Raw genomic sequence first — 138,426 nt, forward strand, 5'->3', positions numbered from 1 at the left:
TCGCCTATAATTGTAGTCTTTGTCTATTTTCTAAACCTGCTCAACAAGATGGCTAAATTGAATGCAACTTTAGTTAATAATAACTAATTTTCGCTTAAATGTGATAAAAGCTTGGAATCTATTTGAATCGCTCTGGTGTCTGCTTCCTTGGAAAATCAGTACCAGTGTCATGTGAGAAGGCATGGTGTTAACCCACTGTCGTTTGAACCCACCACCTTTGGGGTGAAATGTCGACACCTTAACCACAAGACCACTGCTCCCCTTCAAATTTGAAAATGCATTGCAAAGAAGTTATTTTTATAAGGTGATTATAATGTTAAAGGGTTAAGTATCTATTCACTACACTGTTTATCTATTTTTTAATTTAATAAACTGTAAACAAGTGACAAAATGCTGTTTCTCGAACAAAGTATATGTAACTAGATGCTAGACTCGAACTGCTTTTACAAAAAATTTACAATAATTTTGATATGTATATTTTCACAAATATAAGTTTTGATGATCTTAACCGAAAATGCATTGTCTAAGAAAAAAGAAAAGATATACTAAAAATATGAACCAAAGATTTGTATTCGTTAACATTATAAGTCTGAAGTCTTTTTATATTTTTATTGGTGACAAAACTCAAGGTCATATGATGAGTTTTCAATCATTATTTCAGGCATAGGTGGGCACCTTGGTAGAACCACCAACCTTCAGTAAACCAGCTGGATGGCTAAGTCTGAAGAGTGGACTCAAATTTAAAACTGTTAATCTGACATTCTCTCTTATTTTTGTAAAATTCAGTACTTTCAGGAATTGCCTGAAATACAAAATTCCACATGAAATTTCATAAGTAAAGATACAATAATATTACAGATTCAAATAGAGTATTTTTTATCTGTTCCTCACCAAAGTGAAAACTTCTGACTCGCAACTTTGATGAATACAATTTAAAATCACATTTAATAAATAAATAAATGCAATATTGTGTTGAACATACATATGTGTAATATAAAACCTTACTTTTTTAAGAAAAAAAACTAAAACGCTGAGGAACAAAATTCTTCAAGTAAATAAAGCTATCAAATAGCAATCTAAAAAGGTTTACAATAATAAATAATGATTTTTTTCTACATTCAAGTGAAGAAATAAACAAATAAATAGGACGGAATACATATCACAATATAAATATATATATATATAATTTTGTAAATTGTAATGTTCAAGAGCTTAAAATATGGATTGAGAATTTTTTGCAGTCACTTGCAACAACTGCACATTTATCAATTCCTCACCAACTATGTATACTACGAGGTGCATGTCTAACTGAAACAGTGAAAGTGAAAATGTCTAACCCACACAAAGATAAAAACTTTTTCTTCCTACCACAAAATGCATTGCTGATATGAAATCACAGGTGCTGGAAGCTCTGTCAGTAAAAATATGTACTATCATATCCACTAAGGCCTAAAAAAATAGAAGATTGTTTGTTTCCAGCAACATGCTAAAAAAATTAGCATAGGTTAAGTCAGTAAATTTTTTAAAATTTTATTTTTATTAAGTGGGACTTGCGAAAATTATTTTTTTTTCATTGATTGAGCTTCAAATGCCCATGGATATACCGTACTTATACTCTTTTCTATTCCTACACTGAAAGTGCCAAAATAAATAAACATAAATGTTCTCAGGTCAGTTCTACAGTCAATTAATTGATTAACTAAACACTATGTTTAACATGCCTGACTGTCAATAGATTTCTTAAATTCCAACTATCTAATTCTCTAACAAGTCACTGTTGAACTTGCCACTCAAAATCCCTTACTGTGGCATTTTCTTTTCATTACACTGTAACATTGTACAAACAACAATCACAAATTTCCTACATAAACAGATTTAAAATAAACAGGTGTTGAGCTGCATTATCAAGAGATGCAAAAATGTTCCTATATTTTCTAAACAAAATAAAAGAATAAAATGAAAGCTGCTGACTCTGCCAAAGGATAATAAATATATATATATCTGAAAATTTAGCTGCGGCATAATGTTGTCATAATTTTAATATGATGTGTATCTAAACAATACCTATTTTAAGATTAGCTGAGAATGATGGTGAGTTATGTATGCAGATAAGTGGTGATTTCTAACTATCTGGTTCAAAAAAAAAAAAAAAAAAAAAAAAAAGGTTACAAATTCTCTAACTGAACACTAACAGCAATCTACATCCAAATTCATTTAAAGGTGGATAATCAGATTTTGGCCATGTAAAGGATTTGTTCGAAACTTTAGCATCTGATCATTTACACTCATTTATGTTCACTTAACACTTAATACAAATTAGATTTTCACTGGAGGTATTTTTAAAATTTCATTTTCCTATCCTGGTTGTCCAACCAAGATAGAGTTATTTTATCATAAGTATAAATTTGATAAACATACTTTGCCTAAGGAAATGTATAAATATTTTATTATATTTGTAAAATATTTGCATTAAAAATTATGTATTTAGATGGAATTCATTAGAAACGGAAGTTTTAAAAAATTATTGTTTCCTCCCTTTGCCTATCTTGGTTGTGCAACCAAGATAGATTGGAAATAAATGAATTCAGAAGCTACACACAGCTTTTAAACTTGCATTTTGGTTCAGATTGTTCAATAGTTGATATGTCTATCAAATGCAAATGTAAAACTAGACATTGTATCGAAATGAAAAGAAATACCCAGCTTTTTATATACTTTCATATTAAAGGGGAGTAATTACAAAATTTTATAAAAATAATAAAATATACATTTCAAATAGGAATCTAACTCTATGTAATCGGTCTTTTTGTTCCTTAAATAATTCTCTACCAGAATATACAAAAAGTAAAAAATTGAATGTTGTTTAAATGTGATTGACCACCTTTAAATAAGCTTCCTTAAGATTACATGACTCTTAATACCACTTGCAAACTAGAACTGTCACAGGAGTGACTCATACCCCCACCATACGGTCTTGTCACAGAAGAATGGCAACCATAAGGAATCTTAAAATGTTTTTACTTTTTACATAGGACTTATAATAAAAAAGTTAGAAAAATACCTAAAATATTGAAAATCTAAAAATAGGATTTCTAAAAATAGACTAATTCCTGGAATTTAAGGGGAAGAAACTCAGTACAAAGGTTAAAAAAAGGTTACTTCCCTTTGGCTCTAAGCCAATCAGAATGAGATATAGTGAAAATACATCAAAATTAACCTTAAATTCTAGGTAAAGGGGACACAATTCAAGAAAAATAGTGTCAGAGTTATGCACCTTGTGTCACATGATGTGGGTGATGAGGGGGAACATCTATTTTAAGTCTGAATCAAATCCATTCAGTAGTAATTGAGATATAGTGAAAATACATCAAAATTAACCTTAAATTCTAAGTAAAAAGGGGCATAATTCATGAAAACTTGGTGTCAGAGTTATGCACCTTGTGTCACATGATGTGGGTGATGAGGTGGAACATCTATTTTAAGTTTGAATCAAATCCATTTTGTAATAATTGAGATATAGTGAAAATACATCAAAATCAACCTTAAATTTAAAGTAAAAGGGGACATAATTCATAAAAAATTTATGTCAGAGTTAAGCACCTTATGTCACATCATCTGGGTCATGAGGTGGAACAACTATTTTAAGTTTGAATCAAATCCATTAAGTAATAACTGAGATATAGTGAAAATACAACAAAATTAACCTTAAATTCTAAGTAAAAGGGGACATAATTCAGGAAAACTTGGTGTCAGAGTTATGCACCTTGTGTCACATGATGTGGGTGATGAGGTGGAACATCTATTTTAAGTTTGAATCAAATCCATTCAGTAGTAACTGAGATAAAGTGAAAATACATCAAAATCAACCTTAAATTCTAAGTAAAAAGGGGCATAATTCATAAAAAAAATGGTGTCAGAGTTATGCACCTTATGTCACATGATGTTGGTGATGAGGTGGAACATCTATTTTAAGTTTGAATCAAATCCATTCAGTAGTAACTGAGATAAAGTGAAAATACATCAAAATCAACCTTAAATTCTAAGTAAAAAGGGGCATAATTCATAAAAAAATGGTGTCAGAGTTATGCACCTTATGTCACATGATGTGGGTGATGAGGTGGAACATCTATTTTAAGTTTGAATCAAATCCATTTAGTAATAACTGAGATATAGTGAAAATACAACAAAATTAACCTTAAATTCTAAGTTAAAGGGGACATAATTCATGAAAACTTGGTGTCAAGAGTTATGCACCTTGTGTCACATGATGTGGGTGATAAGGTGGAACATGTATTTTAAGTCTGAATCAAATCCATTTGGTAATAACTGAGATAATAGATATCGGGACGCGACGGGACGGGACGCGACAGGACGCGACAAAACTGACTCCTATATACCCCCCTCAAACATGTTTGGTGGGGGTATAAAAAGATGTATTATGCTCTGATGAATTGTGACATAGAATGCCTGTAAGACTATTGGGTCCAACCTGTCAGCAAATTTACAAAACTGAAAAATCTTGACAATCCTATTGATATGGTATGCCCATTAACCTGAACTGAACTATAGTAATCTATCTGTCCTAGAATAATATCTATCTGAAGTAAACTTATCTATGACAGTTTATAGATACCATTTAATTTTCTTAGCTTTACAACACGTACATTCATCAAAAAAGAACCTGAAACCCGCATATCATCCCATACTTGAGCAAACTACTTGTCTGAACCTAAAACTGTAGAGGTGTTCTGGCTGAAGTTTTCAACAATGTCCTTGGACTGCGTGTGCGTGTACTAGAATGGGCCATTGTATGGGACAGTGTCCTCATGCTCTCGGCAAGCTTTTCAAACTCCTCCCATTTCTGGCTCTGTGAGGTATGTTCAAGAGAGTTAAACTGGTCCAGTTCATCAACTCTCTGTTCAAGGGAGAAAACTTGGCTTCGTAGGTTCACTACTTCTTCATTCTTCATTTCCATCTTTAAAATGTAAATAATATGACTTGATATATGAGTGTGTTTATAAATAGAGAAGTTTCAAAGTTTATAAAGCCCTTGGAAATGTTTTTAAAACATCAGAGGCGTCGCTCGCGACTAAGGCAGCAGGGGAGACAATCGCAGCCTTAATAATTCGACCAGTAATGGCAAGATGGTATTTTAAATATTTTGAAAATGTCCATATTTTCTAATCAACTTTCTATGCTCATGCAAAATTGGAAAGGCGAAACAGCCAAAAGCGATAGAGCATTACCAGGGACATGTGTATTGTCAATTAGCAGAATTGCCAAGTGTCAAAAATCAATAAGTTAATTGGCGAATTATCATTTTGGTGGTGGGGTGGCTGCTCGTCATTTAATATAGAGCAAAAGTGTAAACTTTTCGATATAATTGTCTATATTCAAACCTTGTTAAAGGGTGCAGTTGTGCCTTAGTTGGGCGCCAATATTTTTCTACAATAGTATGACATAACTATGAAGCAGGTAACATATCAAAAGCTCATTAAATATGTTATAAGCTTCTTAACACATTGATACAGTTGCACCGTTTTATAAATGATAATGTCTGCAGTTTGCAAGACAATAAAACGTTTTGAAATTTCAGTGACCTTCAGAATTATTTCAAGCATTGCTTAAATAGAGCTTCTTGGTAAAATTGGCACAAATAACGTCTTGATATAATTGGCTATATGGTATTTAAATGCAAGGAAATCGTGTCATTTATGATGCAATTTGCAAACATTTTCAAACAACCTGGAAGGGGATACCCCTCCCATACCAACCCCGTCAATGTCTCATGCTGCCCCAATATTGGGTGCCTCGCGACACGCCTGAACATACCCACTATCTTAATATACTTATTTTGTAATTTTCATAAGGAAATATATTTGTCATGCATACCATACACATGCATAAACAATGTATTCTTTTCAAAACTTTGTTTTGAATAGTGTAAAATGGTTAATTAAATCCATTTGTTCATTTAAACAGTTTGCAAATTAATGTAAAATCATCTCATTTCACCAGCATGAAATGTCTTGGTTTTGGCCAAAATGCTATTTCTTTGGAATTAAAGAGCTCTATTTTTAACTTTTGAAGTTAAACTTAATGGGACTTTAGTACGCTCATTCAAATCTGATTTTGTAAATGTGAAGTTTTTAATAAATCTTATTTGTAGCTTAAAATTAACAAGAGCTGTCCATAAGACAGCCAAGCTCGACTATTCGAAATATTGTCACAGAAGCTGGAAATTATTACCCAAAATGTTAAATATCAAAAGAGTTTTAAGTTCAAAAGGGGACATATCAGAGTTATGGGACTTGATGCTATCAACTAGTTTTATAACCCCGAAGAAACATGTTAAGTTTCAATTCAATATCTGCATTAGTTTTGGGGATAGTAACTTGCATGTAAAACTTTAACCAGAATTTTCTAAGTCCAAAAGGGGGCATAATTTGCTCAAAATACATGTTAAGAGTTATGGAACTTGACCCAGTGAGGTAGGTAATTGATCTAGAAAAAGAATAAATAAGTTCCAAATCTATATGCCTTTTAGTAATAGCTGTATGTACTTGCACGCAAAACTTTAACCAGAATTTTCTAAGTCCAAAAGGGGGCATAATTTGGCCAAAATACATGCCAGAGTTATGGGACTTGACCCAGTGAGGTAGGTAATTGATCTAGAAAAAGAAAAAATAAGTTTCAAATCTATATGCCTTTTAGTAATAGCTGTATGTACTTGCACGCAAAACTTTAACCAGAATTTTCTAAGTCCAAAAGGGGGCATAATTTGGCCAAAATACATGCCAGAGTTATGGGACTTGACCCAGTGAGGTAGGTAATTGATCTAGAAAAAGAAAAAATAAGTTACAAATCTATATGCCTTTTAGTAATAGCTGTATGTACTTGCACGCAAAACTTTAACCAGAATTTTCTAAGTCCAAAAGGGGGCATAATTTGGCCAAAATGAAGGTCAGAGTTATGGGACTTGGTGCTATCAACTAGTTTTATAACCCCGAAGACACATGTGAAGTTTCAATTCAATATCTGCATTAGTTTTGGAGATAGTAACTTGCATGTAAAACTTTAACCAGAATTTTCTAAGTCCAAAAGGGGGCATAATTTGCTCAAAATACATGTTAGAGTTATGGAACTTGACCCAGTGAGGTTGGTAATTGACCTAGAAAAAGAATAAATAAGTTTCAAAGCTATATGCCTTTAAATGATAGCTGTATGTACTTGCATGCAAAAACTTAACCAAGGTGTGACGCCGACGCCGACGCCGACGCCAGGGTGAGTAGAATAGCTAGACTATTCTTCGAATAGTCGAGCTAAAAATAAGTTTCAAATCTATATGCCTTTTAGTAATAGCTGTATGTACTTGCACGCAAAACTTTAACCAGAATTTTCTAAGTCCAAAAGGGGGCATAATTTGGCCAAAATGAAGGTCAGAGTTATGGGACTTGGTGCTATCAACTAGTTTTATAACCCCGAAGACACATGTGAAGTTTCAATTCAATATCTGCATTAGTTTTGGAGATAGTAACTTGCATGTAAAACTTTAACCAGAATTTTCTAAGTCCAAAAGGGGGCATAATTTGCTCAAAATACATGTTAGAGTTATGGAACTTGACCCAGTGAGGTTGGTAATTGACCTAGAAAAAGAATAAATAAGTTTCAAAGCTATATGCCTTTAAATGATAGCTGTATGTACTTGCATGCAAAAACTTAACCAAGGTGTGACGCCGACGCCGACGCCGACGCCAGGGTGAGTAGAATAGCTAGACTATTCTTCGAATAGTCGAGCTAAAAATTCTACTCTCATTTCAAATACATGATCAGGTGCCATTTTTTCCAAATTAGGATTGTACTAAAACTTAGCTTCTAATTTTTATCTCATACCTTCTTTTGTAGTTCAGCAACATGGTCTACCAACAGGGACTTATCCTTACGTAAATGGGTGTTCTCTTTCTCGAGGTGTTCATGCATGCTGGAAAGTTCCGTCACACGACTACGAGCTGTGTTCAATTGTAGTTCATGTTGGGTTGTCACTGAGTCTTTAAAGGTCAGCTTTAATACAAAAAAAAAAAGCTGTTAACCCTAGAAAATAGGTTAAAGTGCATTACAAAAGGGTCATTAAAACAGTGCCTTAATCTACAAAGATGCATTCCACTGTTGTGGGCTTTGCCTAGCCAGATCACATAACGCGCTTATCCAGACCCGGTAAAAACCACTAAATAAAGCTAAATATAACACAGCAGTTCAAAGCTGTTGTTAAATAAACATTTTGTATAGCTTATATACATTTTACAAGATCATATAATAGAAAATAGATAGAATACAATTCAAATTCTACATTGCAGAAAAATATTTCGTTGAACAATGGAAAATTAATTTTATAGAAAATAGTACCATTGTATCAGACAGATATTCAATCAATTACAACAGTGGTTGAAGAAACAAACAGTGTGCTGAATAACTGAAACTTTTTATAAGGCTGGTTTGCTCTTTTTCCCAGCGGGCAAACTTGAGTGACAAAATGAATTTCAAAGAGCTAGGATTACAATCCAACAAAATATGAATGAGTTGAACTCCACTTGTCACCTCATTACCTGTGACCATATAGGGTCACGAGTTCGATCCCTGGCAAGGCCTATATTTTCTGTGACAATGTGATAGGAGACATTGTGTTGGAAGTCATCTCCTCCTCCACCTCTAATACATGTGGAGAAGTTAGCAGTTACTTGCACATAACAGTTTGTACTGGTACAGAATCCAGTACACTGGTTAGGTAAACCACCCACCGTTACATAACTGAAATACTGTTGAAAAGTGGCATTTAATCAAACATACAAATCTAATATCTCCAGTTTATCAGTAAATTCAGCTTTTGAGAGAATCAATCTCTGTGTAACAGACAAATTTCAGTTTTCTCAGTGAAGCTTCTGTGTGTTTGTAAAAGAACAACATATTTAATACTAACCTGCTCCTGATATTGTTTCACCTTCTCTACTTCCTTGTTCCAACCTTCCTTTGCATATTCTAGTTCAAATCTTAGCTCTTTTTCTCTATCTTTACACTGAACCATTTCAGAAATGTTTGCCTGATGACGGGACTCTATTTCATCTCGCAGATTTTTCTCCTTCAATAGTGATGTACAGATAAAAGTGATAAAATGAACTAAGTAACAAACAAGATTAAATCAAATATAATGATTTTTGTTTGAACTTTGATATTATAGATAATTAGTATACATACAAAATATACAAATGGATTGAATAAAAGAATGAGTTCGATTTTATGGCAAAGTGACTCATCAAAGCTATATATCACTGAGGTGAAGTAAAACTTAAATTAAACATACCTGAAATCAGTTCATATAAAACATATAATTACTAACAGTCTCTGTGACCATAACATTCGACTCACTGGCCTCAAATTCAACAGAGGTCATCTACTGCCCACAAGCAATGTACATTTCAAAATTTAGGATAACATATCAAAGCATTCTTATGTTATTGAGTGAAAATGAAATTGTTTACAGACAGATAAGCAGATGGATGACCAGCACCATCACATAAAACCTTCCTCTGGGCATTTAAAAATGCATGATGTACAAGAAATGTCAAGATTTTACTTGACAAATTATCTGACTTACTCTTTCCAGCTGTTTGGTCATTTCAACAACTTGCTGGTGGAGTGTTGCATTTTCTCGAACAACAGAAGAACTATCATCTGACATTTTAGACCTTAGGTGGCGCTCTTGTTCTGCAGACATTTCTGCTTCCTTTAATTTATGCCTCAGATCACAAATTTCTTCCTAGAATTGAAAAAAGAATTTGCTTTTAACAGTCACATATTATAAAACAATATTCCATTTTTTATATATGTATATGAAACATTCCATCTCAAAGTGCAATCTACAGTCCTTATTTGCCTCATTACAGCAGAAGACATGTTACAAGGTTCAAATGTAAACAGACTTGTACATATCTATAAACAGGTCCAACATAACACCTTCAAAAACAAACGTAACAGAAGAAAGAAAAAATATTGTAACTATATATACCCTTAAGTCATTCACGACTTTATCCTGTAAATTGACAGTACTGTTGTAATATTTCTCCTCGGTAGTCTTGAGCTGTGTTTCAACACTGAGAAGTTCTGAGCGTTTCTCATCCAGGCTAATCTGAGTCATTTTATGCTGCTCTATTCGTTGTTCTAACTACAAGGAAACAAACAGGTGATATGATCATACAGTAAAACACGGGTTGCTTAACCTTTAGCCTGCTAAATTTCTAAAATGTACTGGTCCATCATTTAATTTTGGCAGCATCGCTTATTATTCAAAGGGGTGTTCACTGAAAATTTACTGACTGAACAGTGACCAGTGCAGACCATGATCTTGGTCTGCACTGGTCACAAAGGCAAAATCACTTGCCGGCAGCAGGCTTACAGTTAAGATCAAAAGGGGATGAGTATAACGCTTGAGTTATGCAGGGTTTTGGACTATATAAACATAGAAAATATAATGAAGAGCTTGACACATCAAAAAATGCTCAAATGAGCTTATTTGTTCGAGTCATCGATGATCGAACAAGCAATGTTTCCCTGTACGCAACCAGAGAACAAATGGTTTAGGTGATACCAGGGCTCTTGCGACTGGGCGACTTGAGCGAAACAGGCGCTCTAGAACTTCAAACTTCGCTCAAATCTAACCTCAAAGCGAAATGCAAGTCGCCCGATTTTCTTTGATTTCTGCACTCGCTAGGTACTGATTTCCGCATTCGCTAATTACTGCTACCCAGACTGTTGACAATTTGCACCGTGTCATAATGAGTGTCGAATACACAAACACACGCCGGCAGCATAATTTAAGCTCCGCCTACCTCAGGTATGCCGAGAAGTGTGAAAGCGAATCAAATTATCCGATACACCAGAGTCTATTGTGTTAAGCCAATCAGCGCCGCGTTTACGTCTTTGACACTTCGCGTTAATTGTCAACATGTTCGAGTGCAAAAAAAAAACAATGTTTTATTAAAGAAACTGCTGATTAACTGTGCGATTAATTGGAATATGGTTCACAATTATTTGTTATCTATGATAAAAGAACGACATGTAATGTATTAACTACGTTAAATTGACTCCCATCGATGAATTTATTTGAATATGTATTTCTAGATTACTGTACACATTTTACTTTCAGTTTTATATTTCGAGTGAGATACTGACATTCTTCGGTGAATGACTCGGTGCAAAGAGCTATAAACAAGAGCACCGCCTTGCGGGTGCTGACGCTCATCTGATTTTTTTTGTGTAATAGAAATATTGTCCTACCCATGATTTTCTAAGTCTAAAAATGGCCATCATTCTTGCAAAAAGCAGGATAGAGTTATGTTTCTTGATGTACAGTGTCCACTTATGATGGTGAAAAACTGTTGCAAGTTTTAAAGCAATAGCTTTAATAGTTTATGAGAAAAGTTGACTTAAACATAATACTCAAGCAAGAAAATGATTTTCTAAGTCCAAAAAGGGCAATAATTATTGCAAAAAGCAGGATGGAGTTATGTTGCTTGCTGTACAGGGTCAGCTTATGATGGTGAACAAGTATTCCAAGTTTCAAAGCAATAGCTTTGATAGTTTAAGAGAAAAAGTTGACCTAAACATAAAACTTAACCAAGAAATCTGATATTTTCTAAGTCAAAAAGGGGCCATAAATCTTGCAAAAAGCAGGACGGAGTTATGTTTCTTGCTATACAGGGTCAACTTATGATGGTAAACAAGTGTTGCAAGTTTTAAAGCAATAGCTTTGATAGTTTAGGATAAAAGCTGACCTAAACATAAAACTTAACCAAGAAAACTGATTTTCTAAGTCCAAAAGGGGCAATAAATCTTGCAAAAAGCAAGATGGAGTTATGATTCTTGACGTACAGGGTCTGCTTATGATGGTGAACAAGTATTCCAAGTTTCAAAGCAATAGCTTTGATAGTTTAGGAGAAAAGTTGACCTAAACATAAAACTTAACCAAGAAATCTGATATTTTCTAAGTACAAAAGGGGCCATAAATCTTGCAAAAAGCAAGATGGAGTTATGTTTCTTGCTATACAGGGTCAGCTTATGATGGTGAACAAGTATTCCAAGTTTCAAAGCAATAGCTTTGATAGTTTAGGAGAAAAGCTGACCTAAACATAAAACTTAACCAGGCAACGCCGACGCCGACGCCGACAACCGCTCAAGTGATGACAATAACTCATCATTTTTTTTCAAAAAATCAGATGAGCTAAAAATAAATACACATCTACTTCTTTGCTCGGTGTTAATAATAAACACTTCATACATGTACAAGATATAACCAAAATTCGGCGTGTTACATTTATAGCATGGGCTTGAATTTTGAAAACGACTTTTTTCAGAGTTTTGTAAGAAAACGATAACCACTGTATGGGAAAAGATCTAACTAAGAAAATGAACGGTCACATCAATGTTTTTTATCAAGAAACAAGAAAATTACAGCCACCTTTCGAATCACTCAACATCATTGCGGTAGAAAGTCTTCCCACTTCTCCCTAAAGTCTCCCCACTTCTCCCTAAAACAGCTTGAGGGAGAAGTGACTTCTCCCAAAAATTTGGACCTAGCTAGACCCCTGGATACTTGGTCTCGTAACCTAAATATGAGTTTCAGGTCTTTATAACACTGAATTGAACTACCTTTAAAGACAGTAAACTATCATATTGTAGATAATATAAAATATGTAATGTTGTTCCTGCAGTCGTAGAGAAATAAACTCAGATTTATGCATTTTTTTAGAGATCCATATATTAAACTGAATCAGTGATATGCCTTTAAAGTTATCAAAAAAAAAAAAAATGTTATTTCAAAATACAAATTCTGATTTTATAATTGCATGCTCTTTCGACCTTACCTGACTTTTTAACGTAATAATTTTAGTTTCAGCATTTTTCAAAGCTGTAGCACTTTTGTCAAGCTCATTTCTAGCGTCAAGTAGCTGACTGTCCTTGAACGAGATCTCACCCTCCATTTTGGCAATAGTTTTCTTCAGATCTATAACTTCATCCATCAACATTCTCTTATCTCTAGCACGGGCATCTACAGTATACAGTAATACTTGTTACATGTGTCACAAAATACGCAAATGTTCACTCACAAGTCTTAATTTTTGATTTACTTTCTGAGGTAAATTACAAAACTTATAGCCTGTATTTTGACTTCGTTACCATTCTGCAAGCTAGAAAACTTCTTCCTATTCTCATAAAATCAATTACAATTCCAGGTAACTGTCAACATGTACCTATTACCATAACAAAGTTGTAGGAATATTCTGGAAATGAAAATCAACTGACTTTTGGTTGAATTTACTTATGGATACTTTATTTCATATTTCATAACAAGAGCACCGCCTTGCGGGTGCTGACGCTCATCTGATTTTTTTTTGTGTAATAGAAATATTGTCCTACCCATGATTTTCTAAGTCTAAAAAGGGGCATCATTCTTGCAAAAAGCAGGATAGAGTTATGTTTCTTGATGTTCAGTGTCCACATATGATGGTGAAAAACTGTTGCAAGTTTTAAAGCAATAGGTTTGATAGTTTATGAGAAAAGTGGACTTAAACATAATACTCAAGCAAGAAAATGATTTTCTAAGTCCAAAAGGGGCAATAATTATTGCAAAAAGCAGGATGGAGTTATGTTGCTTGCTGTACAGGGTCAGCTTATGATGGTGAACAAGTGTTGCAAGTTTCAAAGCAATAGCTTTGATAGTTTAAGAGAAAAAGTTGACCTAAACATAAAACTTAACCAAGAAATCTGATTTTTTCTAAGTCCAAAAGGGGCCATAAATCTTGCAAAAAGCAGGATGGAGTTATGTTTCTTGCTGTACAGGGTCAACTTATGATGGTGAACAAGTGTTGCAAGTTTTAAAGCAATAGCTTTGACAGTTTAGGAGAAAAGCTGACCTAAACATAAAACTTAACCAAGAAAACTGATTTTCTAAGTCCAAAAGGGGCAATAATTCTTGCAAAAAGCAAGATGGAATTGTTTCTTGATGTACAGGGTCTGTTTATGATGGTGAACAAGTATTCCAAGTTTCAAAGCAATAGCTTTGATAGTTTAGGAGAAAAATTGACCTAAACATAAAACTTAACCAAGAAATCTGATATTTTCTTAGTACAAAAGGGGCCATAAATCTTGCAAAAATCAAGATGGAGTTATGTTTCTTGCTATACAGGGTCAGCTTATGATGGTGATTAAGTATTCCAAGTTTCAAAGCAATAGCTTTGATAGTTTAGGAGAAAAGCTGACCTAAACATAAAACTTAACCAGGCAACGCCGACGCCGACAACAGCTCAAGTGATGACAATAACTCATCATTTTTTTTCAAAAAATCAGATGAGCTAAAAATGGCAAACTTCGTAACTGTAATAATTATAGGTCAGCTACTAACTTTCCTCCTCCCTTAGTCTTTCAGTTAGATGATCCTTCTCCCTTGTTATTATACTAATGCTACTCTCCTTCCTTTTATTCTCAAGTTGATACCCATCCATATCAGCCTGCATTGACTGAAAGCAGAGACATTAACAACAATTCTAAGTCTTAAACCTTTATTATTGTTTTAAGGATGAAAATTTCATTACTTAGATCTTCAATGTGGAAAATAAAATCTTTTTTTTTTTTGTAAATTATGCTATCAAACCCATCTTCAAAGACCTTGGGAAACGAAAAGGTTTCTGTTTACTGGGGTTTTCCCATAACTGGAAAACATTAACTGTCTGCAGGTAAAAAGAGGCAAGAAAACTGTGACTTTCAATGCAGGTTATAAAGTTTTAGTATTAAGTGCACTTCTTTGTTTGATTTTTGAGGGGTTTGAAAGTAACTGAAAACTTCTCCACATGAATCAGAGGCAGAGGAAAATAATTTCACACATGAAACAAGAGTGCAAGAATGTCACAATATACGCCCGTCACAGCAAATTTCTTTACTCTAGCACCTGTATTTGCAAATGGAATTTTAATTTTGTGGTTGTTTAGTAATAACTAAGTGTTTTGTTTTTCTAAGTCCACAAAAAAACTCCTTACCAGGTACAGATACCTTAAAATACACCTAAAATTGGAAAGTAACATCTATGTTGTACCACAGAAAAGTGGTCTTGGTTTTTCCCTACGGTCAATTATAAAAAAGTTACAATATAAGTTATTTATAGTAACAACTAAGGGAAGTTAATCTTAAAAAAAAAAAAAAAAAAAAAATCAAAAAAAATTGTAAGTCCACACAAAAATCTTTACCAGGTAGAGACTGGTCAAAATACACCTCAAAATTGGATGTAGCATGCATGTTGTACTACAGAAAAGTGGTCTCGATTTTTCCCTACGACTAGTAATGAAAAAGTTACAATATAAGCTATTTATAGTAACAACAAAGGGAAGTAATTCTAAAGAAGGGAACTGCGCATGACACTTCGTCTCATGATGGTGTATAATTGTGTCAAGTTACATCAAAATCCCTCCATGCATGAAGAAGAAATGCTTCGGACAAAGTCATTCTTGTATCTGACCTTTGGCCTCTAAGTGTGACCTTGACCTTAGACCAAGGGACCTGGTTCTTGCGCATGACACTACGTCTTGTGGTGGTGAACATTTGTGCCAAGTTATATCAAAATCCCTCTATGCATGAAGAAGAAATGCTCCGGACAAGGTTTTCATTCTTGTATCCTTTGACCTCTAAGTGTGACCTTGACCTTAGACCTAGAGACCTGGTTCTTGCGCATGACACTCCGCCTCATGGTGGTGAACATTTGTGCCAAGTTATATCAAAATCCCTCTATGCATGAAGAAGAAATGCTCCGGACAAAGTTTTCATTCTTGTATCCTTTGACCTCTAAGTGTGACCTTGACCTTAGACCTAGGGACCTGGTTCTTGCGCATGACACTCCTTCTCATGATGATGAACAATTGTGCCAACTTTCATCAAAATCCCTCTATGCATGAAGAAGATATGCTCCGGACAAAGTCATTCTTGAATTTGACCTTTGACCTCCAAGTGTGACCTTGACCTTAGACCTAGGGACCTGGTTCTTGCGCATGACACTCCGTCTCATGATGGTGAACAACTGTGCCAAGTTTCATCAAAATCCCTTCATGCATGTAGAAGATATGCTCCGGACAAGGTCTGTGGACGCCGCCCGCCCGCCCGCCCGCCCGCCAGGGGCGTTCCCATAATACGTCCCGTTTTTCAAACGGGCGTATAAAAAGTCTCCTGTCAAATTGTCACAGAGAACAAACCCCTTTTTACAAGATGGAAACAACAACTTTTCAATTCATTATATTGTGCTCTACCTTGTGAGCTAACAGCCTGAACAGTTTTTCAGTTGCATAGCCACTCGTGAAAATGTAAGATATGTAAAACAAACAAAGTTTCTTTTTATTTCACGTTTTGATTAAATTTACCCATTTTATAGACTTACCAGTGAAAAAACCAGATACATTTCACATATAAAATTAAATGTACACCACTAAAACTTACTCGTAACTTGGCAAGCATTCTCTCTGCCTCAGCAGACATCTTTGGATGCATGTCTGTAGCTTTCTGTGCTTGTTCACGCGTAACATATGTTAAGGAAATCTTTATTTTATGATTATATATTTTGGATGACTTAAATCACAAGTTAAGGTGGTTCGCGGGGTTCCTACCAAAATTTCGAAGTATGAGATATAAGACTGATATTAAGTCTGTATGTACTCACATCTCCTGTCTTTCATTTGGAGAAAAAAGAAAATCGTTCCGAGTCCACATTTCCTTTGAAGAGCGCCACCTAGCGGCACATGTATTTTTCAAGGGAAAACGCCGTTTTTCTGTAATAAATCGCATTAAAATCAATGTTATTACATTTTTTCAAACTCAAGAATATAGCTAAATTCAATGTTATTGTTTACATGTTGCATTTTGTAAATTAGTTCATTTAGAAAATGCTTAAATAAAGAGATATCCGTAGTACGGGTGGGGAAAAATGGCGAAAATATTCAATGTGTTTCATGGCCGTTTAGCCGAAATAAAATAAAACGGAACGGTCAAAGTTCTTGATTTTCAAATATATTCTTCTTTAATCATTTCTGAACAAGAAAATAAAATAAAAATAGGGGTCTTCACGGCAGATTTTTTGTAAACTTACTTTTTATTTGTTTTGGTAATGTAAATATTGTGACGTAGATACGTCTTTTATGGTGTTAACGTCACACAAACGTTTTGTTCATTATGTCCTTTAAAGATACATTTTTGTATAAGCAGGATGATGAAAGTACACAAAAATGAAATATTTTTACTAAATAGATTCACAGTGTTAAGTAATTTACAATCTAAGTATATCATCTAGAAATATACTTTCTTGACAGTTCAACAATTTCCTTAAAGACGTTAATTATTTGTTTATATTATTATGTAAAATGTCATTTAAAAGTGATGACCACGGACACCCTTGCCGTTTCTGTCAGCCCGTCTCAAATTCTATTAGACTAGCTGTCTGCAAGAACAGAGCCTACATTCACATGGATTTCTGAATACTGGCGTCGTAATTAGCATTGCGTGCAACCAATACGCATCTGCTAAATTGTTTTGTCCATTTTTGAAACAGTTTTAGAGCTAACTTAATGCATGAAGACTTCACTGCAATCAATTCATGGTACATTTTTAAGCCATGGATCTCCAACGCAATGATCACAGTAATTCATTAAGGAATATATCCAGTCGGTGGTTGCTTGTAGACTTCACTATATTCATTTTAATTATGATACAATTGTGATCCATGATATGCAAAACTGTGAAAATAAAATCAACAGAAAAATCTGACAAGGCGCTTCAAAACGCATAAATGTAAAATCCCCATTTGATGCTTACATATCGTAACTTCTGTTCACTTTGCGCTCAGTGTCACGGACATTCTTTATGCGGTGTTGCTCATTGCAGTCTGTCACAGCTGGAGCGGTCTTCTGCGCATGTCCTGAACTGATTAACAATCGGAGCGCACGGCAAAAATACGCAAATAATTGTACGACAGCATGCATTTAGTGTATAATATGTATAATATACTGACAAAAGGTTAGGGTTAGTATTACAATGGTCACAAAATATATACATTAAAGATAATTTTCATTCAAATTGCTTGAATCCGGTATATACCGGGGTCTGTAATTTATACAGGCGTTCCAGGTCTACAGTTGCAGTGAGTTGCAGTCCTGAAATATCCGAATTTTTTCGCATCTGCGTCAAAATGCACTTTTACACTAAATACAAGTCAAATATTTTGTTTTCAGCATTCTGGCGAAAACATTTCAAAGTACATGTAAATTGTGGTTTTATTTATTTCTTAGTTTTATCCGTCTTTTAAATTTTTTGAAACACCAAAAGAAATGCACGAGATGAAATCATAGTGGTTACTTTTTTGATATAACATTCAGCACTGGAATACCATACTTCGATTTTGGAATAAAACCTTCATCAAATAAGAATGATCCCAATTTGCCGCCAAAATTCTATAATCGAAACTCTTTGTATGTACAACAGTGAACCATGTCGAAAGTGCGTTTCCTTGAAAACATCTGACAGAAACAGCGGGTCTGAACAATGAATGCATGCCTCTAAACCTTTCGCAAGAGCAGCCTCAGTTAAACCACCCTTCTTCCATCTTTCCATCCTAAAATATCGTCTGCGTCGACTGTATCTGTTTTATATTATTTTCTGAATGTTTTGAAGCGAAATGAGTTAGAGTTTTATTTTTGTTGTGTCATTTTGAAGCAAGTTTTCCCTCAATACGGTTTGCATTGTGCATTCACGTTGACGTTATAAATTTAATGCACTAAGCGGCCCCAAAATGAGCTTTATTCAAGTAACGGTTTCAAGTTCACAGACTGAAGTACATTTTTACCGTAAGAGGCATTATCTCATTTATCCATCATCTGCTTAAGATTCCATGATTTTATTTATTGAAAATATTCAATGTAGGTTTAAAAAGCAATAAATATAATACACAATTAGAATTATAATGAAAATCAAAACCTCTAAATAAAGTTACATATCATAACAAAAAAGAAACATATTAATGTTTTAGCCACCCTTCAAAAATTTCTTTTCGTTAAAAATGTATTTCATTTTTGTCTGGAAAACAGTTTCACTACATTTCGTATACTGTATCTTCGTTGTTAGCTAGTCACTTGAAATATTGAAATAATAAGGAATGTCGTTCAGTTTTGCACTTAAACATTTCATACAAAAGGTAAAATGAGCCGCGTCATGAGAAAACCAACATAATGGTTTTGCATCCGTGCAGTCTAGTCAGGATCCATGCTGTTCGCTAACAGTTTCTCTAATTGCAATAGGCTTTGAAATCGAACAGCCTGGAGTCTGAATCCATGCTGGTCGCAGCGCCACTATGTTGGTTTTCACATGGCGCGGCTCAATGTAAATTTGCAAATCACACTTTTTTTCTATTTCTTTGTCGGGGAATAATTAAAGAAACCTATGTTTGAAAATAAAGAATTGTGACTCCGTTTTAATTCATAGCGGATAAACTGATAAGGTTTTTTTCTACACCCCACCCCCGTCCCCCAATACTTCACTAACCCTTAAATACGGAGTCAGATACGCGAGTTATGCAAGATTAAACATTTTCATAAAAAATCCAACCACTTATGAACATGAACATGTTGAATAATTTCACCGAAACTGTGGGCAAGTAGCTTTAACTGACTCTGATATATATTCCTAGATAATATACTTTGACTGCAAAATACGCAACAATGTACATCATGTGAATATATTCAAATAAAAAAGATTCTAAAGATTTTTGTGAACTCTGAAGGTCCTGTTTATATCAATGAAAGACATAATGAAATCAGCGTTTGCGCGACGTTAACGCCGTCATTGTGTATCAACGTCACAAATTTTACATTACCAAAACAAATAAAAAGTAAATTTGGAAAAAATCTGCCGTGAAGACCCCCAATTTTTATTTTATTTTCTGGTCCAGAAATGATTAAAGAAGAATATATTTGAAAATCAAGAACTTTGACCGTTCCGTTTTATTTTATTTCGGCTAAACGGCCATGAAATACATTGAATATTTTCGCTATTTTTCCCCACCCCTACTACGGATATCTCTTTATCTAAGCATTTTCCAAATGAAATAATTTACAAAACGCAACATATACACAATAACATTGAATTTAGCTATATTCCTGAGTTTGAAAAAATGTAATAACATTAATTTTAATGAGATTATTACAGTAAAACGGCGATTTCCCTTGAAAAATACATATGCCGCCAGGTGGCGCTCTTCAAAGGAAATGTGGACTCGGAACGATTTTCTTTTTTCTCCAAATGAAAGACAGGAGATGTTAGTACATACATACCTAATATCAGTCTTATATCTCATACTTCGAAATTTTGGTAGGAACCCCGCGAACCACCTTAAATGAAAGGATTGTTAATACAGATTTACAGATAGAATATCCTTTTGTTTGGACCTTTATTTCTTGATTGATAATTCATAAAAACAAGAGCTCATAGAACATGAAATGCCCCCCTTGATGCAATTCAGTAATTGCACAAGGAACAGAAATTATTTGGTCACTGTGCACTGGAGGTTTGACGTACTGGCCTCAAATAAATAACAAAATAATGCACTCCACTATTCGGCGATTTGACAGTAAAATGAATACTGTGAAATCATTAATATTCATGGGAGACTAATTTTCATGGATTTCGTGGTTGAGTCAATCCACGAAATTTAATCCCAACGAACAAGTAAAATTCCCATTCATTTTATGTTCAAAAGTTGAAATCCACGAATTCATATCCCCACAAAATTGCCGCTTTGACCAAAACCATGAAATTTCATGCCCACGAAATTTAATGATTTCACAGTATATGTCTCAATAAGAGACCTCTACCTTTAAAAGGAACTTGAGAAGATACACCAAGGGGCATAATTCTGTCAAGAACACAAATTAGTTATTGGGATTGTTACCACACATGCAAATTGTGATGGTAAAGACATATTTTGAGTTTCAAGTCATTATCTTATATAGTACCAAAGTTATGTCCAGAAAATGAAGTTTGAAAAAAAATTTGGTCAAAATTACAAATCAGAGTTATTGGGATTGTTACCACACATGCAGATGATGATGATAAAGATACATTTTAAGTTTCAAGTCTTTATCTTATATTGTACTAAAGTTATATTCAGAAATATTGTCCCAGAAGCAGGAAAATATTACCCAAAAAGGTTAAATATCAAAAGAGTTTTAAGTTCAAAAGGGGGAATAATTTGACCAAAATGCATATCAGTTATGGGACTTGCTGCTATCAACTAGTTTTATAACCCCGAAGGCACATGTGAAGTTTCAATTCAATATCTGCATTAGTTTTGGAGATAGAAACTTGCATGTAAAACTTTAACCAGAGTTTTCAAAGTCCAAAAGGGGGCATAATTTACCCAAAATACATGCCAGAGTTATGGGACTTGATCCAGTAAGGTTAGTAATTTATCTAGAAAAAGAAAAAATAAGTTTCAAATCTATATGCCTTTTAGAAATAGCTGTATGTACTTGCACACAAAACTTTAACCAGAATTTGCTAAGTCCAAAAGGGGGCATAATTTGGCCAAAATGAAGGTCAGAATTATGGGACTTGCTGCTATCAACTAGTTTTATAACCCCGAAGACACATGTGAAGTTTCAAATCAATATCTGCATTAGTTTTGGAAATAATAACTTGCATGTAAAACTTTAACCAAAATTTTCTAAGTCCAAAAGGGGGCATAATTTGCTCAAAATACATGTCAGAGTTATGGAACTTGACCCAGTGAGGTTGGTAAATGACCTAGAAAAAGAAAAAATAAGTTTCAAAGCTATATGCCTTTAAATGATAGCTGTATGTACTTGCATGCAAAAACTTAACCAAGGTGTGACGCCGACGCCAGGGTGAGTAGAATAGCTAGACTATTCTTTGAATAGTCGAGCTAAAAAATGGGAATATAAGAAGTAAAAAGGATATAGATAATTAGTTTCTAGTTCCAGGAAGTAAATTTGTTGCTGCAGATTTTTTATGTACTCTGCTTCTATGCCATCAGCTGTTCCATTCTTTGTTGATGTTTTGCTGCAAAACGAAACAAGTAATTAAAGCAGCTTGTTAACACATTTTTCTTTGCAAACTGTAACCTTAGGTACAAGCATGTTTTAAAAAGATGAAGCACACTGTGAAGTATAAATCAATTTCTAAAAAGCTAAAACATACTGAAAAGCTTTTAAATATATATGAGCCGTGCCATGAGAAAACCAACATAGTGGGTTTGCGACCAGCATGGATCCAGACCAGCCTGCGCATCCGCGCAGTCTGGTCAGGATCCATGCTGTTTGCTAACAGTTTCTCCAATTCCAATAGGCTTTAAAAGCGAACAGCATTGAGCCTGACCAGACTGCGCGGATGCGCAGGCTGGTCTGGATCCATGCTGGTCGCATACCCACTATGTTGGTTTTCTCATGGCACGGCTTATATAATAATTAGAGTCAACATCGATTGAGCATTTTACATTAATTTGATTGTAGAACACAGAATATCACAAAGTACGTTTATACAACTCTGTCTGGCATACTAAGATATATATCTAAAAATTCATTTCAATCCACATACAGTAATAAAGTATGCTGATCTTTGTTCCTCTGACACGATTCAATAATGAAGAAGAAATAAAGATGGAAAATATGCTCCAACATTTTTTCATACCAACGGCCTTAAACTGATCATCATTTTTAAAATCTACTGTATTCTTGTAACTTCTAGATACAAGCAAGGAAGAATGAAAATGACAATACTTACGTATTACTGAAGGCAGCTGCCATGTTGCCAGTACTTCTGCGCGTGGCAGTGTCAGCAGATTTACGTGTATGCGAGACTTTCATGGACTGAGACATCTTGGGTCCCTTCGAGGTTGAAGGTTTTGGTACGTCCATCATCAGAACACCTGGAGAAGAGGGAACTGTGCCAGAAAACACCTCTACAGGAAAAAAAACAGAAACAAAATCCTCATGCAAGTGCGTGCAAACTTAAAAGTGCTAATTATATAATAACAGCAAAGCACAAAAGTATGTGAAAAACTGCAGCTTGACTCTGTGAGTTGACCAAAGTTCCATTTTGAAATGTGCAAAGCAAAAACGTATATTTTGTATAAATGGGCAGCAGCAAATTGTTAAAAAGTTTAAAAGCCTACTATTAATGAAATGTAAGAAAATAATGTTTATGTTGAAACTATTCAATATTACTAAAATGAGTAAAAATTTGTGCTTCCCTTTGGTTCTATTTTGGGAGATGATACTGGTTACAATATAAGTGGCATATAAAACCATCATGAACATAACCCAATCTACATCATGTGATGTCTTTGCTGCTGGCTATCAAGGCCTTTGCATGAATTATTTTTTGATTTACCATGGTTCAGAGTTCAGATGTGTAGGCATTAAACCACAAGTGGCTATGTATCAAAATGTATGAACATTGAACCATGGTTAATCAGACATTCAACCACAAGAAGATCTTCTTTATTTTCATTCTAACACGTTCATTAAAATATTATAATAGAAATTATGCTGGACCGTATCTATCTAAATAGTAATGAACTGGATGTCATGTGGAAATTGACACCATATTGTGACCTCACTGGTCCGCATGTAACACATTTGTTTATCCCAGACTATACAAAGCTTGAAATCCTTTCTTTTTTAACTGACAAGCAAATCAAGCTATGTTAGCATGCTGAATACAGAAACTGCAATGTTACACTGTATGTGTGGGGCTTTACTCTTTATTTCCATATGCTTCTAAGCTGTCAGCATTTTGAATATTACAATTCTGCCACAAAATAGTCATACAAGTTCAATATGCACTTATAAAACTGATGACTATCTGAAGTCCTAATAGTATAGATTTATGAGCAGGAAGCACCTTGATAAAACTTAGGAAAAATCTTAGCAGATATAGAAATTAACATCATGAACAAGTATGATATTTCAGTATCTCTAATGATTAATGAAAAGCAGCTGGCAATAAAACAACAGCATAACACTGTTAGCTAATTATAGGTTAGATGTGTGCCGTGCAAGCTGGTTTTCTAAATATAATATAACGCCTAAAAAAAAAATTCTTTGTTTCCGGTAACATGCTCAAAAAAATTAGGGTAGGTAGGTCGGAAATTTTTTTTTTTTTGGAAATTTTTTTTATTAAGGGAGACTTTCTCTTCGGAAATTATTTTTTTGTCAAAAAATGATTACAAATAAGGGGGTTATGCCTTTAGAGCATCAGTATGTTGATTTCTAACATCACTGGCCATGTTCAAAGCATAAAAAGTGCAGTTTTGCATCTTTTAGTTAAAAAGTTGAAAAAAATATTCTCCAAGGCCATAAAAACATTTAGGGTCGGGCCAAAAAATTAGGGTAGGTCGGGATACCGGAAACAAACATTTTTTTTTTACGCCTAAATATCAACTTTAAATTAATGCTAAATGTTGTGAGAAAATAAAATTATATCACCCAGCAATTGGATTTTATGCTTGATCACTGGGCTTGCTATTAATTAATACATGTAAATGAAATATACACCCATGCTAGAAATGGAAGAAATCTACAAATGAATGAGGTAACATTACTTCAACTATCGTGGAAAAGGCAAGTTTTGTATGCATACTATTTACATATACAGAAAAAATAGCATCTACACTAAGTTCTAATGAAGACTGGTGTACCTTGCTCATTGCCAACTGTTAATTGCCAAATATTTTATGCAAAATGCCAAATACTTCATACCGAATGCTAAATACTTTATTGCAAATACTGAATGCTAGATGCCACATACTAATGCTAAATTTATGCAAATATTATATTATGCATAATGTCAAATGATATTCAGCTCTTTATTTAAAAAGTATTTAACAATATGCATTTGGCACATCATGTTCCTCTGTATTTTTCATTTAAAAGTTAGCATTTATCATTCTTTTATTACAAGTTGACAGCTGACATTAAGCATTTGGCATTATGTATATGGCACTTGGCAAAAAGCATGGCATACTTGTCATCTATAGCATTCTTATAATCTGACTTCAACATGTACTCTTGCCATTCACAAATGTGTTTCTGAAGCTACCAGACTGTTGAGGGTTTGCTGCTTAAAACCTTTGTTAACTGTGCCCACATTTTTGAAAAAAAATTACAATTTCACTTTCATGTCAATATATTCACAGTTATCCAGGTAAACGGTGGATGCGCCTTTGATGAATTTTCTCATTGCCTGGCAATATATTGTCCTAGAAAGTTTTGACGTATAGACCAGCGAGTTGTGTTATGTGATTCTATCCACCACAGTAAGGGTACATTCCTTATGCTCCCTTGGGAAAGCAGAGATAGTTTGGTGTACAAATAATATTCAAGTTGTGAAACAGCGCAGTGACAAAATAAAAGAAGTATAATGTATTATTACAGTAACTCAGTAAACAAATATTTTGCATTAATCTCTCTAAAAGCTGATGGAAGCATTTCTAAACATGTCATTACAATATAATGTGCAATAAATAAGAATTTCAGAGATACATGTATAGTGAAAACCTGATAATTCAGTTTTATTAACAGTCAATATTTGCCACTATTAAAATAATATCTAAGATCATACTTAGTGAAAGTGTTCTTATTAATCATTTAGGATAAAGTGGCAGTTGAGCATCAGATATAAACAAATTTATTATAAACGCATTTATTATTTATAATTGATACAGACGTATACATCTGTCATTCCTACAAAGATCTGTCAGCATAAAAAAATGAAAATGTTAACATTTTCTTTATGAATACAGTCAAACTTATTGGTAATTTGGACCATCAAACAATATACATTATACAGGGAATTTGCCAGGACCTGATGATGAGTTCAAGCGAAGTGTGGTGTTCAAATAAGCCAAGTTCAAACAAAGAAAGTTTGAATGTAGTTCCTTCACTCATGCTAGATAATAAACATGTTTATACCAAACTGCTTGACTGACACATTTTCTTAAATGACTTATACCTCAACAGATAAAATGATTTTTTCACAAATATGTAATTACTATTACTGGAATAACATTACTGGATAAAATCAAGCATTAATTGCTCAAAAATTTTGCTTTTATGATCTATTCATGAAACAAAACAGCAGGATGTTTGTTGATGTTTGTGCACAAGTAATTTAGTGCAAGTATTCCGATTTAGGAATTAGTTCACACTGCAAACCTTTAAAACTGTATGAAAATAAAACAAACTTAGAAAACTACCTGTATGTAAAAGCTAAATTACTAAATATGTAAGACAAAAGAAAATTGCATGCATTTAAATTGACTATGTTGAGAACAAGAAAAAAAGAGCATCTAGTTTGAGGTTATTAGTGTTAATATTATTATATACCCATATCTCAAAGACACAATTACTAGCCAGTCCTGGATGTAGCAATTTACCTTTTCTAGGAGTTCTCTTTCTAGCACTTGTTTGTGCAGGTGAAGGACTCCTAGACCTGGTAACATTTCGCACTGGAGATTGACTTTTGTCCCGCAAACTTTTTTTCCATTCCAGAACATCGGCAGACTGTACACCATTTGGTTCACTTATTTTATCACCGTCACTCATCTTTAACTAACAAGCATGGAGATTTGTTTTGAAATAATTTTATTTCCAAAAACAAATAATCTTTATGTTATATAAATTATTGCTTTAAATATCGCTCCTTTAAAGTAAAAAACTTGTTTAGGCTTGATTTTTTGTTGTTGAAAAAGTGACGTCTTCTTTTTATTTTTACCACTGTTCATTTTGTTGCAAGAGCAATATCAGGAATATTACACTTTCTTAAATGTTTTCAGCAAATTATTATGGTATATCAATATTTTAAGTGAATCTTTTTAGGAGAAATAAAGTTGGATATTAATAACAGGTAATCCAGACATAGGTGTAGCCTGGCATCTGCATATACTTTTGCCTTAATGTTCCTAGCAATCTTATCAAATTGAGAAACTACACTGTATCAAACTCTTACAAAAGTAATTGCTCATTTTGAAAACCACATAATTCACTAATCAACGCATTCTTTAATGAAATTTTGTTAAACTTTAACCAGTGTTCTGCCGAGGATCAACAAGAGCTGTCCGTAAGACAGCCAAGCTCGACTATTCGAAATATTGTCACAGAAGCAGGAAATTATTACCCAAAATATCAAAAGAGTTTTAAGTTCAAAAGGGGACATAATTTGACCAAAATGCATATCAGAGTTATGAGACTTGATGCTATCAACTAGTTTTATAACCCCGAAGAAACATGTTAAGTTTCAATTCAATATCTGCATTAGTTTTGGAGATAGTAACTTGCATGTAAAACTTTAACCAGAATTTTCTAAGTCCAAAACGGGCATAATTTGCTCAAAATACATGTTAAGAGTTATGGAACTTGACCCAGTAAGGTTGGTAATTGACCTAGAAAAAGAATAAATAAGTTTCAAAGCTACATGCCTTTTGGTAATAGCTGTATGTACTTGCACGCAAAACTTTAACCAGGATTTTTTAAGTCCAAAAGGGGGCATAATTTGCCCAAAATACATGTCAGAGTTATGGGACTTGATTCTATCAACTAGTTTTATAACCCCAAAGACACGTGTGAAGTTTCAATTTAATATCTGCATTAGTTTTGGAGATAGTAACTTGCATGTAAAACTTTAACCAGGATTTTCTAAGTCCAAAAGGGGGCATAATTTGGCCAAAATACATGTCAGAGTTATGGGACTAGACCCATTGAGGTTGGTAATTGATCTAAAAAATGAAAAAATAAGTTATCTTATTAAATCTATATGCCTATAAGTAACAGCTGTATGTACTTGCATGCAAAACTTTAACTAGGATTTTCTAAGTCCAAAAGGGGGCATAATTTGCCCAAAATGAAGGTCAGAGTTATGGGACTTGGTGCTATCAACTAGTTTTACAACCCCGAAGAAACATCTAAGTTTCAATTCAATATCTGCATTAGTTTTGGAGATAGTAACTTGCATGTAAAACTTTAACCAGGCTTTTCTAAGTCCAAAAGGGGGCATAATTTGGCCAAAATACATGTCAGAGTTATGGGACTTGACCCAGTGAGGTAAGTAATTGATCTAGAAAAAGAAAAAATAAGTTTTAAATCTATATGCCTTTTAGTAATAGCTGTATGTACTTGCATGCAAAACTTTAACCAGAATTTTCTAAGTCCAAAAGGGGGCATAATTTGGCCAAAATGAAGGTCAGAGTTATGGGACTTGGTGCTATCAACTAGTTTTACAACCCCGAAGAAACATCTGAAGTTTCAATTCAATATCTGCATTAGTTTTGGAGATAGTAACTTGCATGTAAAACTTTAACCAGAATTTTCTAAGTCCAAAAGGGGGCATAATTTGCTCAAAATACATGTTAGAGTTATGGAACTTGACCCAGTGAGGTTGGTTATTGACCTAGAAAAAGAATAAATAAGTTTCAAAGCTATATGCCTTTAAATGATAGCTGTATGTACTTGCATGCAAAAACTTAACCAAGGTGTGATGCCGACGCCGACACCAATGCCGACGCCAGGGTGAGTAGAATAGCTAGACTATTCTTTGAATAGTCGAGCTAAAAATGATGAGGACAAATGTCCCCTTGCTAAGAAAAATGTGGGCCATTTTCAAAATCTTGGGAACAAAAACTTTTGACCGCATTTCATTGATATAAATCTGAAGTCTATATTGTAGTCCTACCATTGCATGCATACTCTTTAAACCAACTCTCCTGAAATTTGGAGTCACTTTTCTTTTAGGCTTAACCAATATTTTTTGCACCCTTTCTGATTTGATTTTGTGACACATTCTCAGTTTTGGAGACACATTTGTCCCCAGCATTTTCGTAACACGACAACTGATGCTTCTAGACCAACTTTAGCGTGACATTCGTGATTTTGTAGGTTGCAGGTATATAAGGCCACTTCCAACAGCCTTGCTGTTGGGTTACCCCTTTAGCGACATGGTTAGAGTGTCCGCCTACAGATGACGAGGTCCAGGGTTCAATCCTCAGTAGAGACAGGGGTATCTTATTACAATTGCGATGAGGATGTTTGACGGATTCATGCATTTGGATGTGGCTAGAAACTGATACTAGTAGGTTCAGCATATGCCTAAATGCCCAATCTTAATAAGTTTTTCATCAATTTTCCCATTTTTTCACCATTTTAAGAGTTTTTTTTTAAATGAACCAGGAAACTAAACAGTATTACAAAGGTAGTTTATACTTATTTATTTTAGGTTGATTGTGAAGCAAGTTCCTCAACTTCTATTAATCAGTATCGACACCTCACTCCTGTTGGAATGCATCACCACGAGGGTATGAGAAAAGAGAGGCCAGTTTCCCTTTTAATGCCGAGGGTCAAGCAAGGGAGCTACTGGTACCATTTTTCACGTCTTCGGTATGATATGCAGGGCATTCTGTAGGTTCTGAAACTCACAGTCATTGACTTTTCAGCCTAAATATTCAAGGGTCAAAATCAGATTTCCAAGAGTCAAGATCAGCTTTTCAGGGGTCAAGCTATATAATATACTGTTATAAATGCAGCTTCCACAAACTTTATCTAAAACAAGTATATTTCTCACCACCTACAAATCCTAAATCAAATATAGGGGGAGACCATTCCACGAACGAATTGTTCTTGGAAAAAAGGAGCTGGAATAGTTTTGCGTATGAGATTCTGGGATCAAGTAGTTCAGGTTCCTTGTAGGTATGAGATGGTTGTGGTCAATTGCAATATTGAGACTGTACTTTATTTTTAAAAATATAATAAAGGAATTTTTGATAAGGCGTTGTTCAAGGGATTGCCAGTTGAGACCTTTAAGCATTTGAGTGACACTGCTTGTTCAGCCATAGTTGTTTCATATGTTTCGAGATCGTTGTACTTGTTCAATTTTGTATGTGAGGGATTTTTGCCATGGGTGCAATATAGAAGAACAGTATTCAAGCTGTGGGCTGACATAGGTGTTATAAGCTGTTTCTTTTACTTTTCTATTGTTTGTTTTTACATTTCTTTTGATGAATCTAAGTGAATTGTTTGCTTTTGATGTGATGTTATCAGTTTGTTTTGGCCAACTGAGATCTTTACTTAGTGTGACGCTCAGGTATTTAGCAGCTTCTGTAGATTTTAGTGCTATATTATGGAGTGTATAATTGTAGGTGATAGATTTTTATGCCCCCAAAGGGAGGCATATTAGTTTTCAACTGTCCGTCCGTTCGTTCGTTAGTTCGTCACAACGTTAACTTTTGGCATGAAGGCACTTTACTCGCAAACCACTGCACCCAGGACCTTCAAACTTCACATGCTAATAGTATTTATTGAGTACACGACCCCTACTGACTTTGGGGTCACCAGGTCAAATGTCAAGGTCACAGGGGCCAATGTTAACTTTTTGCATGAAGGCATTTTACTTGCGAACCACTGCACCCAGGACCTTCAAACTTCACATGCTGATAGTACTTATTGAGTACACGACCCCTATTGACTTTGGGGTCACCAGGTCAAAGGTCAAGGTCACAGGGGCCAATGTTAACTTTTTACATGAAGGCACTTTACTCGTGAACCACTGCACCCAGGACCTTCAAACTTCACATGCTGATAGTACTTATTGAGTACACGATCCCTACTGACTTTGGGGTCACCAGGTCAAAGGTCAAGGTCACAGGGGCCAATGCTAACTTTCTGCATGAAGGCACTTTACTCGCGAACCACTGCACCCAGGACCTTCAAACTTCACATGCTGATAGTACTTATTGAGTACACGACCCCTATCAATGTTGGCAAAAAGCCGGTCAATATGAGTATTGACCGGGTCAGTGGTCAATACTGGTTAAAACCGGTCAATACTGGTCAATACTGGTCGATTCAATATTTTGGTCACTCTTGAGTGGTCAATACTGGTTTATTCAACACTTTAACATAATGCACATTCACAGATTAGAACAAGCTGTAACAGTACTGTAAAAATAATAAAGCAATCTGAATAATATATAATTTTGTTTGTTAAAAAATATAGTGAATGAATGGTCAATACTGGTCGATTCAGTTTTGGTCCATGGCAATGTGTCCTGGTCAGGCTAAGTTCTGGACAATATACTTAGACTAGTCAGTGGTCAATACTAGTTTATTAAATGCTTTTATCACCTAAAAGTAAAGCCTTTATTTTAAATTAATTAAAAAAATATATATTACTAAAAGTTACACTCATTGAAATGGACAGTACTGGTCAATTCAAATTTTGGTCCAACACAGTATCCCTGATCAACACATATATTGGTCAATACTGGTCATTTAAATACTTTGATTGCATAACTAAAATTTTTTAGATAAAGTCACCATTTTCAAGCATCTCATTAATACAATGGGATTATTGATCATGACAGCTAATTAGTAACTAGATGGACAGGCCTGCAACATATAATCTATTGTATATTGTAAGACATGGTGTCAATTAGGCTATGTGACACTTGCTATCAAAACACAATTAAACCACTTCAATGAAAGGGTCCAGTTGTAGGCAGCAATTTTTCATTGAATTAAATACCAGTAAAAATAATTAGATTTATCACTTGTGAATCAAACACTTTTAATAACTACTACAGTTTATAAAATACTTTTAACAAATGAAGTTCAGTTAAATTAGCAGTCCAATGATCAGTATCAACCAGTGCTGACAAACTGACCACTTCTGACTAATTTGGGAATTAATTTGGTTGCTTGAACTAAATATAATGCATACAAACACCTTCATCAAGCCCCAAATGCTCTTAACAGTCATTATTTTAATTGTTCATAAACTCTGCAAAATATCTTAACAGTCAGTATTGACTAATTGACCAGTATTGACCAATCGACCAGTATTGACCGGTATTGACCACTTCAGGGAGTATTGACCGGGGCGGTTTTAACCAGTTAAAACCGCTGGTTAAAACCAGGGGCGGTTTTAACCGCCCAACATTGACCCCTATTGACTTTGGGGTCACCAGGTCAAAGGTCAAGGTCACCAGGTCAAAAATCAAGGTGCTGCGGGGGCATTTGTCACCATTAGTTTTGTTTTTTTTTGTTTGTTTTGGGTTTAACGCCGTTTTTCAACAGTATTTCAGTCATGTAACGGCGGACAGTTAACCTAACCAGTGTTCCTGGATGCTGTACCAGTACAAACCTGTTCTCCGCAAGTAACTGTCAACTTCCCCACATGAATCAGAGGTGGAGGACTAATGATTGCAGACACAATGTCGTTTATCAAATAGTCACGGAGAACATACGCCTCGCCCGAGGATCGAACTCACGACCCCGCGATCCGTAGACCAACGCTCTACCTATTGAGTTAAGCGGGCGGGCTTGTCACCATTAGTGACAGCTCTTGTTTCTTTCAAGTAATCCTCAATACCTCACACTTATCCAGACTGAACTCTATTGATCAGTCCTTTTCCCAGGCTTTGAGGAAATGGAAATAATTTTGTAGGGATTGGGAATCCAGGGAGGACTTAGACTGCTTAGGACTATCAGATAGACAATAGTGTCATCTGCAAAAAGTTGTGACTTACTTTTCATGAACTCTGGAAGGTCATTTATGTATGATAGGATTGAGAAACAGGGGCCTATGACTCATAGCAACCCTGATAAGCCAAGCACTTATCAGCAAATTGTCTGGAAAATTGGCAAACTTTTATGCCTTGTTTAAAAAAATATTCATAAAGTCATTATCAGTAATCTCACTGTAATATGGTTACCGCCAATTAAAAGCTAATAAAATTGCCTTCAAAGTGATATAAGTTTTATGGTGCTCCTATTGTGTGTGTTTATTACATATAAGCATGAATTACGCAACTTGCCAAAATTTCGGCCACATTAATTGCAGATCTGAAGCTGCCGCCAGTGACACCTACTTATGTAAATTAAAAATGCGACCGCCTGTTTCATTTTGAATATTGATGAGGCATACATTTCTCGAAAGCTGATTGGCTGAAGTTCACAATGATGTTGAAATACACACATAAAATAAATCTACAAACTCTAAATTTAAATTTTATTTTGATACCAAAATCATGAAATTTAAACATTTTGAATGTATGGCTGTGTTAAAAAATTAGTTAGGGTTGCTACTATGACTGATCCTTGTGGAACCCCAGACAGAACAGGAAGTTCCTCTGAGGTGAAACCATCCGCAACTACTCTTTGGGATCGATTGGTCCTTGAGAAACGACTTGATCCACTTGGATACTAATGGGTGAACTTCCAGGGTATCGAGCTTATGAATCAGTTTGTGGTGGTCAACATTGTCAAACGCTTTACTGAAGTCCATTAGTATGATATCAGTTTGTTGTCAAAAACCTCTTGTGTGAAACTTGTAAGTTGTAATTCTGTCCTGAAGCCATGTTGATATTGTACGCAAAATGACCACTTGTTAGTTGGCATGTGGCGTGACCGACATCTGTCAGTAGCTTATTAATATAAAATGCTCTCCCTACTGTTATACTTCAGACTGTGGTGGCAAACAATCTTGAAATTCACATATGCGATGTTGCTCCAGAGAGGGCCCAGCATAGGGGCAGAACATTCAAACTCAAGATGCATCAAAGAAAATTTTCATGGGTCAAGCTGACACACGGGGCATTTTTTGTGCGGGTTAAATATGAGTTTTTTCTTAATATGCGAGGGTCAATGCCCGGAAACTCGGGACTACCCAACACCCTGGACATGGCTGGTATCGTCGTATCGAACAGATGACCTCCCGCTCTAGAAGAGGACGCTCTACCACTAGTCAATCAAGGTTGACCGAGTTTTCATCAGTTCCTTGAAACTTATGTTTGGCTTAGTTAACATGTGTGACAAAAGTACCCGGAATGACCATAATCATGCTGACAGAGGGTTAGGGAACTGAGTAGGACAGAACTGTGACATGGTGAAAATTTATAAAAACTGAAAAATTCAAAATCAAATACATATGCAATGAAATATATTTGCATGTGAAGGATTCCCTTTCTGTTTCTACATATATCTTAAGCTTAAACGATTTGTTCAATTAATTTGCATAGAAACACCTATTATACCGTTTTAATTCCAAAATATCTTGTCTAAACGCGTCATCTGTTGAGAGGCAACACCGGAGTCAGAATTTTGCGTAGTTTCGTAAATAATCTATGCCATGTAAGTTATTTTTCACAAATTTGTTTCACTCGAAAATACTGTAAATATAATAATTTTTATCTAAAACTATCACATTATGAAGCAGCTTATTGAAAAATAAGGTTTAGAAATCTAGCTATAGTTCGAACATTTTAAGTGAATACATTTATGGCAGCTTTATATGCAGGTGCTTGTCAGTCAATGTCAAGGTCGCTAAAATGGCTTTTCTACAAGTAGGCGGAAATTATAAGATATATTTGCGAATATAACTAAATTGCTATGTTTATAATTCGTATATTTCTATCCCCGATACTCACTTTACGAATGTGTACATGGCTGTTAAAATCAGTCTCCGTTTTTAAGTGTCTAACAACTTAAAATCATTCTTGAAATGGTCTCCCTCTACACATCCAGCCACAGTTTGATTCTATTCGCTGAGACTGAGAGGCTGGCAACTGTAACCATCTAATCTATGTTTTTTAATTTTAGTAATTGTAGTCTTTTTAACTTTGCACATAATGAACTTGCTCATTTTTTAACAGTCTGTCCCAGATAAGTGCCTCCTGTTGGGCAGGTGTAGATCAAATTATGTGACCCTTTATGTACCAGTCACTTTATGCTGTTTATGTACCAGGTATTTTATGTACCACTTTTACACCTAATGTACCACCTATATATTATATAGTAACTGTATCTCCTAGTGTAGCACTGTGAATAGGTGATAATTACCTGTGAAAACAGCTTTGATATAATCAGCTCAAGTCCATAGCATGTTGACATTTCTATGGGAAAGATTGAGTTAAATTGAAGTTGTTTTCACAGGATTTGATTGCCTGCACAGTTGCTAGTATAAGAAATGATTTTATTATACACTTCAAAATATTCTGCTATTGGTTTTCAAATTGGAATATTATGCTAAAATATTTGAATTTATCACTGCTTGTAGTTATTTTAAAAAAAAATTATTATTTTTAAAAATAAAATATTTGAATTTATCACTGCTTGCCAATAAATGTAACTGGATTGAATTCTTTGTTTGATAATTCATTTTATAAATGTCTTGAATTGAACAGAGTTAATTGCCAGTAATGAAAATGATTTGTTAAATTACTGCATCTTTGATGTAATTTATTCTTGCCAAATATATATATAAAAAAGAAGATATTTTTGTTTCCAATGGCAAAATATTATAAAGTTATAATAAAATACCTTCTTCAAATATTATATTATGTAAATTAAATGAAGAGTTCAGAGTATGTCTGAACAGTGAAAATTCCTCAGCAATGGTGTGATATGTTTGGTATTTTTAGCCATTAATACCTTACTCAATATGCCACTCTTGACAATTAACACAGTTTTTTAAAAGACCTTTTATATAATATATCAGACCAGTGTTAACCAGAATTAGAAATTGTAATCAGCTGTAATTAATTACATGTCTTCAGCATTAAGGACATGTCATAATATTCCACTCTCTTATTTAATCATCAACCTTTTGCTTCTAGTTATATTAAGCAATTTTTTTATCTGCCACTCGGCCATTTTAAAATTTTATTTTTTTTTGTGTCTTTTGGTTGGGTAGTGGACCAAAAAGACAAAATTGCACATATTGGATACCATCATTAGTTGCATTAAAACCAACATAAACATGTGCATCCAGAATGACAAACTGATTACTGATACATTTAGTATTCTTTTCAGCTGAGGAAATTCAATTTCTTTGACAAGGAGACAGTGAAAGATCCAGAGACCAACCAGATATTTGACAGTCTAAAGGTTTGCCTTCAGTTACACAATCAAATATTCAAATGTTTTTTTTTCACTCGTAAATGTATTGCAGCTGTGATTTAGATTTATATACTCAGTACACAAAGAAAGGTCAGCATTGCAGTATTTTGCTACATAAATTTCATATAGCACAAAGTGCTCAAAGTGAGCTGTTGTGATCTTCTTGTGCCCATCAGTTGTAACTGTTAACACTCTAGAAGTCACATTTTTGGTCAATTCTTAATGAAATATGGCCAGAATCTTTGCTGCAGTAAAATCTTTGTATACAAAATGTACAAGCAAGGTCAGGTGATAGGAAAACCCTGTAAACACTCTGGAGGTCATACTAACTGATCCCTATGAAACTTAGAATGTTAGTCATCATTCTTGGATATTAAGAAACGAGGTCATCTGTTCAAATCATAGAACAACCATGTTAAAATTCTAGATGCCACATTTTCGGCATGATATTCATAAGAGTTTTTCAGGTTGTTTATTTTTGTGAAATCTAGTTTTGAAAATATATTACCAGAGTACAAAAACTGGGTCATTATGTCAAGTCATAGGGAAACCTTGGTAACACATTTTATACATAATTTTCATGAAAATTTGTATGTCTGCCTTTAAAGTTTATAATATCTAGGTGAAGTTCAAAGCTCTGTCAACCAGAGTCAAGAACTATGTCTATACCAGTAGGTCAAATAATTGAAAAACTGGGTTACTGTTCTACCTGATTTAAATTAAGCATGGTCAGAATGTTTGTTGAAAAGAAGTGTCAGGGGTATAGTAACATGTAGCACAAAATGAGAATTTTTAAAGCCTTCAATGTATGACTTGTTCTTTGTTTAACGTGAAATGAATTAATAGTAATGTACCCAATGATAAAAAAACACCTGAACTTTGGTGTAACAATTTTCAGAACTTTCAGAAACAAATCATTAATTTAAAAGACAATATCCTAATTCTGGAAAAAATGTGGTGTAACATCTCTGTAACAACATTTTATAAAACTTGACATATTAGAATGAATAGAAATATATTGTAACTTTGCATTTCTATATGTGCCGAGTAGGGTGTATGTTCCAGTTTGACAATACAAATTTTTGTACTCTTTCACAATGTTCTAAAGGGAGAATTTTCTAAAGAGACAAAGGATTGAAACTTTTTAGTGCTTGTTAACACAAGTTTGCAATATTTAATTTGATTTTTTTTTTAAGGATCTGAATATATCAGCATGTGTGAGCGGCAGAGGTCAGCTGATTATCGGCGACTATGAGGGTTCAATCTACATGCTGTCAAGAACCCTTCAAATGACATCGTTTACAGCTTACAATATCAGGGTATCCCATCTGTTCCAGATGAAACAGAGCAACCTGTTGATATCAATCGGGGTGAGATTAATCTTGATATCTATCTGTATGAATTCAATCATAATATCAGCTGTGTTGAGTTTAATCTTGATATATCTGTCAGCATGATTTTTATCTTGATATCTATCAGGCCAAGTTTAATCCTTGATATCGGTTGAGATGAGTTTTATCGATATCAGTGGGGTTGAGTTTAGTTTCTACTTATTTATTTGTAGAGCAAGTTTTACAACTTTTATTAGCTCACCTGTCACATAGTGACAAGGTGAGCTTTTGTGATCACCCTTCGTCCGTTGTCTGTGCGTGCGTGCGTCCGTCAACAATTTCTTGTCTGCACGATAGTGGTTTCATTTATGATTTTATTTTAAGCAAACTTGCACACAACTTGTATCACCATAAGATCTCAGATTCTTTCTTGAACTGGCCAGATCCCATTACAGGTTCCAGAGTTATGGCCCCTGAAAAGGTCAGAATTAGCTATTTTGACCTTGTCTGCGCAATAGCAGCTTCATTTATGATTTGAATTTAATGACACTTGCACAAAACATGTGTCACCATAAGATCTCAGTTCCTTTCTTGAACCGGCCAGATCCCGTAATGGGTTCCAGAGTTATGGCCCCTGAAAGGATCAAAGTTAGCTATTTTGACCTTGTCTGCACAATAGCAGCTTCATTTATGATTTGATTTTAACCAAACTTGCACACAACTTGTATCACCACAAGATCTTGGTTCCTTTGAACTGGCCAGATTCCATCTTGGGTTCCAGAGTTATGGCCCCTTAAAGGTCCAGAACTTGCTATTTTGGCTTTTGCAGCCATATAGAGACTTTATTTATGGTTTGATTTTAAGAATGAACTATCTTTTACTCTCGAACACCATATTCTGTTACATTTTCAGTGGTGGCTATGACACTTGTAAAACTTTTGCATCTGGTGTTCACTTGCGAAAAACATTTCAATTTTATACTGATACAAATAAATCTCCTTATCTTGTCTTAATTATACCCCCACCAAACATGTTTGAGGGGGGTATATAGGAGTCAGTTTTGTCGCGTCGCGTCCCGTCCCGTCCCGAAATCTATTATCTCAGTTATTACCAAATGGATTTGATTCAAACTTAAAATACATGTTCCACCTTATCACCCACATCATGTGACACAAGATGCATAAATCTTGACACCAAGTTTTCATGAATTATGTCCCCTTTTACTTAGAATTTAAGGTTAATTTTGTTGTATTTTCACTATATCTCAGTTATTACTAAATGGATTTGATTCAAACTTAAAATAGATGTTCCACCTCATCACCCACATCATGTGACATAAGGTGCATAACTCTGACACCATTTTTTTATGAATTATGCCCCTTTTTACTTAGAATTTAAGGTTGATTTTGATGTATTTTCACTTTATCTCAGTTACTACTGAATGGATTTGATTCAAACTTAAAATAGATGTTCCACCTCATCACCCACATCATGTGCCCACATCATGTGACACAAGGTGCATAACTCTGACACCAAGTTTTCATGAATTATGTCCCCTTTTACTTAGAATTTAAGGTTAATTTTGTTGTATTTTCACTATATCTCAGTTATTACTAAATGGATTTGATTCAAACTTAAAATAGTTGTTCCACCTCATCACCCAGATGATGTGACATAAGGTGCTTAACTCTGACATAAAATTTTTATGAATTATGTCCCCTTTTACTTTAAATTTAAGGTTGATTTTGGTGTATTTTCACTATATCTCAATTATTACAAAATAGATTTGATTCAAACTTAAAATAGATGTTCCACCTCATCACCCACATCATGTGACACAAGGTGCATAACTCTGACACCAATTTTTCATGAATTATGCCCCTTTTTACTTAGAATTTAAGGTTAATTTTAATGTATTTTCACTATATCTCAATTACTACTGAATGGATTTGATTCAGACTTAAAATAGATGTTCCACCTCATCACCCACATAATGTGACACAAGGTGCATAACTCTAACACTATTTTTTCTTGAATTGTGTCCCCTTTTACCTAGAATTTAAGGTTAATTTTGATGTATTTTCACTATATCTCATTCTGATTGTCTTAGAGCCAAAGGGAAGTAACCTTGTTTTAACCTTTGTACTGAGTTTCTTCCCCTTAAATTCCAGGAATAAGTCTATTTTTAGAAATCCTATTTTTAGATTTTCAATATTTTAGGTATTTTTCTAACTTTTTTATTATAAGTCCTATGTAAAAAGTAAAAACATTTTTCCGTGGTAACATGGGTCGGTAAGACACTTTTTTGTATTCACTTTTAGTGTATCTCTAATATTAGGGATTTAATATATTTACTAGTATTACTATACTAGTATTATACTAGTATTACTTATATGTGGAAGCCCAGGATGAAGTACTCCAAAGTATTTTTAAGATTCCTTATGGTTGCCATTCTTCTGTGACAAGACCGTATGGTGGGGGTATGAGTCACTCCTGTGACAGTTCTAGTTTTATATGATTCCTAATTTTATCAGATAATAATTTAGTATGGGGAAAAGTTATTGTTGTTTTGAATAAACAGTTATCAAAATGAAACAAGACAGGCTTTCAATCAAAAGATTGAGGTAATTTGATCGTTATTCAGATTGTTATTATTAAGTCATACTTTCTACTTCACAGGAAGATGAACAAGGTACAAATCCATTGATAAAGGTGTGGAATTTAGATAAGGTAACTACAAAATAAAATGGGATAACTGCCCAATGTTCTATTACACTGAAGATGCCAAACTTTTGTCTACGTTTAAAGTTTAAATCTTTTTGCTGAAATAATATCATGTCATATAATGTTTAAGAACACAAAGTCATTGATATAAAGCTGATGATTAAGTTTTTCATTTTAGATTGGATTTGCAAAATCATTAGTATTAGCTGGGGACTCGTTTTCGTGGCTGAGTCAATCCATGATATTTAATCCTAACAAACTAAGTTCCTATTTGTTGTGTTCATGGGGGGTGGCAGCATGTGTCATACATTGTTGACATAATTCCAGTTGAATATTTGAAAAATAGATAAAATGCTTGCATATTTTGTTTGACTTTGAAATAATGAATATATAATTTTGACATATTTTAACAGTTGGAAAAGGGAGCTCCATTTGTGACTCGTATATGTCGAGCCATGCCAGCCAACAAGCCCACCCCTGTAACATGCTTCACTGTTCATGAAAATCTCAACTGGATGGCTGTGGGGTTTGAAAATGGAAGTGTGGTTTTGTTTAAAGGAGATGTCAAATCAGACAGGTCAGATTGTGTTTTATGTCAATGAAAATAAAAAAAAATTATGCAGAACTATGGTAATGGACACTAAGTGACAAACATTATATTACCGGTTCTCTGTGGCAATTTCAGCATTTTCCGATTTTTGTGGAAATCTCTGTGTGTGCCAGTGAAATGAGAATACATTATCTTACAACAATTGAGCCGCGCCAAGAAAACCAACATAGTGGTTTTGCGACCAGCATGGATCCAGACCAGCCTGCGCATCCATGCAGTCTGGTCAGGATCCATGCTGTTCGCTTAATGGTGTCTCTGATTGCAATAGGCTTTGAAAGCGAACAGCATGGATCCTGACCAGAATGCGCGGATGCGCAGGCTGGTCAGGATCAGTGCTGGTTGCAAACACACTAAATTGGTTTTCACATGGTGCAGCTCAATTGTTGAGTGTAATGACATGTGGACTACCTGTTATTTAGATGGTGAAAATTACACTGTCATAAAACATCTGTATTTAAATAAATGAATGCATTTTGTTACCAAAGTTTTGCTCACACTACTGTTTTGGAATATTTTGCGATGTAACTGTAATATCAGGTCGCCTCTTGAGGAATGTTTGTAAATGTGTAAAGCAAAATTGCATGTAGATCCCTTCGAAGCATTAAACTAAATGGTACTTTAACAATGCAAATAATAGACAAGTATTCATATCTGTTTTAAATTTGGAAGTGGCACTGCTCCCAAATATTTGCAAACATAAAACGCCTCTAATCCACACAGCAGCTCTGTATTAGCTGTTTTAGCCTAGAGGATTGTTTGTTTTCTACAGGCACAGTAAACAGACAGTAGTGTATGAAAATCCGAAGCCAGTTACTGGGTTGGCATTCAAAAGCTCGGGAAAGAACGTGATCCTCTTCATTGCAACAGAATCTGTCATCTTGTCGATCAATGTTACTGCTAAAGATAGAATTGTGGTGAGAGATAAAAATTATTATTTTGTGTGGAACAGCTTTTGTATGCCTGTTTACATAAAACTAGACTTATTATGTTCTGGCATCGACCAGTCCATTTTCCAATTCAGGAAACCTTCAAACTTTACATGATGACTAAGCAACACATGAGAAGGATCCCTCCGAGGTCAAGGTGACCTGAAGAGTAAAATGGTATCTGCACTTGCAAAACAATGATTTTCAGAAAATTGGTGAAGGGTCACATAGTTGTGAAATTATTTCAAAATTAGGTCAGCACTGGACAGTTTCAGAAGAAATTTAAGAACCTTTTTATAAAGCCATATAATAAAGAAAAGATTTTCAAAATATCCAATATAGTGGAAACTAGCAGCGTAGTAGCCATATTTTTAGCTTACCCTGAATGCTTCATGGTTGGAGTGAGATGTTGTGATCACTCACCAACCTTCTTATAGAAAACAACAACATCTCGTTGAAAAGATTTGGTGGGAGTTGATGAAACTTTGTCTGGATGTTCCTTGGATAATGCTTTGCCAAAGTTGTTCAAAGAATTTTAATCCATGCAGAATTCTTGAAAGGAAAACTAAATAAATCTTGTCTAAAACCATTATACTTAGCTTAGATATTTGGCATTGTGCAGCGGTTTTCCAGCAAACTTTTTGAAATGATGATGATGCCCCTGCGTTCTATATACCTTCTACTTGAAAGTCATGTTCTTTGTTCTTGAATGTGCAGTGGAGATGATATCCATTCAGTCTGTGTGTTTAATAATAATGATGATGAAATATAGATAATTATAATGATGTCTGTCTTTAATGACATGCTCCAAAATATTAGTCTTTTGATATTGAAAAATTTTACTATTTGGCCTAAATGGCTGTTGATTGTTGATTCATGTATATATGTGTATATAAATTATTTCAGCATACCTTAGATGAGATTGGCTGTAAGTTAGGATGTTCTGTGATGAGTGATGTCAGTCAAGATAACCACTTTGTGATTGGTCGAGATGATGTAAGGCAGTTTTCTTTAATAGTAACATAAGTCACTTGTATTATCTATAATATATATATTGAACATGTGCATAGACAGATATCAGTGGTTTTGAAGGGAAGGTATGCTATGAAATTGACATTAGCATTTATATATCGAATTATATGGGTTGAAAATAAGCCATTATTGTTTTAACTTATGATACCCTTAAAAAAATTTTTTTTAAAAAGATGAAAGCGCTCAAGTTTACAATTAAACTTTTGACCTTGTTGGAATTATGTACACTGTTTTTGATACTCATATTGCATGTCTTAAAACTGCTCTCTGTTGATTTTGTCTTCACTTTTATCATCACCTCAGCATAAAAAGTGAATAACAGCACTGACATAATAGAAACAGGTACTCACTTTTTGTGCTAAGATGAGAGTCACATCATCATTTTCAACATTCTTGCTTCTATATGTATAAGTGGAGTAAAATTTCTCCTTTCAGGCATTGTATTTCTATCAGCCTGATGGTAGAGGACCATGTCTGGCATTTGAAGGAGAAAAGTTTCAGCTACACTGGTTCAGAGGCTATCTTGTCATTGTTGGGAAAGAAAGCAAATCATTTCCTAAAGTTCCAATTATGTAAGTTTCTTTCATGTGTACTCAAGATTTGCAATTTTGTAAATTGATAATATATGCAGTGGTTTTATATCTTTAATGTTTCTAGAGTAAAATACAGTCTAGATTATTGACCAAGAAATATAAAAAATATATTACTGTCTCTGCCACACAAAGTCTGAACCCACATGAAGTAGGCTGCTGACTTTTTATTAACTGTTTAACACAATGATAAATTATTAAGTCTTTTTACATTTAAGTGAAAACTGAGGTTAATTGTTAAACACACAAGAATGCTTTTGTCCTTTTTTTCAGACGTGCTGGTCACAATATGGACATGCATATAGTGACAGTGTATGACATACAGAACAAGTTTATTGCCTATACAGCACCATATCCCGATGTCATAGATGTTGTCAGTGAGTGGGGATCCCTGTACATAATTGCTGGAGATAGAAAGGTGGGCCCTATAAGTAGAAGTAGACATTGTAAGCCATTCAGAAAACAGGGCTTTTGTGGCTGAGTGATAAAGCAACATGTTCTTCAATATTTGGGGTGCAAGTCTTTCACCGGTCAGAAAGTGTGAGCAAGTCATCCAGGTGGTCTGCAAAAGAATAGTGGCTCTGCACAAGTGCCCGCACATGCCAGAAGTAATACCCAAATAGGCTCCGGTGGTCTTTGTTATCCATGAAAGTCGCTACAGAGTTGTTCTGACATAAACCCAAGCAACAAGAGGAAAACATATTTAAATATACAGAAGAAATAAAATTCATACCATTGCTTAAGCTATTTGCTATATTTTCATTTAATAGGCAGCTCATACTTCTATCATTTGGCTATTTCAAGGGTAAAGTTCAAAACCATATACATGTTCTTTGAATGGCTTGAGCAAAAGTTATTATGGAAAGGATATTAAAAGATTGACTGTGGTTGCCTGAATAAAAGTGATACTTTTGCTTGATGTAAGCTCAGACAATAGTTTTGCTTTATTTCTATATATTCTTCCCAGTAAACATTTACTTGAATGGATTTTCAAGAAAGTCACTGTAAATTCAGAAGTATGTCTATAAGTATTGTGAGAGAATATTAAGCATACATGTACATTCGAGCTTCGTTCACTCTTAACTCAGATAATTCAAGCACCACCCATTGCTTGAACTCCTCTTCAGGTCCTGGAAAAATCCTTTATATTGTATATTGTTTGAGGGCTCAAAAGCGATAACTCAAACAAATTTTGCCAGTCCTGTTGAGTTTAAGAGTATGAAGTTCGACTACATTATGTTTACAGGTGTATCAACTACAAGAGAAAGATACACAGACCAAGCTGGAGATGTTGTTTAACAAGAAGAATTACACATTAGCAATCAGGTAAGTGAATATTGTTAATACAGTAAGATCTATTTTTGCCAGTTGTTTGAAGTTGACGCTTGTTGTCTATCTGAAAATATGTGCTTACAGTATAACTTGCAAGACACCACATAAGGTTAGGGCTAGAAGTGGGCGCTTAACACATCTGGTCTCTTAATACAACATAATTGTTTGTAAACAACACAAAAAGGAACTGAAAAAGTGAACTCTTAATGCAAGTGGTCTGTTGATAGATGCAGTCACTGAAGCAAGTTTGGCTATTTACATGTAGACTTCAATATTTCTTAAAATCACATTTGAAGAGTTAATACTTCCATTCAAATGTAGATAGTTTCTTTCTGCTTGCAATTTCAGTTTAGCAAAGAGCCAGCAGTATGACCAGGACGGACTGATAGATATCTTCACACAGTACGGAGACCATCTATACAAGAAAGGGGACCATGATGGTGCCATTGACCAGTACATCAAAACCATTGGCAAACTTGAGGCTTCCTATGTTATCAGAAAGGTTTGGGCTTTTAAGTACCCATCCCATTTTATTTTTCGAGTTTGTAGAAAAATTAGATAAGAGCAAATTTGCCTGATCAGGTTAGTAGATAAATTGTAAGACTGTCAATGGAGAAGTTTGGAGTTGAATGTATTAAATCTGAAAGATGATTTCAATTCATCATTGTGTTAGCATGTTTGTTCAGATTACCATTGTTAGAAAAGTGATGTAGCTGAATCTGTGTTGAAAAATTCATAAACCCATTAAAATGCAAACCAATTCAACAAAAAATTTAGATGTTTTTGAAGTGTAGTCTTGACATATATAATGTTCATATATTTTTCAGTTTCTTGATGCCCAAAGAATACACAACCTGACAAAATATCTGCAAGCACTACACAAAGCACAAATGGCCACTGAAGAACATACAACATTGTTGCTAAATTGTTACACAAAGCTGAAAGATGTCTCAAAACTGGATGAATTTATAATGGTAATATTCACCAAACTTGCTTTAAATTCATCTTTGTATACTCCATTCATAATGTTTGGCATTGGTGGATTTTAAGTAGTGACAGCACAGTTTAGGTCATACAATGAATATCAGTAGGAGGAAGACCTCAGATGCCACTCCAGGCAATATTTCAAGCTTAGAAAGGCACCTGGGTAGGCTATTGACCTTCCGTATGCAGGCTGTATGACTTTCTCACATGAAAGAATTCTCCACCCAAGGCAGGTCTCATATGCACAGCAGTGAGGTGCAAGTGTTTCACGGCACCTAACCACTCAGCCATGGAGCCCCCATCATCTCATCTGCAGGCCATTCTCAAAATGTTTATTAATATTATACATTTTTGAACTGTGAACCACAAATGAGCAAAATAGAGTAACTATGATGTGTATACTGTATTTTATAGGGAAACTTTACAAACATTCCAATGTCAATAGGCCATGTTTCCAAAAAAAAAACTTCTTTTCAGATTGTAGGGAGTTCATTTGTTTTTAGAATTTGAAAGGATCATTAAATATGATAGTAAATTGCAATTGTTTTTATGCCCCCAAAGGGAGGTATATTAGTTTTCAACTGTCCGTCCGTTCGTTCGTTCGTTCGTTAGTTCGTTAGTCACAACATTAACTTTTTGCATGAAGGCACTTTACTCACGAACCACTGCACCCAGGACCTTCAAACTTCACGTGCTGATAGTACTTATTGAATATACCACCCCTACTGACTTTAGGGTCACCAGGTCAAAGGTCAAGGTCACAGGGGCCAACGTTAACTTATTGCATGAAGGCACTTTACTTGCGAACCATTGCACCCAGGACCTTCAAACTTCACATGCTGATAGTACTTATTGAGTACACCACCCCTAATGACTTTGGGGTCACCAGGTCAAAGGACAAGGTCACAGGGGCCAACGTTAACTTTTTGCATGAAGGCACTTTACTCGCGAACCACTGCACCCAGGACCTTCAAACTTCACCTGCTGATAGTACTTACTGAGTACATTACCCCTACTGACTTTGGGGTCACCAGGTCAAAGGTCAAGGTCACAGGGGCCAACATTAACCTTTTGCATGAAGGCACTTTACTCGCAAACCACTGCACCCAGGACCTTCAAACTTCACATGCTGATAGTACTTATTGAGTACACCTCTCCTACTGACTTTGGGGTCACCAGGTCAAAGGTCAAGGTCACAGGGGCCAACATTAACTTTTTGCATGAAGGCACTTTACTCGCGAACCACTTCACCCAGGACCTTCAAACTTCACATGCTGATAGTACTTTATGAGTACACCAACCCTACTGACTTTGGGGTCACCAGGTCAAAGGTCAAGGTCACAGGGGCCAACGTTAACATTTTGCATGAAGGCACTTTACATGCGAACCACTTCACCCAGCACCTTCAAACTTCACCTGCTGATAGTACTTATTGAGTACACCACCCCTACTGACTTTGGGGTCACCAGGTCAAAGGTCAAGGTGCTGCGGGGAATTTCTCCATTAGTGACAGCTCCTCTTGTTTTTTTTTTGAGGGGGGGGGGTTGTTTTTTTTTTTTTTTTTTTTTTTTTTTTAAAATTTATGTTACACACTGAATCATTGCTCTACTTACATTTACCAGATAAATGGTTATTTTTTTAAGTTTTAAAGAAAGATAAATTTGATTATCATAATAATAAATGACAAGAATATACTAAGACTTTGATATAATGTGGATATAAATATGGGAGTCCAATATTGTATTGGCTGATCATTGAAATGATAAACTAAGTTTAAAAAAACAATTGTTATTAAAACATTTGTTTAATTGTTACATAATATGATATCCTTATTCTACCCCAAAGTTTTAAGAATTGTCCCCAGTCCCATTTTAACAAAAAAACCCCAAAAAACTACCAGTTCCTCCAAAATCTAAAAAAATAGTAATATATTTTACTTTACATAGACAAAAGACAGAGAAGTAGATTTCAATGTAGAAACGGCTATCAAGGTATGTCGACAAGCAGGATATTACAAGCATGCCCTGTTCCTAGCAAACAAGCACGAGCTGCACGAATGGTACCTCAAAATACAACTGGATGATATCAAAGATTACCAAAAAGCTCTCGAGTATATTGGCAAACTGGAATTTGTTGAGGTAAGTTTCAATGCATTTAATACAGTATTTACCCAGGATATCAGTATACTGTCTTGTTAAAATTGTGGGAAAGAATATTGTATTATTCTTAGCCATAAGATTTTGGACACAGAATTCCCATTGTTATCTGAAGATTATACAACTTGAGTGATAGATAGACTGGTTTTAAAATGATATTATTGTTTTGAAATAGCATTTATCATAGAGCATTGTACACATTCCTTTCTTGCCTACCTAGCGGGGAAAGTTTACACTTGTCCGAGCACGCACTGGGGATAGATATTCCTGTCTTTCCCTAGGGAAAAACCTTGTCTAAAATAGCGTGCACTAAGGTGACGTCACATTGTTCTGGCAATATTGTGACATCATAAACCATATAGGTAATGTCAGGATATACCCAAATCTATTTGTCTCCACGATCTATTTTGAACGTGATAGGCAAGAAAAATGATCTAACTTGTCTGCCTGTGTAAGACAGCTGTTTTCCCAACCCTCGGGACAGTTTGGATAAAAAAACCGCTTGGTTTTCCATTCCACACTGTCCTTCGGGTAGGGAAAACCCTGTCTTACACAGGCAAGCATGTAAGATCCTTATAGTTTTAATACATTTCTATTTCTGTCTCATTTCTATCTCATACCAGTAAATGTCTATCTCATTTCTATCTTGTTACATTCCTGTCTTATTTCTATCTCGGTACATTCCTGTCTCATTTCTATCTCGATACATTCCTATCTCATTTCTGTCTCAGTACATTTCTACCCCTGTAGATTTCTATCTCGGTTATTAACTAGATTAAACTTGCACTGTAGGCAGATGAAAATCTAAAGAAGTATGGTAAGATGTTGATGTCAGAGAGACCAGACGAAACCACTGAACTACTGAAGAGACTGTGTACAGATTACAAACCCACTGATAGTATGTTTAAACTCGTCTATTTAAATCATTGTAAAGAATTTTCTAACAGCTTATGACATCTACTAATATTTTGTCATTTTTATCACTTTTAGTATATATTTATGACTATGCAAGACTCAGAAAATTAAGAAGCTATGGAGTCTTTAAATTTATAAACGGTGTTTTATCAAATGTAATTGTTTGAGAAATTCAGTTTGATTTGATTTTTCCTAGTTAATACTTGTACCTCCGATGTTGAAATCATTTATCATTTCAATATTTCAGGGCCACTTGTAGATGCAGGGGAACTAGAAGGTAAAACAGTTATGTAAAATTATTTTGTAGCCTTTGATTCAAACAGATTTTAACATTCCTTACAAACAAATGTTTATTTTAAAGGTAGATATTCAGGGTATATCAGGGTGCACAATTGAAAATCAGTGTATAGACTTCTGTAATGCTAACATTCCTTTTTCACCTATAGTACTGGTAGGTTTCTGCAAGAGCCAGTTTAGACTTGTTTTCCTATTCATTCCCTGAAACATTTTCCACAGAAGAAATCCCAAGGCGAAAATAGAATCTAAATTTAGCATCTAATTCGTATTTAATATCATAAAATTACGATTTTTTTTTTTGGTAGAATAAAATGACACATGATTACTTTTGTATGGACTAGAGTATTCAAACAAAATAGAAATGTTTTGATGTCATTCTAAATCCTGTCCCAATTCAATTAGAAACCAAATTTATCCCATTATGTGTTTATCTGACTGTTCTGGAAAAACGTTACAACAGAATAATAGGGATTCAACTTATCTAAAAGTTCATCTTGTTATATATGAAAATTACTCATTACATCCCATTCTTGTAATGGTAATTTTTTTTAACCATGACAAAATATTTAATAAATATATAAAGCAAAATGATCTGTTACAGAAAACTTATCATGAATTGCACACATATGAAAAGTCAAATTTACACAAAATCAAACGTATGGAAGTTAGGTTATTATCGCTGATAATGGGAATTCATGTATAGGACGGAAAGTGAACATTAGTAATAATATATGTCTTTTTGTACCACCTGGTTCTCCCTCAACAAAAAAAATATTGATAGAGTGTAGCTTGCTTTTTGTTTCATTTGCCTATTATATACAATGGCAACTCAATGACATTCAAGTTTTTAGGTTAAATGTAGTCACATTTTCTTCATCTTTACAAAAACTTGTTTTTTGTACACTCATAGCATTCTCAGATCTTCCGTTTTTGTTGATTTCAGGGAGTACATCACAAGGTCAAGTTTATCGTGCACCAGCTGAACAGTTCATACATATATTTGTGAATAACTCGGCTAAACTCATAGAGTTCTTGGAACATATGATCTCAGTAAGTAAATTTAATCACTTCATGTAATTGCTTATAAGATTAGGGAAAAGCAGTGACTTATGGCGCTATATTTAAAGAAAGTTCAGTGCATTTTATAAGGTGGCCAAACCAACTTTTAGTTCCACTGCACTTATGGTTAGTTTGGTGAGTGACCTAGAGTCAACGTTTTAGCTTTGTAGCTTACAAACATTGTTTTAAAAGCTTGTCTTGTTTGTACACAGACATCATTTACATAAGGATAAATCTCAGTGGAAGGGTTTAATACTAGTTTTTAGTAACTTACACATCATTATTGCCTATTAACAAAACTGTAAGCAGGGTTTTCATTAGAAAGATGGAAGTTGCAAAGTAGAGGAGGGTCTGAAGGTTACCAGGTCCTCCCACTTGGAACTTTAATTACTTCAGGAAAAGTAACAGGGGCGTCAGATCATATAACTTTGGGGGAATCCTTGCCCCCAGCCCTTAATGAAACTCCCGTGTGATTTGTGATGTTCTATGTATGTGATAGTCTTTTTGCTTTATGAAAATAAAACAGCATATGAAAGTAAGAGCTTTTATTTCAGGTGAATAGAAATTCTCCAAGCCTTCTCTATAACACATTGATAGAGCTGTATCTACATGATATCACACACATGGAAAATAAAGAGGTAAGGTCTACACTTTATAATGTTATGAGAAAATTGTTATTGTAACAGTCAACCATTCTTTGAGACTAGTTTTTCAGTTAAACCAGGCCATATGAGCTGGTGAAAGTCCCCAATTTACTGGTCCAAGGAAGTTGTTCCTGGCCTGAAAAGAAAGTTGAAAAAGACAACAAAGACAGAAATAGGGATAGGATTAAGAAGTTCAGTTTAACTGGTTAAACTTGTATTCAGCAGATTACCAGTTGTTTTTCTGGTTGGGATTCCGCCAAAATTTACAGGAGTAGCCAGTGCCAAGCCTAGTTTGTTATATCTTTGGAATGTTACTGTTTCGTGATATTCATTAGAGTCATGGCTCTTAAAATGTGGTATTTCACAATGTCTGTGTGTTAAGTGATGAGAGACATACATTTTTTTCGCGAAAAAAATTGATAGTTTACTAATAATTTTTACGGTAATTGAATTTCTGATATCATTTTTTTGTGGCCTATTTATGGTGAAATAAACTAGGTATATGTATTTCTTTACAGGGAAAGTTTAGCAGGGAGAACAAAATATTAGATATCTTGAAAAATCCTGAAGTATGTATGATGATTATTGTACAATACATTATCGCAGTATTGACTATAGATAAAAATGTTAGCCTGATGTATCGGTACAAATGAATACTTCAGTGTTGGAAGTGAAAAATTTAAACATGGATATTAAAGAAAATGCATACTTTCTTTTTGTCATAGGAATGTAGCTCCTGTTTCCACAAAACCTCTACTAGATGCCTTGAAATTTGTTGTTGAATATTAATTCGGTTTTCTAAAAGTTGTTACAAATTATTGATGAATTCATATACATGAAAGAGGTTACTTCACAAATACCAGAAAAATGCTGTAACAAAGCACAATGCTGATAAATCACTTTTCTTTTCTATCTGGTACACTGTAGATATATTGTATATTGTTAATTTTCAGGCAAACTATGATCTGGATCAAGCATTAGTTTTGTGTCAGATGAACAACTTTAAGGATGGAATTCTTTGCTTATATGAAAAAGCTAGACTGTAAGTAAACCACTGGTATTATTATTTCTGTTGTGTTTTGAGGAAATGTTGGGCATAAATATCTTGGTCTTTACAAGCTTAAAGTGTTGAGGGACATTGAAATTGAGAACATAATATATATGTTTGAATAATGTTATTTTACTTATTTATCAGATTGATAAAGTATGTCTGGAATAGTTTTTTCTCCAGTCATGGTACATGAGGGTAAGCGTACTTTTAGAGAGCAGGTCAGTACTGGAACAGTTTCCAGGTACACTGGTTAGGTTAAATTTCCTGTGTAGCAACTCATTTAAGTTGGGAATGGTAAAAAGTTTGGGTTTTTAGCTCACCAGAGGTGAGCTTTTGTGATCACCCTGTGTCTGTCGTCTGTCCATCAGTCGTCCGTCATCAACAATTTGGCTGTTAACATTCTAGAGGTCACAATTTTGGCCCAATCTTAATGAAACTTGGTCAGAATGTTACCCTCAATAAAATCTTGGATGAGATTGATATTGGGTCATCTAGGGTCAAAAACTAGGTCACCAGGTCAAATCAAAAGAAAAGCTTGTTAACACTGTAGAGGCCACATTTATGACTGTATCTTCATGAATCTTGGTCAGAATGTTAATCTTGATGGTCTCAAGGTTCAGTTTGAATCTGGGTCATGTAGGATCAAAAACTAGGTCACCAGGTCAAATCAAAAGAAAAAGCTAGTTAACACTCTAGAGGCCACATTTATGACCATATCTTAATGAAACTTGGTCAGAATGTTAATCTTGATGAACTATAGGTCAATATCAAAGCTGGGTCAGGTGAGGTCAAAAACTAGGTCACTAGGTCAAATCAAAGGGAAAGCTTGTTAACACTCTAGAGGCCACATTTATGACTGAATCTTCATGAAACTTAGTCAGAATGTTAATCTTGATGATCTTTAGGTCAAGTTCGAATCTGGGTCATGTGGGGTCAAAAATTACGTCACCATGTCAAATCAAAGGAAAAGCTAGTTAACACTTTAGAGACCACATTTATGACCATATCTTAACGAAACTTGGTCAGAATGTTAATCTTGATGATCTTTAGGTCGAAAGGTCAGGTGAGCGATACAGGGCCTTCATGACCCTCTTGTTGTTTTCTAGGCAGAGGTTTTAAATGCTTTTTGAGAACAAATTTGGACACAAAAAAAAGATAGCTAGAATACATGTGTGGCCATTCTTATTTTCTTATTTGTTAGATATGAGTGTGTTTCTTTTTTTTTTAAGTAAATGATAATGTTTTGAAGGTGATACATTTAATTATATGTGTTTTACAGGTACCAGCAGATACTCAGATATCATATGGAGAATGATGCCTATGATCTTGTAATTCAAACCTGTAAAACTTATGGGTAAGTACAGAATTTTCGTACCCTCTCATACAGTGCATCTGTTATTTTGTTTGAAATTAATCCTTGATCACTTGAACACATTTATGACAGAATTATTTCTATGTGATATTTTAAAAATTTGGTCAATTTGAAATTCTGAGGGAAGGTGTAAGTAAGGTAACAAGTTTAAATAGCTGCTCTGTTATAAGAACCAGTTCTGGCTCTTCCAGGAAATGTACAAAATCAGCTGAATTTAGCGTAATAAAGCCTATTGTTTTTGTTAGGTTTAAAGTTACACAATAATTCATGAGTTATGTTTTCTGTTGTCTGGATGAAGGAGTTATGGAGCTAGAGAAAATAATGAAACTTTGTAATTTTGTGACTGTGATTTGTTTTCTGTTAAGATTTAATAGATGTTTTACTATATTTTTGTTTTTACATTAAAATACATTAAAAACAGTTTTGAAAATTACTTTTTTCCAGAATGCAGGACACGAACCTGTGGGTGCAGGCACTGTCATATTTTTCCAAAAAGGAGAACCTTAAACAACAGCTTAGCACTGTTTTGCATCATATCCTTGTCATTAATTACCAGCACAATCAATTTGATTGGCAGGTCTGTTAAGATCTGGTAATAGGTCAGAGACCATAACCCAGTTCTTCGAAATTTTAACCAACTGTTAAACTAACCTCTGCTTAAATATTAGTCCTGGGAATTTCTCTTATTATTGTTCATAATCCTTAACCCATACAGTTGGTTTTCTAAGTCATCTAAAATGTTGAAATATAATCCTAAAAGTTAATCGACTGTTAGCTTTATTGCCTCTTAACCCTTAGCCTGCTGCAGGCGAATTTAACAGCCTTTGCAAACAGCTTGGAACCAGATCAGACGCCGATTAAATCGGCGTCTGATCAGGTTCCAAGCTGTTTGCTACTCTGACAATATTTCTTCCAATTTTGGAGCAAATTGAATGAACTTTACAATTTTAGCAGACGACATTTCCAGCAGACGACAATTTATCTAGCATGCTAAAGGTTAAAGTTTGAAACAAGTGGGTCCATAACTTTGTGTGTCTGTAGTATCTGATATTTCCCACCTGGTGGATTCAGTCTGAAGGGTCCACAGCACACAAGATTCTCTTTGACGATTTGTATGAAACATTCATCCCAGTTTTGTGTCAGAGGCTGTGAAAGAAGTTGATCAGGAATACCACTTACCTTGAAAAGTCAGGGAAAATGAGTTTTTTTCAAGGCCAGTGAATTATCAGGGAAATATTGATAATGGTCAGTGAAAAATGAAATTTGATAAGAAATGAAATTCTGGGTCGATGTTTAAAATGTTTAGTGGCTATGGCAGTCTTCAAGCAGTATTTCTAAGTATTTCCAAACACATTTTAGTGTGATATTTATGTATAAAGATAATTTAAATATGTTTTAATTAATTTCGTTTTTATACGCCCGTTTGAAAAACGGAACGTATTATGGGAACTCCCTTGGCGGGAGGGCGGCGTCCACAGACTTTGTCCGGAGCATAGCTTCTTCATGCATGGAGGGATTTTGATGAAACTTGGCACAGTTGTTTACCATCATAAGACAGAGTGTCATGCGCAAGAACCAGGTCCCTGGGTCTAAGGTCAAGGTCACACTTAGAGATCAAAGGTCAAATTCAAGAATGACTTTGTCCGGAGCATATCTTCTTGCTTGGAGGGATTTTGATGAAACTTGGCACAATTGTTCACCATCATGAGACGAAGTGTCATGCGCAAGAACCAGGTCCCTGGGTCTAAGGTCAAGGTCACACTTAGAGGTCAAAGGATAAAAGAATGAAAACTTTGTCTGGAGCATTTCTTCTTTATGCATGGAGGGATTTTGATATAACTTGGCACAAATGTTCACCACCATGAGATGGAGTGTCTTGCACAAGAACCAGGTCCCTAGGTCTAAGGTCAAGGTCACACTTAGAGGTCAAAGGTCGGATACAAGAATGACTTTGTCCGAAGCATTTCTTCTTCATGCATGGATGTAACTTGGTACAATTGTACACCATCATGAGACGGAGTATCATGCGCAGGTCCCTTCTTTAGAATTACTTCCCTTTGTTGTTACTATAAATAGCTTGTATCGTAACTCTTTCATTACTAGTCGTAGGGAAAAATCGAGACCACTTTTCTGTAGTACAACATGCATATTACATCCAATTCTGAGGTGTATTTTGACCTATCTCTATGTGGATTTAGAAAAACAAAAGAATTACAAGAATTACTACCATAAATTTAAAATTCCATTTGCAAATACAGGTGCTAGTGTAAAGAAATTTGCTGTGACGGGCGTATATTGTGACATTCTGGCACTCTTCTTCATGTTAACTTTGGAATTTTGAAGACTGAAAGGCTTTGCAACCCTTGCCTTCAGAGCAGAGTAATCCTATTCTTTTACTCATATATTTTGGTATTTGTTAATGAAAGTTTGTTATATCTGAAATAAAATGTGGATTGGACAGCTTTAGGGGAGGATGATGCTGAAAATATATGGTGGTATTGGTCAGTGAAAAGTATGGTTTAGTCAGGGAATTTTATTTTCTCAACTAAGTGGCAACCCTGTTGATACTGGCCAGAAATCCAAGAATGCAGTTACAAATAGAAATTTTACTTCGAGTTGGTGTAATGTTATTTTTGGGGGTTCTTCTTATGGTGTAAATTGTAATGACAAATATACTGTAGAAGTGGAAAAGTTAGCAATGTAGAAATGTTTGCAAATTTCGCAAATTAAAAAAATTAGCGAAAATATTAGCCAGCATAAATTTTCATTTTCAACATGACACATCAGTATAGTTAAGCCTGCCCGCTTAGCTCAGTAGGTAAGAGCGTTGGTCTACGGATCGCGGGGTCGCGAGTTCGATCCTCGGGCGGGGCGTATGTTCTCCGTGACTATTTGATAAACGACATTTTGTCTGAAATCATTAGTCCTCCACCTCTGATTCATGTGGGGAAGTTTGCAGTTACTTGCGGAGAACAGGTTTGTACTGGTACAGAATCCAGGAACACTGGTAAGGTTAACTGCCCGCCATTACATGACTGAAATACTGTTGAAAAATGGCGTTAAACCCAAAACAAACATCTGTGTAGTCAAGTAAAGCTTAACAATCTACCTTTGACATTTCATTGTGCCCCACCACTCAGTGAAGGGGGCATATAGATTTGGTCTCGTCCGTCCGTGCATCCATCAGTCCATGCGTACATCCTTCTGAAAAAAGTTGGTGAAGCGCCTAGCTCAAAAAGTATTTGATATAAATTGATGAAACCTTGCATGAATCTATATCATGATATGAACTTGCGCACCTCTCAATTTTTTGTCTGCTCAAAAAGTATTTGATATAAATTGATGAAACCTTGCTTGAGTCTTTATCAGGATATTTACTTGTGTCCCACCTTTTTAGCTCACCTGTCACAAAGTGACAAGGTGAGCTTTTGTGATCGCGCGGTGTCCGTCGTGCGTACGTGCGTCCGTCCGTAAACTTTTGCTTGTGACCACTCTAGAGGTCACATTTTTCATGGGATCTTTATGAAAGTTGGTCAGAATGTTCATCTTGATGATATCTAGGTCAAGTTCGAAACTGGGTCACGTGCCATCAAAAACTAGGTCAGTAGGTCTAAAAATAGAAAAACCTTGTGACCTCTCTAGAGGCCATATATTTCAAAAGATCTTCATGAAAATTGGTCAGAATGTTCACCTTGATGATATCTAGGTCAAGTTCGAAACTGGGTCACGTGGGGTCAAAAACTAGGTCAGTAGGTCTAAAAATAGAAAAACCTTGTGACCTCTCTAGAGGCCATATTTTTCATGAGATCTTCATGAATATTGGTCAGAATCTTTATCTTGATGATATCTAAGTCAAGTTCGAAACTGGGTCACGTAGGGTCAAAAACTAGGTCATTAGGTCTAAAAATAGAAAAACCTTGTGACCTCTCTAGAGACCATATTTCTCAATGGATCTTCATGAAAATTGGTCAGAATGTTCACCTTGATGATATCTAGGTCAGGTTCGAAACTGGGTCACGTGGGGTTAAAAAGTAGGTCAGTAGATCTAAAAATAGAAAAACCTTGTGACCTCTCTAGAGGCCATATTTTTCATGAGATCTTCATGAATATTGGTCAGAATGTTCACCTTGATGATATCTAGGTCAAGTTCGAAACTGGGTCATGTGGGGTCAAAAACTAGGTCAGTAGATCTAAAAATAGAAAAACCTTGTGACCACTCTAGAGGCCATATTTCTCAATGGATTTTCATGAAAATTGGTCAGAATGTTCACCTTGATGATATCTAGGTCAAGTTCGAAACTAGGTCACGTGCGGTCAAAAACTAGGTCATTAGGTCTAAAAATAGGAAAACCTTGTGACCTCTTTAGAGGCGATATTTTTCAATGGATCTTCATGAAAATTGGTCAGAATGTTTACCTTGAAGATATCTAGGTCAAGTTCGAAACTGGGTCACGTGGGTTTAAAAACTAGGTCAGTAGATCTAAAAATAGAAAAACCTTGTGACTTCTCTAGAGGCCATATTTTTCATGAGATCTTCATGAATATTGGTCAGAATGTTCATCTTGATGATATCTAAGTCAAATTCGAAACTGGGTCACGTGGGGTCAAAAACTAGGTCAGTAGGTCTAAAAATAGAAAAAACCTTGTGACCTCTCTAGAGGCCATATTTCTCAATGGATCTTCATGAAAATTGGTGAGAATGTTCAGCTTGATGATATCTAGGTCAGGTTTGTAACTGGGTCATGTGCGGTCAAAAACTTGGTCAGTAGGTTGAAAAATAGAAAAACCTTGTGACCTCTCTAGAGGCCATATTTTTCACGAGATCTTCATGAAAATTGGTGAGAATGTTCACCTTGATGATATCTAGGTCAAGTTTAAAAGTGGGTCACGTGCCTTCAAAAACTAGGCCATTAGGTCAAATAATAGAAAAACCTTGTGACCTCTCTAGAGGCCATATTTTTCAATGGATCTTCATGAAAATTGGTCAGAATTTTTTATCTTGATGATATCTAGGTCACATGTGCTCAAAAACTAGGTCACTATGTCAAATAATAGAAATAACGACGTCATACTCAGTTGAACACTGGGTCATTTGGGGATAGGTGAGCGATTCAGGACCATCATGGTCCTCTTGTTTTTTTTTGTCTGTCTCTGCCCCCTAATTCCATAGTTATGGCCTCTGAAATAGTCAAAAATGCACATTTTCACCTTGTGATGCGCCTAGCTCAAAGGTATTTGATATAAATTGATGAAAACTTGCATGAGTCTTTATCATAATATAAACTTTAGCACATCCTTTTTTTTCTGGCTCCACCCCTATTTCCAGAGTTATGGCCCCTGAAATAGTCAAAAATGCACATTTTCTCATAATGATGTGCCTGTCTCAAAAAATATTTAATATAAATTCACGAAACCTTGCATGAGTCTTTATCATGATGTGACCTTGCACACTTGGCATTCTTCTTGAGATTTTAGCACTTATTAAAGAGTTACGGCTCTTGAAAAAGCCAAAATAATGGATTTTTTTATTTGTGATGCTCATAGCTCAAAAAGTATTATGGCCTAGAATAATGAATCCTTTATATAAAATGTTTGTTGAGGCTATACTCCCTTAAGACTGTTTTTGCCCTGTCCGTCTGTCTGTCACATTTCATTTCCGATCAATAACTGGAGAACCATTTGACCTAGAACCTTCAAACTTAATAGGATGGCAGGGCTTATGGAGTAGACGACGAGTAGGGTCATGCCATCAAAGGTCAAGGTTATAGGGGCCTGAACATGGAAAACCATTTCCGATCAATAACTTGAGAACCACCTGACCCAGAATGTTGAAACTTCCTAGGATGATTGGTCATGCAGAGTAGATGACCCCTATTGATTTTGGGGTAACTGTGTTAAAGGTCAAGGTCACAGGAGCCTGAACATGGAAAACCATTTCCTATCAGTAACTTGAGAACCACTTGACCCAGAATGTTGAAACGTTGTAGGATGATTCGACATGCAAAGTAGATGCCCTATTGATTATGGGGTAACTCTGTTAAAGGTCAAGGTCACAGGGGCCTGAACATGGAAAAACCTTTCCGTTCAGTACCTTTAGAACTCCTTGACCCAGAATGTTGAAACTTCATAGGATGATTGGACATGCAGAGTAGATGACCCCTATTGATTTTGGGATCACTCTATTAAAGGTCAAGGTCATAGGGGCCTGAACATGGAAAACCATTTCCGGTCTGTAACTTGAGAACTCCTTGACCCAGAATGTTGAAACTTCTTTGGATAATTGGATACGCAGTGTAGATGACCCCTATTGATTTTCGGGGTCACTCCAAAGGTTAAGGTCGCAGTGGACAAAACATGGAAATCCATTTCCGGTCAATAGCTTGAGAACCATTTGACCTTCAACCTTCAAACTTCATAGGATGATAGGACTTACAGAGTAGATGACCCTATTGTTTTTGGGGTCTTGCCATCAAAGGTTAAGGTCACATGGGGCTAAACATAGAAACTTTTCCCAATCCTGTCATGCGAATATATCCACTTATACAGTAATCATAGTAAAAGCACAAGTTATTCCCAGGTTAGATTCAGCCTTTCTGACATACTGAAACTGAATACAAAGTGAATTCTAGCGTAAACAGGATTGTAAAAAACTGGTAAGTGATTGAACTTTTGATTGAAAACTAATTTTGTTTATTTAATCTTTCCTTAACAGTGTTTAGATATAGACAAAATGAATTTGTTACCTCCACTATTAGTAATTCAGACATTAGCTCACAGTTCAACGGCAACCCTGTCTGTGATAAAAAATTATGTGATACGCAAGCTGCAGTTAGAAAATGAGCAGATCACAGAAGATGAACGTTTAATAAAACAGTACCAAGAAGACACGGAGAAAAAACGTCAGCAAATTGAAGAACTGAAAACAACGTAAAACATACTTATTCTCCTTCTGTTGCCAGAATTTCTTTATATTGATATTGATAAACTTTTAAACTGATATATATCGGTAGGTTTTGCTCCTTAATTTCAATTCTGTCAATAATTTATTCCTGTTACAAAAAATGATAGTAATACAAAAGATAATTATATAGTTATCTACTTGTTGATATTCAAGATGTAAACTTCAAAAGTACATTTTGATAATACTTTTTCATGGTTTAATTGTAATGTAGCAGTGTCCTGAATTTTGACTTTTCAGCATCTGCGTGAAATATTGAACCAAAGTGTACTTGTGTGTATTGACATAAACTATATCTGATGCTCTGATACTAGCTTTCAAGTATCTGTACTTTATATATGAATACTGTCATTTTAGGGCAAAGGTGTTTCAGAACACAAAATGCAGTGTATGTCACCATCCACTAGATCTTCCTACAGTACATTTTCTGTGTGAGCCACACTCCTTCCACCAACAGTAAGTTAATTTTAGCTCATCTAAGCGTGACGTTTTTATCGTTGGCTTTTAAGATGGCTGGGTGTCAGCAAGCGGTCAGTCACCTCCAGTATCTTTAAAGAATATTTCTTCCAAAATGATAAGGCAAATTTCAACCAAACTATACAGGAATGTTCCTTGGGTGGTCCCTATTTAGATTCCCTCAAATATGGGTCATCCAGGCAGATATCTGGTTGCTAAGGCGTCCAAAAGGAAAACATTTAAAAATATTTTTCTAAACAAATGCTGGCATGATTTCAAAATAATTTCACAAAATGTTTCCTGGGTGACCTAGTAAATTCTTTCATTTTGTTCCACTTATATAGGTAGCTGACAGAGGGCAGGCTAGTTTCACTATACGCCTGTATGGAAAATTCTGAAAAAATCACTGAAACCGCTAGTACAATTTCAAAATAATTTCACAAAGTTGCGCCTTGAAGTGCTCCTCTACCAGATTCCTTCAGGTTATTTTGATCGATGTACTGTAAAACATGGCCTCCAGGGGGTGGTGCTAATTCTCTCTACATGATTATATATTTGACAATTTTTCAGTCTGGTCAGAATGCTGGCCAGATTTCAAAATAATTTTTAGCAGTGTTCCTTGGGTGTTCTTCTACCAAATTTGTGCAGTACAGCTTTGAAACTCAGATGAGTGATACAGAGCCATCATGGCCTTTTCTTTAATATTGAAGTCAACTTTCTGATCCTGCCAATTTTTTATTCCAGTGGATATAAGAATGCAAATATGTCTGCTTGTTTATTCAGGGTTTGAAGTATAATATAAGTTCAAAGTAATAGAGAAAAAAATAATTATCAAATTGCTAAGTTTTCTACTGGAAGGACCTGAAGTGCTAAATCATTAGTTTGCATTTAATGTTGAAGTCACGTTTTTAAGAAATCCAGAAAATTCTATGAAATACAGTAAACCTCGCTTATAAGGAACAGCTTGGGACCTCTAAATATTGTTCCTTATAACCGAGGTTCCTTATAGCGAACTAGTTCCTTGTAACCGAGGTTTGTATAACGAACACAATTTGTATAGTGAACACTATTTGACTGACGTTTGAAAAGGGCTATGTGTTCACACTCCGGGCCGACCATGAATCTTTATGTGAGAATGTTGAGAGTCTAGTAGTAGTCCGGTCCTTTCCTTGAGAAATGGTAAATAAACTGCCTGCATGTATATGACTGAAATAGTGTTGAAACACGGCGTTAAACCTAAACTAAGCCAAAATGTACATCGGTAAGAATGACCATAATTCGTATTTATTTTTTGTCAGTTATTATCTTCCTTCAGAGAGCACTACATTATGTCTATAAGATATGTTGCAGTTTCTCCCCTTACCTTGCTCGAGGATAGACATCAATACTAATATAAAATAAATGTTCAAATTTATATTTTGCGAACATTGTCATGTACATGTACAAGGGAAATATCGTATAGAACTCAAATCTTCGAAAGGAGAAACCGTCATTAATATCGCAAAATCTAAACAATACATACGGATTAATGCGTAAATTGTACCTACATAGTTTTGCTATCCTGCTATAATGTTTACAGTTGAAAATTTGGTAAACTGGACTGTTTGCTATTGTTAATCACACGTAATTAGCACATTTATTTAGAATAGTACGAGACAATAATGACCAATATTAATATCCCAAGGTTTGGTGACCGTTACTGATTGTCGTTCACCTACCTAATACATGTAGCTCTCGAACATAATCTTGAGTAAATATAAGTCTACTATCGTATACTATTTGGTAAATGTTAATGATGATTTTTATTGTATCCGTAAATAAACAAATTAAAGATCATAGTTCTAAATGAAATATGTGTTTATTCATGTGCAAGAAGGCGCGTGTAAGTGCCGACGTTACTCCGACGCCACAAGCGATTCTCCTAATTATTTCCGGTTTTCAATAATTTTTTATTCTTTATGTCTGTTCGCTATAATCGAGGGGTTTTCCATTGAATTTCGTACTTTGGGACTTGAAAAAGTGTTCCTTATAACCGAGTGTTCCTTATAACCGAGTTCCCTATAACCGAGGATTTTTACATCATATAAAGAAGGAGTTAGATCGGGGAATTGAAACTGTTCCTTATAACCGAGTGTTCCTTATATCCGAGTTCCTTATAAGTGAGGTTTACTGTATTTATGCTTTTTTTCAGTTGCTTTGAGAGTTATGCTGAAAATGATAATGAGTGCCCTGTTTGTGGTGTTGAAAACAGGTAAGAATATGAAAACAGTTTATACTGTGATTGTACACTGATGTAAAGTTTTGGTATCTTACAAAAGAAATTGCTTTGCATTTAAGTATTTGTCTTGAATAGAAAATTTATTTAGATGGTGCACAAGTTGAGGTTCCACTGTTTTAGATTCTAGTGCTTATAATAATAAGCTGTATGTTTACCTTGATAATACCAGCTTGTTACTGTTCCAACAAAGACATATTCTATTCAGTTCTAGGACTGTTGTCACATGGGGAAGAAAATACTTGTTTTGCATTTTGAAGGCTTATACTGTTCATAGGTGTTGTTAGGGGAGTTTACATTGTATTGTATTTCATTGGCTGTTTAATGATGGAGTTGTTTTTTTTTCTTGGATAAATGTAGGATTAAATTATTTCAGGAAAATCATGGATATAATACATGCTCAAGAGCATGGCAGAGACTTACATGAAACATTCCACAACCAGCTGGAGAGGGCACCAGATGGGTTCTCAGTAGTCGCTGACTACTTTGGTCGAGGAGTATTTAACAAGGTAACATGTTTGTAAATAATGAAAGCCGATACTGACTGATGCTTTTTATATGCCGGAAGGGACGTATTATTGTACGCCCAAAGGGACGTTTTATGTTATGACGCAGGTGTCCATTAGTCTGTCTGTCTGTCTGTCCCGTATCAATTTCATGTCTGCTCTGTAACTCTTGAACCCTTTGAAGGATTTCATCAAGACGACATGCAGAGTGCATGTTTAAGATGGCTCGCTTCAAGGTCAAGGTCAGGTTATTATACCTTCAGGCGTATATTGCTCCGCATTGCGGTGCTCTTGTTACTCATTTGTTGCTCTAGCCACAAGAAAGGAAACAGTTCATTGAGGAAATCTAATTAGATGTTTGGGTTGTCATCAAAGGTTTGACATTATCAGGAGACAGTCCTGTTGGTGGTATCATTAAACATGAATATGCTAATAACTACAATGGCAGATTGCTCTGTAATGAAATTTCAAACTTTTTAAAATTTGTTCTCGGTGAAGTGAATCAATATAAATGATATTTTCATTCATTGTAAAATCACTTAATTTAGTGGGTGTAAAATTTCAGCGATTTGCCCAGAAATGATATTTTGTTGGCATATGAATTCATAGGTTTCCACTGTCAAAGATAAAAGAATGGGAACTTTACTTGTTTTTTTGGAGGATTGAATTTCATTGACTTACACAACCAAGAAATCCATGAAAATTAGTTTCCCATGATTATTGATGATTTTACAGTATTTTGAGTGTATGATTACAGCCAATAAAATATTCTGAATGAAACATATACATGTATCAGTTTTTAGGAGCATTTTCACTCATCATATTGATGTTGATAAAAAACCTTGTATGATGACTGTAATAAGATTAGACATTATTTACTCTATATTTGCAGGTGACATTGATCACAGATTCTCCAGCAAGGCTTGCCAGTGTAGCCAACAAATATTCATAGCACCTTGTAGTTATTCAAGTCATGATATTTATTGGGTAAATGTGTCAAAAATGACAGAAATGATTTGCTAAACACTTCCTAAATGCATGGATGTGAGAATGAAATGGTGTCATCTAAGCGACAAGATAATTTAAAAATTCTTAGAACTTTTGGATTATTTTCTTTGGTTCTATAGGTCAGACTTTTTTCAACAATTTTAGGTGCAACCATTGTTTAAAAGACGTGGACCCAACTCTAGTATTTGTGATAAATATGTAACAAGATTGTACTTCCATTTAGTGCTCTGTGTCTCGCTAGTAGAATATCAAAACTTCCTCAAGTCAGTTAGATAGTTTCCTCAAGTAAAGGAAATCTGCATCCCAAGTAAGATATTCTGAAATAATGAAAGTACATTATTTTGTGACTAAAGAATGTGATGAAAATATCAATGAGTGCTAAAATGAGGATTAAGGGGCAGAAGGCCATGAGAACTGTTAAGTAAGTGTTTGATGAAATATGTGCAATATTCTGTATATGCTTACGCTGATACACATTTTGTTTTTCCGTTTTGCAAAATTATGTTATACATGTATGTACTATTGTTTTATTGTAATAAAAACAAGAATTTATTCAGTACAATTTGTTACATTTAGTATGACTATTGGAAGAATAGGTAGAGTTAATGCACTCACCCATGCACAGGCATCCCAGTTTGGTTAAGTTTTTGTATGTGTGAGCTTTTATCTGAGTAATCAGTTGTGGAAATGGATTGAAACTTCACACGCTGGTCTGTGTGGTGGCCTAATCTGCACTGCACAGGTTCCATAACTAATTTTAGTATTGTCTCTTCTTTACCTATTAATAACAATATTTGGTAATATTTTATATGTTAAGCTGGTATCTCAGTGAACACTTTAGGAATATTTTAAAACTATTGTGATGTTATTACCTGAAATACAAGGTCCTAGAATTCTCTTCTGCTATGCCTATTTTTTGACTTAGTAATTTTTGTGAGATCTGTTATCACATAAAGCATTATAAGTAGTTTTATCAGTCAAAATTAATTCCCTTTTGTACATATTAGTGTCTGTGTTTTCACTTTTTCAACTTCCTCAGTGACGAGGCTTTTGAGCTTGTGTTACATGTATTCAAGAAAACACTTTGATGAGAGAACATAAAGAAAAATTGAACTCTCCTTTTCAGAACGATTACAAGATGCATGTTCCTATTTACTCTTCTATTGCAGATTCTATACCATGCATTTCTCCTGGTTTAAAATTTGTCAGTATATTACAATGTAAATAAAATTTCAGCTGTTTTTCAGATATTTGTTTTTTTCATAAATTTTTGATTTTATAAGTAGATTATCATAAAATTTTCAGGATATGTTTGGCATAAAAGCAACATTTCAGTGTAAATAGTTTGTAATTAAAAACAAGAGGGCCATCATGGCCCCATATCACTCACCCGAGTTTAGTTGCTTGTTTGAACAAATTTCTTTGCTAAAGTTTCAAAAACAAAAACGTAGGCGAGTATGTCACGGTAAATATAATTCGAGATAACTACTGAAATCTGTATAAAAAATTATCAGATAGTCCAAATCTCTTTCAGTTGCTGTAGCTTCAAAAACAATAATGTAGGTCAGGGTTAAGAATATTAAAGATGAGTATTGAAATATGTCAAAAATTATACATGTGATCCAAATTTATATGCTGTAATTTCAAAAACAAGAAAGTAGGTCACAAGACTATTCAAGGTGAGTATTGAAATTTATATAAAAAATACACATGTGGTCTAGAAAGGTCAGTAGGTCAAGATTAAGAATTCTGTATCAAAAATTATACACATGGTCCAAATATTTTTGCAGGACGCTACATCTTAAATATCAAAGCTCTAGGCCATGTGGTTTTGTACAGGAAGATTTTCAAAGTTTTTCCCAATATAAGTCTATATAAACCATGTGACCCCCAGGGCGTGGCCATATTTGACCTTAGGGGGATAATTTCAACAATCTTGGTAGGGGACCACTAAATAATGCTACATACCAAATATCAAAGCCCTAGGACCTGTGGTTTTAGACAAAAAGATTTTTAAAGTTTTTTCTTCCCGTTGCCATGACAACCAGTGTTATGTTTTGAAGTAGATCATCCAAGGAACTTCCCTGTGAAGTTTCATGAAAATTGGGCTGGTGGTTTAGGAGATGTTTAAAGGAAAGTGGACGGACGGTGAGCGATCACAATAGCTCACCCTGAGCACTTTTCAAACCACTTTCATGCACTTCTAGCCGAACCGGCAAGTGTCCTATTTACGTCCTCCAATGGACAGTAAATATAACAACTTGGAATTAAGCTAGCGCTGTAGTCCAACTGGCTTCCCAAAGCACCATTGTCTCGCAGAATTTAAAGAATTCTATCCTACTTCATATAATATGAAGAACTGTGGCTATGGGAATAAATTCAGGTAGGTGTAACAAATCTTTAATCGACTTGGATAAATTACCAACGGTAAGTACAGATATCGGTGAGATTTTGGGCTTGAGTTTTGATACTGGCAAGTATTTTAGTTTATACTAATTTATTTTAGCGCGATTGTGATGAAAGCTTCAAGCTTATTTGAACCACTCTCGAGTCCGCTTGCTGGAAAAAACAGTACGTATTGGTGTCATACTGACGTGAAGTCAAAATTTGGTCTATTGAAGTGAACAGGTATGAGAAACAGAAGTTGGCGTATAAGTTTTAGCGACCCTATGGCAAACTCATATATTCTATTTCTAAATGCATTTATAATGTGTTGAAAAGCAGTTTCTTGAGAATCCGATAAAATTAAGAGTATCAAAATAACGAATAACTAGCCTGCATGCGTGTGTCAATGTTAAATAAATGTTATTTGCTATAATTGTGTACAGGTATTGGTTGATATATCACAAGCTGTCTTCCAGGTATCCGTGCTTGTCCTTGAAATAATCGAAGTTCAATAACTCGTGTGCATGTAAAGGTTGATATGCCACAAACTGACAGGTATCCTGCTTGTCCTTAAATAAAGTTTAATATGACCACCGTACAAAATCGGTTTTTGGTCACTATGCCAAAGTAATGTATAATTATAGACACACAGAATTGAACCAATATTTATGATGAAACCAAAGAACTGACTGTTAGCGGCAACTTGATGTATCATTTTGTTTGCTTTGACCTTGACAAAAGGACAAAAACAGAGTCATCCATTGACTCATCCTGTGAAGATATACAGTGAAAACGTTCTTTATTTTATGAGTGGAAGCCGTTTTCAGTCTAGATGTCACTGACCTTGACCTTTGATCTACTCGCCTTCAAAACAACAGGGATCACCTTGACCACATGCAGTCATCCTTGGAAGTTTGACAACTGTAGGCCTACACAAAACTTATTTTTTACCCCTTCCCCACGCAGACCAATGCACCGGACAAAATGGTCTTCTTTGAAGTCTAGCACAGATATCTGCTAAATTATTTCACCCTTCTTGCAATTTCATAAATATTTTTCCCATTCAATTATTTGAGGAAATGAAAATCTGGTAATTCCTGTGGTGCACATCATGGTACGTACAAGCGTCACATAACTGAAAACTACAGTCTTTTTAAAATATTGATTAAATTGCTGTTTTAACTTTTTTAAAAACATAAACATAATCTGCATTTTGACCAATGTGCATAAAATTTGTGAACAGCACCTATAAAGACCTCTACTGAGTAGTCCGCTGATCTGGAAAATATCGATGACTTTTCGACCTATCACAAGTAGATATATAGATACGTTTGATAGACGCACGGTGATGTATCTTATGTTAAAGATCTGTGGAGGTGTGCCAAACGTTTCTGTTCCTGAGGCGCCGAAAAACAGGTCATATAGAAACCCAGTTTAATTGTTTCATCTGTGGAATATCCATTGAAGAAGAAACTGCAACAAACTATGCGTCCTGGTATCGGTTATATTTTCACGGATACTGGTACATGAATATGTTTGTCAGAGTTCACATGTACATAACCGTTAATGACGAGAGACAACGTGTGACGGAAAATGTACATACACGACATTGCTCAATGCACGTGTTTCATAATGCAATTGTGCTAAACAATGTCAATGCAATTTGATACAGTGTTTGTTTTCCGTTTAAAGCAATGAACCAAAGAGCTTACCTTTCGCAAATAGTTTAAAAAATACTGAAAGTACGCCTTACATTTCTTAAATTAAGGGGACGGTTAGATCGATATTTCAATATTAACATATCAAAATTTCAATAGTATTAAATAAAACAAAAGTATATTTTTATTCATTTTACCACCAAAACCCATTTAAAAATTCACAAAAATACACTTGTAAGATGCGTCTTTAGAAAACGTGTAAGATGCGTCTTTAGAAATAAGGCAGTGTAGAATTTGATTTTTACAGGGAAATTTTTAAATTTCACACACATTTTAAATGGTCTTTTACGACAGGGCATGACAACGCCATTATTTTGTTTTTGATGTCATGTTCTTTCCTCATAACGCCTTTTGCCAATTTGTAAATTCTAGATGTTTTAGTGCATTTTTGTGACTGTTCAAAGATGGGCTGAAGTCGTAAAATGAGTGAATTCACATGGTAGCATAATTTCATTTCTTTTTGAAATTGTTAAAACTTATAAACAATATATTGTTCTAATCGTAGACTAAATTTCAAAAGTGTATGTTCAGTAATTTTTAAATCACTGGCAAAAGAACTAATGGCGGGTTAGCTGTTTTGTTCAGTATACATTTACCGACATATGTGATGATATATCCATCTGCATCTTCACAATACTCCCGAGAAAGTCGTTCACAATATTAATGACATGGAGGCGCTTAGTTTACAGAGGTTCAGTCCAAAATTTAAAAAAAAAAAAAATGTTTAAAAGAAACAGAATATTATACTGTGTACTAACATATATCCAATTTGAGGCTGAACTCTAGAAAGTGACCCCTGCAGCCAGTTCAAGCAGATATTTAGAACTGGGGCTAGATTCAATATATGTTGGAGTAGTGTCGCAGTATCTGGGTGAGAATTTGAGTTATAGGCCTACTGGGTGCGTGAATGAGGTATGAGAAAATTACGTTCCGTGTTGGTGTTAGATAATTGTGTGCAACAAAAAACTAATTAGACTCGATCTTATATATATAAAAAAAATATTTTTTTATTATTTCTACGGGGTTCTACAGATTTCCACTGGAGTTCTTGCACCAAGAGTTAGACTATTTAACACAGACAAATCTAGCAGCAACTCTATACTCAGTTATAATGGTTTGCTGCCATGGCTGTCAGGCGGACGATAGAGTAGCATTCTAACTTGAATGTTACATAGGTGATATAAGCTGCTTTTGTATCTGTTTATTGTTTGTTTGACAGTTTGTTTTACGGATAGTCTTTGCTGTTACATCATTTATATGTAAGGTACACTTGATATCTTTTGCGATTGTTACAACAAGATAATCCCCAGCTGGGTTAAATTCCGTTGCACATGCGCAGTCTTCTTCCTAAGGTTCCAGAAATCTGTCGGAAACAAGTTTGTAATTGTTCAGCGTATGTCCATGAATCAAGTGAGGAATAAACAGGGACCAAGGACAGAGCCCTGTGGAACCGAGGATAATAATGGCAGCTTCTTGGAGAGGTGACCATTGACCGCTTCTCTCTTGTCTCAGCTCTGAAAAAAATGATCTGATTTTTATCTAAGCGCATACATGTGCAGAAAAGAAATTTTGAGCAAAAGTTAATATTCAGAACTAAAAACACGGTATATCTAAAACAATTAATAGATATGCCTATCTAATATAGACCAATGGAGTAATGTTTTTATAGCGCTTTGCAAAATACATGAGGTTAGAATGGACGGCACTTGCTTATTTCTATCTGCCGTTGACGTCAAACACCTTTCGGGAACGTAGACGTTTACAGTCAACTCACAAAATGGTCAAAATCCATCATTGTACAGTTTTAGGGGTCAAGGTAAGGAATTAAAGCAGAGTAGAAGTAGTTTTATTTGGCACAAGTGTACATAACATGGCAATTTAATACATTGGTGAACTTCATCAGACTACAAGGCTTGGCAGGAAAAAATGCCGATGGTCGAAATTCTGACTTTATCATGTCTTATGTTAAGTATTGTAAATCAATCCAACATTTGAATATTTAGTGACTGTGGTGATGCAACTGGAGATCTGTAAATATTTTAGGCATAGCCGAAACGGATGTGACGTAAAATCAGGACATCGCACTGGTGTTTTCCAAGTTCACAATTATTGGCTGAATTCTTTGAAAACTTGAAGAGTAACACGCTTGGCAAAAGATTTTCATGAAATAATTCCTCAGTTACTCAAAAGTCAAAGATTAAGTGTTTCATGTTTGTTTATACAACGCCTGGTTACGAGAAAAACCAGACTTGCGCACTGACAATTCAAGTGTTTCCGGTCGGAAATAAGAAACAAGGAAATAGTTCCATTTTTTATTATATTTCAACTTAAGATTTGCCATTTTAAATGACTATCAGTCACTGATCTTATCCGGTATAAGTCAGGTTTGGATAGGATCACCTGAATTGTTGTAATATACAAATTATTTGAAATAATTAAATAATATTTATTAATGTGCGAAAAGTAGTTCCTTTTGATGGACAGCTGAAATTTTCGAGAGAAAGAAAAATTTGGAATTATAACTATTTTCTCTCGCTACTGATCAATGGTATTTGAATATGGGCACAAAAAGTAGGGTTTGGCATTGGTAAAGTTACATCTTTTGACCAGAATAGTGTCCTTGAATGCTTGTAGGCATGTAAATTCGAAACCATGAACTGTAAAGGAGTGTGTTTGACTGAGATAGCACACTGTCATATACTCTTTCCAGTTTTGGGATTTTTAAGGTAGTTTAATTGAGAAATTACGTATATAGAGTATGCAAAAGAGAGAATACGAGAAAGCTGAAGACTCCTCTCGCAGAAAATCTTCAGGAAGATCAAGCATGCACGGGTCAAGTCGCCAGACTGGATCTGGTAATTCAGGGGTGTTGATGGTTGGACCAAATTTTAGAGTCGGCAAGAAGATAGGATGTGGAAATTTTGGAGAACTTCGATTAGGTATATACAAGTTAATGGTACAAGATTTGGGTGCACTTGAATTTTAAGTTTGAAGAATAGGTAGAGCTGTTGCAAACCAAATTGACTAGAGTGGTGGAACCTATGCTCACGGTATTTTGTACATATATAATCTTTTTAAGAAGCAAGAAAAAATTATTATTTCGATTTGCCTATGCAAAAACATAAAGTTATCCTCCTTTTATCGAAACATATTGTTGATGTGCGTCATCAAGTGACTTAGTCGTCTCGTGAGCTATCGACACGGCATACGTGAAAAGGTGAAAATTCGCCCTGAAGGGAACCTATGCTGGCGGTATGTAATATGGATTAAACTAAGGACGAAAAAAAAAAATCAGCAGGCTAAAAATGAACAAACGAGCATATGCGAATATAATATTTACAACATTACTCATTTATTATGTGATAAACAAAATAAATGGGGATAAAATTTAGTATGTGCCTCTATGTGTATATTTCCCTTTCCGAAATGGAGTCACTATTAGAACAAAGCTTAAAAACGTATAATAATGTTGTTTAAAAACAGAATGTTCAAGTATTAAAGATTCAAACAACGACAGTGATTAACTCGCTAATGTTTTCTACACTTCTTTTGTGTGTAGGAAATTTACTCCTCCCTACAGCTCAAAAAGAACCATTTGGACTTTGTCAAAATACTAAGATCAACATCGATCTTTTCATGGTTCGAAAGGCACTCGTAGTGTAGCCAGGCGTCACATTCATCACATCTTGCTCTTAAATGTATCTTATATCTGAATGTAATGCATGATTTCTAAAAAACTAACTTTAGTTTAGTGATTTTGACATATTTGCGCGAGATTTGTGCGACGGATACAGATTGCGTAAAATGTATCGGCTGCTGTATACGTTACGTGAGCGGCACGCGCGGCTATCGCTACGTTTGTTGTAAAGGCATTTCACCACTGGTCGGTGTTGAACATAGCAAGATGAAATGTTTTTATCAGTGCTTCTGCAGAGTGCATATTTATCGAAATACCGCGAGCATAGGAATACTGCGAGCATAGGTTCCACCACTCTATTTACATGGCAGCTCAGTGCAAAAGAATATTTCTTAGGGACACAGCAATCTTAGTTGGTTATTCCTTACCGAAGTACTGTACACTCATACTCGAGAACCAGAAAATGCCAAAAAAATACAGATTTCGCAATCTGCTTTTAGATTACTAATTTGTTGTTTGGCAGTCGAGAATGTCAAACTGGTTTTTTCCACTAATTTAATTGAAATATAATAGACTTCTGGAAAGTTGTCAGTTCGATGGACATGACCGGAAAATTTTGACGCGGTCTGCCATTACTTAATCAATATGCGGTACGACTGACCAGCATTTTTCGTATACCAAGAAATGCAACATCTTGGACAACATATCAGAATGGCTTCACTATACTGACATATTATGCTGGGGCAGAAACGTAAATTAACGCCCGACAATCGTATGACAAGAAAAAGTGTACGAAAATAAGAGGGTTGGCCAAACTTTTAACAAGAAATAGACTGAAAATAGTACCTGGCTCGTATATATGATGGAGAAAAGTTCAAGATATGTGGTGCACAGGCATTTTTTTGGTCCGGCAGATCTTTAGGCATTGCTGGACCGAATGTCCGGCCATTTTTTCCAACTTTCCTGAAGTCTGATGTAAGTTTTGTCTTTCGCACCATCAAAAGGTAGTCGAGATGGTGGTCAGATATAGTTTGTATACGTTAATTTTGTAAAAGTCATGTACTTTGAATAAAATGTATATTTACATAAATGTGTATTTTTAAACAACTTGCGGAAAATAGTTCTGCAATGCAAATGAAAGTGGAATAGATACTGTGATAATTGGTACTTTCTTGCCCACATTAAACATTCATTTTAATACATATAAATGTAATTACCTCCTCTGAAACTCAAAATCTTAATTCAGGTAAACGTGTACTAGGGAAAACATGATATTAAGAAATTGATCATATATATTTATATATATACTGTATTGTTTAGAATGTGTTAAATAGTGCACCCTGTGGAAAAAAGCACAGCACATTTACATAATTCAAATTTCTGGGCCTCAAAATGCATCAAAGAATGAAAATTATCTAAAAATAAATTGCAAAATCCGTACTTTCAGCAGAAAAGTCCTTTCAAATTCCATAGGTCTCTCCAGTGGTCTCTTAAAATTGCTGCTTAAGAATATTGTCTTAGGTACACGGCTGCTGTGTGAATAACGAAGTAGGGTGACAGCTGCCATGTCCATAATGCATTATTTCCATGGCAGTTATGTATGTAGCCTCGACCATTGCAAACAGCCGTTTTTGTTGGCAGTTGCTATGGGACTGCAGGGGTCTAGCTAGGTCCAATTTTTTGGGAGAAGTCACTTCTCCCTCAAGCTGATATAGGGAAAAGTGGGAGACTTTAGGGAGAAGTGGGAAAACTTTTCCTACCGCAATGATGTTGAGTGATTCGAAAGGTGGTTGTAATTTTCTTGTTTCTTGATAAAAAGCATTGATGTGACCATTCATTTTCTTAGTTAGAGCATTTCCCATACAGTGGTTATTGTTTCGTTACAAAATTCTGAAAAAAGTCGTTTTCAAAATTCAAGCCGATTCTGTAAATTTAACCCGCCGAATTTTGGTTATATCTTGTATGAAGTGTTAATTATTAACACCGAGTCATTCACCGAGGAATGTCAGTATCTCACTCAAATAAAACTGAAAGCAAACATTACTGTGTAAACTTGAAATACATATTCAAATAAATTCATGGACGGAAGTCAATTTAACATAGTTAATACATTACATGTCGTTATTTTATCATAGATAACAAATAATTGTGTACAATATTCCAATTAATCGCATGGTTAATCAGCAGTTTCTTTATAAAACATTGGTTTTTTTTTGCACTCGAACATGTTGACAATTAAACGCGAAGTGTCAAAGACGTAAACGCGGCGCTAATTGGCTGAAGACAATCAACTCTGGTGTATCGGATAATTCGATTCGCTTTCACACTTCTCGGGAAGATCTCGCAAGTACCTGAAGTAGGCGGAGCTTAAATTATGCTGTACCGGCGTGTGTTTGTGTATTCGACACTCGTTATGACACCGTGCAAATTGTCAGCAGTCCGGGTAGCAGTAATTAGTGAGTGTGGAAATCAAAGAAAATCGGGTGACATGCATTTCGCTTTGAGGTTAGATTTGAGCGAAGTTTGAAGTTCTAGAGCGCCTATTTCACTCAAGTCGCCCACTCGCGAGAGCCCTGGACTGGTAACTGGACCTCTAGATCCGGAATCTAGAGGAACCTGTTATTGGCGTTAATATTTAAATTATTAGGAATCTTAAGTGTTTATAAGTGACAAAGTTTTTGATGAAAGTAAGAACTATTTATATTTGTGTGAATGACATTGTATACATTGCTTTTACATCGCAGCAAAGATAAATCTATATAAGCAGTGAGATCATATGATCAGCAACGTTGGTTTACATACATCATGTTGGTATACAAGATATGCACAATTGCGGAACGTTACCATGGAAAAATGCATTGTGACTTGATAATATAATGGTTCCTATTCCAATAGCCATAAATTTGCCATCCTATTATTTTAGAAATCTGTGACTTCAAAAGTATGTAACATTGAATTAATTAAAACAATGTGAAAGAAAGAGAAAACAAACTGGATATAAGATATATTTCAGTCTAGGTATGAAGTACACGGTAGGGTTTAAAGTATGCAGTCTCCACAGTTCATACACTTTTTAACACAGCCATATATGTGTTTTAATTGTGATTTTTTTTTTTGCAGGAAAGAATTTGTACAACAATGAACATGTGGCAATCAAATTGGTAAGTTATTTTAGCTCAAATGAACCAATGGTCTTTTTATAAGATATCTCAGATTTATTCAAGTGGTTCTGCATTACCGATTTTAGATGCTGCCTAAACTAAGAACAGAAAAACCTTTTATACTTAACACAGTTGTTACCATTCATGATTCATTGTGTCATACATAATAAGTAACATATATATTCAAGGTCAAATTTAAGTTTTTGGTGAGCGGCTTATGGCCACTTTGGTCCTCTTGTTAAGTTTATACATGTAGTTGCAGAACTTTTGCAATTTATTACATTTTGTGACCTTTTGGAGAAAATTTGTATTTTATTAATTTACCCAAAATCCGATTAGTAATACTGAGCTATATCAACTTTTTTTTTAACATATTCAAAAGGGCATTTTATTTAGCTGGTGTTTCCTCGCTTCAGGTGTTTGAATGTTTTTCTTTTAATTTTCCAGGAACCTATGAAATCTCGAGCACCTCAGCTACATTTAGAATACCGCTTTTATAGACAATTAGGACAGTCGGGTAAGCAAATTAATTGCATGTAAGTGGTAATATTGTGGTGTGGTGTTTGCTCAGTTTGACATGGTAACTTTAAAATTGGGTACTGCTGCAACACTGGCAAGAAACCTCTAGTTTTGCTTTTAATGTTCTGTGAAATCCTTTATATTCATAAGCCAAAGGGACTAGTTTTTAGCTCGACTACACAAAGTATGGAGAGCTGTCCTACTCGACCCGGCGTTGGCGTCCTTCCGTGTCCGCACTTTGGTTAAATGCACTTTCTCTTTATCTCTGTAATTACTAGATAGATTTGTTTCAAACTTGAAATAGTTATTCCTCATCATCACCCACATCAAATGGCACAGGGGCCATAACTCTTTCACCAATATTTCATGAATTTTCCCCCTTTTGACTTAGAATTTCAGGTTAAAGTATTGATGTACTTTCACTCTATCTCAGTTATTACTACCGGGTAAATGGATTTATTTCAAATTTGAAATAGTTCTTTCACATCATCACCCACATCATATGACACAAGGTCCATGACTCTGGGACCAATTTTAGTTTTGGTACACTTTCACTCTATCTCTGTTATTACTAAAACTTGAAACAGTTGTTTCACATCATCACCCACATGATATGACACAAGATGCATCACTCTTACACCAATATTACATGAATTATGTCACTTTTTGCTTAGAATAATACTTATTTAATGTTTTGATAACTTTATCTCTATTAATTCTTTTGACACAAACATAAATTATTGTCCAATACCTTCATCCACATTGGAGTCATTAAACACTCCAGTGACTGCTACAGCTTCCTCAGATGTGCCCATTTTCACTATCCAGCATCAAAATAGTCTAGTGCGCTGTGACCGTTGTTATTGCAATTTTTTGGATGCACCAATCCAGGAAATTAAATCATTACAAATAAGCAAATTCCCCATTTATTAATTATTATCGTCAAATGTTGAAATCCACAAATTTATATCCCAGTGAGATGGCAGTTTTAGCACAAACAAGAAAATTTCATTCCCACAAAAATCAACGATTTTATAGTAGGCTCTGAAGTCAGATAAAAAAGTTTGTCATACCAGTAAATTAAATGTAACATAAGTTTAGAAATTTTGATTGAGAGTATACAGCCCTTTTTTTGTAAATTTGGGGAAGGGTACTAGGTCCCTTTTGGAGGGGAAATTTACGTTGCGAAATCATTGTTTGGAGGAGTATATTTGCTGAAAAGTTGTTAAAATCAGGACTGAAAATCAAAATTAATTTCATTTTTTTTGGCATCGGGAATTTTTGGCCAAGGTGGGGAAAAAAGTATACTTTTTAGATTGGGGAATGGGGCCGAATTTCGGCCCTAAAAAAAGGCCTGGTATATCTATGTGTTCATCAATATTGTACTATGGAAAGTAGATGGATTTAATGGGAGTAATAACAGAAGAACTTTCTTTTTTCTATAGAACCAGTATGAATGTATACTAATATACTTACCAGTTGTGTTTATTTGTGTCTTTAATTAATATGCAATGATGTAGGTTGAACATCACTCGATGTGTGCAACCTACATATATACATGCGTTTATGTTAACATTGAGTGACTGTTATTTTAGGAATACTGCTTTTTATTGTGCCCCCACCTCCACCCCCAACTTTTTGGGGGGGATGCACTTAAGAGTTGCCCTTGTTAGTAAGTCTGTCCCAGTTTATGTCATGCATATGTCAAACAGAATTTTACCTGGTCATCAAATTTCACTTAGCCACACCAGAGTTATGGCCCTTAGTCAAATATATGCATAAAAAAGGGGTCTAAAAGTTTGTGACACAAATATCTCGAAAAAAATTTGACCTGGGATGCATAAAACTAAAAGGACATACAAGTTCATGGGGCCTGCATCTCAAGGAGTTTTTGTTTTATAGTTGTGAAACAGGATTGTTATGTAGCATGTGAAGTTGTGCACCTGGTGTTCTGTTTGGGATTTCTCTCAGCCAGACCTGAGTGACTTAGTGAAAATGAAAAAAAATACACATTAAGTACTTAAAAGTTTGTGTTTCATATATCTTAGAAATATTTGACCTAGAGTGATGAAACCATGTTGAAATATTATTCAGCATGTGAGTTTTGTTTTTGATTTCACTGAAATACTTCACCCAACTGCAGAAGCGAGTACATTATCTACACAGTTATCTACCAAAATCAGTTGGGCAAAGTGTTGAAGAAAAGTACTGAGCTTCATGTGGAGGAAAGCACTTATTTTACTGTCTTGACACACTTTATTTCATGAAAATCCACCAAGTAATAAGGAAAATATAGATAATAGGCAAAATGTTTTCTCCATGTGTACGGTATCCAAAAGTCATGTGGATTGGCCACCCTGGATAAGTCATAAAGAAAAATGATTGCAAATTTCAGAACAGTTGGTTGAAGAATTATCAGTAGTTAGACTTTAAAAAAGACTTACATTTATTATAGTAATATTATTGATTTATTTTAATGATATATGCTCAAAAAGTTGTCTTCCCCAATATTTTTCATTTGTCCCACCATTTTTCACCTTCAGCAGAACAGTGTTTATTTCCAAGCGTTTATTGATTTTCAGATTAAAATTTCTGAAATTTTCAGATAAAAAATTCAAATATCCATAACATAAACTGCAGGAAGGGTTTACATAAACCATGGTCAAGGTCACACATGAACGTCAAAGATTGTGATTGCAACAGTTAGCTTTCCCTGTATTAAAGCAGCATCTGAGGATATTAAGCACCTTCAGTGATAGCTCAAGTTTATTATAAAATGCTTACAGACTGAGACTGCATTGCTCACTGCGCAATGTTTCATCTTACATAATATGACATCAAAATTTAGCGGGAATCAGAGTGGTGACGTTTGAACGCTGTAGCTTCCCGTTGGTAATTCTTTGATACATGTATATATGAGGAAGCTGACCAGCAGGCTTGGAAATGTGGGTGGTTTTATCTAGGTGACAGCATGTGTCAGAAGCAATGCTCTTCCTTAACCATTAATGCTTAAAAGTGGCCTTGTGATTTGAACTGTATTGGTGTGACTTAGTTTAAAGGTCCATTACTAAGGGAAAGTGAGTTGGCAATTTTTTTCATAGCCAGTGCATAGACTTCTGCAAGACACTAAATAATGAAGATTGGCAGGTCAAAATTTACAGAAGGTCTTTGGAACTCAAAGAAATGTATGTGTATTATGTTGAAATTTCAATGAATCGACAGAATGACCCCCCAGGTCATTTTAACTTTCTTCATACTTCATAGAAAAATAATTGTACATAAACTGTGATTTATTTCGAATTTCTACATACCAACTTTCATTTTCCAATAAAATGAAATAGTTTCTGTGCTTTTTAAAAGAAATTAAAATGTTTACTTTCCTTAGTATTGGACCTTTAAGGCTTTTATGTTGAGCACATTTTTGTATTAGGTAAAATAATATGTTGGAGAGAGGCAAGTTTTGTTACATTCAGCGTTTTTCTTGCTTAGTTTTTAATGCCAAGTTGGCTAATATTTTGTAGAATATATGACTTCTTTTATTGGCTTAGTCTTGAAAATAAGCTAATTACTTACTTTTTCTTGCTGACCTTTTTGTAGATTTCCAGTCAAGTGATTATAAGGCATATCAGAGGAGGGTATATTGATTATTGATTAAAGAGTAGAGAGCTGTTACTCTTAGCAAGTAACACTTCCTTTCCATATAGTGCCAGTTGCTCGATACTTCTTTATCGAGTCATACATTGTCTGAGATGAAAGCTAATGTTCATATGTTACAATATAACATGAAAGTCTTGTTTTGATGCTAGAAACAGTTTTGTCACAAATGGGGGAGGATTGAAGCAGTGCATAAACAGGCCTGGGATTTTTCAGGACTGGTCTTGAGTTCAAGTTTACCCTGCTAAAGTTCTAAAATGGACTTGTCTATCATTCAGTTTTGGAAGTACCACTTCTTATTCAAAGGGGTATTAACTGTACTGACTGAATAGCAAACAGTGCAGACCATGATCAGCCTGCACGGGTCTTGGTCTGACCAGTCGTGCAGGCTGATCTTGGTCTGCACTGGCCGCAAAGGCAAAACCACATGCCACCAGCTGGCTAAATGTTAAAGGACATTTCATGTTTTAAGGCTTTTGAACTTTATCAGAATCCCAGGCCAGATAAATGTTTGAACAAAATGGTGTTTTGGGTTGGTCTTCCATACTATTTGTACAAATTTAAGGTTTAGGGGACAGTGTATTGTGAATTGCCATTGAGATGTATATGTGGGCAATTAACCATCTCTGTGAAAAACACATTTCCAAGGAATGTATCTTCTCGCATTTCTGATTCCAGCACCTTTAAGAGGTGTAATTTTGTTTTGGACTTTCCCCACTTATATTTAATAAATACTGATACTATCTTAGCAAACTATTGATAATAACACCCTTCAAAAATTGGATGTGAGTAAAGTCGGTTAATGTGTATGACAAAGGAGAATCTGTTTGTTTTGATTCCTACCTATCATCCTAATGCTGTATTTGAATTACAAGACTGAAAATGATGATTTATTTTACCTTTGCGAAATACTATAACTGCTAGTAGAAACAAAGAAAAAAAAATTGAATACTTTTTCAAAGCTTTACATGAAAACAACTAAACATTCTTCTGTAAATAAAGAATTCTGTTTTATATATAAAAACAATAAATTATAAAGTATTCAAAGGATCTGTACATTAATTGTAATTGCCTTGTGTTGGGTTTTGTAACTGGGAATTTATTTCCTGTTATTGGTGTAAGAGTTATAATTTCGAAAATTTTAAAGAAACATAGAACTATTTATGGCACTTAACTGAACATAAAATTACCAAGTCTCACAAGATAAAAGATAGGTTGAATGACTTTGTTTATGATATTGATAAAGAAACTGGGTAAAGAGTTTTATTAAAATTGTGTTAGTTGTTCGCTTTATGGTCTGTATCAAGTGGAGTCGACTGGTTTGTTTTTGTTATCTCAGATGATGGCAGTCTCTGTAAGTTATTGCAACCTCTGTTTTTCAGTTATGTCCGTCTCTTGCCTGTCAACAATTTTACTGTCTGCCCTTACCCTGCTAAATTTCTATAATGAACTTGTCCATCTTTCAATTTGGACATTACCTGGGTGCTTACCAAAAAAATACTGACTGAATGGTGAACAGTGCAGATTATGATCAGACTGCACATCCATGCAGTCTGATCATGATGCAGTCTGATCATGGTCTGCACTGGTCGCAAAGGCAGAATCAATCATGTCCAGCATAATAAGGGTTAATACATTGGCAGCAGAATTTGTTGAACAATCTTTATGAAACATTATAATATGGAGAATTTATTATGTCACAAGCTCTAGAATGACTTACTTTCTCAAGCATTAAGATCGCGATGACTGGTTAAAGGCCATTTTACATCGTTTGACTTTCAGACTTACATTAAATCCCTTCCTTGCTTAGCTCAGTGCGAAGTGCAATGAGAAATCTTACAAATATGCAATACTGTGCATACTAGTGCATAGAATTTAGAGAAAGCATTTTGATACAGAATTCATATGCCGCATTAGACGGCATACTTAACTGAGTTGGTAGAGCAGAAAACTTGCATTCAGGAGGTTGTGAGTTATAATGCAGGAGAGTCATTCTGTTTCAAGTGATGATTGATTGAAGGCAGTGTGTCTAAGGCATTGATTTTCTACCTCAGATTCATGTTGGGTAGATACTTTTGGTGAACAGGTTTACATTGCTAACTAAGGAACCCAGGAACATGACCATCTTGTGCAACAAAAATACTGTTAGGAAATGTCTCAAACTGAATAAAAGAAATAAGGTCTGTATTTTTTCTCCATGTGTGGTGAAATGTTCAGTGCAATCAATTCTGCCATTTCTGGGTGTTGAACGGTTTGTTACTCTTGAAGAAACTGGTCTAGTTTTAAGGAGAATTTATGCCATTTTAGGGCAAAGGAGTCAGTGGCTGAACTGAATGTTTTAAACAAAGCTGGTTGTTTGAAAAAAGGGGTTTCTACTTTTGAAGTGACTTGAATTTCTGTTGAAGCTGATACAGTACATTTACCTCCTGCAGAAGAATTCAAATGAGCCGTGCCATGGGAAAACCAACATAGTGGGTTTGCGCCCAGCATGGATCCAGACCAGTCTGCGCATCCGCGCAGTCTGGTCAGGATCCATGCTGTTTGCTAACAGTTTCTCTAATTCCAATAGGCTTTAAAAGCAAACAGCATGGAGTCTGACCAGACTGCGCGGATGCGCAGGCTGGTCTGGATCCATGCTGGTCGCAAACCCACTATGTTGGTTTTCCCATGGCACGGCTCAAATTAAGATTTTTTTTCTACACACAATAATAATTGTGATGGACAATGCTTCCTAACGTAGATCATACATATATTATTCATAACTATTCTTCTCTTGATTATTGCTACAAAAGGCAACATATAGCCACAAAAGGCAACAGTTTCAGCTGTGATCTTTTTGAAAAGTGGAAAATTAGTCTGATGTAATACCAGAGTTGACTCAGTCTCCTGAACAATATTTTGTTGCTCATACTGAGAGTCATAGATAGGTTTTTGGATGTCATGGAATTTTATATTTAGAGAAAATTAGAAGGCAGTGCTGTGAGCTATTTTCCTCACAGATTTGGGAATGGGTCCTACTACTTCTGTGTTGAGAAATGTGGGGTTAAATGTCCAAATTAGGATAAGTTTAAAAAAGTATTTTTTTAATTGAGATTTTACATGGAATGAAAACAAATGGTTCAGTATTCAATTCAAAAAAGGTCACAGCAGTGGGGGACTCTCATTTGAATGCTTATATTTGATAAAGATATCAGCATTTGTATCAAATGACAATCTACAACAAATTTTAATGCCAAGATTTAGTGTCTGAATTAAACAAAACTAAAGTAGCAGAAAAGTGGCAAGGGAAATAGGCAAGAAATGGTTATTTTGACTTTCGCATTATCAGGATTGAGGTAGCATCAAAGATATTCATATAGACAAAAGCCAGTCTTTTCTAGAGGTTTTCATAGATGAACTATGAAGTTAACATGAAGTTAACATGATATTAGACATAGAATATAGACTGGCTCAGTTCACTGTAGTGAATCATAAAAATATAAAAGAATAGTATATCATATCTAGTGGCTAGTCTATAATAGTTGTTGCTCTGTCATATCCAGTTGATAAACAAAGTTGTTTCAGCAATAAATTGAATAGTTGTGGAATGCCATTGGGAAAAATCCTAATGTTAAAAGTTCAGAAATAGAACAATTTTAGTTCTATTTTTGGCCAAACAATATTGTTCATGTCAGAGCTCATATTGAATTATTTGTCATTATAGAGTTTGATTAAAGAAGTTGAATGGGGTTTTTTTTTTGGTGAGAATATAATATTAAGACCTCCCCGCATGAAGTGTAGATTTGTGAGACATTTTATTTATGGCCAGTTTTGTACCTAAAATAATGTTTTCTCTAGGTTAACTGAGGTTTCAATTGTCAAACAGAGGCTGGCAAAGTGGAAAACATGTTTTCATAAATGTATATATTAATGTCATGTAAACATGTCTTTTGTAACTAATGACAGACAAGATACAAGGCTTCTGTAACTTTGCCATTTATTTTACTCACAAAACAAGAATGAATGTATTATGTAAATTTCTTTACATTTATTTCTGATGGTGTTTTTTTTTGTTTTTTTTTGTTAAAAAGCAGGGATGAAATGTCTTATTTAGTAAACAAAACATTGTTAGGCATTTGCTCTCCTTTAAGGGGACCTCGATATCTGACTGGTTAAGGCTGCCGACTTCGAATCACTTGCCACTCACTTGTGTGGGTTCGAACCTCACTTGGTGTGAGGAAGCCATCTGCCTGGCTTACGGCAAGATCAGTCATTCTACCCAGATATCTGCCTGGCTTACGGCAAGATCAGTCATTCTACCCAGATATCTGCCTGGCTTACGGCAAGATCAGTCATTCTACCCAGATATCTGCCTGTGATGTGGTAATGAGGTCTTCCTCCACCATCAATGCTGGAATGTGGCCATATGACCTATAATTGTGCCGGTGCAATGTTGAATCCAGCAAAAACAAAAATCTTTTGTGAACTGAGATGTTTTTGTAAACAATTTAGTAAATTAAGAAAAACCTTTATTCTGTTGTGTGAAATAGTAGGTTTTAGATAGAATTAAAAAACCGTGTTATTATAAGAATGCTGAAGAGCAATTTTTAAGGGACTAGATCAAGGGGAAATGATGAAGTTAATGTTTGGGAAAAAAAAAAAGACGTTGTAATGTATTGGATTGAGGCTGAGAAGTGAAAGCTTCATTATTAAGAAACCAATAAGGAGGGAGGGCCTTGGGACCAATAATAAGATTTCACATCATACTTCGTGTCATTGCAGCTACAAATAGATCAGCCTTTTAAGATAAGAGTACAATTTGTACACTCTCCTGGCTCCAGGAATAAGTACTGGAGAAAGATTGAAAATGTTTTGCACAGAATGGTTGATAAGTATAGCTAGGGCTGTCATCGATAGAAACGATATCGATGTATCAACAATTTTTTTTTGTCGATCGATTATCGATTCCCATTTTCAAAAATCGATATTTTACAGGGAGAAAAAACTACCCAAATAAACACTCAGACCCTAAAAAACAACTTAAGTTCACAAAGTTGTAAATTTGGATGAATGCAAAAAAGGAGTGAAGGCAAAATAAAAATGAAAGATGTTATTAATTTTTATGTATTTCTTTTATTTCATAAATACAAATACAACACAATCAAACAGAAATATGGAAAGTAGGCAGTAAAACTTAAAATAGCATTTACAGGAAGGTATATAGTATTATATGAACAAATAGGTCGTTAATCTAACTTAATAATCAATATATCGATGTATCGTCGATATTTGTCTTCTGATATATCGGTATCGTCGATACGCCTAAGACCCAATTAATGACAGCCCTAAGTATAGCCACTATAGGGTAATCGTTAAAAAATTGTTTCACTATTTACTTTTGCAATTAGTTCCTTAACCTTTAGCATGCTAGATAAATTGTCGTCTGCTGGAAATGTCGTCTGCTAAAATTGTAAAATTCATTCAATTTGCTCCAAAATTGGAAGAAATATTGTCAGAGTAGCAAACAGCTTGGAACCTGATCAGACGCCGATTTAATCGGCGTCTGATCTGGTTCCAAGCTGTTTGCAAAGGCTGTTAAATTCGCCTGCAGCAGGCTAAGGGTTAATTATTAAGATTTCAGTTCATAGCTTCCTATATCCTGTACTAAGAAACCCCAGAATTGGTTTCTTTATAAAGATTTTACTTAATTGTCTATCCTATACTTAGTTTTGCTAATGGTTGGAAATCTTCATTTCAGACATAATCTTGATATAAAACTGTTTTGTGTATCAAGCATTAGTACTGGCATATGTGCATTCAACAGAATTCTTTCAGTGATATTTTGTCAGTAAAACGATCATGAACACTATCCCTGTGCAAAACAGACCTTGAAAAATATCTATAAACAGCATTATGGTCACAATAATGGTGCAGTGTGTTTCTTCCCTAATAGATGATGATTTTGGTGTTGCAACAAAATGTTTCTTTGTAATATATTATGACCTTACTTTGTGTTTTGTGGGGCTTCCTCATAGTCATATTGGTTGGTCTGTATATAGACCATTCATGCCTTCTGATTGTCTGTATCTGGACCAGTTTTTGGCAACTCTTAGAAAGCATTGCTCCTTTTCAAAAGTTTGTACTATGGCTTTTGAAGCTACTGTATAAAACATACTTTATAACTAAAAATTACTGACTTTAAATTAGCAACTGACCAACCATTTTAAGACCAGAGGTAGCCTGTGTTACCCTATGTTTTGTTCACAGGAGATAACTCTAAGGCTATTTAAATTTTGTATTACAGTGTCCCTTTTCTTCTCAAAAAAAATGTACCATCCTTGTCATTGTAAAAGAAATAAACTCTTACCCTTCTAAATTTCTATAATGAACTTGTCAGTCTTTCAGTTTGGACAGTATTATTCCATTAACTGTTAAAAGAGGTGAATTCCAAAAAGATACTGACTGAATGGCGAACAGTGCAGATCACGATCAGACTGCATGGATGTGCAGGCTGATCATGATCTACACTGGTTACAAAGGCTTAATCAGTCATGCCCAGCATGATAAGGGTTAAAGGCACAGGTCATAAAGGCATTTAAGCACTTGAAAAAATCAGTGGAACTATGAAAAAAAGAAAGAACTGACTGATGCCTCTTTGTTGCTATAGTACAATGCCAATATCTTGTTTCAGTCAGTACCAGTTATAAAAAGAGGGTAAAAGTGACATGAAAATATCAGTTGTGTTTATTTCTGTATTTTCAGAGGGCATTCCAAATGTGTATTATTTTGGACCATGTGGGAAGTACAATGCTCTGGTACTAGAATTGCTTGGACCCAGTCTCGAGGACCTGTTTGACCTATGTGATAGGAAGTTCTCCCTCAAAACAGTTCTCATGCTTGCTGTACAAATGGTAAGTTTAATAGCTTTTGCCGAAAAAAAAATTCTAATTGGACCTTCATTATTCAGACTGTTGGGGCTGTATTAGAATTTCTGTGTGTCCTGTTATGCAGTCTGGTAATCTTAATGACAGTCATGTTTACCCACCTACCATCAGGGATGTGAACCTTCAGGTTTTCAACTTATTTTTAGCTCATCTGATTTTTTTGAAAAAAAATGATGAGTTATTGTCATCACTTGAGCTGTTGTCGGCGTCGGCGTCTGCGTCGGTGTTGCCTGGTTAAGTTTTATGTTTAGGTCAGCTTTTCTCCTAAACTATCAAAGCTATTGCTTTGAAACTTGGAATACTTGTTCACCATCATAAGCTGACCCTGTATAGCAAGAAACATAACTCCATCTTGCTTTTTGCAAGATTTATAGCCCCTTTTGTACTTAGAAAATATCAGATTTCTTGGTTAAGTTTTATGTTTAGGTCAACTTTTCTCCTAAACTATCAAAGCTTTTGCTTTGAAACTTGGAATACTTGTTCACCATCATAAGCAGACCCTGTACATCAAGAAACATAACGCCATCTTGCTTTTTGCAAGATTTATTGCCCCTTTTGGACTTAGAAAATCAGTTTTCTTGGTTAAGTTTTATGTTTAGGTCAGCTTTTATCCTAAACTATCAAAGCTATTCCTTTAAAACTTGCAACACTTGTTCACCATCATAAGCTGACCCTGTACAGCAAGAAACATAACTCTATCCTGCTTTTTGCAAGATTTATGGCCCCTTTTGGACTTAGAAAATATCAGATTTCTTGGTTAAGTTTTATGTTTAGGTCAACTTTTTCTCTTAAACTATCAAAGCTATTGCTTTAAAACTTGCAACTCTTGTTAACCATCATAAGCTGACCCTGTACAGCAAGCAACATAACTCCATCCTGCTTTTTGCAATAATTATTGCCCCTTTTGGACTTAGAAAAATCATTTTCTTGGTTGAATATTATGTTTAAGTCAACTTTTCTCATAAACTATCAAAGCTATTGCTTTAAAACTTGCAACAGTTTTTCACCATCATAAGTGGACACTGTACATCAAGAAACATAACTCTATCCTGCTTTTTGCAAGAGTGATGGCCCTTTTTAGACTTAGAAAATCATGGGTAGGACAATATTTCTATTATACAAAAAAAATCAGATGAGCGTCAGCACCCGCAAGGCGGTGCTCTTGTTTTTTAGTTCTCCTGAAATCTCCCTGTGCCCATTGTCGTCAATTTTGCTTCATCAACAGTTTTACTGTACCCACTCTAAAGGTCACAGTATTGGTTCAGTCATCATGAAACTTAAGTCAGAATGTTACCCTCAATGTGGGTCATCTTGGATAAAAAAAACTAGATCACTCGGTCAGTTATTAAGAAAACATTTTTAATACTCTCAGTGTGGTGAGTCAAGTGATCAAAATAATTTGCTACCATGGTAAGGATATGAAATTTAACATAGCCTAACATATGACCAATGAAAGTTGTTAAATGATGATGTAGTTTACAATGATTATAGATTTCTTGTAATTACAAACACTTACGAAAATAAGAGGTATCAATTCATTAAAGTGTTCCAGATAATCAGGTGATTGCAGCTGAAACCTAGTAGTTGTAGAATACTTCCCTGTTGCCATATTTTAAGTAAATTTATTTTGGTTAAGTCTAATAAGACATTATTTTGATCATGTGATTCCACAGAGTGATTCTAGATGCCTGGCAGCCATATTTTTTACTTGATCTTCATTAAACTATATTGGAATGTTTTTCTCTATGAAATATACCAGAGGTCAAAAACTAGGTCACTTTGTTAAATCATATTCATAAAAGTAGCTTGTTAACAATGTATATTTTCTCCTGATCTTAATAGAACTTTGTCATGATGTATATCTCTTTGAAATTAAGGTCAAGTTCAAAACTGCTTACCAAAGTCAAGAACTAGGTCAGTGGGCCAGATTATAGAAAAACATTGTTAACACTTTCTACTTGTTCTTCATAATACTTTGTCAGAATGCTTGTCTCTTTGAATTCTAGGGCGAAATCAAAACTTTGTTACATGAAGTCGAGTAATGGGTTGCTAGTTTTAGTGATAGAGAAAACCTTGCTTATATTTTGAGGCCACATTTTTGACCTGGTCTTCATAATTCTTTGTCAGAATGTTTTGTTTCTTTGAAATTTAAGTCAGGTTCAGAACTTGATTACCTGAAATAAAAAAGCTAGTAAATAATAGAAAGCCTTTATTAATGCTTGAGAGGCCAGTATTTTTGAGAATAACGAGATTTAAAACAGTGACACATCAGAAACAAAAGAACGTTTTGGTCTACAATGGTCAAACAGTGGACCACACACGCCACTTCAGCCTTGTTCTCCAAGTCCGTATATCTCCAGGGTTTCCCTAGACCTCATTGTTTGGAACCTAAGCTTTTAGCCAGATCATTAAGTTTTTGTAAGCTTTGTGATTAACTTCACTCACACTTACATCTGTGTGATATCTGATCTGTGGTACATAATCATACATGTATATGTATGTCAGAAATCAATGACAAGTCATGGAAACTGTAGAAGGCATCCAATTCCCTGTAGAATCCGGTCTATTAAATCAAGCATAAAAATGCCCATAAATATTTACAGTTTGATTACTTGACATGAGGACAGTGGTAGTTCACAAATCATGTGAGACATGTGGATCTCCGATTTCTCCCGATTATCTTGTACCAAGTGTATTAAACAGACTGATGTCAATTTAGTAAGAGGCTTAGAATTCAGATTAGTTTCGCAGCATACATAGACTTTGTTGATTTCGTATTAATTTTACATGAAAGCTTGTGAACATCCTGGGAAAGACTTATATGTGATAGCCTAATTGTATATTGGTACATGATCTTTAGCCTAAAGGTTGTTGGTTGTTGTGACCATGACCTTGTTCGAAGGTTATTTTACAGTGACACAAATAAACCTAGACCAGATTTGATTGGATTACTGTCATATACTTTAATATACTTAAAGAAGTTTAGAGGTTTTCAGTAGCTTTATGCTCAATGTTTCTTTTTCCTTTTCAGCTTCATCGTATGGAATATATACACTCAAAGCATTTAATATACCGAGATGTGAAACCTGAAAATTTTCTAATTGGTCGTAATTCCACTCGTAAACAGCATATCATACATGTGATAGACTTTGGTTTGGCGAAAGAATATATTGATCCAGAAACACATAAGCACATCCCATATCGGGAACACAAAAGTCTCACTGGCACTGCCAGATATATGAGCATAAATACACATCTTGGGAAAGGTAAATTATAAATTTCTTCTGTTCATTATGTCCTTACTTCCAGCCTTAAGTCACCTTTAATTATTGTGTAATTTATCTTACATTGGTTCCTGATTATCACTTTGTAGGTTGGAATTGGAAAGTCGTTTCATTTTCTAAATGAATAACTGTTAAAAGAAATATATCAAACTTTGTTTGTTTTATTCATGAGGGGAAGTTGTCAGTTACTGATGAGGACATGCTAGGCTTACTGTGAAATTATTTAATTTCGTGGGCATGAAATTTCATGGTTTTGGTCAAAATGGCAATTTTGTAGGGATGTAAATTTGTTTGTTCATTGGGATTAAATTTCGTGGATTGGCTCAACCACGAAATCGACGAAAATTAGTCCCCCATGAACATTAATGATTTCACAATATAAGGAATGCTGGTTAGATCAGCACTGTTAAAGAACCAAATAAACAGATGTTACAGATGGCCATAAGTATCTTATGTAATCTTTGTCTTCCTTCCAATACAGATATTTTGTGTAAAAAATGTATGAAAATAAAGTTATTGCCCTTGCTTTTGTTTATCAAAATACATTTAATAATAATAACAGAGAATCATTTACACATCAGCATAATTATCAAGCTGAAAATTTCACTTTAACACAAAAGTGGATAACTGAATTGACAAAGAAGTGACTTGATGAAATGTGAAAATTAGGCATACATCTCTACTTTAGTAATTTTTTATTTACCAGGATTTTAACTGACAAATCAATTTCTAATAAAAATAACTTGTTACATTAATTGTGGTTAAAGATAGACTGGAATTCCAATTAGGAAGTCAGATGACAGTTTTCTTGTGACAACAACATCATGATGTCATCCTTATATTTAAAGATATCCTCAACAATAGTTTTATTTCCTGTGCTTACTTTAAATGAAAAACAAAACACCTTTATCAGACAAATTTAACTTTACTAGATATTGTAAATTGCCATGTTTTTGTGCCCTGTTCACCCTCAGAAAAAAAACACAATAACGGGGGTTAGTCAGTGGGTGCAGTTTGAAAGGCAGTAGCTTTGTGTTGTGCATATATTATAAAGTGTTTGACCCAGAGTCATTGAATCTCAAAGGATTGTCATGCGAAGATGTGCACCTGGGCTGGTATTCATAAAGCTCCTAAGGGAAAATTTTCCCTAAGGGAAAAGTTCCAAAGCATTTTGTGGACAATCGTTGAGATAGTTGGAATGTCTAACAATATTGTCACATACAGTCTGGCATAGTAATGAAGATAATCAATAAATCTTATAAAGTCTACACTTTTCTTTTGTGCTATGTTGTTCAGGAAATTTTACAAAGTTAAGAATTTTCCTAAGTTTTTTCCTTAGGAGCTTTATGAATATGGGCCCAGGTGTTTTAACTGACGAGATTTCACACAGACAAGTGTTATGACCCTTGAGTTAATAAAAAAATGCATAAATGTGCAGAAAAGAGTTTGTTGCATTTTTCTCAAGAAATGTTTTACCTAGGATTATGAAACATTATATGAATATTATTCAGCATGTTAAATTGTGCTTCTGAGGTTTTGTTTGAGATTTCGCTGAGCTAGATCAGAGTTAAGATCAGAGTTATGGCCCTTGAATTAGTAAAAATATGCATAAAAGGGCATAAAAGTTTGTGAAAAAAATATTTAAAGAGTCATTGAGAAATGTCACTCAGCCAGACCAGAGTTATGGTCCTTTACTTAGTGAAGAATACACTGGAAGTGCTTAAAAGTTTGTGTTGCATGTATCTAAAACTAAAAAAATATTTGACATAAAGTCATGAAACCAGGTAGGAATATTATTCAGCATGCAAATTTGTGCACGAGTTCTGTTTTGGATTTCACTCTGCAAGACCAGAGTTACGTCCCTTGACTGTGTCAAAAAATACATTAAGGGCATAAACATTTGTGTCACATGTACTCAAAAACTGTTTGACTTAGAGTTACAAAACATTAGATGTTGTGAAGTTGTGCATCTGATGTTTTCTTTGGGATCTCACTCAGCTAGGTCAGTGTGGTCCTTGACTTAGTTAAAAATACACACAAAGTGCTGAGAAGTTTATGTTGCATAAGCTTATTAGACATTTCACCAAGAGTATAGTGACAGGAATGGGTACCAGTGTATACTGTGAAGTAATTGTTCACATTTTGAAATATGGATTTGTGTTTAATGTTTCTTAAAGGTGACTTAATGAAATTTTATATCTTTTTGATTAGAGAATATATACGCCTACACATCCTGAGGTCTTTTATATCTCTAAACATACAAAAGAAAACATACAAAACTGATCATTTAAGAGATTAAAATAGGTAGCTTTGTAAACTTCCTTAAGAAAAAAAAGATAAATAAACAAATACAATTTTCATTAAGTGTTTTATGTTACCTGAAGGTCAGAGTAGTAGGGTAATTCAGAAAATATATTAGATGCTTCAATTTTGTTTTTCATCTAGCATAAAACAGAATTTCTTTATCTTTGAAGTATTATGAAACTATCTTAGTAGCTATGTGGAAGAATACAGGTTGTGTTTTGTGTGAAAACAAACAACGAAAAACCTTTTAAAAGATGTTATATTTCAAATTTCAGAGCAAAGTCGCAGGGATGACTTGGAGGCCCTAGGTCACATGTTCATGTACTTCCTGCGTGGAAGTTTACCCTGGCAAGGTCTCAAAGCTGACACACTCAAAGAAAGATACCAAAAAATAGGAGACACCAAACGGGCAACTCCAATAGAAGTCTTATGTGAAAACTTTCCAGGTATAGGTTTTAGCAGTTCACCCATTTTAATGTTGCGAGTACTCATCTTCCTGTTTCTGTTAACAGAAGAAAACAAACAGGTTGTGATTATACCGGAGTTTCTGAGATAAATTTGTTCTGTCTTGACATAAGTGTCTCCTAGAGTTACAGACTATATTTTACAACCCCGGACCCCTCAAATCAAATTTCTTTTTAAAATTTTATTAGCTCACCTGTCACGTAGTGATAGGGTGAGCTTTTGTGATTGTCCGTCGTCCGTTCGTTCACAATTTCCTTGTGAACACGATAGAGCCACATTTTTGTATTTGATTTTAATCAAACTTGCACACAACTTGTATGGGCATAATATCTCGGTTCCTTTCTGGCCAGATCCCATCATGGGTTCCAGAGTTATGGCCAAAATTTGCCATTTTTGGCTTGTGAACACGATAGAGACCATATTTTGCAATCAACTTTAATTAAACTTGCACACAACTTGTATTGGCATAATATCTCGGTTCCTTTTGAAAACTGGCCAGATCCAAGAGTTATGGCCCCTAAAAGGGCCAAAATTTGCTATTTTGGCTTTTGTAGCCATATAGACACTTCATTTATGGTTTAATATGACACAAACTTGAAAAGTATTTTCAACAACAATAAGTCTTTGATTCCATGATGAATCTGTCAGATCCAATCATAGGTTCCGAAGTTACGTCCCCTGATTGACCATAAAACAGCCAAAGTGAACACGATAGAAGTGACATTTTATATTTGGTTTTAACCACACTTAAACACAACTTAAATCACAGTAAAGTCTTGGTTTCTTTCGAAAACCGGCTAGATTCCATCATGGGTTCTAAAGTTACTGCTCAGAATGTTTGTCTGCATGAAATATCGTATGAATTTTTATCTGGGTCATGTGGCGTCAAAAACTAGGTCACCTGGTCAAATCAAAGAATAAGCTTTTTTACACCCTACGAGGCATATTTTTTATTCTATCTTCATAAATTTTGGTTAGAATGTTTATTATGAAGTCTTGGATGATTTCAAATCTGGGTCACATGGGGTCAAAAAGTAGGTCACTAGGTCAGATCATAGGAAAAGCTTGAATACACTCTAGAGGCCACTTTTTTGCTTCAGTCTTCCCGAAACTGTCTCAGGATGTTTTTCATGAAATTTTGGACAAGTTCGAATGCGGGTCATGTGGGGTAAAAAACTAGGTCACTAGGTCAAATCAAAGAAAATGCTTGTTTACACCCAAGAGGCCAAGTTTTTTGGTCCAATCTTAATGAAAATTGGTCAGAATATTTTTCTCCATGAAATCACTAGGTAAATCATGTTTTCACTGTTGTGGTGTGTTACACAGGTGAGCGACCTAGGGCCATCTTGGCCCTCTTGTTTTAAAATGCTAATTGGTATTTATAGGTTTCTAATTAATTTTAAGTGAGTGAGTGAGTGAGGTTTTACGGCGAATCGACACAAAATGGTCATAAATCGCCGAAATTAATTTTAAGAGAAAATGATTATTTGTAGCTGAAACATTCAGTCACAGTTATGATTGTAATGGGTTTATACCACTGCATTACCTTCAAACAGGATTTATGTTTTATAAATGCATAATCATACATTTTTGTATTGCATTTATAGATTTTATTTGCGGCTACTATAGACTATTATAACTAATGTTGGTTGAGTTTTCAGCCCCACCTGCATAGTGCTTCGGATTTTTCAGGATTAAATCCTAAACTATTGCTTGTGAAATCAGAAGTATGAACACCTTAACTATGTCTCCCACACCACTGTGGTGGGAGGTATATTGATTTACTCCTGTCTGTCAAGTCAGTTTGTCACAAATCTTGTCCACACTCTTAAGTCGAACATTTCTCATCCGATCTTCTCCAAACTTGAACAAAATGTGTTTGCCAATAAGTCCTCGGCCAAGTTTGATAACTAACCAAATTGGCTTAGGCACTTTGGAGTTATGGCCCTTGAATTACCAAAAATCGCTGCCAGTATACACTTAAGTCATTGGTGCATGGTTGACTCGGATACATAACTATTCAAATGATTAGGCAGTTGTGGGAGACATGCGCTTTTCTCAGAAGAGCTCTGGTTTCATATTTGAAATATTTGATGCAAAAAAAAAAAGTGTTTTCTGATGATGATGTTTTTGTTTGTTTTCGAAATTGATGCCATTTTTGATGCACTTGATTGTGGTTAGGGATGTACTTGATTTGTTTAAAGGGACTAACCAACACATTTTAGGCAAAAAATAATTTCTCTCAAAAATCAATAAAAAGTGAGTACTCTGAAAGTGACTAGTGGTACAAACTTACTGACATAAGATATTTGCAAGATACTCTTATAACCAAAAATATTTGGACCGTTGCAAAGCTTTTGAAATAATGCAGAAAATTTACATTCTTTATGCATTTTAATCAATATCTTATTTTTACCCACTTTATCATTTTTATAGGCCCGTCACTGAAAGTGACCAGTGACCAAGGTACCTCATATTGATCTATTTCTGAAATTTCATCTAGACATTTTAGTATTTCACAGCATATATTTAAAGTTTCTGTTGTCTATATTTGCAGAGGAACTATCAAAGTATCTACAATATGTTCGACGACTTGATTTTTTCGAGACGCCAGATTACGATTATCTGCGGAAGTTGTTTATGGATCTGATGGAGAAAATGAATATTGAATGTGATTGGGAATTCGACTGGGTGGGACGCCAGGTAGTAAGTAGTGTACACCTGACGGTAACGCATGTGTACGCTCTTTTTAATTGCTTTGCTCAACTTCTTATATTTTAAATCTTACAACTTTGTTGTATGCATCTGGGAGAATGTGTTAAACATATAAGCTATATATTCAAATATAGAAATTCAGTTTCTGATTAAGACATAGAAAAAGTATTTTTAACATCAGGAAACGAAGATCTTTCTATCACAGTATTATTCTTGTACTCTATCATTGGTAGTTCCATCATTCTATTCTTGCACGTTCATGTCTGCCATTCTGTTTATTAAGATTAGTATTATGTCACATTGCAAGATTATAACTGACAAAGCTTTTGCATTTTATCTGTGTTAAAAGCAGTAATATATCTTTTTAGCTTGTCTGATTTTTGAAAAATATCTACTAGGTATTGTCGTCACTTGATGTGGGCGTTGGTTAAATTTTTTGTTTAGGTCCACCTTTTCTCAAAATCCATTAGAGCTACAGCTTTGAAACTTTGCACACTTGTTTATCATCATTAATTGACTAAGTAGGCCAGGAACCATAACTCTGATATGCATTTTGTCAAAATTATTGCCCTTTTTGTACTTAGAAAATTTGAGTTTCTTTGTTACAATTTTTGTTTAGGTCCACCTTTTCTTAAAAACTATAAGAGCTACAGCTTTGAAACTTTGCACACTTGTTTGTCATCGTAAGTTGATTAAGTAGGCCAAGAACATAACTCTGATTTGCATTTTGTCAGCATGATGGCCTTATTTGTACTTGGAAAATTTGAGTTTCTTGATTAAATTTATTGTTTACTAGTTTAGGTCCACCTTTTCTCAAACAGCTTTGAAACTTTGCATTTTGTCAGAATTATGGCCCTTTTTGTACTTAGAAATTTTGAAATATAACACTTTAAACTTGCAAAAGAGCGATGGCACCCATAGGCAGTGCTCTTGTTTTGTATTGTTTCAATCATGCTTAATAATAACATAATCTGTGTACTGTTCAGCTTCCACGTTACATGAATCATTTAAATTAATAGCTGTGCATCAGAGTTCAACATCAGCTTTAGATATTAGCATCTTGTTTTCTGTTATCAAAATTATCACCAGTATCATCATCTTCAATGTCATCATCAACATCATCATCATCAACCAAACCATTTTCAATATTTACCACAACTACCATTATCAGTACATGTTACTTTTTCGTCAGTTATCAGTAACATCATTTTAGTCACCATAACCAGTATCATTATCAAAAACATTATCTTGGTTTTTATTCATTCATCAACAGCAGGAGAAAAAAAGCAATTACTTCTCAGAATAATAATAACATAAATTGTGATATGCCTTTTTTATATTCTTTAAAACAGTGCTGCCTGCTGACATACATATCCTGTACGCTTTTGACATTGCATCTCTACATGTATGCTCAAAGCTTAATATAAAAATAATACTCGCATGAAGCCAAGTAGGCTTGCTTTTACTTTAATATGGGACTTAGATTTCACATACATGTGAGCAAAAGAATGAAAATTAGAAATGTTGCAATGAGTGTAGGTCAGTAGATAGGGTACACAAATGCCAGTCAGTGAGTTATTAGTTGATTCCACAGTTATTTGTGATAATTCGGCAGAAAACTGGGTACAGAGTCGGGGAATAGTAGTTAATCTTTTAGAAAAAAAATGTATATTGATGGTCTGAGTTACAGCCTTTTGAAATAGCTGTTTAAATGTTCATAGGAGAGGATTTGGTGCATCACAGACTCGGACAGAATAGTCAGAATGCTTAAAATGTAATGACAGAACAATTTAGAAAATAAGCAAAAAATTTTAAATAGTTTATACACATTTATCTGAAGAGTAATTAAAATACTTTTTATTACTTTTGTAAAGTATTGCAAGAAGATATCACTTCCATGAAAGTCATCAGAAAAGCTGAAGTTCAAAGTAAAAGCATGGTTATTTTGTACTGTGAAATGTGACTTTTGTTACTTTTAACAATATATCTCAATTTCATTTTGCTTTTAACTGCAAGGGACTTTTTCTTCACATGATTAATCAGAATCTGTAAGCTTTAATCTTTAGTTAATATCTTCTGTGTTCTGTGTGATAACCCAATGCTTTATGTTTCTCCTTGCCAGCCGACTCCAGTATCAAATCGAGACCAGGACACAACTGTTTCCCCACATCGAGATAATCAGAACATGAGAGAACGGCATGCAACCAATCCAAAGGTATGTTCTCTTGCATGCTTCCTCCTGCAGTCTTCCCTAACATCTCTGGACCGCTGTGTGGATTGTGTCGTCATTATTGTCCATATAAATGAGTATTGATTCAGTTACAGCGCTTATCATTCAGTTATCAATGCAAGGTCATACAGAGGGGCCTCTGAGGCCAAGTGGTTAAGGTCGCCGACTTCAAATCACTTGCCCTTCATCGATGTGGATTCGAGCCTCACTCGGGGTGTTGAATTCTTCATGTGAGGAAGCTATCCAGCTGGTTTTCGAAAGGTCAGTGGCTCTACCCAGGTGGCCGCTCATGATGAAATAATGCATGAAGGGGAACCTGGGGTCTTTCTCCACCATCAAAGCTGGAAGTCGCCATATGACCTATAAATGTGTCGATGTGACATTAAATCCAACAAAAAAGTGTTATGATATCGAAAATGGGAATTTTAGCTTCGAAATTGGCAGAAAAACATGTTATTTGCTATTAGGATTGACACTAAACTGAAGCCACGAATTGGCCTGGAAAAAAACATCCTGAATATGCAAATGCTATCTTAACATGTTGAAGTTTAAGTCTTTTTTTCTTCTCGAGGTATTCACTGTTGAGCAGCTGAAAACCTGTTGGAAAAAATAGGAAAATATGAAAAGACTTGTTTTGACAAAATGCCCTGAGGTGTTAAAGAAAGACTGTGGGATTCTCCCAGCATGTGTTGTATTAATGCTTTTCAACTATGCAATAAACAAATATAAAAGAAATAACTTTATATGCAGCTTTAAAAGATATAACTCGTGAAAGAGTATACTAAAAAAAAATTTCAGGGTAGATTTGTAGAGATAAGAGAAATGTTGCATTTAAACCATTTTATGTAGTTTATTGCACAGTAATCTTTGCTACCACCTTGTCAGCTTTTTGCCAGGTTTCTGGTTCCAGAACTTTTATGTTGCTGCGAGGATTTTCATAGATCTGTTTTTCCCGCTTCATTTTTGCAATTTTATACTAGACTGTACATTTGCAACCTATTTGCAGGTAAATTGTTTACCCCAGGTTTTTTCCATTGAAGTATACCAGCTAGATAAACAATTCTTAACATTAACAGCAGTATAACAGGGTTTACAAATAAGCTTTTCAAAGGGGATATATGGCCTTGTTTTGTCATTTCACAAAAAAAAAAAAGGTTCATTTTGAACAAAGAAAACATTGATAACCACAAAAAATCAAGTTTGCTCTTACTTTTTGAGTTCTATCAAATTTTACTGCTTTATTCGTGTTTGAAAAAAACTAATAGTTGTCAGAAGAGAAACAATGCTGTTACTGTTCAACTGTCTTTAAAATCACCCTGAAAGTCAGCACTATGATGCTCATTGTGTTTCACAGATAGTTTAGCTAGCTGTTATGCAGGAATGGACAGCTAAGATCTTGCATGGCAGACTTCAGTTGTTGTTGATGAGACAACCACTGTTGTCTTCATTTGCTAGTCTATGGATAGCTTTTGTCATGGGTTTTATGTGTCTCGTAGGTATTTCATTTTCATTTAGTAAATAAGTTATTTTCTATCACGATATAAGGGTGACCTTTAGAAATGAGTCAGCTGTGTCTGGGCCATTGATTGGTTCAGTCTTTCTTTAATCTTTTGAGAGGTGGAATATTAAACTCGAGACCTTTACATTGAATGAACACAATGAACAATTAATTTTGCGAAGTTTCATGATTAATGCAAAAATGATTGAATAGGGCATTTTCTACCCATTTACGAGCTCAGTTCATTATTTTCAAATTTTATTGTTAGATACCATTGTCATATGACAGTGAGAAACAGAAAAACCCATTACAAAGAGTAATTTAATATATAAGACTTACTATATTATTAAGCTATTTTCAGTACTTTTTTTGAGTGAAAACACATACATTTCATGAATTTATCTTCAGTTTTCAGTCTGTTCTTTTCAGCTACCTGCTTATATTTGTTGTTTTTATAATTTTTATACTTGTTTATATGTATGTTAGTGTTTGTCTTTCATTTGTATGTGGTGTCTCTGTGTTGAGAGTGAACCTGGAATAAGAGTGAGATAGAATAGGATCTTTCAGTCAAATGGTTTGGTAGTATCAAAGGAAGAATTATATTTTGTGAATAAGCTGAGTTAAAGGATCGCTGGAATGTCTGTCGTCTAAAAATTCTTTAAAGAATGTCTCTTTAATTACCAGGCCAGTTTCAACCAAATTTCACAGACCTTAGGAGGTCCGGTTTCAGATTCCTTCAAATCTAGGTCATTTATGCTTATCTCAGAAACTGCTGGACTGATGTTGAAATAATTGATTTCAGAAATGTTCCTTTGGGTGACCCTCTACCAATTTCTTCAGAGCATTCTGTTTCATTTTACATGGCTGCCAATGGGTTGGTCCAATTTTCTCTAATGTGGCTATATAAGAAACTTTGAAAATCTCTCTGAAACCACTGACTCAATTACAAAATAATTTGACAGCAGTGTTCTTTGAGTAACCCTCTGTGAAGTGCCTTTAAATTAGAGGATGATTTTCTTTGGTCAGATGACCCTTTGGTCAGTAGGTCAAAGGTCAAGGCCTCGGTGACCTAGACTAAAACAGGTTTCTGTTTAATAATGAAAGGCCTCTTTCTGATGGTTGCCTGTAGTCAGTAGATGATCCCAAACAATTTTTAGGTCATTTGGTCAAAGGTGAAGAATTGCATGTTATCACACTTCACTTGCCTCCAACAGGCCATCAAGGAGGGGGTATATGTGATTTACAAACAGTTTTTTCTTTTCTTTTTAGTTCCTTTTGTTTCTTGATACTGTCTCTTACTATCACATCATCATCGCCTTGCCAACATGACCACCTTACCCCTCCCTACCCTAAACATTATCATCACAGATATTTTCCTTGCATGACCCTTTACCAAAGCTGTTCAAGCAAGCTGTGAAACTCAGGTGAGTAAACTAAGGGTCCTCAAGGTCGTCTTGTTTTATATCATAATCATCGGTGTGTTTGATAACAAGAACAGATACAAACAATGTAAAAATTAGCAAAGTTCAACATTTTTTTAACATGTTTAATTAGTAAAAGATTACTTAATTGAACAACCAAGTGAGAGAGAAAATCACAGCATGCATTTAGATACTCTGCTTCCCTTTTGCATGTAAACACCTATGTGTGAAACACCTAAGCTTGATAGTAGTGGCCTGTCTTGCATCTTTGTCCACTGTGTACAACCTGACTTGCTGTGCCTTCTGTGCCCACGTTCTTCAACCTTACTGCTTCTGATTGTCGGTTCACCTTTCACTACAGTGGTCTGTATAGAAAAATTAGCCTTTACAAGAAACTTGACATTTCATTACAGAGCAAATTTAAATGTTTCTGTAAATTTACAAAATAAATCTAAAATAATCCACTTTCGAAAGTAATCTTTCTTTATTTTTTTTAGCTGTCTTAGAAAGCAGTGATTGCTTTCGACAGTACCGGTAATTGATGACAGTTTAATCAATTAAAAATATAACTTATTTAGTGTAATATAAGCTATATGATATTGATTTGTAATAATAGAGATACCAGCTGCCAAAGATAATAGTACTGGACATTTGTTTCTTCAGCACCTTCAGGTGTAGCACTTTTATGGTGGTACCATTGCCTACCACCAAGCTTCCTCTTTCCTCTTCTTTATACTGGCTCATTCAGTAATTATGTCTCCCTCAAAGGTGGGATAGGCATATTGTTTTTGCCTTTCGCCGTCTGTGTGTTTGTCCGTCCATACCGCATAAACTTCACAGGAGTGATCAGTACCCAGTCTAGTTGTGCATATTGCCGACATGTTCCTTTTTGCTGCACAAAATGGCTGCCAGGGCTAAAGGTATATATAGGGGGAGACATATGTTTTTGCAACAAAAACACCTTCCAGTTTCATCTGTTACATACAGACAAATTTTGCTTGTTCTTCAGTGCGTATTTGATGGCTGTTTATTATTTTATCCTTGGTAATCAAGATTGCATTCAACCATTACAATATAGGCATTAGAATGCATGATAGAATTTTAACATTACAGTAACTATGGAAGCATTTCATAACCTTGTCAAAGCTATTTAGTTACTAGATTATTGTACAGATAGCTGTATTTTTGTAATAAAGTATTCGTGCATTAATTACACTGGCAGATTAAAAGAAAAAAATAATGCAAAGATGTGTCAGTGATATCTTGAAATAAGGAAGAAAAAGTTATATTGATATACCCACCATGATATCTGTCTTAAGGTAGAATAAAAGGTGTAGGTTACATATCAATATGTAAGGAATGAATTATACTTTGTAGACTTATAGGTTCCCGTGCGTGGGGTAAAAGTTGAGGAAATATAGAATATCAAGGTCAGGGATGTTGTTAATTTGGGAGAATTTATTTCATCTGACTGTCAATGATCAGTTTTCTAGAAGGCTGGCTGTATGGGTAGATGGGAGGCCAACATTTCCAAATACATTCCCAAAATATGAATTTTTATAAAGGTTTTATGTAACGGTGTGGGTAAAATGGTCTTATACACATTATGCCTTCACTTTCAATTCAATAACAAGCAAGGAAAAGGAAATCTTTTGCATAAAATTGTGTAAAAATAAGTGATAGGGTTATTGGGAATCTTTTGTATAAAATTGTATAAAAATAAGTGATAGGGTTGTCGGGGGAAACAGCGATTGCCTGGTAATTTGTTGGACTGCTGATATATACATTTGGCCTGTTCTTTAAACAACAAGTTATTTACTTTATACCCCAGTGGTAATTACTTTGGCTGTGATATTTATTAGTCTACTGGTGTTTCACCCATAAAGAGGAGGTTATTTTATTTTCTACATTTGTCCATTCATTTGTTAATTTGTCTGTCTATCAGTAAATGCAATGACTGTAGAACACTGGTTACAGTGCGTAAAATTCATAGGTTGCTTGCCTGTAGTCATTAGATGATCCCTGTTGTTTTAGTTGTTCATAGGTCAGTGGTCAAGGTCACAATCACTTTCAGACTGAAAGCTGTTTTCACACAATAACTTCAGAAGGCTTGGACTTCAGGTGAAGAACCTTCACGGAATGATTGTCTATGTCCAGTATATGATCCCTATTGTTTTGTTGGTCAGTTAGAGGTTAAGGTCACAGTGACCATCAGACTGAAAACAGCTGTTTAATATCTGAAGAAGGTTAAGGCATTCAGTGATCAAATTTGTCAGGAAGATTGCTTGTAGTCGGCATTGTAACACCTATAGTTTTGCGGGTTAATAGGTCAAAGCCCAAGGTCACTGTGACCTTGAGACTGAAAATAAATGGAAAATGCTTTGGCCAACAGTTGTCGGACTTAAAGGATGGTTAATTTTGGTCAGTAGATGGCCCATTAGGGCAAAGGTCAAGTAAATATTGACCTTAAGACTGAAAACCATTTCTAGTCAATAAGTGGAGAAGGCTTAAGTATATCGCTTACTTAGTTACCATCAACAGGCCATCATGGGGATCATTTTTATCTTGTAAGCTAGTCTTTGTTGAGATCCGTATAAATTACATAAAGTTTCTCCATCATACCATTTAAAACTAAAAATAGATATAGTTTATATTTAGAAGAAACACTGGCACTTTTTAGATTGTCAAAAATATTGCTTGCTTTCAATTATAAACTGCAGTTTTGTTTTCAGGGAAGCTCAAATCAACGTGGCATGGCGTGGTGCGAACCCACGCGTGGCCACGGTGGCAACTATTTGGGCTCAAACCTGGCCGCAGATAGACACGGTGGCTCTGTCCAGGTACGCATATGCCCACATTACATGTTGTGGTAACAGCGCAAAAGAACAAAATTAAGATACTCATTTCTTATGATTGAGATGCTACAAGCACATTGTTACTTTTTATATGTTTTATATAAGGTATTTTAAATAGTTGTAGATGCATATTATGTAGTTGCTGTAAATTCAGTCTCAAACATTTTTCATTGCTATTTAAACAAGTATATGAGCCACGCCATGAGAAAACAAACGTAGTGCATTTGTGACCAGCATGGATCAAGGCCAGCTTGCGCATCTGTGCAGTCTGGTCAGGATCCATGCTGTTCGCTAAGGGTTTCTCTAATTGCAAAAGGTTTTGAAAGCCAGTAGCATGGATCCTAACCAGACTGTGCGGATGCGCAGGTTGGTCTGGATCCATGCTGGTGGAACTATGTTGGTTTTCTCATGGCATGGCTCCAATAAATTTGCTTGCAATAACTGTTGATAGATATTGTGATTTTCATACTGATACTTTTTTTTGCTATTTTGCATCATGTTTCAGTGGTAAAATCTAGGCAACATCATAGTGGATATTTTGTGCACATAGATGTTACTGTTTATATAGAATATTTATGTATTCCTGATTGTTTGCATTCATAGTGATGACACACAAAACAGTCAGTAATAATGTACAAAAATATTTTGCCCATGTAACTAAGGTTTCTCGGTCATTTTCTTCACTTCTGTCAGCATTGACGAAAACAACATTATGATTTTCCTTTATTTTTGCCTAAAATGCATTAAGATCAGTCTTTTCCTCCCATAACTGTCAGTTTTGATATTAAAGGCAGTCCATTAATATACATTACTGAAATGGAAATAGTATTTCTGGAAACAGTACTTCTGGAGCTAAAAGCCAAAATTTCACCAGTGGATCTACAGTGACGCTTACTGTGAAATCATTAATATTCGTGGGGGACTAATTTTCGTGGATTTCGTGGTTGAGTCAAACCACGAAATTTAATCCCAACGAACAAGTAAAATTCCCATTCATTTTATGTTCAAAAGATGAAATCCACGAATTCATATCCCCACGAAATTGCCGGTTTGAACAAAACCACGAAATTTCATGCCCGCGAAATTAAATGATTTCACAGTATTTGCTGAATTTCAGCCCCTTATTTTTAGTCATTTGGAAGATATTTTTCAGTCAGAATGTAAAAAGTCTGTAATTGATAAAAAAAACTAATTGAAGGCACTTTTCATGGGGACTACCGGTATGTTTTTAAATGGATAAGCCAAAAGATGATTCACACAAAAAAGCCACGCACTATATGATTGTCTGTCAAACTGCTAGAATGGAATTTCATCAAATTAACTTATGGCCAATGAGCAGACTGTTATACATGTTATTTAAGCAGCTTAAGACTGAAATCCCAGATGTTGGTAAAGTATGCCATATGAAATGGCTATATAACTCGAGGGACAATTCTTAATGAAAAAACAGAATGATTTTCTTCAGCAGCCAGACACTGACCTATTTATTTTGTGTCCAAGTGTATTACTTAACCTGAAACTTTCTCCAGTTCATATCACAAAACCCAGTACAACAAGTGCATTATTCATTCCCATTGAAAATCATTGAATATATGAATAATCGGGAGTGTTATGCAAAGAAAAAATTTGCAGTCTGAGAACATGAGAAAGTGAGAGTGAGTGTATTGTTGGTGTCCAATCCTGTATTGATAACAGCAGTTTTTATGACGTTTTCAGTATTGTTGTGTTTTGATTCCAGTTGAAGGTCAGGACAATTTCAGAATATTGACTGATAAAATGGGAAAGTTAATTATAGATATTAGTGTTTTTTATTTCAGCTTGATAAAAAAGGCATTCCTCCAGTTGTTTATCGTGATATCAGATTTCTCTGAACATTCTATAACCCTTACCATGCTGGACACGATTGATTCTGCCTTTGCGACCACTGTAGATCATGATCAGCCTGCACATCCATGCAGTCTGATCAAGATCTGCACTGTTCGCCATTCAGTCAGTAACTTTTTAGTAAGAACCCCTTTTAACAGCTGATGGTACTGTCCAAATTGAAAGATGGACAAGTTCATTATAGAAATTTAGCAGGGTAAGGGTTAAAATGGCAAAATTCATTGTATCAGTATTTCTAATTTGAAGTTTTATAAAAAGAGAAGGAACAGAGTACTAAATTCCCACTAGTTTTCATGTGTGGACTTTGGATGAATAAATACAGCTTAGAAGTTTCTAACAATCTTTCATATTTTGAGAAATTCACATAAACCTGGAGGTTTACCCTTAAAAGGACGTCACATGCCCAGTGTTGAAGTGTTGTACTGAGAGGCTCGGTGAAACAAGATTACAACTTAGTGAGGCAGCATTGTTCATAGCAAGTGTAACTGTCTGTATATTAAGTGCCAATTCTTTGTTTCAGGTTGTCAGTTCACACAATGGAGAGTTAAATCCCGATGACCCAACTGCTGGTGCATCAAATACACCGATCACAGCCCAACAAGAAGTGGAAGTTGTTGATGAAACTAAGTATGTGTTTGTTATGCTCAGTCTTTCAGATCCTTATATAGGCTATGTGTTACTTTTGTACAAGCTGTTGCTTTGGTGAATGGATTATTTATGGAAAGCCATAGCTGACTTGTGCTGTCTGTCATAAACATATTACCTGTTTTGATCATTTAACTCATGCAAAATTTATTATTTGTTGTGGTTTGTTCTACATGAAATGAAGCTGATATAGATGTATGAACAACATGACTATGAGGCTTGACCAAGTCATAGATCATAATGACTGAGGGACTGAACCGAATTGCGCAATGAGGCTTGGGACCAAATCATGGAACGATATAGCATCAAAACCTCAGAGCATAATGTAGTTCTTACAGGACAACAACCTAATCATAGAGTTCATTTAGGTTTGAAAAAAACATACGGATCAAACCACAAAATTTAAAAATATAGGTTTGACATGATAATGTGATGACCACAAAGCAAACTAAGTTTATTGAGGTTTGCATAGGATACAACAAGCAAATCACAGAGCATAATGAATATCGCACAAGATACAATGCTCAAACCACAGAATATGACGAGGTAATGACCAAACTACAACGCATATTGAATTTTCTGCACGATCAAACCACAGACTCATATAATGGGTAGTATTAGTCAGCTATGGGTAACATGTAGACACCATTCTTCTGTAGGAAGTGAAAATGTTCAGCAGTTTATTTGATGTTCTGAATAGTTTTATGTTCTTATTACGTTTAATGTGAGTTTTATTTCGGTCTTTTTGAATGATCATGATATGGTTCCAAAATCTTTGGTCTTTGGTGTCTGAATAGCTCCGTATTTAACTAGTTGAAAGTGTAATCCAGAGCACATAGATGACAAATTTGTGAATGGAAATTGCAGTGGGGTAGAATTGTGAAATCCTTCATTTGGTTGGCATTTTTGACAAAAAGCGTTAACTTAGATTTGCCCTTGTCTGTCTGTCAGTCAAACATTTGTCTGATACATATGGAAGAAGTAATGAAACATTTTAGGATTGTTATTCAGCATGTTAAGTTGCGCACCTGGTGTTGTTTAGGGATTTCTCCCATTTGAACCAAGTTATTACCTCCGACTTTCTGAACCGTAAAGGTACCATTAAAGTTTACTGAGTCTTGTTTTGTCAGGAAGTAACACATGACCATACAGTGATAGATAGTGGGGGACACAGGAAGACACAAATTTAGTTTTTTATAGGGATTTTGACTGACTTTGCTTCTCTGAAAATATTGCTGAAATTTTTACAGCAACTCTGATGTGTAAGTAAATTCTGTTCCACCTCAGAATCTCCCCAATCAATCTTCAAATTTCTATGAGTCAACTGTTTGTGAAAACTGTAGTTATTGTTATTAGATTTTATTTTGTTTCTTTTAATCACATTCAAACTAGCCTAAGGTATGTAGGAGTACAGATGAAAACTATATGTATTTTAAAAAACATTTTAACTTTTTTAATACTTCTTTTTTAACCCTTATCATGCTGGACATGACTGATTCTGCCTTTGCGATCAGTGCATACCAAAATCAGCCTGCACATTTGTGCAGTCTGATCATGATTTGCACTGTTCCCAATTCAATCAGTATCTTTTTGGTAAGCACCACTTTTAACAGTTAATGGTACTGTCCAGACTGGAAGATGGACAAGTCCATTATAGAAATTTAGCAGGTTAAGGAACTGCTATTCAAAGTTTCTTTGTAACCTTGTAATTGCAGCCTGAGTCAAAGTCCAAACCTGCATTAGTACGCGTAAATACCTAGAAAAAACACATCCGACAGTTTTTACCATTAACTGCAGTAACAACTCACAGAGTTCTGTGTATGTTTTAAAAGGAAACAAAAATTAAAAACAAGGAAGCCCACTCTTATATATTTTAAATCATACAAGTTTTCACAATCAGTTGATACGTTTTGCATGACTCGACACATTTACTGATGCCATATTTGAATTTTGAAACTCGCACTGAAATAATGGCCATACATGTATATGAAAATAGATAGAATACCTAAACTGATCCCCATGCAGTGTTATACCGGTAGTATGACCTTTGTGCATGTTTATATTATAAAGATAGAGGTAGACACTTTATAAAATAAAATAATTGCCAAAGGTGATACTTCGACTTGCATGTGGGAAGTTTCGTGTGTTTAAGAAATTTACACGGTTTACTGGGTATTAGAGGAAGTTCGGTAAAGGAAGATCCATATAATCATATTTCAGAGCAATTTTTACGTTGTGTATTTTCCACATGTCTGTAGCATGTTACTTTAAAGAGATCACAGTAAGAATTGAAGAAACACGGAACTTAATGTGAAGATTAAGCTGTTAGTTATGTATGCATGCCATATATCTGTAAGGAAATACTGAGAAGATTTCATACTTCCACTGAAGTAAGGCATTTTAGGGGTCCTTGGGTCAACGACTGATATATATTAGTGTGACTTAGTTCAAACTTGCTTTTCAGTCTGAAACTGTGCTCAATATTTAACAAACATGGTTTCCTTTTAGCTTTGTATGACATGCTTGATTGATAAATTTCACAAGGGTCAGAGGTTATAGAGTGAGTTTGGAGATCAGTTTCAAAATGCAGCATCTGATTGATTGTTCCAGAAATTTTTTTTAAAACTAATTACAGGTTTGAATTCTGAGACTACTCATTCAACTCAATTTCCATAACCTTGGAGTCAGATATTTCAGTACTTCCTTAAATATTTATAGCCGTCAACTTCACAGTGTTCATATTTGAAATCTTGAAAGACTGTTTATGACAAAAAAAAAGTGACTACTTAGTTTTCAAAGTACTTTTCAACTTGGAAGCTCAAGTTCAGTGTTACACCCAGGATTTGGTAAAGAGATGGTCTTATAAGTCTCAGTGATTGTTATGGTGGCAGAAAACCTGGGGGAAAAAACTTCACCTTTTCAGTTAGTTGAAAGCATGTTACTAATGCACCCATTTTCATTTGAGCCGCACCATGAGACAACCAACATAGCGCAGTCTGGTCACGATCTATAGTGTTAGCTAACAGTTTCTCTAATTGCAATAGGGTTTGGAAGCGAACAGAATGGATTCTAACCAGACTGCACAAATGCCCAGGCTGGTCTGGATCCATGCTGGTCGCAAATGCACTATGTTGGTTTTCTCATGGTGCGGCTCATTTGCTAAAAGCTGGTAAGTCTTTTACACATGACAGCTGGTCATCAGTCACTTCCTATAGTCATATTATTTTTAGCAAAATCCGCATTTCTTTCTGTATTTTGGGGCATAAGTTGATGACAGCCTTGTACAAAAGTTGATGTTTTCTTTTGCTTTATGTGTTTTGTTAATTCCTTGTTGTATATGTTTATATGAATTGTGAAATTGATGCCAAATTAGGCCTTATGTGCGCCTGTGAAATGACTTGACTAATTGTCATTCTTGCACCTGGGATAGGGTAACACAAAATATGCTGCAAACGCTTTTTGCATTGACACAAAATTAACACAAAGCACAGGAAAATATTGATTTCCATGGGCATATTTTTATCGCACAATTTCCAAAAGTTGTCATAATTTTTTTTTTTACTAGCTTAGCGTGTTACATGAGACTGACTTGCAGTTTTGTCTGCTTCCAGGTGCTGCTTCTTCCGAAGGCGCAAGAAAAAACGTGTAAGGCGGACTTGAGCATCAATCTGACATTTCATCAGCACGTCTCGCCCCAGCGCCATCTATACTTACTTAAAGTTCCCTTGCACACGTCTTTCTCTCTATCACGACATACTATAAACTTCTGGGCTTTAAGTGCTTAAAGCCATTTAATGTTGAAAGTGACAAAGAATTTGAACATTAAATTCCATTTTTAAGGATCATGTGTAAAAAATTATATAGATGTTTTCATAAAAGAAACAGTGATAGACAAAAAAAAGGTGATAGATACATACTGAAAAGTGACTGTGGATTCACATAAATAAGGAATATGGAGAAATTTGGAGTAGTGTCCAATGTGTTTTTAGTGAAATTTTTTAACATTTTTTATATTGTGCTGGTTAAAAAATGTGATTTCCTGACGTGCATGTAGAAAATGTGGAAAAAAAAAAAAAAAAAAAGTTGATTGGATAGATTTAATGGATTTTCAAATGTTTGCCTAGTTAACAAAATATACATGTTTGTTTTGTTACTTCTAAAGATGTTGCTGCTTCCGGCGTACAGTAAAGCGTACTCGTCACAAAGAAAAACGGAGGAAATGACGGCTAGGGTTTGGCCACGACTTGGATACAGCCCCTCTACAAACATCTCCAGATGAAGATTCCTCACCGCCAGTGTTTGGAACTCGACTTGCTAACTTAGGATTTGCAAATCAGTCTTTCTTATGACAGCAGTACTGTCATAGATGTGCTACAACAAGAAATAATTTTTGGTACAAACAATTGGCAATTTCAAGGCAAAACCTGTTCATGCTTTTGTGCCCTACAAACGAGTAGGCTGGGTTCTTGAATTACTGATGGGTTCCCAACCAATTTTATCTTAACAAAAAGTTTTTTTTCTCCTGTAAATGATAAGGTTTATATTTGGGATTAATGATATATTGCAAATGATAATATTGCTGTTTTGGAAGAAGAAATTAAAATTCACAGTGTCCGACATTTGATAGGTTTTGTGTAACCGCATTTTTCAATTTGAACATGTTTTTTTTTTTCTCAAAAAAGGAATTGAAATTTTTGTTGAATTTACTTTAATATAATTTACTCGATATTGCTCTGTTAGTTAATTGTTTAGGAAACTGTAACGAAATTTGATTTTTTCAGTTATGTTATTAATTCTTTTAGCTTATCACTCAAATTTTTATAAGCAAATAGAGATAGTCAGAAAATTATGATCACAATATTTTATGTGCACAAAACAGAAAAGTGAGCTGCTTTGTAGATAGGAAATGGTATTTTAATAGACATTTGGTAATAGATTTTTCAGGAATTCTTCACGATTTCCTTGCCACCGTGTTTTTTATGTCAGAACAGAAATTTCAGATGCAATACACAGAAAATTATAAGTAAAAACTATCTTATGTTATATATTTATGTTTGATTATTTTTCTGTATTAGTATTTTGCTTTGTTGTTGTATTTCACAGTATAAGGAAATATAGCTATTTTGTTTTCATACCGATAGGGCAAAAACTAGGACAGATATTTTAGTTCCTGTTACATTTATTTAGTTTGTTGTGCCATAAACCACAGATGGAAATATGTTCAAAGTGCTATTTTTAAATGGAGAAAGTTACCATTAGAACTGTTAATATGGAAAGAATTGTGTAGAGAAAAGATCTGTAGGCGATATCTATGGAAATGACAGCAGGCTTTTTGCAAATTTAGTTTAAAGACAATATTAAAAGTGCTTGTTTATCCGGCACAGACTTGGAAAAGAGAAGCTTCAGTCTTTTAAAGATTCTTACAAAATTTGTGTTCCTTTTGTCAGCATTTTATCAGCAATGTCACGTTGTCAAGCACAAAGCAGTGTGCTTCCAACTCAAAAAGTGAAATTCAGGAAATAGCAGTTCTCTGCCCTTTGATACAACTTGATTCTTACATTACAATTTTCCTAAAACTAGAAACACTTCAGTGTATTGTAAAGCATAAAGATGAAATAAAGGGACAATTATTAGATTGTGGAAGTCTGTATTCGACTTGTGGCCAAACGTGGGTCAACTTTATTTTGTCTAGTAATAAGTCATTATCATATTTTCATATGAACACATCTTCAGTCATTTCATATTCTTTACGTTTTGTTTATCATAGCAACTTTTGTGCGTTCAATATTGAAACAAACAAAAATATGGAGTGAAATATGATGATGGTGGGAGGGGGGACATTTGATAGAAGGATTATCTTTTGTACAGGTGACTGTAACTAGATATTGACTAGATACTGTTACTGGTGACAGTAACTGAGTATGGTTAGTAGTGACGGTGACTAGATATTGTCACGGGACTGTAAAGATATGGTACTGCTGACGGTAACTAGATATTGTCACAGGGGACTTTAAAGATATGGTACTGCTGACGGTAACTAGATATTGTCACGGGACTGTAAAGATATGGTACTGCTGACGGTAACTAGATATTGTCACGGGACTTTAAAGATATGGTACTGCTGACGGTAACTAGATATTGTCACGGGACTGTTAAGATATGGTACTGCTGACAGTAACTAGATATTGTCACAGGGGACTTTAAAGATATGGTACTGGTAATTCTTCAATCTTTTTAAGGAAATCTTGTTTTTCCTGCATAAAATATATACACAAGAACAATTTATTCACCTTATAGACAAAATGTTTCTGCCTTGTTTTATGTACCAGTTAGCTCTGGTGACTTTTCTAGACTTTTCTAGACTTACTTCAGTGAGCCACCCCAGTGAATCTAAGTCAGTCGCATGTTTGTGAATTCTCATTTTTATGTGTATATATCAAAATAATTATTATTAAGGTTCTATAGGCACACTGAAATAAGTAAAGAGAGACTAGAATGTTTGAGCTTTGATTGACAAACTAATGTGTTTTATGTTTATTTTCTCACCGTTTTGAAAATGTTTTCTCAGTACATGTGCATTGAAAAATGTCAACGATTAAGATGCATTGAGCAGTGTTTAGTATTCATTGGTATTTATGCTTTATTTAAATGGAAGGGCATCGGGTTATCAAAAAAAAGAGTTGAATATTAACGTTTATCAGTTCTCTCCCCTCATCAAAAAATCTATATTTAGAAAAGAAGTGTTTGGAAAATGTTAATATGGTGCCCAGTAAAAATCAAAATACATCTTTAGAGGTAATTAGGAAATTTAGGGCTATTGCTAACATTTGCAGTAATATTAGTTAGTTTCATTGCTATAGATCCTCTCATAGGAAAGGATAACCATCTAAAAATAACCATTTTATTAAAAAAAAAAACAACAAATTTGAAATATGATTCAAGACAGAGTTAATATTCTGTTGGCTAAATGCATATTTGCATTGTGTCTGTGTACAGTTTGTAATATAAAGAACAAAATGGTTTCTTTTATTGTCTGGGGAAAACAGGACAAGTTACAGAGTTAAAGACACCATGGGTTACCGGTCTTTTATCATTGTATATTTATTTAATATAAAAGCTATGTTTGATGTAAAAAAGTATAATGTAAAACCACACCCACAGTTGATGTTTCCACTGACAACGTATGTACATTATACATGTACAATTTATGTATGTTTTGATGACAGGGTCTGTGAAAATACGGTGTTTCTGATAATGAAAATATGTCATTTGAAGTTTATGATCAGTCCATTTTAGCTGGTCTTTGTTAAAGGAAAAGAACCAGAAAAGTGTAGTTAACACAAACACAAATGATTTCATTAAGTGATAGATTTACTAAGTGAAATGTCAGATAAATACATCAAATAGACAAGTAAAAAAAAAAATAGCAGCTACAGAAGGTTTTTTTTATCCACAATGTGACTGTCAGAAATACGTCACGAATTTGAACAATGTTTTTAGTCATTCTAGGCTATTTGTATTCAGAACGAAATGTAATCCATATGGAAAGTTTTGAGATGAGATGCATTGGTGATGGTCTTGGGATTAAATGTGAGACCTCTCAGGGACAAAGTTGCACATGCATGTTGTATACGGGAGATATTATCCATGACCTAGTAGTTTTACTCTGAAGTGTTCACGGCAAAACAGAAAGCTTTTTTTTTTTTTCAGACAATGTGACATATATTTAGTGTTAAAAGCCTGGAAAAATAAATCACAAAAAGACATGAATTAAGGAAACATTTAATGTTTTTTTTTGTTTTTTTTTTATAAAAAAGCAGTTCTGATTAAAAGGGCTTTAAGGTGTGTGGATTTTAAAAGTAACTGATCTCTGATAGGTGAATTACCGGTAGTGGAAGTAAAAATGATGCGAAGTTGCATCCTTGGTTTATTTTTGAGTATTTGCATAATTTTGTAAGGTCTACTTAACATTAAAGGTAGGCAGGTTATTTCATTGGCTTATGATAATAATATTCTTGAGACATGCTGTATTTTGTAGTTACTTGTAGTTAAATAGGTGTACATGTAGTTAATTTTATTGCAAAAAAAAAGAAATCACAAATATTTGGAGTGATGTTTTATTTGTATTTACTTAATATACTTACATATATTTGCTTTAATACAGAGCTTAGAAACAAATTTATTTGAATATTACTGAAGAAGAAACGTGTTTAATTTATGATATTTCTTCATATATGGAAACAGTGTTTCTATAAAATTTTATTTTGTGTAAATGTGGTGATTTTCATCATTTACAGTGCTTTGGCTTGTATTTTGACAAACATTGATATTGTTTAAATGGTACACGAGGTCAAAAATTATGAGAAGTGGTTGTTTTTAGTCAATTTTTGTGTGTGGTTCGTGTAATTGTTTGAGTGCCGCATTTTGTTTTTTTCGATTTTGATTCTTAACATTGAGACAGAGTGAAAATAGTAAATTGGTTATATTTGATATACTTTGTTAATATTTGTATATAAATGTTTCATTTATATTCATAAATGTATATACAGTGTACTATGTCTTTGTTTTAACATTAAAAATGCTTTGAATGAATGAACTTCTCACCAATAAACATTTTAAAAGTACAATTTGTTGTGTATCAGTTGTTCATTGTTGTCCACATGGTATTACACGGCCTGTAAACACTGGCTCGTCCTCTTTAAGGAGATGAGTTGAAAAAAGAGCCAATGATACTTCCGAGGAGGCGCTAATGACCGGAACTTCATGTAGAATGTAAACAAAGAAGAAGGGTGAGTAGATTGTTTCCTTTCTCAGATAAATGTAAGGCCCTATTTCAAAAAATAGCCAATGTAGTTCCACTCAGAAATGATTATACTTTTTATATATGCAGGCCATTTTGCAAGGTAAATGCATTCCTTGACGTGAGAACTTTTGAAAGTTGGAAAATGGGGCAAGTTCGAACCAAAAGTGGAGATTTACCCATATATTTCGTCCCAATTTACACATATAAGAGTAAATATACATTGTACCAATTTTTCCCATAATGGTATGTTAAATCTGTATTATTTATGTGTTTTAACTGCGGGTTTTACCCCTCTATGCTCAATTTTGGCTAAGAGGAGGAGCCAAAGCCTTGGAGGAGGCGCAAAAGTCGGAGCCACTGACCAGTTCATTTCCTAGGTGATGAACACTCGTATAAAGCGTTTTCGTTCTCGCAATGTAATATCTATTCCGTTTTAATGTTTATAATTTGATGCTTGAAATTGTATTATACTACCCAAATGCACATAATCTACCTAAAATAACAAGAGCTGTCCATAAGACAGCCCACTCGACTTTTCTCAGTACTTGACTCTGAATTAGAGCTTTGCCAGTAAAACTTTATAAAACTTAAAACTCTTAAGTTAAAAAGGGGCATAACTCTGTCAAAATTTAATCAGAGTTACAGAGATTGTTTCTCCTGGTGTAGACTTTGATAGTAAATAACTGTTTTAAGTTTCAAGTCAATAGCTTTGATAGTAACAGAGATATTTGACTTTATAAAAAAAAACAATTTTCAACGGCGACGCCGACTCCGACTGCGACGTGAACACAATATCGTTTTGACGATTTAAGCATTGCTGGTCATGTTAGAATGTACACTTTATTTATAAAACTCCCTCGATATTTTTGCTCAATTGTTTTGTTTTTTTCTATCTTTTCAATATATTTATGTCTTTTCTAATTCTTTTAGAAACAATTTTTCTAAGAGTTATTTGAAAGCATAAATAAAATCGAGAAAGGCAGCGATACTATATAATGTAAATATAAGAAATGATATTTTTTTCGATATTCCGCAGAATAGGATCGGCAAATCAGTGAATCGCGCTAGCTGGAAATTAAGTATCAACATACATGTTTCCTTACAAACGTTATTTAAGTAAAATTAGAAAACCGTATTTATAATTCTGTAACTGTAAGCTCAGTAACGGTCAATACCCATTCTTACTACGTAGCATTAATTAAAAACAAATCTGACATCAAATATTGCCTCAACAGATGGCACCCTCCCAGTACTAAATAATAACTAATTAATATGACTTTGACTGCAGAACGACGACTGACAAACGGACTAGGATAAGACAAAAGCTATATGATACATGCGGTTAGACGGGGGAATAAATATATAACGTTTTCAGTTTCTTTATTATCGTTAGAACATCTGGGAGAGGTATTTTGAGTGTTAGCATTTTCATATACGTATATGTAATCGAATTAAGCAATTTACAAGTAAACAATTATATTTATTTAGCATTTGTAAGTACTTAGTGAAGCACATATTGCATTGCATTTCAAGACTACCACAAAGTTAACACTAACTATTAAAAAATCCAAAATGCGTTGGACATGAAAACCGTTGTGCATTAGGAAATGTCCCTTTCACAGAAAATATAATAATTATACAACTTATAACGCCATGACAGCCCATCATTAGATAAGTGCAAAAGAAAAGAGAAGTGCAAATATCTCGTAATACATTCTAAGGAAATGAATAGGATGTTGTTAAAACATCATCCATCAGATGTTTGTCACAATCCAAGGAAATCATGATAAAGATCTGGTTTGTGAGAATAGATGACACATTAAAAAAAACTAAATTTCAAAGTGCTTTGGCTCCCACTCCGGTTCTTAGCGCCTCCTCTGCGGCGTTGGCTCCTCCACATGGTGATAAATGCACGTGTACGGGATAAACACGCTAGTAAACCACGTAAGTCATGCAGTAGTAAGATATGCTTTTCAGCAAGGTTGATGCAGGGACTATAAAATCTTAAATTTGTGTAAATTAGGGTGAAATATATGGGAAAATGTCCACTTTTGGTTTGGACTTACTGTATTTTCCAACTTTCAAAAGTTCTCACGTCAAGGAATGCATTTACCTTGCAAAATGACCTGCATATATAAAAAGTATAATCATTTCTGAGTGGAACTACATTGGCTATTTTTTAAAATAGGGCCTTACATTTATTGGAGAAAGGAAACAATCAACTCGCCCTTCTTCTTTGTTTACATTCTACATGAAGTTCCGGTCATTAGCGCCTCCTCGGAAGTATCATTGGCTCTTTTTTCAACTCATCTCCTCAAAGAGGACGAGCCAGTGTTTACAGGCCGTGTATTAACTTCCAGGATTGCTGTCCATACAATATTAGCTCACATACTCAAGGACTTATATTTATTCAATGCAGTCCAAACAGAGTTAGCATTTCACTCTAGGACTTGATTTTCATAGTTGTCCACACAGTATAAGCTTTTAAATAACGGGCATACCAATGAAATGAATTATGTGATAGTTTGTGCGTCTGTTTGTCGTAATCCATGTCTAGTGCATAACTTCATAACCATTAAAGGTATTCACTTGAAGATGTAGATGGCAATGAGACGATGTGCAGAGCCCTTGAACTGGCTCTGTAGGTGAAAGGTCAAGTTCACAAATTTAGCTAAAAGGACAAAATTGTCCATCATATTTTGTGTCCGGAGCATAGCTAAATAACTATGCAAGGTATTGACTTAAATCTTGGCATGTAGGTAGGTGGCTTGAAGACGATGTACAGTGTACATGAACAGGGTCAACAGTCTAGGTCACAAATTTCACTCAAAAGATCCGTCCGTCCAGAGCATAACTTAGTAACCATTCAAGGTATTGACTTCAAACTTGAGTTGTAGGCAGGTGGTGATGAGACAATGTGCAGAGTGCTTGAACCAGGGTGGTAGGTCAAAGGTCAAGGTTACAGCAATGTCAAACTGCCTGCCCAATATTGTGTCCAGAGCATAACTTGAAAAGTATTAAATGTATTTAATTGAAACTTTTAATATAGGCAGGTGGTGATGAGACGATGTGCAGACTGCTACAATCTACATAACACGACCCCATCCACCCAAAAAATCATTTAGTATCCTGTTCCCCCCCCCCCCCCCCCTCCCCAACACACATTGTTGTCCATACAGTATTCTAGGACTTGATTGTTCACTTCTGTTCACATAGTATTAGCTTTATTCTACATGACATTCTGCTGTTTCCTGCTGTCTACAGTGTTAGTTTTTATACTCCTGTACTTAGATGTGCAATGTTGTCCACACAGTACTAGCTTACATATTCCAGGACTTAGTTGTGCATTGCTGTCCACACAATATATTAGCTTGTATACTGCAGGATGTAGCTGGCCACTGTTGTCCAAACTGTATTAATTTGTACACTCCAGAACGTAGTTGGTCTTGTCGACACAGTGTTAAGTTGTACACTCCAGAACATAACTGGTCATTGTCCACATGCACGGATCCAGAGGGGGGGTCCATGGGGTCCAGACCCCCCTGGAAAATAAAAAAAATGGAAAGAAGAGAAGAAGGAAAAAAACGTTTTTTCGAAAAAGCAACATTAGGAATGCATTCAAAGTGTATGTGGCAGCTGCTACATACGACCCCAACGTAATTCATATTTATTTTAATTATGTCAAAGAAACTAAGAATTTTACCTTTAAGAACTTAATTTTATAATTTTTTTCCCACACTTAACAGGTTAGTCCTTAAAGCTGTGAAAATAAGGAGTATATTATACATAAAACTGCAGCAGAAAAGGTGCCCTTAAATGCTCCAAAAAATGCCCCAGAATGCAGGAAATGAAGCGCTGAATTTCAAAATTTTCCAGGGGGGCATGCCCCCGCCCCCCCCCCCACTGGGCCGCAAATTTTCCTATTTCAGACTGTTCAACAAAGACAATTCCTGTTCTTTTTACGGCTTACATCTAAATACACAAAAGCACACCATCAAATTATTCAGTGTATAAAGACACAGGTTTGTCATAGCTTGAACGATTAGTATGTATTAGCTAGACCTTCCTGGTCTCAGTGAAGGGGGCGGTCGGACCCCCTCTGAGAAAATTGGCTGGATCCGCACATGGTCCACATTGTATTAGCTTGTACACTCCAGAACATAGTTGGACATTGTTGTCCACAAAGTATTAACTTGTATACTCCAGGACATAGTTGGACATTGTTGTCCACCTTGTATACTTAGCTGCTCATTGCTGTCCACATTGTATTAACCTGTATTCCAGGACATACAAAATGACTACGAGAGTCTCTCAATAGATTGGCGAAATAAATTATTGATGGGTTCTCTGTTGTTGTCCACACAACACTTTTCTCAAGGACTTTAGGAAATTCCTTAGTGAGACACTTGCTAACAGATTGGCTGAACACTGACAGCTGATGTCTGATGAATGCCTAAATGATGATGTCTTTGTTAAGATTTGGTTTTTAAGTATTAATTGAGGTTTTTGTTCCATTATAAAACTACATGCCACTTTCCAGTTTTATAATGGAACAAAAACCGCAGTTTGTAAACACATGAAATCATCTGGAAAGGCCCAGCATTAAGCCAAGTGGATAGCTTCCCCTGTTGTTTTCTTTGCAAAAATATTGCCTACATATTGATCTTTTATGTCTCGCACTATATAAAATAGTAAAATATAAATTTCTTAGTAACCTTCTACACACTAGGTCGGAAACCCTTAACACAATCATGAATCCACTGGCATGCTCAACTGTCGTTGTAAAACTTCACTGTGTCACTGTAAGAGTACTACTGAAAATTGTAACTGACTAGTTTAAAACTTCAGTCGAGTTGAAAAATAGCATTGCAACCACTGGCATATTAATTGAAGGTCATTGTAAAACATCACTTCTTGGAAAATGGCAACGAAAGCATTGGCACAACTAATGGGCATCAATTAAAAAGGACCAACTGGAACCATTTGAACAAATCTGAGAGTGGATTGTAGGCTACTACAGATCAAGCTTCTTTAAGAGCTTTAAATGATTTTTGAAAAGAAGTTGTTTACATGTGTTTTTAGCTCACCTGTCACGTAGTGACAAGGTGAGCTTTTGTGATCGCCCTTCGCCCATCCATCGTCCGTCCATCCGTCGGTCTTCCATTCACAATTTCTTGTGAACACGATAGAGACCACAGTTTGCAAGCAATTTTAATCAAACTTGCACAAAACTTGTAATGGCATAATATCTCGGTTCCTTTCGAAAACTGGCCAGATCCCATTATGGGTTCCAGAGTTATGGCCCCTTAAAGGGCCAAAATTTACTATTTTTGGCTTGTGAACACGATAGAGACCACATTTTGAAATCAACCTTAATCAAACTTGCAAACAAGTTGTATTTGCATAATATCTCGGTTCCTTTCGAAAACTGGCCAGATCCCTTCATGGCGTCAAGAGTTATGGCCCCTTAAAGGGCCAAAATTTGCCATTTTTGGCTTGTGGACACGATAGATACAACATTTTGCAATTAACTTTAGTAAAACTTGCACACAACTTGTATTGGCATAATATTTTGGTTCCTTTTAAAAACTGGCCAGATTCCATCATGGGTTCAAGAGTTATGGCTCCTTAAAGGGCCAAAATTTGCCATTTTTGGCTTGTGAACAAGATAGATACAACATTTTACAATCAACTTGAATCAGACTTGCGCACAACTTGTATTGGCATAATATCTTGGTTCCTTTCGAAAACTGGCCAGATCCCATCATGGGTTTCAGAGTTAAGGCCCCTAAAAGGGCTAAGGTTTGCTATTTTTTGCTTGTGAACACGATAGAGACCATATTTTGCAATCAACTTTAATCAAACTTGCACACAACTTGAACTGGCATAATATCTCAGTTCTTTTCGAAAACTGGCCAGATCCCATCATGGGTTCAAGAGTTATGGCCCCTTAAAGGGCCAAAATTTGCCATTTTGGCTTTTGCAGCCACATAGAGACTTCATTAATTTTATGGTTTGATGTGATACACACTTGCAAAATATCTTCAACAACAATAAATCTTGGATTCCATGATGAATCTGTCAGATTCAGTCATAGGTTCTAGAGTTATTTTATATCTGATTACCTCCTCTGATTTTAATCAAAATCAATTTATATCAGTAAGTACTTATAGGACTCATTTGAAATTTCATTATTGTCATCTAACTAATGAAGATACTGATCTGAAATTTCATTCATGCCATCAGATGCACTTGGACAATCAGTGAAGATACATATTGACTGAATTTATGACAAATTACCTCCATTTTTTATGTAAATGAATATACACCTAGCAGCTTCTAATGAGATTGGTTTGAAACGTTATTTATGTTTTCCATGATAAGAAATTTCTACTTTACTTACTTTTCTAATATATTGTTGTAAAGGCTTGTACTCTGTATCTTCTACATGCATATTTATTTATTTATTTGGGTTTTACGGCACACCAACACAGTACTGGTTATACGGCGCCAAACAGGACTACAAATTTTGGTTTCACATCTCATTTACATCGAAATAAAAAAAAAAACGTGAGGTATGGAATCTACAGGCATATACCAATGCATGATTACCGCCCCTGATTTTAACAAGAGGACCATGATGGTCCTGAATCGCTCACCTCTTCCCACATGACCCAGTTTTGAGTATGACGTCGTTTTTTCTATTATTTGACATAGTGACCTAGTTTTTGAGCTCATGTGACCCAGTTTTGAACCTGACCTAGATATTATCAAGATAAACATTCTGACCAATTTTCATGAAGATCCATTGAAAAATATGGTCTCTAGAGAGGTCACAAGGTTTTTCTATTATTTGACCTATTGACCTAGTTTTCAAAGGTACTGACCCTGTTTTGGGAAATTTACCTAGATATCAAGGTGAACATTCTCACTAATTTTCATGAAGATCTCATGAAAAAATGGCCTCTAGAGAGGTCACAAGGTTTTTCTATTTTATACCTACTGGCCTAGTTTTTGACCGCACGTGACCCAGTTTCAAAACTTGACCTAGATATCATCAAGGTGAACATTCAGATCAATTTTCATGAAGATCCCCTTGAAAAATATGGCCTCTAGAGAGGTCAAAAGATTTTTCTAATTTTAGACCTACTGACCTAGTTTTTGACCGCAGTTGACCCAGTTTCAAACCTGACCTAGATATCATCAAGATGAACATTCAGACCAACCTTCATACAGATCTCATGAAAAGTATGGCCTCTAGAGAGGTCACAAGGTTTTTATATTATTTGACCTACTGACCTAGTTTCTTATGGCATGTGACCCAGTTTCAAACTTGACCTATATACATCAAGGTAAACATTCTGACCAATTTTCATGAAGATCCATTCAAGGTATGGCCTCTAGAGAGGTCACAAGGTTTTTCTATTTCAAGACCTACTGACCTAGTTTTTGATCGCAGTTGACCCAGTTTCAAACATTGACCTATATATCATCAAGATAAACATTCAGACCAATTTTCATACAGATCCCATGAAAAATATGGCCTCTAGAGAGGTCACAACGTTTTTCATTATTTGACCTACTGACCTACTTTTTGATGGCACGTGACCCACCTTCGAACTGACCTAGATATCATCAAGATGAACATTCTGACCAATTTCTATGGAGATCCATTCACAAGTATGGCCTCTAGAGAGGTCACAAGGCTTTCTATTTTAAGACCAACTGACCTAGTTTTTGACCGCACATGAACCCTGTTTCGACTTGACCTAGATATCATCAAGATGAACATTCAGACCAACTTCATATAGATCCCATGAAAAATATGGCCTTTAGAGAGTCACAAGGTTTTTCTATATTGACCTACTGACCTAGTTTTGACGGCACGTGACCCACTTTCGAACTTGACCTAGATATCATCAAGATGAACATTCAGACCAACTTTCATACAGATCCCATGAAAAATATGGCCTTTAGAGAGGTCACAAGGTTTTTCTATTATTTGACCTGCTGACCTAAGTTTTGATGGCACATGACCCACTTTCAAACTTGACCTAGATATCTCAAGGTGAACATTCTGACCAATTTTCATGAAGATCTCAGAATATATGGGCCTAGAGAGTCACAAGGTTTTTCTATTTTTAGACCTCTGGACTAGTTTTTGACCGCACGTGACCCATTTTCGAACTTGACCTAGATATCATCAAGTGACATTCAGACCAACATTCATACAGATCCCATGAAAAATAGGCCTCTAGAGAGGTCACAAGGTTTTTCTATTATTTGACCTACTGACCTAGTTTTTGAAGGCACGTGACCCACTTTCGTTATTGACCTAGATATCATCAAGGTGAACATTCTGACCAATTTTCATGAAGATCTCATGAAATATATGGCCTCTAGAGAGGTCACAAGGTTTTTCTATTTATAGACCTACTGACCTAGTTTTTGACCGCACGGGACCCAGTTTCGAACTTGACCTAGATATCATCAAGATGAACATTCAGACCAACTTTCATACAGATCCCATGAAAAAAATGGCCTCTAGAGAGTCACAAGTTTTCTATTAATTGACCTACTGACCTAGTTTTGATGGCACTGACCCAGTTTCGAACCTACCTAGATATCATCAAGGGAACGTTCTGACCAATTTTCATGAAGATCTTGTGAAATATATGGCCTCTAAGAGTCACAAGGTTTTTCTATTTTAGACCTACTGACCTATTTTTGACGGCACGTGACCCAGTTTCGAACTTGACCTAGATATCATCAAGGTGAACATTCTGACCAACTTTCATAAAGATCCCATGAAAAATGTGGTCTCTAGAGCGGTCACAAGCAAAAGTTTACGGACTGACGCACGCACGCACGCACGCACGCACGCACGGACGACGGACGACGGACACCGCGCGATCACAAAAGCTCACCTTGTCACTTTGTGACAGGTGAGCTAATAAAAATGGATTTATCTCAGTAAGTATTTAAAGGATTCATTTGAAAATTCATTATTGTCATTAGCTGGACTGAGACAATCTGTGTAGATAACTTTAGACTGATTTTATGTCCAATTACCTCCCTTTGTTTCAAATTAAAATGTGTATATCTCCGTAACTAATGAAGATACTGATCTGAAATTTCATTTATGCCATCACATGGCCTTGGACAATCAGTTTAGATAAATATTGACTGAATTTATAACAAATTACCTCCCTTTATTTTTTATGTAAATTAATATACGTTAGCAGCTTCTAATGAGATTGGTTTTAAATGTTACTTAAGTCTTCCAGGGTAAGGAATAGTCATGCTAGTATAACAAGAGATCACAGAGTGATCTTGGTGCCCACCAATGTGCCATTTTTGAGTGTTCCAAATTTCAAGACTTACTGACTAGCTCAAGGTCAAATTTCATTTCCGTACACAACATTTTGCATGTGGTCCAAATTCGAAAGCTGTAGCTTGAGAAATGTGAAAGTAGGTCACTAGATCAATTTCAAGGACGAAATGTGAAAGTAGGTCACTAGGTCAAAATCAAGGTCAAATTACACTTCAGAACACAAATTTATGCATGTGGTCCAAATTTAAAGCCTGTACCTTCAAAAATGTGAAAGTAGGTCACTAGGTCAATGTCAAGGTCAAAGTTTGTTTCGGTACACAATCCTATGCATGTGGTCTAAATTTGAAGCCTGTAGCTACAGAAATGTGAAAGTAGGTCACTAGGTCAATCTTAAGGTCAAAGTTCATTTCAGTACACAAAACTATGCATGTGGTCCACGGTGGGGAAACCACGTGACTAAATCGGATAACGTGCACGCAAAAGTGCTAAAAATAGGCCCGCTTCAGGTATGTTTTTTCACTATAACTTTTTTGATCTGCAATTGTTTTAAACGAGATAACGTGCATAAACCCCGCAATAAAAAGCTCTTTCAGCGGATATATGTAACTTGATGAAACCCCCTCCCGTTTTTACGTAATCCTTGCCCAACCGATTCGAAAGATGCAAAATATTTTGGTAACGAACACGTCTGTTCACAAGTTACGCATCTAGGACAGATTCTGCAGAGAATTTTCGCTGGAATGTAGGTTTAGAATAAAGCTTGTCATTGTCCAAAGTCCTGTACCAAATATTTAACATGACTATTCATGAATATTGAAGATATCGTAAGACAAAAGGTGCGGTAACGTACACGTTGCGGTTTTCAGGAGGTAACGTACACGTCATTTTCCCCAGAGGATAACGTACACGTCAAAGACTATTTATCATGCATGTAGGATATATTTGTCTTTAAATGATTGAACTGTAAACATTTTGATATTGTTAAAAAAAGATGCAGATGCTGGAAATAGGCTGTTTTTCTTTCGATAGGTTAGTATATACACAAAATGCTACAGTGAAAATGAGCAGCGTCATTCCTCACCCTAACTTGGAAATAATTATACGTTTACTGCTCTTAAACGTTTCTTGTATATCTATACATAAAAAGGTAAAATGATAAAATTTTGAAATTATTTTGCTCTAAATATATCATATGCCAACCGACCATGTATCTTTGAGTGAAAATGTTGACAGTTGTTTACGGGGATGGAAGCCTAGTACTTGTTCTTTCCAGTAACGATGGTTAGTTTTAGTTGTCCGCACCATATGATTATGACGTTTGAAAGAGGACGTAAATCAAAGACAAACAAAAATAAGTATTAACATTTAATACGCACATAGATATCATTGTTGCACCGAGGGTAACAGCATTAAAACTATCATAATTATTATCTATTTATAGCATGGAGAATGAATAAATGTGCAAGGAGTGCAGAAAGTCTTTTCGGAGAAAAAGTAATTTAAAGAGCACGGGAAGAGACATAGTGGAGCGTGTCCTTACACGGTTGTGGGAAAAACTACTCTTCAAAAGCCCATCTAACCAGACATCGGTAAGTTCGGATATATTCAATTCATTAAAATCTGTTTTAATTTATCAGTCTAAATCTAAGATCATAATGTATGGGTAAGCGTTGGACTTGTACCCCGGAGGCCGCGGGTTCGAATTACGTCCGCAGTATTTGACTGCTACCATCACAATGCATTCGTTCCTCGCGAGTACTGGCAGAACTCAAGGAAACAGTCATGGAGAGTGGACGATATAATGTGTATGAATTTACACTACAATCGATCTAAAATTATAAATTATTAAAGAAACCTATACACTTTAAGTTTTTTTTCTATCAAGAATCGACTAAAATGATGCCACAGCGAGTACTAGACTCCCATTCTCTATAAGCAACTGTCAACTTTCCACATAACGTTTGAACGTGGCAACATTGCATGGAAAGTCTTACAGCGCTTGTAATGTTATGATTTATCCTTAGCGTTGGAGTCCTGAAATTATGGTTGCAGGGTGTATGCGCTAGATCGGATCTAATTACTAATGTTGGGAAATGTGTAAGTGGCTCGTAAGCTCAGTGGGTAGAGCTTTTGCCTTATAAGCAAAAGGCCCCGGATTTGAGTCCCGGTCAGGCTGCATATCGTTAGCGAGGGGCTCGAATTCATGACCGTCTATCAGTAACAGGTTACAGCGACTTGAGATAAGCGACCTTAAGCACTTGACAACGGAGACGGATCATAAATGTATGTGGTAACATTGTTCAAGAGTAAAATAAAACGTGAAAAATAAAGGTTTCCTTTCACAACTTTGGCCAGGCTCCTAATATTAGGGTACGCCCATGTACTGTATTCCATAACATTAAACACTTTTAAAAAGTTCCAACATATCATCAAAGGCTTAAAGATACATGAATACTTATGCCAATGATGATCGGGTACTATAATGTTAAAATACTGTACACATGCGTGGTTGATATGAGTGGCCTTGCGAAGAAGGTAACTTTGTGTTTCCTCGACAGGTCAAATTATCCATTTGATATTTATGAAATCAGTACTCAACTGTATTAAATTATTGTATGGATTTTATAACTGAAAAATGGGACTACCTAGAGTTATGGTTCTTCGATACTGCACATCCTCCCATTGTGTTCTGTCATTGTGTGAAGTAACAAATTAGCACCATTAATACTTCTTGAGTTATGCTCCGGGCAAGAAGCGTGACGGACGCCTATCAGTCGGCAGACGGACAGACAGACAGACGACGGAAAAGTGATCCCTATATGTCGCAGCTACTTTGTAGCAGGCGACACAAAAACTGTCTAAGTTATCTGTACTTGTTTAAAAATACTCACATTTTTATAAAATCGCAATCCAATATAGCTTAGTTTAGTTTAATAGTTAATTATAATCTCTTTAATGTTTATACATGTACAATAAATTAGGGAAAAAATGAAATCATTATCAAACCATATAAGATATTTGATTTTGTGACTTAACCGAGTCTGTTATTTTAAAGCTTTGAATGTAATTGACGCATTTATAGATCTATATTATCAGAATATGTCAGCATTTATAACTTAATCAATCATGGAATGGCTATAGTCTTTAGATATGCTAAATTTAGGTCAATACTGATATGTTTTTTTCAGTAAGGAGGTCTAAATGAATATCTAGCTGACCAGCAAAATGATATGTCACTAGCCTCCAGAAAGAATAACATATTACTCCCGCACGATAGTTTAAACGACAACGTGTTTATATTATTGGTTGATTGTTATGGTCCCATGCATAACTGAACTGAAAAATGTTGTCAATGATACAAATAAAGTGCATGCCGTCATATTATACAAAAAATTTTCTGTATTGAAATGTTTTAATGAAGAAAACATCAGGTTATCAAACATGTTATTCGTTCGAGTTATCGTCGGAATTTATACTAATTCCAGCATCTTTTAACAATACCAAAAAATGTTTACAGTTCAACGGGTCATCAAAAAGATTTGAACACATGGATTTGATTAAACACCGCTGACAGACAAAACTATATGGTTTATTCCCAGAAACCTAATCGACTTTTGATATTTTGAAAGAAAACAAGTTGACATTTAAAATGGAAACTGCTAACAATGTCTACTTGTCAAAATAACAAAACACGTTTAGACCATAAAATTCCAACTGCTGCTCATTTTCACTGTAGCATTTCTGTATATAATAGCCTATCGAAAGAAAAACAGCCTATTCCCAGCATCTGCATCTTTTTAACAATATCAAAATGTTAACAATTCAGTCATTTAAAAACAAAGATGTTCTACATGCGTGATAAATAGTCTTTGACGTGTACGTTACCCTCTGGGGAAAAATGACGTGTACTTACCTCCTGAAAACCGCAACGTGTACGTTACCGCACCCTTTGTCTTACGATATCTTCAATATTCATGAATAGTCATGTTAAATATTTGGTACAGGACTTTGGACAATGACAAGCTTTATTCTAAACCTACATTCCAGCGAAAATTCTCTGCAGAATATGTCTAGATGCGTAACTTGTGAACAGACGTGTTCGTTACCAAAATATTTTGCATCTTTCGAATCGGTTGGGCAAGGATTACGTAAAAACGGGAGGGGGTTTCATCAAGTTACATATATCCGCTGAAAGAACTTTTTATTGCGGGGTTTATGCACGTTATCTCGTTTAAAACTATTCCGTATCAAAAAAGTTATAGTGAAAAAACATACCTGAAGCGGGCCTATTTTTAGCACTTTTGCGTGCACGTTATCCGATTTAGTCACGTGGTTTCCCCACCGTGTGGTCCAAATTTGAAGGCTGTAGCTCGAGAAATGTGAAAGTAGGTCACTTGGTCAAAATCAAGGTCAAATTTTATTTCGGAACACAGAACTATGCATGTGTTCCAAATTTGAAGCCTGTACCTTCAAAAATGTGAAAGTAGGTCACGAGGTCAATGTAAAGGTCAAAGTTTGTTTCGGTACACAAAACTATGCATGTGGTCCAAATTTGAAGGCTGTAGCTTGAGAAATGTGAAAGTAGGTCAGTAGGTCAAATTCCAATTCGGAACACAAAACTATGCATGTGGTCCAAATTTGAAGTCTGTACCTTCAAAAATGTGAAAGTAGGTCACTAGGTCAAAGTCAAAGTCAAAGTTTTTTTCAGTTCACAAAACTATGCAAGTGGTCCAAATTTGAAGGCTGTAGCTACAGAAATGTGAAAGTAGGTCACTAGGTCAGAATCAAGGTCAACTCATGTCAAGGTTCATCTTGCCACTCAAAACCATACATGTGGTCCAAATTTGAATGTTGTAGGTTATTGACAAGAAGATCTTAAAATCTTTTCCCTATATAAGTCTATATGAACCATGTGACCCCCCAGGGCGGGGCCATATTTGACTCTAGGGGGATAATTTGAACACACTTGGTAGAGAACCACTAGATGATGCTACATTACAAATGCCAAAGCCCTAGGCTTTGTGGTTTGGACAAGAAAGTTTTCAACGTTTTTTCCTATGTAAGTCTATGTAAACCATGTGACCCCCGGGGCGGAGCCATATTTGACCCTAGGGGGATAATTTGAACAATCTTAGTAGAAGACCACTAGATGATGTCATATACAAAATATCAAAGCCCTAGGCCCTGTGGTTTTGAACAAGAGGTTTTTCAAAGTTTTCCCCTGTATAAGTCTATATAAACCATTTGACCCCCGGGGCGGGCCATATTAGACCCCAAGGAAATATTTTGAATCATCTTGGTAGAGGACCACTAGATGATGCTTCATACCAAATATCAAAGCCCTAGGCTCTGTGGTTTTGGACAAGAAGATTTTCAAAGTTTTTCCCTATATAAATCTATGTAAATTATAGAAATAAACAAAGGGCCATAACTTACTAAAAAATTGTTAAACCAGTCTGATTTTCAGGGGGACACAACTAGGGTACCAATACATCATTCTGACAAAGTTTGGTCAAAATCCCCCAGGTAGTTTCTGAGGAGATGCGATAACGAGAAATTGTTAACGGACGGAAGGACGGACGGACGGACGGACGGAAGGACGACGGACCACGGACGCAGAGTGATTTGAATAGCCCACCATCTGATGATGGTGGGCTAAAAATGCAGCATTTGAGCCTAGGACCCTCAAACTTGGTATGGAGATTGGCCCCGACTAGTACGTGACATAGGTCAAAAGGGACTGTTACAAGACAAGAGATCACAGAGTGATCTTGGCGCCCACCAATGTGCCATTTTTGAGTGTTCCAAATTTCAAGACTTACTGACTAGCTCAAGGTCAAATTTCATTTCCGTACACAACACTGTGCATGTGGTCCAAATTTGAAAGCTGTAGCTTGAGAAATGTGAAAGTAGGTCACTAGATCAATCTTAAGGTCAAAGTTTAATTCGGTACACAAAACTATGCAAGTGGTCCAAATTTGAAGGCTGTAGCTTGAGAAATGTGAAAGTAGGTCACTAAGTCAAAATCAAGGTCAAATTTCACTTCAGAAACAAATCTATGCATGTAGTCCAAAATTGAAGCCTGTACCTTCAAAAATGTGAAAGTAGGTCACTAAGTCAATGTAAAGGTCAAAGTTTGTTTTGGTACACAATCCTATTCATGTGGTCTAAATTTGAAGCCTGTAGCTACAGAAATGTGAAAGTAGGTCACTAGGTCAATCTTAAGGTCAAAGTTCATTTCGGTACACAAAACTACGCAAGTGGTCCAAATTTGAAGGCTGTAGTTTGAGAAATGTGAAAGTAGGTCACTAGATCAATGTAAAGGTCAAAGTTTGTTTCGGTACACAAAACCATGCATGTGGTCTAAATTTGAAGACTGTAGCTACAGAAATGTGAAAGTAGGTCATTCTTAAGGTCAAAGTTCATTTCGGTACACAAAACTATGCAAGTGGTCCAAATTTGAAGGCTGTAGCTTGAGAAATGTGAAAGTAGGTCACTAGGTCAAAATCAAGGTCAAATTTTATTTTGGAATACAGAACTATGCATGTGGTCCAAATTTGAAGCCTGTACCTTCAAAAATGTGAAAGTAGGTCACTAGGTCAATGTAAAGGTTAAAGTTTGTTTCGGTACATAAAACCATGCATGTGGTCCAAATTTGAAGGCTGTAGCTTGAGAAATGTGAAAGTAGGTCACTGGGTCAAAATCAATGTCAAATTTCATTTCGGAACACGAAATTATGCATGTGGTCCAAATTTGAAGCCTGTACCTTCAAAAATGTGAAAGTAGGTCGCTAGGTCAATGTCAAGGTCGAAGTTTATATCAGTGCACAAAACTATGCATGTAGTCCAAATTTGAAAGTTGTAGCTACAGAAATGTGAAAGTAGGTCACAAGGTCAAAATCAAGGTCAACTCATGTCAAGGTTCATCTTGCCACTCAAAACCATACAGGTGGTCCAAATTTGAATGTTGTAGGTTATTGACAAGAAGTTTTTAAAAGCTTTTCCCTATATAAGTCTATATGAACCATGTGACCCCAGGGCGGGGCCATATTTGACCCTAGGGGGATAATTTTAACAAACTTGGTAGAGAACCACCAGGCGATGCTACATTACAATATCAAAGCCCTAGGCTTTGTGGTTTGGACAAGAAGATTTTCAAAGTTTTTCCCTATATAAGTCTATGTAAACCATGTGACCCCCGGGGCGGGGCCATATTTGACCCTAGGGGGATAATTTGAACAATCTTAGTAGAAGACCACTAGATGATGTCACATACAAAATATCAAAGCCCTAGGCCCTGTGGTTTTGGACAAGAGGTTTTTCAAAGTTTTTCCCTATATAAGTCTATATAAACCATGTGACCCCCGGGCGGGGCCATATTAGACCCCAGGGAAATAATTTCAATCATCTTGGTAGAGGACCACTAGATGATGCTTCGTACCAAATATCAAAGCCCTAGGCTCTGTGGTTTTGGCCAAGAAGGTTTTCAAAGTTTTTCCCTATATAAATCTATGTAAATTATAGAAATAAACAAAGGGCCATAACTTACTAAAAATTTGTTGAACCATTCTGATTTTCAGGGGGACACAACTAGGGTACCAATACATCATTCTGACAAAGTTTGGTCAAAATCCCTCTGGTAGTTTCTGAGGAGATGCGATAACGAGAAATTGTTAACGGAAGGACGGACGGACGGACGGAAGGACGCCGGACCACGGACGCAGAGTGATTTGAATAGCCCACCATCTGATGATGGTGGGCTAAAAATATTTATCCTGATGATATTTAATGTGTATGCCTATGTGATCTATATCAATACATGATCTTATCAATAAGAGCAATGGTACTCAGGAGAGCAATATAGGGCCATTATGGCCCTCTTGTTTTCTATTTTTAGCACATATGGCTCTTTTAGGGGCCAAGTGGAACTGTTTGAACAAAATCATACAAAGATTCTTCAGACCAAATTTTATGAAGATCCATCCAGTGGTTCATGAGAATTCATTTAAAGTTATTTCTGTTTTTAGCTTTTCAAACCCCTACATGGAGCCAAATATGAGAGGTCAATATTTGAATGCTATAGAGCAAGCTTTGTGGAGATCCTTCAAGATGTTCGTGAGAAGAAGTTGTTTCAAAGTTTTCCTAATTTTAGCTCTGGCAGCCCCTAAAAGGGACCAAGCAAAACATAAACTTGGGGTATGCTACAGACCAAGGTTGGTATAATTCTGACCAGTTATTCCAGAGGAGAGTTAATGTTTAAGGGAAAACATTGGTGCAGGATGCAGGACAACAGATACAGGACCATCCGCATATACAGTGGCAAAATGCTACTGAAACCATTGGCATAATAAAACCAACACTGGATCAAGCAATGCTTTTTATTTTAAAATTCTTAATATAACATGTATACTTCAATATACGAACATAAATACAAGCAAGTTTTGCAGATAGGCAGTGTTGTTTTATCAAAATATCATCCACTGGTAACAGCATGCTGGACCATACTGCTGTTCATTACAATATTCCAACTTGGTAGATCCAAGACCTAAGTTCTTGCCTATATCATCAATTCAGAAATGTATATGATGAAGTCATAATTAATCTGTTCATCTAATTGTACTGGCAAGATGATAAAGGAACTATTGCATATCATGTTTCAAGTTTCAAACTTTTGGGACTCCAAACGACCTAATTTTCATACTGGCATTTTGTAAAGAAATTTCCAAGTGGAAATCACAGCAGAAGCAGCAGTGTATTCAATGTTTTCAATGATATTTTCAAGAGAGCTGTAATGACTTTCACCTTTTATACATAATACATACATATATTCATAACATACTGTAGCAATGAATGCAAAAAAAAAAATGTTTCGTGAAGATCTGTCAATTAACTGCTTCATAAGCAGTTTAAAGCTTGTTTCTATTTTCAGTTCAGGCAGCTTCTAAAAGGGGTGAAATGCAACCATTAAAACAAACTTCAGAAACGTCCTTACAAGGATGCTACTGACCAAGTTTGGTGATGATTCATCATCTAGTACATGAAAAGAAGTTGTTTATTTTTTTTTATATATTTTTAGCTCTGGTGACCCCTGTCACAAAGTGCGAGAGAAATTTGTAATATTTACTCTACTAATTTCCTAAAACCCAGCTTACAGTTTTTTCTGATAAGTTTAAAATTAGCCTTTTTGACAGTATTACTCATAGATTGGCTATTCAGCTTTGCGTCTCTCCAAATTTGGAGTTGCTGTTTGGTTTGCACACGGCACTAATTTTTTTCTGGGAAAAAGAGGAGATATATTCGGTATTTAGGCCAGACCACATCTAAAATTTTACAGAGATTTTAATATAGAAAATGCAAAGATATTTGTTACAAAAGAGGAATAAACTGTAGAAAACTAACTCTGTTCTTCAAAAATTAATTTCACTGTTTCTAATGTAGCGAAAAAAAAACATAATCACTGGTCGCTGCATTAGTTGGTCCCACGAGCCGGATGAGGATACCAGCAGAATTATGGGAAACTTCGATCTGGACTTTTGATTAAAGCATATTTTACAATCTGGGGTAAAGATTTCAATTTTCTTCAGACAACTGATTGAATAAATTCTTAACAAATGTGTTGAAGATGGAACGAAAGAAAGAAAAAAAAGAGTAAATTGTAAAAAGGAAAACTTGGCTTGTGAATGAAAAAGGCTGGAGTAAAAGGTTATGTGCTGCTGTTTGATAGGAAAGTAAAACGAAAAAGAGTCAGCAAAAATTGAAAGAAAAATAGTTAGATTTATGCAAAGGTTCAAATTTATCAGACAAGCAGTGTTAGGCGTTACCCAGACAGGTCAAAGTAAAGAGCCGAGTGCAAAATTCATGAATGGAATTCCAGTGATATCTTGTTAGCTGAAACACGAGTGTGCCAGTCAAAAAATAACAAGAGCTCGTTGAACACAAAATGCCCCCCTTGATGCATTCAGTAATTGCACAAGGAACAGAACTTATTTGCTCACTGTAAACAAAAGTTCTACTGTTCTTGTTCAATGTGACCTTGACTTTTGACCTCAAAATCAACAGGGGTCATCAGCTGGTCATGATGAACCTCACTAGTTTCAAGATCCTAGGCTCAAGCGTTCTAAAGGTATCGTCTGAAAAGGGTTTAACTGTTCAGGGTCAATGAGACCTTGACATATGGTCTACTGACCTCAAAATCAATAGGGGTCATCTGCTGGTCATGATGAACCTCTGTATCATCTTTCATGATCCTTGGCCCAATCGTTCTCAAGGTATCGTCAAGAAACTGTTTAACTGTTCCTGGCTAATGTGACTTTGAACTTTGACCTAATGACCTCAAAATCAATAGGGGTCTTCTGCTGATCATGACCGATCTCCCTATCAATTTTCCTGATCCTAGGCCAAAGCATTCTTGAGTTATCGCCCAGAAACCGTTTTACTGTTCCTGGTCACTGTGACCTTGACCTTTGACCTACTGATCTCAAAATCAATAGGGGTCATCTGCTGGTGATGACCAACTATCCTATCAACTTTCACGATCCTAGGCCCAAGCAATCTTGAGTTATCATTCGGAAATCGTTTAACTGTTCCGGGTCACTGTGACCTTGATCTTTGATATACTGACCTCAAAATCAATAGGGGTCATCTCCTGGTCAGGACCAACCTCCCTATCAAATTTCATGATCCTAGGCCCAAGCGTTCTTGAGTTATCATCCGGAAACCGTTTAAATGTTCAGGGTCACTGTGACCTTGACCTTTGACATTCCGACCGACCGACCGACATCTGCAAAACAATACACCCCTCCTTCTTCGAAGCGGGGCATAATTAGGCATTGAAATCTGAGACAATTTAGTCTACAGAGCAGTGATAAAAAGTGGTTAAAGCATAATTGCTGGTGATAATTTCCCTTGGAAATAAATAGGCTTAGAGTGCTATAGCAATTGACCTTACGCCAGATAGCCTGTAGCCACGCCTACCAGTTTTCAGGGGGAACAATTCATGCTAGGCCCGACAAACAAAGGAATCAAATGGCGACGGCAGAAATATTTTGCCGGACATTCTAGTTGATTTCGGCGTACGCTACCTCAATTCACACGTATTTCTAAAGTGAAAAGACAAAACACAATTGTTAATAAGTGGATGTTCTGTAGAGAAACATAAATTCTACAAAAAACAACGATATGTTGTTGTTAAAAGCCGGGAACTGCACCCGAGTATGAGGAAAACTAAACAAGGCAGGGGGCCGAGCGGAAAACACGTACAAAAGACGGAAATCTCTGAAACCATTATAGCTGATTTTGTGGGGGTTTTTTAATTGTCCGTTTCTTTTTCATTATAGAAACGTCAAATTTCGATCTCCCGGAAATCATGTAGGGTATGACATATTAAGCAGACTAGAACATTGATTTTTATTAATTAAGGTTGAAATCAGACTGTGGATTCTGAATCCTATTTCAAAATAATAAGATAAATTAAATAAGGTAATTTACATGTAAAAATTGTCACTTGTGTCATTTAAGAAACGTCGGATTTCGAAATACCGGAACTCATTTAAGATGCTCATATCATTGTTCAACATTATTCAGATACATAGCATTTAATGTCTAATACTTAGACATGATGTGTTTTAAGTATAAGTAAAGAAAGTTCTCTTATTAGAATTAAAACGTGTAAATGATAAATAAATAAGATATAGTCCAAGGCGATGATATAGTCCATACTCATATTTCAAGACATATACCTGCACATCGCAGCTTAAAACAATGTTTGAGCCTACCAAATTTCTTTATAAAGTATACAAAATGAATGTATAATTTTTTGTTTAAGAACATATCTTCTTTATACGAAATATACTTTTTTTTTGTGGAATTTTAGACGAAGTTTACGCTGTCTATTAAAATGAAATTTAGAACGAAAGCACACACCGAGTGCTAAGTCAAAACTTTGAGCGCCTGGAAAATTGTTGATTAGACTCATTAAAAATAATCTTATATTAATCATAGTTTTTTATCATGTTTATTATTTGTTGTATTATCACCCAGGTATGACTTAACATACACCAGTGGGAGATTTATGTAAACCTTAAAAAATGCATAAATCATGTTTCCAGTACATTAAGGCATAATATTTACACGTTACCATTCAAATAATATAGAACATCAAATACTTGTGATTTATCAGTACATACCAGTTACTCTGGTAACTGATGGAATATTTTTACTATTGAATAAAGAATACTTGGCACTTTTGTTAAATAAGAAAGTTAATTTTCATAGAATTTTACACTGATTTAAATGAAATAATTAAAACGTTATAACACAATGAGTGCTAAGTCGAATTGCTTTGCTTTTAAACACTCTTATAAGATTTTTAAGATCAACTATTCTTGAGGACGTCCAGAGAGCCTGATACATCGTTGACAATATGCGAGGTCTGAGAGTTGATTTGGATAAGGGAAGCGCTCTAGTATTACACTCTCTTCCCTGTGTCTGGTGTAAAGGTGTCGTAACGTCACCTTTTTACCATTTTGGACGATTTTTCGGTGGTATTTATATTCTTTGACTGGCGAGTCCGGCACTAAGTTTGACGGACAAAATGGCGGCTAACAACAAGGCTTATCAGTTCTGTTATCTGATTGGTCAGTTGGAACCTGTCAATCAACACTGGCGTAAGGTCAATTATGTGATAAATGCACGAACTTAAAGTTCGGTGGAAAGGGTTGTCTTAAAAGTAAAGAGGAAAAACAGAAAATAAACATATTTAAAGATAAGGAAAGGTTGAAATGTTCACAAAGGTGAATATTTTGTTGAATGAATTTTAACTGCGAATAAACAAATATGGAAAAGCAAAAAGACGGCCAGGAGACTATATTAGTGCGATGTCGTCAAATTCGAATTTACGATATCTGAAAAGCGTGCGGACACGGTTTCGAAATATGTTAAAGGAAGAAGTTGTGAAAGCTAAAGCATTATTAACCTGGGAATCTGAGGAATATGAGTTGGATGAAAAAATAAGCAGTGCTTCGTCATGTATGGAAAAGATTAACTTATACCAAGAAAAGGTAGAAAATCAGAGTGAAAAACTCACATCGATGGGGGAAAGTGAAGAAACTGAGGTAATTGTGGACGATGACTGTAGTTTGTGTTCCTGTACAATGGACATTTATCTAGAACTAAAGAATTTCTTGATCAAACTTTATAAGTTAAAGGTCAAATTAGAAGAAAAACCACATGAAGAGTCGGACACTCATCTGTTAATTCAACTACAGCAATTATTGTATTCACAAATGAAGCAACAGGAATTTTCAAACAGAAAAGAAGCTCAATTAAGCTACCAAAATAGATATGATATCTTTCGCCGGTGGTGGACTGAATTTTGGGACTGTTTCACGAGCGCGGTACACAACAATACAAGAGCTGTCCGTAAGACAGCGCGCTCGACTTTTCTCAGTGCTTGACTCTGAATCAGAGCTTTGCCAGTAAAAAAATTCCAAGTTAAAAAGGGACATAACTCTGTCAAAATTCAAACCAGAGTTATGGGAATTGTGTCTCCTGGTGCAGACTTTGATAGTAAATAACTATGTTGAGTTTCAAGTCAATAGCTTTAATAGTAACAGAGATATTTGACTTTATCAAAAATTTTAACAAAAAATTCTAAGTTAAAAAGGGGCATAATTCTGTCAATATTCAAATCAGAGTTATGGGAATTGTGTCTTCTGGTGTAGACTTTGACAGTAAATAATTATTTTAAGTTTCAAGTCAAAAGCTTTAATAGCAACAGAGATATTTGACATTATCAAAAATTTTAACCAAAATTCTAAGTTAAAAAGGGGCATAATTCTGTCAATATTCAAATCAGAGTTATGTGGATTATTTTTCCTGGTGTAGACTTTGATGGTAAATAAGTATTTTAAGTTTCAAGTTAATAGCTTTGATAGTAACAGAGATATTTGACTTTATCAAAAACTTCAACCAACGCTGATGCCAACGCCATCGCCGGGGCGAGTGCAATAGCTCTACATTTTCTTCGAAAAGTCGAGCTAAAAATGATATCAAACATTGAAAAATTTACCTACCTGAAGAGCAAATTATTCGGTGAAGCAGGAAGGGCGATTGCTGGATTAGCCCTGTCGAGCGAAAACTATAATGTAGCAACAGATATTTTGAAGAAAAGATTTGGCAATTCACAAAAAATAACTGATCTTCACTACAAGCGACTGATAAACATTCCGTCGGCTACAAACAAAGTTAGCAGTTTGAGATATTTGACAGACAATGTCGATAAACATTTTAGAAGTCTGGAAACTCTAGATCAAAACGTCAACCAAGACATTATTGTGTCGATCTTAAAGTCGAATTTAAAATACATGAGGATGTGTTACTGCAGCTTGAAATCCTAAAAGATGTCGACGAAAATTGGACAGTTAGAACTTTAAGCAAACGTTTAAATGACTTTATTGTAGCACGTGAAAGGGCAATAAAGGACATGAATAGTACCGACATTAAACAACGAGGCTCAGCTACAATGTCATATGAAAGGAAAGAGCGAAGCTTTGGACCGGGAATGAGAAATAGTACGTCTGATTCTACACCAAAACATACCACAGAGGCATTTGTAGCGGGAGAAAATAAACCAATTATGCCAGCATCTACGAACGCGTGTAGATACTGCAATGGCTAGCACTGGAGCGATGAATGTAAAAGGTATAAAACTATTGATGAACGGAAAAAGCGG

The 138,426-nt window shown here is 35.2% G+C and overlaps 3 protein-coding genes across 15 annotated transcripts; 2 read left to right on the top strand and 1 right to left on the bottom strand.

Moving 5' to 3' along the window:
• Nucleotides 1–2,138: 2,138 nt before the first annotated feature.
• Nucleotides 2,139–34,230, bottom strand: LOC123566490 (ELKS/Rab6-interacting/CAST family member 1-like). 4 transcript variants are annotated; one of them, XM_045360644.2, is made up of 12 exons: nucleotides 34,172–34,223; nucleotides 26,528–26,702; nucleotides 22,873–23,017; nucleotides 22,051–22,152; nucleotides 16,528–16,606; nucleotides 14,453–14,567; nucleotides 12,915–13,099; nucleotides 10,061–10,216; nucleotides 9,650–9,811; nucleotides 8,975–9,133; nucleotides 7,894–8,061; nucleotides 2,139–4,975 (listed from the first exon to the last, which is right to left on the bottom strand). In XM_045360644.2, exons 2-12 carry the CDS (start codon nucleotides 26,694–26,696, stop codon nucleotides 4,730–4,732), a joined length of 1,686 nt encoding a protein of 561 aa, XP_045216579.2. In that variant the 5' UTR covers nucleotides 26,697–26,702; nucleotides 34,172–34,223; the 3' UTR covers nucleotides 2,139–4,729. The 4 variants fall into 4 exon arrangements, with proteins under 4 accessions (XP_045216579.2, XP_045216578.2, XP_045216581.2 ...); XM_045360643.2 differs by having other exon boundaries at nucleotides 22,873–23,050; XM_045360646.2 differs by lacking the exon at nucleotides 26,528–26,702 and having other exon boundaries at nucleotides 34,172–34,230.
• Nucleotides 34,231–34,429: 199 nt separating this feature from the next.
• Nucleotides 34,430–64,813, top strand: LOC123566489 (vacuolar protein sorting-associated protein 11 homolog). The gene is made up of 26 exons (XM_045360642.2): nucleotides 34,430–34,480; nucleotides 35,949–36,023; nucleotides 37,232–37,405; nucleotides 40,046–40,096; nucleotides 40,504–40,667; nucleotides 41,470–41,614; nucleotides 42,533–42,622; nucleotides 43,094–43,230; nucleotides 43,522–43,666; nucleotides 44,495–44,574; nucleotides 44,929–45,082; nucleotides 45,408–45,554; nucleotides 47,511–47,702; nucleotides 48,513–48,618; nucleotides 48,883–48,912; nucleotides 49,876–49,982; nucleotides 50,546–50,629; nucleotides 51,154–51,204; nucleotides 51,589–51,677; nucleotides 52,966–53,040; nucleotides 53,503–53,591; nucleotides 59,778–59,985; nucleotides 60,374–60,472; nucleotides 62,664–62,723; nucleotides 63,124–63,256; nucleotides 64,146–64,813. The coding sequence occupies exons 1-26, from the start codon at nucleotides 34,466–34,468 to the stop codon at nucleotides 64,203–64,205; spliced, it is 2,760 nt and encodes a 919-aa protein (XP_045216577.1). The 5' UTR covers nucleotides 34,430–34,465; the 3' UTR covers nucleotides 64,206–64,813.
• Nucleotides 64,814–70,510: 5,697 nt separating this feature from the next.
• On the top strand, nucleotides 70,511–114,186 carry LOC123566487 (casein kinase I-like). 10 transcript variants are annotated; one of them, XM_045360630.2, is made up of 11 exons: nucleotides 70,511–71,303; nucleotides 75,122–75,162; nucleotides 75,610–75,679; nucleotides 86,077–86,225; nucleotides 89,290–89,524; nucleotides 92,122–92,292; nucleotides 94,869–95,017; nucleotides 97,149–97,241; nucleotides 102,908–103,015; nucleotides 105,435–105,541; nucleotides 109,722–114,186. In XM_045360630.2, exons 1-11 carry the CDS (start codon nucleotides 71,123–71,125, stop codon nucleotides 109,780–109,782), a joined length of 1,365 nt encoding a protein of 454 aa, XP_045216565.1. In that variant the 5' UTR covers nucleotides 70,511–71,122; the 3' UTR covers nucleotides 109,783–114,186. The 10 variants fall into 10 exon arrangements, with proteins under 10 accessions (XP_045216565.1, XP_045216566.1, XP_053405770.1 ...); XM_045360631.2 differs by having other exon boundaries at nucleotides 70,512–71,303; nucleotides 109,171–114,186; XM_053549794.1 differs by having other exon boundaries at nucleotides 70,521–71,303; nucleotides 94,869–95,014.
• The last annotated feature ends 24,240 nt before the right edge of the window (nucleotides 114,187–138,426 follow it).

The sequence above is a fragment of the Mercenaria mercenaria genome, chromosome 8, assembly GCF_021730395.1.
Source record: "Mercenaria mercenaria strain notata chromosome 8, MADL_Memer_1, whole genome shotgun sequence".
NCBI classification, from domain to species: domain Eukaryota; kingdom Metazoa; phylum Mollusca; class Bivalvia; order Venerida; family Veneridae; genus Mercenaria; species Mercenaria mercenaria.

Excerpts from the sequence above, each read along its gene's own strand:
- LOC123566487 (XM_045360630.2), top strand. The coding sequence starts at position 71,123 with ATGCAAAAGAGAGAATACGAGAAAGCTGAAGACTCCTCTCGCAGAAAA. Across the intron at positions 92,293-94,868 it reads CTTATGTGAAAACTTTCCAG|AGGAACTATCAAAGTATCTA; the intron begins GTATAGGTTTTA and ends CTATATTTGCAG. Across the intron at positions 105,542-109,721 it reads GAAGTTGTTGATGAAACTAA|ATGTTGCTGCTTCCGGCGTA; the intron begins GTATGTGTTTGT and ends TTACTTCTAAAG.
- LOC123566489 (XM_045360642.2), top strand. Across the intron at positions 37,406-40,045 it reads ACCTGTTGATATCAATCGGG|GAAGATGAACAAGGTACAAA; the intron begins GTGAGATTAATC and ends TCTACTTCACAG. Across the intron at positions 40,097-40,503 it reads AGGTGTGGAATTTAGATAAG|TTGGAAAAGGGAGCTCCATT; the intron begins GTAACTACAAAA and ends ATATTTTAACAG.
- LOC123566490 (XM_045360643.2), bottom strand. The coding sequence starts at position 26,696 with ATGAGTGACGGTGATAAAATAAGTGAACCAAATGGTGTACAGTCTGCC. Across the intron at positions 14,568-16,527 it reads GAATGCTTGCCAAGTTACGA|TCAATGCAGGCTGATATGGA; the intron begins GTAAGTTTTAGT and ends CTCTGCTTTCAG. Across the intron at positions 13,100-14,452 it reads AAGACTAAGGGAGGAGGAAA|ATGCCCGTGCTAGAGATAAG; the intron begins GTTAGTAGCTGA and ends TGTATACTGTAG.